The sequence below is a fragment of the Talpa occidentalis genome, unplaced genomic scaffold (assembly GCF_014898055.3).
Source record: "Talpa occidentalis isolate TD23 unplaced genomic scaffold, MPIMG_talOcc4v2.1, whole genome shotgun sequence".
Classification (NCBI taxonomy): Eukaryota; Metazoa; Chordata; class Mammalia; order Eulipotyphla; family Talpidae; genus Talpa; species Talpa occidentalis.
This window is the reverse complement of record NW_026555331.1, coordinates 13,756,930-13,898,995: the sequence shown is the minus strand read 5'-3', so window position 1 is coordinate 13,898,995 and position 142,066 is coordinate 13,756,930. Positions and strand designations below refer to the sequence as shown.

The following is a 142,066-nucleotide window of genomic DNA, read 5'->3' as shown; positions in this document are numbered from 1 at the left end:
CCTGGCATGAATCCTACTTGGTCAGGTGAATTATCTTATGGATACATTGTTGGATTCTGATAGCTAATATTTTATTGAGGATTTTTGCATCAGTGTTCATTAGGGAGGTTGGCTAGTAGTTTTCCTTTTTTGTGTTGTCCTTGTTCGGTTTTGGTATTAGTGTAATGTTGGCTTCATAAAATGTGTTTGGTATTGTCCCTTCCTTCTCAATTTTTTGGAAGAGTTTGTGAAGGATAGGCACTAATTCACTGCAGAATGTTTGGTAGAATTCATTAGTAAATCCATCAGGTCCTGGGCTTTTGTTTTTGGGGAGGTTTTTGATTACCATTTCAATTTTGCTGCTTGTAATTGGTCTGTTTAGGTGTTCTATTTCTTCTTTATCTAGCTTTGGGTGATTGTAGAGTTGTAGGAATTTGTCCCTCTCCTCTAGATTGTTGAACTTGTTTCCATATAACTGTTCATAGTAGTTACTGATTATTCTTTTGATTTCTGCTGTGTCCGTTGTGATTTCTCCTCTTTCATTTGTGATCCTTTTTATTTGTGCTTTCTCCCTTTTTTCCTTTGTGAGCCTGGCTAGGGGTTTGTCTATTTTATTGATTTTTTCGAAGAACCAGCTCTTGGTTTCATTGATCTTTTGGATTGTTTTTTTAGTTTCAATTTCATTTATTTCTGCTTTGGTTTTTATTATTTCTTTTCTTCTACTGGTTTTGGGTTTTTTTTGTTGTTCTTTTTCTAGATCTTTGAGCTTCGAGATTAGGTTGTTTCTTTGAGTTCTTTCTTGTTTCTTGATGTGAGCTTCTATTGCTATATATTTTCCTCTTATTACTGCTTTTGCTGCATCCCATACAGTTAGGATATTGGTGTCCTCCTTGTCATTCAATTCAAAGAATTTTTTAATTTCTTCTTTGATCTCCTCATTAGTCCAGTGATCTTCCAGTAGTGTGGTTTTTAATCTCCATGAGGTAGGATAGTTGCTTGCCTTCTTTTTATGGTTTATTTCTAGTTTGATGCCTTCATGATCAGAAAAGATGGTTGGTATGATTTCAATCTTGGTGTATCTGTTGATGTTTGTCTTGTGTCCCAGTATGTGATCGATCCTGGAGAATGATCCGTGTGCGCTTGAGAAATATGTGTACTCAGTTTTTTGGGGGTTTAGAGTTCTATAGATGTCTGTTAAGCCCAAATGCTCTAGGTCCTTATTTAGAGCTTCAGTTTATTTACTTATTTTTTGTCTTGTTGATCTATCCATTGTTGATAGTGGTGTGTTGAAGTCTCCCACTACGCATGTGTTTTCTCTGATGTCTGTTTTCAGAGATGACAACAGTTGTCTGATATATTATGGTGCTCCTTCGTTTGGTGAGTATATGTTAATGAGTGTTATTTCTCCTTGAAGTATTGTCCCCTTGATCATAATGTAGTGACCATTGGGGTCTCTTTTTATCTTTTTGAGTTTGAAATCTGTTTTATCTTATATAAGTATAGCTGTTCCTGCTTTCCTTTTTGGTCCATTTGCTTGTGGGATTGTTTTCCATCCTTTAACTTTGAGTCTATTTTTATCTTTTGTAGCTGAATGTGTTTCCTGGAGACAGCAAAAGGTTGGGTTTTGTTTCTTAATCCAAGCTGCAACTCTGTGTCTTTTTATTGAAGAGTTTAGTCCATTTACATTTAGAGTTAATATTGATATGTTAGCATCTGTATTTGCCATTGTGTTTGTCTTTCCTTTGAATTTATTTATTTATTCTTTTAATAACTTTTTTTGGGGGGCCTTCTTTCATTGTTATTCGTCCCTCTGAGGTTCTGGCTTTAGGATTCCTTGTAGTATTTTTTGGAGTGGGGGTTTAGTCGTAATGAAATTCCAGAGTTTCTATTTGTCTGGGAAGGTCCTTATTCTTTCTTCATAGAGGAAGGAGAGCTTTGCAGGATAGAGTATTCTTGGTTGGCATCTGTTTTCTTGGAGTCTGTTGACTATTTCCCTCCACTCTCTCTTTGCCTGTCGTGTTTCTTCGGAGAAGTCTGATGTCAGCCTGATTGGTTTTCCTTTGAATATTATCTGTTTCTTCCCTCTTGTCAGCTTCATTATTTTTTTCTTGTCCTGGATTCTTGGGAGCTTTACTATTGTGTGTCTTGCTGTATTTTTCCTTTCATCTTGGAAGTTTGGTGTTCTTCTTGCTTCAATTTTCAGCTCCTTCTTCACATTTGGGAAGTTCTCTTCAATTATCTCCTGGAATATTTTCTCTGTTCCTACATCTCTCTCCTCTCCTTTTGGTATTCCTATAACTATTATATTTCCTTTCCTCTTGGAGTCAGATAGTTCCCTAAGTCTTTCTTCAGTCTTTTCCCTTCGTACTTCTCTTTCCTTTTCTGTTTTGGTTCTTTTTATTTCTGTGTCTTCAAGAGTACTTATTCGTTCTTCCATTTCATGTATTCTGCTTTCACTGCTCTTCCCAGAGTTCTTTAGTTCCTCCATTAATTCTTTGATCTCCTGCGTTTCTTTTGCTTCCCCGTTTAGGGACTCAATTTCATTCTTCTGATCGTTGATTATTTTTCTCATATCATTATTTTCTTTTATGAGTTCTATCACTTTTTTAATAATGGCAATTTTAAATTCTCTTTCTGGAAGTCTCAGAAGTTCTTCCAAGTTACTGTCATTGCAATCTGGGGGGTGGTTTTCTTTTTGTGGTGTGCTTTTTTCCTGAGGAGTTGTTAGGTTGCGTGTGGTTCTTCTACTCCCTACTGTCTGTTTTCTAATTTGTGGTATGCATTGGGACACTGTTTTGCTGGGACTGGCCAGCATCTTGGGTGAACTTCTCCGCTCCCCTCTGGCTCCTCCAGGAGCCATCTGTTGGTTTCCAGCAGTCTTTACTGAAGAAAGGTCCCTGTTCTGAAATGCCGATGTGAGAACACACTCCCCTGTGCGCCTGGTCTGCCCCGGCGGTAGGTTCCCACTCCCCCTCTGGGCTTGGACTGCAGGCCAGAAGGGGCCTGGTGTGGGCGAACTTCCCCGCTTACCTCTGGCTCCTGAGGGAGCTTTCTGCTGGTTTCAGACAGTCTTTACCGAAGAAATGTCCCTGTTCTAAAATGGCGATGAGGAACGCACTCCCTGCGCGTACGGTCTCAGGCACGCTCTTCTGCGTGCCCGGTCTGCCCCGGCCGTGGGTGCCTGCTCCCCCTGTGGGCTCAGACTGCTGGTCGGAAGGGGCCTGGGATGGGCTAACTTCCCAGCTGGCCACTGGCTCTTGAGGGAGCCTTCTGCCGTTTTCAAGCAGTCTTTTCTGAAGAAAGGTCCCTGTTCTATGGGGTGTTAGTGACTTTTTTCTGGTCGCTAGGTGGCGCCAGAGATCTCTCCTAGTGTCCTTGGGGAGCTGTTTTTTTCACCCCGTGGGACAGGGAACAGAGCGGGAATGGTAGGATAAACCTCAACGGCTTTGGGGTGCTGTGTCTGCCTTGTGCCCCACCGTCGTGGAGAACCCACGCCCCGAATTTCGTGCCCAGGGTCTCAGTTCCAAAGCCCTCAGGTCCAGGATGCGGGCTGTTGCCCAGTTCAATGACTGCAGAAATGGCTCCTTTTGCACCCCACTCCCGTGCCCAGGCACCTGGTTCCTGATTACTCAGTGAGGGACTTTCACCTCAGTGAAGGCCCCCGCGCGCGATCTGCGTTTGCTTTTCAAGCGCAACGCTTCTCCGCGCAAGCTTACTGGCTGGCCCGGGGCTGTGTGCAGGTCTCCAGGGGTCTCTGTTGTTCTCTAATGGAGACTGGAGCCGTTTGCTCACCTCTGCGGTGAATCCTGCAGGGTTCTCCACAGCTCCAGTTCACGGGGTGTGGTGGCTAAAATAGTTCCTTTCCACTCACAGTCCCGCTTGATGCGTAGTTTGTTCTTGTTGGTCATTTTAGTTTGTTTTTTTTCCCTCCTTTCTGTTGGTCGGAGAGTGCTGACTTTGTGGGTGGGGGAGGGTAGCAGGGTTCTGCGCTTTCCCCCCTTTAGTCCTCTTTTATGGCAACTTTCTTCTTTGGGTAGTTTGCTGGAGTCGTCCGTTTATCTTCCGTGTCCCAGTTCTCACTGGGACCTGACGCTTTTCCTCCCTATTAAGTTTTTTTTAATGAGAGATCTTACTCGCAGCGTCTCCTCGCCACCATGTTGATCTGCCTCCTCTATTCTGGATTTTTAAAAAAGGAGCATGACAGATTTTATGATGAGAATAGTATGCTTAGTTTTTTGAGGAATCACCACACTGTTTTCCAAAGTGGATGTACCATTTTGCATTCTGACCAGCAATGAGTGGGAGTTCCTTATGCTCCACATTCTTATCTGCATTTTGTGTTGTCAGTGTTCTGGATTTTGGTCCTTCTTATACGGTATACAGTGGTTTCTTATTGCTGTTTTCATTTGCATTATCCTGGTTGCATATAATGGGGGATGTCTTTACAGATGCTTATTTTCCATCTATATATCTTCTTTGCTGAGGTATCTGTTCAAGTCTATTTTTCATCTTTAAATCAGGTTGTTTTCTCATTACTGATTTTAGGAGTTACCCTGTCTTGTAAATCATATGTAAAGGCAATGTATTCATTCATTTTCTGTTTTTTTTTGAGACAGTCTTTATTTTTCCTTCACTTTGAAGGATAATTTTGGAGGCTATAGAATTCTAGATTGGTGTTCCTCCTCTTCTCATCTTGCTTGCATGATTTCTGGAGAGATGTTGGATGTAATTCTTATATTTGCTTTACTATATAGAATTAAAGTATTTTTATCATCTGTTCTTTTTCAATATCTTTTCTTTAACTTTTATTTCTAATTGCTTTAGTGTGATATTTCTAGGACTATATGTTTTTCCTTTTGTATTTATTTTGCTTGGTGTTCTCTGCATTTCCCGGACCTATTTGGTGTCTTATATATTATTTTGAGAAAAATTATCAGTCATTATTACTTCTAATATTTCATTTTCTCTTTTATTCCAATTATACATATAACTTTTACAGTTATCTTCCATTTCCTGCCTATTGTATTCCACTTATTATCTTTTTTCTCTTTGTGTTTCAAATTAGTGATTTCTTTTGAGATGTCCTCAAGTACAGAGTTATTTTCTCAGTTGGGTCCAGACTCCTAAAAGCCAAACAAAGGCACCCTTTATTTTTGAAGTAGTGCTTTTGATCTGGCTAGCATTTCTTTTTGCTTCTTTCTCAGAAATTCCATCTCTCTCCTTCCATTACCCATCCTTTCTTGCAATTTTTATTTGTTTTCTACAAGCTCCCTTAGCATATTAATCACAGTTATTTAGAATTCCCTGTCTAAGAATTTCAGAATCCATATTATATCTGAGTCTGATAGTCGGATGTGGTCTCTTAAATTGCTGCTTTTTTCCTTGATCAAACCTTGTAATATTTTGTTGAATAGAAGATGAAATATACTGGGTAAAAGGAACTCTGGTAAATGATCTTTAGTGATGTGGAGGTAAAATATAAGGGGTGAGGGAAACCATTCTAAGGTCCCATGGCTACTATATCTTGGTGTTTCATCAACACATTAGTCTGTGATGTGAATTTCACAAGAACATTTTAGTGCTCCTGCGTCTATCTTAGGTGCGGCAAGATGTAGAGAAGGAGTTAAAGTTAGATATTTCACTTTCCCCATGTGGAGGGCTAGAAGAGAATGAATTTGGCAATTTTCCTGCCATAGTTTGTTGTGATTCTTCTAAAACTCCAGAAGGGAATGCCATCATCAACATGGTGGTGTATAGATGCTAGCATCAAATTCTCTCATTAAACAAACAAACAAAAAAACTAAAAACAGGACTAATAATGAGCTCTTAGCAAAACCTAGACACCTCAAGCCAGCTATAGGCCACCAGCAGTTCACCAGGATGCAGAAGAACAGAAAGGACACATGGAAAATGAGGAACCCCTGATCTGTAGGCTCCTGGCTGATCCTGGGTGATCCCAGATGCACAGCCTACCAAAAACCATAAGCATCATTCAGCCCCAGCTGGAACCTAGCTTGGAACCCACAGTAATCCACCCTACTAAATCTGGAACTCTTGGATACCTACAGGTGGGCAACCAAGGCCATAGCTCTGCCTCCAACTGCACAGGTATAATTCTTTTTTTCCCCTCTTCCACAGAACAGGGCAAAATTCTGGAGTACACCCCTGTGGGGAGGATCATCTCTCAGCCCTTTAGTGGTACCTAGTGAACAGGACAAATACACCAGTCACCTGCGCCTGTTGAGCTCTGAGCCCAGGCACAACACTCAAGAAAACCCCACTCTTCCAAATAGAACCTTGAAGTTGCAGTGCCCTGCACTGGGGACACTTAGCTGCCACTGCTACACTAGTAAATGCATTCCACTCAGCCAGCTGCACCCGACGGCAGACAGGGCCACAACCAGAGCCTTGCAATTCTGGGCCCAAAATCAGGGGCCTCTCATTACCTCAAGTCCTCTGGTTGAAGGAAACCACAGGAACTCTCATGCCCACCCAGCTAGCAAAGGGGCCCAGAGTGCAGTTTAGTAAAGTAGCAATAGACTTCCCATCTGCAAACAATCAATCTGAAGAAGAAATTTTAAAAAAACATCCCATTTACAATTGTACCAAAAATAATTAAATATCTGGAAATAAAACTAACAAATGAGGTGAAAGACCAATACAAAGAAAGACCAATACAAAGAAAATTATAAAACATCATTAAAAGAAATAGAAGACACACAGAAATGGAAAGACAGCCGTGCTCATGGATTGGAAGATTTAACATAATCAAAATGGCCATCTTATCAAAAGCAATTCACAGATTCAATGCAATTCTGATAAAAGTTTCAATAGCATTCTTCAAAGAAATAGAACCAATATTGCTAAAATTCGTATAGAATCACAAAAAACTTCAAATAGCCAAAGCTCTACTGACTAAAAAGGAGAATGGAGGCATCACACTCCCAGACTTCAGACTATACTACAAAGCCATAATAATTACAACAGTATGGTACTGGAACAAAAACAGACACACAGACCAATGGAATCAAATTGAAAACCCAGAAATAAAGCCACATATGTATGGGCAACTAGGAAATGCAAATGGCCAACAGGAATATGAAAAAAAAAAGTTCAACATTACTTATAATCAGGGAAATGCAAATCAAACCCACAAAGAAATACCACCTCACAGGAGACCGGGCTGGTGGCCATGGTGGAGAAGGAGGAAGAGGAGGCCGACCAACAAGATGGCCTCTGCTGCAGGAGCAGCCTCAGCAGTAGCAGGTGGGAGGCCAGAGGCGGCGCTGGTGGTGGCAGCAACAGCCGTGGCCCTGCGGCCTGGGACAGAGTCAGCATCTACGGTGGCAGCAGCAGCAGTGGCAGCGGCAGCCGGCTGCGGGGACCCGTTGCTGAGAGGAGCTGCTGCTCGGACCAGCGTGGTTATATTGCACACTATGTGCTGACTGTATCTACAGAACATATTTTAAAAAAAAGACAAAACTTTTTCAAAGATTTTGATTCCAATGGAATCTTTGCTTTAGATTTGTGTGTGTGTGTGTGTGTGTGTGTGTGTGTGTGTGTGTGTGTTAGTGAATTCTAACTCCAGAAGCAATGCCTGTACAAGCTCCACAATGGACGGATTTCCTCTCCTGCCCAATTTGAACTCAGACTTTTGATGAAACAATTTGAAAGCCCATCAGTTTGGGTTGTGGTCATACTGCCTGCAGAATGTGCCTGAATAAACTCCACCGCAAGGCTTGCCCATTTGACCAGACCCCTATCAAACAGACATAGAGCTCCTCCCTGTGAACTCAGCATTGCTGCAGCTGGTGGTGCTCAGTTCCCTGAGCAGCAGCCCATTTGTATAGTGGGGTTAAAGACACAAAGTTTTATGAGGAAGCCAAGAAATGTGTAGAAGAATTAGCATTGTATCTGAAATCACTCAGCAGTGCTAGAGGAGTGGGTCTGAATAGCACCACTCAGAGTGTTCTGAGTCACCTAATGCAGAGGAAGCTGATGACTCTGGTCCACTGTCAACTAATGGAAGAAGAAGGCAGGATTTGTGCCATGAGGGCCGCTCGATCTTTGGGTGAACGAACAGTCACAGAGCTCATTCTCCAACACCAGAATCCTCAGCAACTCTCTTCCAATCTTTGGGCAGCAGTCAGGGCTAGGGGTTGCCAGTTCCTTGGACCAGCAATGCAGGAGGAAGCTTTAAAGCTGGTTCTGCTGGCGTTAGAAGATGGTTCTGCTTTGTCAAGAAAAGTATTGGTTCTCTTTGTGGTGCAAAGGTTGGAGCCATGGTTTCCTCAAGCCTCTAAAACTAGCACTGGGCATGGTGTCCAGCTCCTTTACAGAGCCTCCTGCTTCAAGGTTACCAAACGTGATGAAGACTTTTCTTTGATGCAGCTGAAAGAAGAATGCTGAACCTATGAAGCACTGCGATGAGAACATGACTCCCAGACAGTGCAGATTGCTATGGAAGGAGGCTTACGAATTGCACCAGACCAGTGGTCCTCATTGCTTTATGGAGACCTGTCTCACAAATCTCATATGCAGTCCATCATTGATAAGTTGCAGACCCCAGCCTCTTTTGCACAAAGTGTTCACGAATTAACAATTGCTCTCCAGCGGACTGGAGATCCAGCAAAGTTGAACCAACTAAGACCCCATTTGGAGCTGTTAGCAAACATTGACCCTAGTCCAGATGCTCCTCCTCCTACTTGGGAACAGCTAGAAAATGGGCTGGTTGCTCTGCGTACAGTGGTACAAGGGCTGGTTGATTATATTCAGAACTATAGCAAAAAAGAAGCAGACCAACACGAGCCTCCACAGCATAGTAAATATAAAACATACATGTGTCAAGATATGAAGCAGAGAGGATGTCCTCGTGGAGCCAGCTGTACATTTGCACACTCACAGGAGGAACTGGAAAAATTCCGTCAAATGAACAAGCGCCTGGTTCCCAGAAGACCCCTGAGTGCCTCTTTGGGTCATCTTAATGAAGTGGGCCTGCCTTCAGCAGCTGTACTTCCAGATGAAGCTGCAGTGGATCTGCCTAACAGAAAACCCCCTGCTCTGCCAAATGGAATTGTATCAGCAGGGAACACAGTAACAAAGCTGATTCCACGAGGGACAGACACCAACTACGATTCTAGTCTGAAAGTAGGAAAGATAGATCACCGGAGCAGTAGTATCCCTGGATCCCCTCCTGACCTGCTAGAACCTGTCCCCAAGAGTATTTATGCCTTACCTGTGAATCCACATCCTGTACCTCCAAGGGGACCAGCAGACCTTCCACCTATGCCGTCACCAAACCACCTCAGATGGTATCACGAGGCTCTCAGTTATATCCAGCTCAGCAGGCAGATGTTTATTATCAGGATATCGCGGATCCTCAAATGCTCCACCATTTGAACCAGCACCTTATCATCAGGGCATGTACTATACTCCACCACCACAATGTGTGTCCCGCTTTGTCCAACCTCCACCATCTGCACCTGAACCTGGTCCTCACTCCTTGGATCATTATCCACCCTACCTCCAAGATCGTGTAGTAAATTCTCAGTATGGCACACAGCCACACCAATACCCACCTATGTACCCTCCACACTATGATGGCCCTCGACTATACCCTGCTCAGTCTTATGGGAGAGAGGAAATTTTCTGAGAAAGTCCTATTCCCATTGAAATTCCAGCTGCAGCAGTACCGTCCTATGTACCAGAATCCAGAGAAAGATATCAACAAATGGATGGTTACTATCCAGTGGCTCCTCATCCAACTCAGATCAGACCATACATGAGAGAGCCTTCTTATAGCCGGTTCCTCCTCCTCCGCAGCCCCATCCTAGCCTAGATGAGCTGCATCACAGACGGAAAGAAATAATGACCCAGCTAGAGGAAAGAAAGGTCATTTCTCCACCTCCTTTTGCACCATCACCAACATTACCTCCTACCTTCCATCAGGAGGAATTTTTGGATGAAGACTTGAAGGTAGCTGGAAAATACAAAGGAAATGATTATAGCCAGTACTCCCCTTGGTCATGTGACACCATCGGCTCCTACATTGGAACCAAAGATGCAAAACCCAAAGATGTTGTGGTGGCAGGGAGTGTGGAAATGATGAATGTGGAAAGTAAGGGAATGAGAGACCAGCGATTGGATCTTCAGAGAAGAGCAGTGGAAACCGGTGATGATGACCTCATCCCATTTGGAGATTGACCAACAGTATCTTGGTTTGGTGCCATCTCTCGAACTTCCAAAACAATCTATCAGGGTGCTGGCCCAATGCAAGCCATAGTACCTCAGGGAGTGCCCACAAAATCTATTAACAATTCAGATTATAGTCAATATGGAACCCATGGTGGCTGGGGAGGCTCTCCATATTCACCTCATCAAAACATACCTTCTCAGGGACACTTCAGTGAGAGGAAGAGAATATCCATGTCAGAAGTGGCCAGTCATGGAAACCCCTCCCACCTGCTGAGAGGGAACAGCTACGACTAGAATTTCAGCAACTAAATCATCAAATTAGCCAACAGACCCAGTAACATGGGCTAGAGGCTGTTAGTAATAGACTGGTGTTGCAGAGGGAGGCAACACCTTGGCAAGCCAGCCACAGCCCCCACCACCACCTCCAAAATGGCGTGGAATGATCTCAAGTAAGCATCAGGTGGAAAGGGAAATCGGGAAGAGAACCCGTGAACTGAGTATGGAGAACCAGTGTTCTCTGGATATTAAAAGCAAATTGAATACAAGCAAGCAAGCAGAAAACGGACAACCAGAACCACAAAATAAGGTTCCACCTGAGGACCTTACATTCAGTGATATGCCGAATGGATCAGCTTTGACACAAGAGAATATCAGTCTCTTATAAAACAAGACCAGTTCTCTGAACCTGTCAGAGGACCCTGAGGGAGGAGGGGACAACAATGACTCTCAGAGATCAGGAGTTACACCCAGTTCTGCCCCCTAAAGTACGAAGAATTCTACATTTACCTTTTGCCCGTAATCAGTTTGTGGGCATAGTGGCAGGAGAACGGATAACTTCTGAATGTTTTTCTCTGAGAATGATCAGAGAAACCCAGGAAAAGCACCCGGAGGCAATGTGCACAAACACCACTACTAAAAACAAACCCTGCACATAGTTCACATTAATGCATTTTTTTTAATTTAAAAAAGGAAAGAAAAAGAAAATTAGCAGTATCAGCAAGCAATTCAGATTAAATTTGTTTTTGTTCTGTGAAAAAAAAAAAAAAAGAAATACCACCTCACACCAGTGAGAATGGCCCATATTAATGGTCCATTGGCCAAAGGCTATGCCATGCAAGAAGCATCGTTTGTTCAACAAATGGTGCTGGGAAAACTGGGCCACCCCATGCAAAAGAATGAAACTAAACTACTACCTCAAACCATGCACAAAAAACAACTCAAAATGGAGAAAAGAATTGAACATAAGACCTGAAACCATAAAATATATAGAAGAGAATATAGGCAAAACACTACATGACATACATCTCAGTAACGCCTTTAGAGACTCATCCCTCAAAGCTAAGAAAGTGAACAAAAGATAAACAGCTGGGATTACATCAAACTAAAAAGCTTCTGTATAGCAAAAGAGACATTAACCAAAACAAAGAGTCACCATACTGAGTTCGAAAAAATTTTTGTACTCCGTACAACTGACAAGGGACTGATCACAACGTTCTACAAATAGCTCACACAACCCAACAAAAACAAAGTAAACAATCCAGTCAAAAAATGGGCAAAAGAGCTAAAGAGACACTTCTCCAAAGAGGAAATACAAATTGCTAACAGGTATATGAAAAAATGTTCAATCACTTAGTAATTAGGGAAATGCAAATCGAAACCACAAAGAAATACCACCTCACACCAGTGAGAATGGCCCATATTAAAAAAAAAAAAGGGCAACAACAAATGCGGGTGAGGATGGGGAGATAAAGTAGCTCCCCTACACTGCTGATGGGGCTGCAAAAATGGTCCAACCGCTGTGGAAAGCTGTGTGGAGCACCTTCCAACTAGTGAAAATGAAGCTACCATACGACCCAGCGATTCCAGTCCTAGGAATCTACCCAAAGCTCACAAAATATTAATTTGAAAGGAAACCCATATTCCCATGTTTATTGCAACACTATTACAATAGCTAAGATATGGAAACAACCTAAATCCCCCCCAAAAAAAAACAGATTGGATCAAGAAGATGTGGTCTATGCACACATTGGAATACTATTCCGCAATCAAAAAAGAGAAACTCATGCCATTTGCAGCAACATGGATGGAGCTGGCATGGATGATGCTCAGTGAAGTAAGCCAGAAGGAAAAAAGCAAAAAGCCAGTAGGTTTCACTTATGGGAGGAACACAGGGAAACCACACAAGGGATTAGGATAAAAAAAGACAAAACTAGCAGGCAAACAATAAATCAGAGAAATTCAGCAGGGGAATGGAAGGGAGAGGAAGCAAAACAGGAGAGGGAAGAGCATAAGAGACTATGGTGACAGGTCACTGCTGTCTTGGTGGTGGGAGTTTTATGGGGTTACATCTGAGGGAAGAAATTAAGCTATGTAGAAAAATGATCAACCATGTAAAAATTATACTAAAAAATTGAAAAAAAAAAAAAACTCCAAAAGGTAAGGCTCTGGCAAAATGTCTCTCGAGCCAGATCTTAGCAATGATAACAGAATGTTCTGCCATCTGTCAACATGACTTTCTTCCTCCTCCTCCTACCTAGACATGAAGTGTTTTTTTTTTCTTTCTCCAATATTCACAGTGAGACCCCAATAAAACTCCTGTAGACAAAACGTATACATGGAGAGACACTCAGTGACTGAGTCTCCCTTGAGTGTCTAAGTTCCAGACTGTCCTCATCGAGCCTGCAGCAGTTCCATAGCTGCAGTTTAGGCTTTTTTTTACCTTGGCTCTGTTCACATGGAGGTTTTTGTTCTGGTAAATTGTGATTCTCTATACCTGCCTTTCAGTCGCTCCAATTTGGGGCACACTGGGTTTCTCTGTGATGTGACCTACCTTCCCGACAGATACAAGAACAGTTGTTGGTGTTTTTCTTTCTTCAGGATTTTACTTATTTTCAGGGTAGATGGTGACCTTCAACCTCCTTTCCAGATCCACTTGACTTTAAAACCACATGTTTATGTGACCATGTTCCTTGGCTTCCGCCCCCAGGCTAAAGCAGAAGGAGAGGGCCAAATGTTGAGAGACATGGAGATGACTCTACAGACGGGCATGGTGATGGCCTATAAGAAGCAGCAGCTGTTTTTTCAGAATAACAGGTTTCGTAAGTAAAGGCTGAGAGAGGGCGAGGGTCGGTGGGGTGGGGTGTGTTTCTGCTGAGAAGAGGAAAGAGGGGAAGACCATCAACATGGGACCTTGACTTCTCTGCCTGTCCAGCTCCCTGTATCAACTGTCTGGGGCACGCACATGTCTTACCCTCTGTGACCCCCGTCAAGGACGGCCCAGTGAACTGTTATCACAGGCAGACACAGAGACAGTGTGAAGAGTGAAAAACGGGGTTGTCATTAGCCCTGGGCAAAGGCGGCCCTTGTGCAGACCATCTCTGTTTCCGCAAGGTCCTTTTCCTCGGCAGCTCAACTGGGAAGTCCCAGAATCATTCCTCTGTGGTTTATCCACAACCCCCAAGTAAACGCCTGTAAGACATCAGCACAGTCACAGACTGCAAACCTGATGCCCTAGCCACATAGGCGGGATTTTACCTGCATCTTTTCCTCCTTCACTAGCCTGAAAAAAAGATAGTCCCCAGAACACACGCTCTTGAGTTCGGACACCACGTGTGTGAACCACTCACATCAAAAAACAAGTGTGTAAACTGGGTGACGTGAAGGCTGCAAACCCACCAGCTCCCGTTCCTTGGACTCTCCATTCCCTCATGTAGGTCCCATCTTCAGGTCAGCCTGATGCAGCTGGGGGCAGATTCCTCAGAGATGAGGGGGTGTCCTCCTCCCACTTCCCCCCACTCCCCTCTACAGAATCCTGATTGCAGCATCTGGTCAGGGTCAGGTCCTGCTGTCAATTCCTCCTGTCAGTGACATTGGATCTGGTCTTGCAGGGTCAGTGTCTTTTGCTTCTGGGGAAAGTCCAGCCCTCCCCAGAGCAAGGCCCTCCTGAGGGCTAGAGAGGAGGGTGGTGTCCCCAGTTTAGGGGAGGTCAGAGACCCCTGCAGAGGCAGCGGGAGATGATTGTGCTTTATGGTCGTGGCGTATGACAAAGCGCCACGTCCTCAGGGAGGGAGGAGAAGAAGCCCAGCCATCGAGCATATTATGTTTCGCATGTGTTGGAGAATGAAGTGAATGAAACTCAAGGCTCCCACGCCAGTGCCTACAAGTCCTGGACAGTCCATGAGGGGGTGATTGGCCATGCTGGCTGTTATAGTTTCATGCTAATAAGCCTCTGAAGGAGCCTTTACCATTGTGCCTTGGACACCAGGCTCACATGAGTTTAATCCCTACAGTAAATCTGAGAATAAAACAGAGTGCAGGCCAGTTCAATCATTTGCCAAAGAGTTGCTGTGTGACTGTAGAGAAAACCAGAATTCTCCGTCAGCCATCTTGTCTATAACATGGAAATGAGACAGACTCTCTAGAGTGGGGTGAGTTAGAGGGAGTGTCTGGGGGAGGGACTGGCACAGAGGGGTCTCCACCCCCAGCCACCTGCAACCTCCCCAGGACTGGCCTCTGGCTCAGGGCCCTGCCTCCTCACAGCCCCTCACCCAAGGGCCCTCCCCATACCCTTCCTCCCACTCCCTCCCCTCAGGGCCAAGTCCTTAAAGAATCTCCACACTCTGGGTCCTCCCCTCCCAGCCTTGCTGCCTCCACCTGCTGAGGTTCACCCCAGTGAGTTCACTCCCCCCACCTGAGTCACTAGTGCACTCACTGGAACTCGCGTCTCCTGGATACCGGGACACTAGGGCCCGTGAGCGCTTCATCTATAGGACTGTTTCAATTCTGTTTCCTTCATGGGTTCTCTTCCCCTGTCAAACAATCCTATTGTTACAAAAGTTTACGATTTTAGCACATTTCTCACTGGAAATATGAAGCCACCCAGGAAGCTGGCAGAGTCTGGAGAGGACAGGAGGGAGGAGACAGGTCAGAGAGACCCGGCAGAGGGGCAGAGGGGGCAGCCCTGCAGGAAGGGGGTTGGGAGGAGCAGACCCTCCCCTCCACAGGCAGGTCTCTGGTGGAGCGAGGGGCACCCATGGGTGCAGATCCCAGGGTCTTCTCAGCGTCAGACCCAGAAGGCCCAGAGAGAGGTCAGGGGCTCTGAGTTGTCACAAGCACCCCAGTCAGTGCCTCTGATCAGGGGCCCCCAGGTCCCCCTGAGAAGAGCTGCCACTCGGGTCTGCAGGAGCAGGGCTGGGCTGCGGGTGGGGGTGGGGAAGCCCCCATCAGGGTGACCTGGCTCTCCTGACCTGGATCCTTCTCCTTTCAGGTTTTCATGATATCACAAAGGGGAAGAAGCAGAAATGCTGTCCAATAAGTAAGTTCCCATCTGGGCGTGTTTTCTCACTTGACCTTAACCCTGTGAGCCCTAATGTAATTAGGGTGCTCACCAGACCCTCAGGGGCTCAGTCCTCTCCCCACAATAAACCAGCCCCTCCTGCACAGCCTGCCAGCTCCCTTATTTTCACTAGCAGGACCCTTGAAAACACATAAAAAACAAGCTTTTTCCCTTGAACAGTGGGATGGGGCTGTATGTGTGCGTGTGTGTGTGTGTCACTCTTTAACTCCTGGTGAGTGAGCCCTTTTTTTTATCTCTCCAGAGTTGTTCAGGCCTATTTTCGCATCAAGCAAGTGGTTTTGTGTGTGCGCGTGCCAGTAGATCTGATCCCCCTCAGGAGTCAAGTCACATAGCAAAATGCCCACGTGCTGGCCTGTGGCCTCCTTCTCCAAGGCACTGGGATCTGGTCCCCTGGGTGATGGGCGAGACAGGTTGGGGAGGGTGGGGAAGCAAGGGGCAGAGAGGAGAGAAACAGAGCATCTTTGAACTAATTGGAATGTGGTTATTTTCTGTAGTGAGAACGGAAAGCAAAGTCAGCTTTCTGAGAGGTGATGGGGTCGGGGGAGGAATCTTTCATGCCATGATTAGCTGCGCCCAGCAGTTGGCCCTGCCTTTGCCACCACTGCCCTGGGCCTGGCCCAGCACCCTGTCCAGGGGGCTCCTGGGGGCTGAGGGTGTGGAGGGTGGGCCTGACGGGGCAGGAAGAGGTGCTGCAGGAGGGAGGCGGGGTCGGAGGGAGCACAAACCCTCCACAGTGTCTCAAAAGCAAATTTGAGGATGCATAAAAGACATGATGGCTTGTATTTCTCTTTCCAGGAAGAAGAAAGAAACGCTCTGGGCAAGGTGAGTGTTTACGGAGAGGGAACCTGGGCTTCTGGGTGGAAACTGACAGGCTGACACCCCTGGAGCTTCCCTGCCACTCGGACAACCGGATTCTCCTCCATGTACACATTGTCACATCCCTCCTCTGTTCATCCACCCTCCCTCATCCACACTCAGTCCCGCCACCCTGATGAGGCTGTGTCGGAAACAGGCACTGATCTGAGCACATGGACTCTGGGGTTCAGCAATGAACCCAGAGACAGAAAAGCCGCCTCTTTGGAGCTTCTGCTCCTGTGACCTCTCACCTCAGCAGGTCTCTGATGGCCCCTCAGGTGCTCTGGGAGAGGTGAATTCCTTCCAGACTCAGAAGACAAGACACTAGTGTGATCTGTAGGGTGCGGTGTGTGCTGGTGCTGCTGCATGTGCTTCCCATACATGACACCCCAGTGATTGTCACCACAGCCTTATTTATTTATTTATTTATTTAACTTTAATTTTTTAAAGATTTATTTATTTGTGCCTGCAGGGACTGGGGTACAGGCCAGAGGTGCGGGGTTAGCTGTTTTTGTGCCAGGAGAGTGGGATCTGATCCCCCAGGACTCACCTCTGCACAACAGAACCCCCACATGCTTGCAGTGGCCTCCTTCCCAGGGCCCTGGGATCTGGTCCCCTGGGGGATGGGCAGCAGCAGGTAGAGAGGAGGGGGTGGGGAAGCAGGGGAAGAAGAGCAGAAAAACCTAGTCTCTTTGAACCTCTGGGAGAGGTTAATTCCTTCCAGACTCGGAAGACAAGACACAAGTGTGATCTGTAGGGTGCGGTGTGTGCTTGTACTGCTGCATGTGCTTCTGGGTGGAAACTGACAGGCTGACACCCCTGGAGCTTTCCTGCCACTCGGACAACTGGATTCGCCGCCATGTACACATTGTCACATCCCTCATCTGTTCATCCATCCTCCCTCATCCACACTCAGTCCATCCACCCTGATGAGGCTGTGTCAGAAAACAGGCACTGATCTGGGCACCAGGGTCTTGTGGGTTTAGACCCTCAGGTGCTCTAGGAGAGGTTAATTCCTTTTGGACTCAGAAGACGCAGACACAAGTGTGATCTGTAGGGTGCGGTGTGTGCTGGTGCTGCTGCATGTGCCTCACATACTCGACACCCCAGTGATTGTCACCACAGCCTCATTTTATTTATTCATTTTATTTTAATTTTTTAAAGATTTATTTATTTATACATACACGAACTTGGGTACAGGCCAGAGGCGTGTGTGTGTGGGGCGGGGGGGTGAGTGGTTTCACCGGAGACAGAGTGGGGGGCAGAATAGCGGATCTACTGGAATACATTGCTGAGGGGAGCCGTGGGTGAGTCAGGAGGTCTGCTGCACCATGTGGGTAGCTCCCTGGCCGGCCAGGGATGGAACTCGTGCTGCAGAAACTGTGGACAGCTTCACAGTGCTGTGGTTACCCCCTTGTACCGCCAGGAAGGCACCACAGCCTCATTTTAGATGTGGAAACTGAGAGTCCACAGCAGGGAAGACTCTCATCTCTACAGCTGCACATTTCTTACATATCCCAAGACACCTTTAAGATTCTCCATCTCTGCTCCCAGTGTCTGCCCCCTCATTTCAGCTGTATCATCATCTTTCTAGCCTATTTTGACACCTCTACTCTGGAGCTCAAACACATCACCCACAGAGATGCTTTTTGTTAGCAGCTTGAAAACAGATGAGTTTTGCTCACATGAATGGGGACAGGATTATCCTAGTAACGTTCTAACCTAAGAGTTATTTCCATGTCCTGGATGACAGCTTTCAAGTGCATGGAAGAAGAAGTTTTCATCAGAGTGAGGAAAGTGGCTTCGCTGTCAAGGAACATTCGGGCTATCATGTTAATTAATATCCAAGCTATGCTGGGAGACCGACGGGTTCTGGAGGCCCTCATGGACACGGTGAGGGGGCCCCACAGCTGTCTGGGGCTGATCAAACCTGCAAATGGTGTATGTTCAGGAGATATGGCTGCCCACATGCATGGGGAAGGAGACTGGGAGTAATAGTTGGGGAATAAGAGGGCCAGGGTTATGCTGCCCACATAGTGCAGGTTCTCGGTATCCCTTGGGGGTAGAGAAAGACATTAACCCAACTTTTGGTTAATAACTTATAGATCATAACTTATAGGCAAAATTATATGACAATATCATCATCATCATCATTGTTATCTTTGCCTTTTGCAGCTTGACCAGGAGAAGCCCTTGGGTCATATGAGTGGCCCTGGTGCCACCATCCTGGATGAGCTGGCAAGGATCCCAAAAGATGCACATGTTGACGCAGTGTACCTCATCCTTTACCTGCTTGAAGCCATAATGGGTGAGAGCGATTTAAGGGGCTGTCGGAGAGCCTCAGGTGGTCCCCAGAACCCCATAAAGGACTTTGTTAGCTGCCCCCTCTCCAAAGTGCTTTGATGAATATGGTTTTTATTCTCACAGTGGTCCTCACTCAGAGGGGCCCATGAGGTAAACTAGTCATGTAACATGAAACTTGACCTAGACAGACCAGCCCAAGTTCATCCCCTTCTCATTGGGGTGGGGGTTCCAGCCTCCAGCCTCAGAATCCCACCCTCTGGACTATGTGCTGTAGCACCTTGGAGACCATCCCCAAATCAGAAGGAAGACTCAGAGGACAGGGACTTGCACTAATAAAAACTTAGTAGGTTTTATACTTCTGCCTGGAGTTTTGCTTCTGGGTTTTTTTTTTCTTTAAATATATTTTTAAAATATTTTATGTATTTATGCATACAGGAACTTGGGTGCAGGCCAGAGGTATGGGGAGGGGGGATTAGAAGAATCACAAGAGACAGAGTGGGGAGCAGAACAGGGGGATCTACTGAAATACACTGCTGAGGGGAGCAGCAGGCGAGAGAGGAGAGGTCTGCTGCGCCATGTGAGTCAGCTCCCTGGCTGGGGACCAAACTTGTGCCATGGTGGTGATAACCCTGAGACTTAACTCCTAGGCCACCAGGGGAGCCCCCCTTATGGGGTTTCTTTTTCACCCGGTTGGGGGGTATTTGACTCCTCACTCTTTTCCCAAACACCCTCTGTCCCCAGTGCTGAGTGACACCCAACATGCTCTGCTGACCCAGTCCATGGAGAAGAGGATCCTGCCCCATCAGCGGGACCTGGTGAGAAATCCCTGGTGCCAGCATCGAGGCGGAGGGGGGGAGGCGGGAGAAGGAGAGTAGAGTGACTCTAGGAAAGAGAGATGATGCAGTTTCTGCTGGGAGGGGAGACCCCATCCCAGTGTGGCCCCTGGGAAATCCTGCTCATGTCCTTCTGGAGAGCAGTCAGAGTGGGTGGGCAGGTCTCAGTTTCCATGGTAACCACTGCAGAGACCCTCAGAGTTCTAAAACAGTCAAACAGGAATAGAGGTTTAGGAGCTCAGGGCTCTGAGGAATACCCCCGCCTGACTTACATAGTTCCCATTGAAATTGCTCTTTCTTGCTGCGTGATGTATGTATGAGTCCACAGGAGTGTGTAGAGTTACACATACACATTTACACACTGCACACATGTACACACGCACCTACAATTGCTAATACCTTTGTTGTGTTAGTATATTAGTCTCACCAGTTAGCAACCCAGGAACCCATGATCAGTAATTTCTGGTAACATGTGTGCAAGATCACATTGAGCACAAGAAGGGTCCAGGATGGAGTCCTGTCCCCATAACCAGAACTTTCTTTCCTCCATCACCCTGTGTCAGTCCTCACTGTTGGGACAGAAGTTTTCCTCTTCTCTGCTCAAAGGCTGACCCGTGGACTCTTACGCCATTACTTCTAGGTACGGAGCATCCTGGAGCCCAACTTCAATTACCCCCAGTGCATTCCCTTCACCCTGGACCCCCAGCTCCTCACCCCCCTGCAGGATGAGGGTGTGGCCATCACCTATGGGCTGCTGCAGGAGTGTGGGCTGAGGATGGAGCTGAAAAACCCCAGGTCCACCTGGGATCTGGAAGCCAAGGAACCCATGTCTGCTCTGTATGCATCCCTGTGTCTGCTGCAACGGCTGACAGAGGCCTGAGCACCCCTGGAGGTCAGCCCCACCCATCTGGGCTGTGTTGTCCTTGTGGGCTCAGGGGCTTATGGTCCCACTTCTTTGCCTTTCACGGTGGGACCAACAGGGACTTGAGGGAACATTTTGGGGTGATGGAAAATCTGTCTTGCTCAGAATTCATTATTGGTCAAAACTCACCATAGTGTCCTGAGGAATGGAGCATTTCATTGCAAGTAAATTTTACTTTGAAACAGTGTAAACTGATGTTGAGTTTTAGTGACTATGAATTGTGAAGTGGTTCCAGTGAATTGTGTTGGTATCTATAACTTTGAAATGCATCAAAAAATCAGGTGTAGGGGTCTCCCTGGTAGCCTAGGGGTTAAGTCTCAGCGCCATCACCTCTGTGGCATGAGTTTGATGCCTGGCGAGGGAGGCAACCCACATGGTGTGGCAGACCTCTCCTGTCTCCCCTCAGCAGTGCATTTCAGTAGATCTGCCTGTTCTGCTCCCCAATCTGTCTCTGGTGAATCTTCTCACCCCTTCATACTCCTGTTCTACATCCCATTTTCTTTGAACAAATAAATAAATAAATATTTAAAAAAATCACGTCTATTGATTCAGGTAGGAAGAGATCTGTGACCAGGAAATGTGGAATGTGTTGATGATACAGGACTATGGCGGTAAGATAGACTAGAATTCTCTTTTATTCTTGAAATATTTTGTAATCCAGAAATTGTTTTGAATAAAAACCTACCCCTTAAGTTGTATTAAAAAGTAAATATACTGGGCCTCCCCGGTGGCACAGCAGTTGAGCGCTGGGTTGGGAAGCTGCCCACAGCCTCTGCAGCACAAGTTTGATCCCTGGCTGGTAGGCGAGGGTCCCATATGGCACAACAGACCTCTCCTGCTGCCCGCTGCTCCCCTCAGCAGTGTGTTTCGTCAGTCTGCCTGTTCTACTCTCCACTCTGGCTCTGGTGAATTCTCTCACCCTCCCGCGCTTCTGACTGTACCCAGTGCTTGTATAAATAAATAAATCTTAAAAAAAAATACATATAAAGGAATGAGATGAGTGTATGTTATGAGTGTATATGCACACGGGTATTGTGTACATATGTTCATGTCTATGAATATATGTAAACATATATAAAGATACAGATACACTCCTGCTATGAATGTATCTCTGCATGTACGTGCATCAACACAGAAGTGGAGACGTGTGTGTATGTGTCGTGTGTATGTGTATGTGTGTGTATCATTGAGCACTTACACAATCACTAATGTCACCTTAAAGAACAGGGTCCCGATCCCGCCAGCTCTCTGGAGTCCCTATTTGCCTCTTTTGTGTGACCCCCAGGCTCCTTGTCTCTTTTCTAATTCTCCTCCCTCCTGAGCTGCCACCAGGAAGTCCACCTGGACGCCTCCCTCTCCCTAACCCCACCTGCTCCTCAGGTGAACTGTTGCCTCATCCCTCCTCACCTGGATGGGCTCAGGGGCCCTGAGAACTGCTGGCCCCTCCACCAGTCTCCTTCTCTTCAGGTCCCCTCCGAGGCTGGGGTCTGGAATCGCAGCAGCCACGGGGCTTAATGCAGCCCCTCCAGTCCCTCAGGGGCTCGGCACTATCACCAGGTGCCTCCATGTAAGGAGAGGAGCCCCACGAGTTCACCCCGGCTTCTCCACCCTCCCCACTGCTCCTGCCTGTCCCCATTCTCAGAGTTGATTTCCTCCCCACTGGCAAAGGTGAGGGACCAGGGCTTCTCCCATTGGCCTCTCGTTCTCTCTGCTGTTCACCAAGACCTTATTATTGGTGAATCGCCAAGGACTGTGACCGTGTCCCCCACGTGGTACTGCCCGTTCTTCATTTAGGGGGACCCTGAGCTAAGTTCATAGCATTTGGAGGGTGAAGGGCTAACCTGGGCTCTGAGCCTATTGGTTGGTTGATCCGGACTCCATCCCATCTCATAATTTTCTAAATTCTTGGACTTTATGTACGGATTGTCTCCCTTCATCCATCCAGGGCCATTGTCCTTAAACTGACTTCTGATATGAACTCCCTGCACACCCTGGCCCTTTTGTCCAATACTGTGATGATTACATTGTGGAACCTTAAGCCCATGTGATTTGAGGTCAGGCTGTAACTGGATCACCTCCATTTGTAACAGAAACCTCTCTAGAGCAAATCCTGGGACTCAATGAACTAAACTTTAAGCAATCTTTGTTCTCTTTCCCCTCTAATACCTCCTTGTGATTATGCTTCAACTTGCAACTAATACATTTCTTTTCAATGGCATTTCCTGGAACTCATAAAGCTGATTGTTACGCTTCTAAGAAAAACCTCTTTGCTCCTTGGAGGTTGTGAGAATATCAAAAACAAATAACTCCTGACTGTTGCCTGATCTTGACCCTGAGGACACACTCCCTGCAGAGTGTCAAGCCCAAATCCCCATGAAGCCTGGACTGCCCTACCCAACGTTGGACCTGGAAATGTGCAGCTCCCCACTTCACATCCTGCACCCCCTCCCTCCCCGCTCCGCTTATATAATCACAGACTCCTGGCACTTGGGGAGTTGGGAGTCAGGTTCCCAATCCCACTGAGTGCCTTGGTGGATGCCTTGAACCAGCTCCTCTGTGAAAAGACAAATCATGGCTCCGAGCTTGACCTTCTGGGTGATGAGCCACTGACCGGTTTGCTTGCTCACAGGCTTCATGACTCCCCCACACTCTTGAGAGTGGAGCTGACTGTTTTGGGATCTTCCTTGTTGGGGACCTTCATTCAATGTGGGCTCCATGTAGCCAGCCCAGGCTCACCCAGGTGGCGCTGGCTCCTGTCCTGGCCTCCCCATCACCTGCTTCAGGTCCCTCATCTCCTAATCACACTGCTAGACCCCCCTGCTGAGACTCAGGCCTTGTCACCCCCCCTTCCCACCTACGCAGAGCTGCATTGGGTAGCACAGGTCTTTCCTGGAAGCAACATCTACTGACTCCACAGACAGGAGAGTCGAGTCTTGTTCAATCCACTCCATTAACAGGGAGTAGTTGCAGGTGGACCCCCCTTGACCAGGTGATGCACTGAGGGCACTACAGGTTGTGTGTATGTGTGTGTGAGTGTGTGGCTGGCTACACACACATGCACAAAGCCTCTCTGAGAGGCTGCATCCCAAAAGTCCCAGGTTGGTCTCCAGCTGAGACTCAACATCATGGAAGGGAGAGGACAAGGACTCTGCGTTGGCTTTCCAGGGCTCTCTATTCCCCCCGGGTCTGCAGTCACAGATTCTCCCAACAGGAGTCCATACCCAAAGTGTGGGTGTTGAGGTAACCATGCATTGTGTTATAAGGCATCACATCTGCAGTTTTGGTTAAGGCTGTGCCGAAATCTCATGGGCTCCTTTGTGGCGCTGCGGGGTAACCTGGGGAGGGCTCTGCCGCCCTCCAGGGGAGCTGCTAAGAGGGGTGGCTTCGGAAGAAACAAAGGCTGTTGGATTTAGGGACATGCTTTGTCCAGTGCTAAGGACCCTCCCTGCCCCCTGTTGGGCACGCTTTCACCCCCACTCCTGTCTCCCTGTGCCCACATTCCAGTCTGGCCAGCTCTGACGGTGACTGTCAGGTCAGGAACGGGCACGGTGCAGGTTTTCTGATCCCATGCAGACCGGGTAAAGGAGGAGTCAGAGTCCTCAGTGGTTTTTTTGCAGGTCTTTTATTGGGGTTCACCAGGCATATGGTAGGCAGGGGTGCTGGCCTCCCAGCCCCCAGCAAGTCTTCACTCTATCTGGGCTCTCTAGCGTTCGTTCTGCTGCTTCTCGGCTTCTCTTTCAGTTTCTGCTTCGGCTTCTACTGCTGCTGCTGGCGTCCCCATGACGCCGCCCTTAAAAGCACAGTCTTAGCTCAGCTGAATCCCATCTACCTATGCCCACACCCTACTCCAGGTGCCCGCCATCAGGCATGCATTCAGGACAAGGATCCGTCATCTATCCTGATGGCGGAAGGGCAGAAAAGCCTGATATTTTCTTTACCCTACAGTGACTGTGGGTGGTGGGTGTGGGTGTCCCAACAGCAGAGGACAGCTCTTCTCTCAAGGACAGGTGCTAATTTATTGGCAATTCATTTGCAGAGGGTGAGGTACTTTTGCAGTTTGAATGCTCATTCTCTATTAGATGTGATACTTGAACAAAGGCCCAGAGTGAAACTTGGTGGGGAGTAATTATGTCACTGTTTGGAAGAAAAGGTGCCTGGCAGAGGAATTAGCAGGCGCAGAGACTCTAAAGAATGAAATTCCTGGAGTTAGAACAAGTGAAATTAGGGAGAATTATTCAGAAAATGAGGGGGAGTTGGTGCGGGCCCTTCTAGTCATTATTTTAACCTGGTTCACTTCAAGTGGGGTTGGCAGTTACCTGAGTGGCTTGAGTTCAAGCTTCACACAGCACTTCCTGATTCAGTCTGAGTTTTGGAGCCGGCATATCCATGGGGCTGTCTTGTGACAACACTCTTCATAGACTGACTGTGCCCTCCACAGAGACCAGGATCTGATCATTTCTCATCACCAGCTGTGCTAACACCCTGCCCCCATCCATGGCCAGCTCTTACCTGGATTATTGCAATCTCCTCCTCACTGGACTCTCTGTATGTTCCTACTGCATTACTTAGTCTATTGTCAACGCAACAGACATCTCAAAAGGTGCAAAACATTTTAGTTTATAACTCTTTCCAATAGCTGCTAATCCTACTTCAGGTTAAAACATCAAACATAAGGCCAGTAGGATTCCGTACCAATGTGTCCTCAGTTTCTGATGCCAAAACCCTGTTCTTATACCAAAAAATTTCATTCTTTACAATCGTTGTAGGGTAAAGAAAATATCAGGCTTTTCTGCCCTTCCGCCATCAGGATAGATGACGGATCCTTGTCCTGAATGCATGCCTGATGGCAGCACCTGGAGTAGGGTGTGGGCATAGGTAGATGGGATTCAGCTGAGCTAAGACTGTGCTTTTTAAGGGTGGCGTCACGGGGACGCCAGCAGCAGCAGTAGAAGCCGAAGCAGAAACTGAAAGAGAAGCCGAGAAGCAGCAGAACGAACTCCAGAGAGCTCAGATAGAGTGAAGACTTGCTGGGGGCTGGGAGGCCTGCCAGCCTTCCAGCCCCCCAGCCAGCACCCCTGCCTGCCATATGCCTGGTGAACCCTAATAAAAAACCTGCAAAAATCACTAAGGATTCTGACTCCTCCTTTACCCGGTCTGCATGCGATCAGAAAAACCTGCACTGTAGTCTGTTCCTGCCTCTACAGTTGTACTTGCTGAATCCTCGACCAGGAATCCTTTCCTCCAAGCAGCTACATACATGGTTCTCTACTTGGTTTCAGTAAATCATTGTTCCAATGCCACTGCTCAGGGAGGCCTCCCTTGTCAGATTGCAAGTTCAGCCATCCCTCTGTTGCTACTTGAAGTTGGGCTCCTGGATGCTTCTTACTAGAAGAAATGGCATAAGATGTTACAGGTGAGTCTTCTGGTAGGGAAGAGGAAAACTTTTGTCCCAACAGTGAGGGGTAATGCAGTGTAATGCAGGAAAGACAGTTCTGGATACATGGGGACCTGGAGTCCCTCCTGGTCATATCTTGTGCTCAACTGATCTTGGACACATGTTACTGGAAATCATTGATCCGGGTCCTGAGTGGCTAAGTGGAGAAATAACACGACAGTGGTGTTTGGGATCATGCGTGTGCATGTACATGTGTGCTGTGTGTGAATGTGTATGTATAATCCTATACACTCCTGTGGACTCATATACACATGCATGGAGTTAAAAAAGGTAATTTAAAAGGAAAGTATGTAAGTAAAGTGGGGGATTACCCGAGTACTGAGCTCCTCAGGCCTGTATCTCTGTTTGACTATTTTAGAACTCCGGGGTGTCTGCAGGAGTTCCCATGGTAACTGGGACACTCACACCCACTGGGCCTGCACTGCAAGAAACAAGAGCTGGGATTTCCCAGGGTCCACACTGGGATGGGGTCTCCCCTCCCAGCAGAAACTGCATCATCTCTCTTTCCTCAGAGTCACTCTTGTCTCTGCCTCCCTGTCCATCCCCCGGATGCTGGGCCCTGGGGATTTCTCACCAGCTCAGCTGATGGCACAGGGTCCTCCTGTCCATGGTCCAGACCACCAGAGCACATTGGGGGTCACTCAGCGCAGGGGAAGGAGTGTCTGGGGAAGAGTAAGGGGGAGTAGATTTTCCTCTGTCCTTCTCAGGTCCCTCAGTGCCTGGTGTCTGGCATCACAGCAGCCACTGGGACTTACTCAAATATAGCCCCGCTCTGGCCCCTCAGGGCCTCAGCACAATCACCAGCCCCCTCCATGTGACAGCATATTGGATGGGTGATCTGGGCTCCATCCCATCGCCAGTGATTTTCAAATTCCTGTGTGAAATTCTCACTTCATCCATTAGGAGCCTTTGCCACTAAGCAAATGGCTTCTGAGACCAACTGCCTGTGGCTCCCGGCCCTCCTGGGCATGGCTGTGCTGACTAGATTGTGGGACCTTAGCCCCGGGGGATCTGAGGTCAGGCTGTGTCTGGATCACATATAATTTGCAATAAAATCTCCCTTAGACTAAATATTAGGACTGAAAGCATCAAAGTCAAACCAACTTTTATTCTCTCCCCCACACCCTCCTTGTGATTAATCTTCAACTTTCTACTAGTGCACTCCTACCCCACTGCAATTCCTGGAACTTCTAAAAATGATTGCATTACACCTGGGACAAAAATCCTCTTTGCTCTTTGGTGCTTGTTAGCATATCCAGAACAGGTAACTCCTGGCTATTGCCTGATCTTGACCCTGAGGAGACACTCCCTGCTGAGAGTATCAAACCCCAATCCCCATGATGCCAGGACTGCCCAGCCAACCTCAGACCAGAAAATCTGCAGCTCCCCACTTCACATCCTGCACCCCCCTCCCCCCCTTATATAATCACAGGCTCCTGGCACTTGGGGAACTGGGTGTCAGGGTCCCAATCCCACTGAGTGCCTTGGTGGCTGCCTTGAACCAGCTCCTCTGTGAAAAGGCAAATCATGGCTCTGAGTTTGGCCTTCTGGGTGATGAGCCACTGGCTGGTTTGCTTGCTCACAGACTTCATGACTCCCCACGCTCGGGGGAGTGGAGCTGACTGTTTTGGGATCTTCCTTCTTGGGGACCTTCACTCAATGTGGGCTCCATGTGTCCAGCCCAGGCTCCCCCAGGCGGTGCTGGCTCCTGTCCTGGCCTCCCCGTCACCTGCTTCAGGTCCCTCATGTGCTGATCATACTGCCAGACCCCCCTGCTGAGACTCGGGCCTTGTCTCCCCTCCTTCCCTCATCACCCCCAGCCCCTTTCCCGTGTCCAGACTCAGTCTCATCCCCCACGGGCCATCCCTGCACCTGACTCTGCCCTCGGGAAGTGGCGAGGGTGGCGGCTGCTCCTCACTGGCCGGATCCTAAGGGGACCCACATCTAGTGGGGCTTTGCCCCAGACAGCCCCCCACTGGGGCCCGAGACAGGGGGTGCTAGTCTCTGGCCGGGGCCAGACTTGGCCCTTCCTGACTCTGTCTCCGCCGCGCTGGGCGGCCAGGGCTGGTGAGTTCACAGTTTCCTCGTGACGGTGCAGTTTCCTCGGCGTCCCCTGAGCCGGCTCCGATCCCGGACGCGTCACTGACAATCCCGCTGGACGCTGTCCCTCTAGGGACAGTCTCAGCACAAGGCGGTTTCCTACCCTGGGGACGAGGGACCAGGCCCTGCGTCCTCCTGCTGTCCCTTCTCACCCGTCTCTCCCAGACACTCCCTCAGCGAGTCATGGTCTTTCTCATTATTTTCCAGGGGAAATAATCCCCGTTTTTCTGATACTAACTTTCTGGAGTGTGGCTGAACTTCTGACAGTGAGGTCAGGGCTCACCTCACTTCTGACACCAGAACAAAACTGTGCCTGTGCTGCCCTCCCTGCTGATGCTCTGGCTACAATTTCAGGGACTCCATTGTCTTCTAACGACCAGACATCATGCACAGTGGAAGGGCTACATGTGTGATTCAAATTATTTTCTAAAGATATATTTATGTGCATAAGAGCTGGGGTACAGGTCAGAGTTGTGGGGGTGAGAGGATTCACCAGAGACAGAGCGGGGAACAGAACAGGCAGACTGACCGAAATCCACTGCTGAGGGGACCAGCGGGCGAGACAGGAGAGGTCTGCTGCTCCATAGGGATTCTCGCTCGCCGGCCGGGATAGAACCCTTACTGCAGAGGCAGTGGACAGCTTCACAGGGCTGTTCTCAACCACCTGCACCACCAGGGAGGCCCTCAACTTTTTTTTAACAGCAAAAGCTACAAATCAGAATCAGCCAAGGGAGGGGCACACATGGGCAGGGTCTGCCAGGGCCCCCATCGCAGGTGGCCCCCCTCCCTGCACCCCCAGAGCTCAGGGTCCTGTCACTACAGAGGGGCCCCCACAAGCAGGGCCTCAGATGATGGTGCCAGGGGAGAGGCACGTGTACTTCAGGGTGTTTCCTTCAATCTCCGCGATGCAAGGTCTAGAAAGTCAAACTCAGTTTGGGTAAATCTTCCGTGGGAGGGTGATGTGCTGAAGCTCAGCTGCCATCCTTGTGCCTGAGGGAGGAAATACGGGGTTCCCCGGGGGAGAAGGGAAACATGAGGCGTTTAAGAATATCAGAAGGCAGCAGAATGTACAAATGTGCCCAGAAACACTGTCCGGGCGCGTCCTGCCTTCTGGGGGGGCTGCGGGAGATGCCAGGCCGCTCTGGCTGGTTTCTTCCTCCGGACACTGCTGGTCCGGCCGGCACAGGAAGGCCGTAGAGGGACCGGGCCTTGGGGTGACCCTGCCCCGCGGGCAGATCTTCACGTCTAAAAAGAGACTCAACGTGGCCACTGCGTGCAGGCGCCTGACACAGGCAGGTGAGAACATTCACTCCTGCTGAGCCGATGCCCCTTTGGGCCATTCAGAGGCTCTGCCCGGGGTGCCAGTGCCTGCCCCTCTCCCTCCTCCTGGGGCTGATTTCTGCTCTTCCTCCCCTGCTGAGCGAGCACCCTGGGTCGTCCTCTTCACACGTGATAGGAATGGGGGGAAAGTGTGTGTAGAGTCATCCATGTTTCCAAAAACGGCAAAAGGAACATGGATTCTCAGAGCCTGTGCTGTGCAGAAGGGGTGGCCTATGGGGGGGCCCTGTGCACACGCGTCAGTGCCTGCTGTGTCGCCAGGGAACCCCTGTGATGCGTGTTCTCCTGTGAGGACCATCCCATCGGGAGACCCAGGGGCCTGTGTGAGTGGCGGGAGGAGGTGATGGAGCAACCCCCGCCTTTGGTCTCTGATGATTTTCCACGGAATGGGAAGGAGAAGGAAACGCTGGACATGAGGAGAGGAGCTCACCAGGGAAGAGCAACGGGAGAGCCTGAGGATGGATATGGGGGTGTGGGGGTCTAGCCCAGCTCTTGCTGTTCCCCTCTGGTGGGCACTGATGATCTCACCCCCCTCCCCTACCCATTAGGCTGCTCCAGGCTGAGCTGCCCAGCAGCAACACAGCGCAGCCTCACCCGTGATTCTTAACTGTTCCAGGCGTCATACTCAGCAATGAAAACAGGTCAAACTTGGGTTGATGATTGACTTATTTTCCAAAATATTATCATTTTAACATGCAACCAATGTAAGTACGATAGGGAAATATTTTACATTCCTCATAGTTTATCTTTGTACTCAGCTGTGCATTTTGCGCCAAAGTACATCCGCATTTGGACTAGCAAGTGCTTAATATGCACACTGGTGCCTGGCTGCCAGGTATTCCTAGGTCTTAGATCCTTGGGCCAGTAAGGAAATGTTTATTTTGTTTTAATTTTTAGTCTCCACCTTTTTGACATTATTGATTAGATAATTCTTTGCTTTTGAAAAAACACAAACACTTTCTGTACAGCCAATGATTTAGTGAAACCAGCACTCATATAAATGTTGGAAGGAGCTTATGCCAGGACACAATCTTAGCCAGTGGTGGTGTGTGTCAAGACTATTAAAAAGTTCTTATCATTTGAGCCTATAATTCCTCATCTGTGGGTATATCAAATTTAATCAAATAATTAGCTTAGACAGCTGCCAGAGTATTAGCCTGGGACAGTGAGGAGGTAGAGAGAAGCTGCAGGAGAAAGCACACAGTCAAGTGCACAGCCAGACCCCAGGGGTCTACACTTCCCCACATTGTCTGGACTGTGGGGTCGGGTGTGGAGGGTCCTGGGACAGAGTCTCCAACCACAAACATTTCCCTCAGTGTGAGGGGCGGGCAGTGCACAGGGGATGATCCAAGGCCTGAAGAGACTTCTCAACCAGCTGAAGTGGACTGTGCTAGAGCATTTGGGGTGAGGCTGCTTGTGCTGAGATCCCTCTGAGGAGACTCCTGAGTGTCCTTGGACAATGGGAGATGCCTTGGCCAGAACTGCACAGAGAACATTCTGAGGGGAAGAGCCAGCAAGGGCAGAGGGTCTCAGGGGGCATTCTGTCCTGCTGAGTGCACAGAGGAGGCCCGTGTGGCTGGTTCTCAGGCAGGAACCAGAGGAGGCAGGTTTTGTAGGAACAGGATGAAGGGCAGAAGCAGCGAGTGATTGCCATGTGATTATTATTAACCGAGGAAATGCTGGTATGAGGGATGATTATAGAAAATTTGAGAAAATTAGAGAAAATTTGCAGCTGAACTTCACACCACACATCTCCTGCTATAGTCAACTCACGTGATCCTGTAAGGAATATTCAAAAACATGGGTCTCAGACAAGTGGTTGTGTCCCTTTTACCAAACTGTTTCTTTATATTTGCTATGAAGATTGTTGCCAGATGAGATCACATAACAGATGCAGGTTCTTGTATTTGAGGTGTGATTCCTGCTGGCAGCTCACAGGGAGCAGTTCAGAGGCTCCCCTGAGCCCTGGCACAAGCCTGCCCCATTTCCAGAATCATCCTTCCACCTTCTCACTGGCTCTGGTTATATTTTACATGCAGTGCACTGAAGACAGAATATGAACCAAAAGCAGTTCCTGCCCATCTGTCTGTGGATCCATGATCAGAACGTGTTTGTTTGGTGGTGTCTGCAGAGTGTGTGAACCTGACACTTTGTTACAATCCTCTTTAAGTCACTATAGAGGCATAAAATACTCATTCAGCAAGATTTTGTATAACTATGAAGAAATAGGCCTGACTTCCAAGGAACCTTATCTCCTCTGCTCAGGGCAGCCTAGATGCTATATATCAGGGCACCCCAGTCTGTGTCTACAGCCAGGAAGGCCTGAGAGCTAAGAGCTGTGACCAGAACTCAGCTCCAGGCCTGGCCTCCTGGAGAGGGCGGCTGCTCACCTGCTTATTTTTCTAGGAAAAGGCCTTGGAAAGTGACTCGGGCACATTGGTGGAGAGAAGCCACAGACCAGTCACATTATCACTCTCTGGAGCTCGTGCGGCCAACTCTGCTGGACCTCAGGACTCTGGGCATTGAAGGGCCCTGCTCGTTGGAATCTCTCCGGGACAAAACACCATATATCTGGTGAGTTAGAACCAGGGACAAGAAGGTGAGTGAGAAGAGGTGATACTATATTCATACCCTGAAATGCTCGGGCTGGGTTTGTGAAAGGAACAGAAGCTTGTTTTGTCATCATTGTACCCGAAAGCTTTTCTCCCTAAAGTTCTCTCTCTCTCTCTTTTTTTTTTTAAAGATTTATTAATTTATTTATACAAGAACTGGGGTACAGGCCAGACGTGCAGGAGGGTGTGAGGATTCACCAGAGACAGAGCAGGGACAGAACAGCCAGACTGGGACCTCCCTGGTGGCGCAGTGGTTGAGCGCTGGACTGGGCTGCCCGCAGCCTCTGCAGTGCTGGTTCGATCCCTGGTGGCCGGGAGAGGGTCCCACATGGCGGGCAGACCTCTCCTGCTGCCCGCTGCTCCCCTCAGCAGTGTATTTTGTCAGTCTGCCTGTTCTGCTCTCTGCTCTGGCTCTGGTGAATTCTCTCACCCTCTTGCTCTTCTGACTGTACCCAGCGTGTGTATAAATAAATAAATCTTAAAAAAAAAAAAAAGAATAGGCAGACTGATGAAATACACTGCTGAGAGGAGCAGTGGGTGAGAGAGGAGAGGTCTGCTGTGACATTTGGCTGGCTGCCATTTGGCTGGCTGGGAATTGAACCGATGCTGCAGAGTCTGTGGACAGCTTGACAGTGCTGCGCTCAACCACCTGGGCCACCAGGGGAGGCCCTCCCTAAAGTTCTCTTTAACGAGGGTGAGTTCCTGGTAACTGAGGCGAGCCCTGAGGCTACAGGACGTGTGTTGGGGCATCTTTGCCCAGGTCAGGTCTAGAGAATCTTTTGTTCCTGTTCTGCTCCTGGAGTCCAAGCCACTGTGCTCCCTGTCACAGCAAACCTGCTGACATCCCAGCCGTGCCCCGAGTCCCTCCTGCCACAGCCTCGCTACCCCTGGTAGCTTTTTGTATGTTAATAGTCACTGCACCGTGTGAGGAGATGGATGTGGGGACTTCGATTTGCATCCCCCTCATGGCTCGTGGTGTGAGCAAGTGTCCAGACACCTGCTGTGCGTGTGTATGTCCTGTTTGGGGAACTGTCCATTGAAGTCCTTTGTCTAGAGAAAAATGGAGATTCTTGGACTTTTTTTTTCTATTGTGTTCTTCCTTATTTATTTTGGATACTACGCCCTATCAGTGGGTGGTTTGCAATATTTCCAACCCTTGTGCTGGGGGTCTGCCCTCTGTCATGATTTCCACTGCTGTGCAGAGGTTGTTTTATGCGCCTGCTGGTCTCCTTCTCTTGTTGCCTTGTTTGTGAGATCACACCCAGTGTTCTCTTGCCTAAAATTTCTTGTCCAAATGGGTGTTTCTGGGAGGGCTGAGGACCAAGTGCTCCTGTTCTGCCATTTGCTGACATCAGTCTCTACGTCCAAATTGCGTGAGCAGAGGGAGAACTCCTGGCAGGCTGACGACCACTTCTTTGGGGCCCTGATGGTGGAGAGGTTGTTCACCTTATGGTGTTTTAGTGAATCCTGATACTGGTAGCATAACACAGAGGCTTCTGGATTTTTATTTATTTATTTATTTATTTATTTATTTATTTATTTATTTATTTCAAATGTTAAACATTCCTCAAACATTTATTTTTATTTTTTTTTAAATAATAAATTTTATTTTTATATTCCCCATAGAATTGCAGCCCCCCCATTCTGACCCCAATCCCTCCCCTCCCGCCCCCGCCCCCCAAAAAGTGTCTCTGGTTCATAGTTTTTTGTTGATTTTTGATTTTCACTTTCTTATAGTTATTAATTTTCCTGCTCCCTTATTTAAGTTTTCTAGATTCCTGCTATGAGTGAGACCATCTGGTATTTTTCTTTTTCTTTTTGGCTTATTTCGCTGCGCATGATCCTTTCCAGTGCCATCCATGTGGCTGCAAATTGCATGTGTTTATCTTTTTTGAATGCTGAATAATATTCCATGGTATATATGTACCACATCTTCTTGATCCAGTCATCTATTTTTGGGCATTTGGGTTGTTTCCAAAGCTTAGATATTGTAAACAGTGCTGCTATAAACATAGGGGTGCAGGTGTTCTTTGGAATTGATGTTTCTGTGTCCGTTGGGTAAATACCTAGGAGTGGAATTGCTGGATCATATGGAAGCTCTATGTTTAGTAGGCCCAGAAATCTCCACACAGCTCTCCATGGTGGTTGGACCAGTTTGCACTCCCACCAACAGTGCAGGAGAGTTCCTTTTTCTCCACACCCTCGCCAACATTTGTTGTTGCTAGTTTTTTTAATATGTGCCATTCTCACTGGTGTAAGATGGTATCTCATGGTAGTTTTGATTTGCATTTCCCTGATTACAAGTGATGTTGAACATTTTTTCATATGCCTGTTGGCCATTTGCATTTCCTCTTCAGAGAAGTTTCTTTTTAGCTCTTCTGCCCATTTTTTGACTGGATTATTTTCTTTGTTGTTGTTGAGACTCATCAGCTCTTTGCAGATTTTTGTGATCAGTCCTTTATCATTAGTGTTGGGTGCAAAAATGTTCTCCCAGTTGGTGGGGTTTCTCTTTGTTTTTGTTATTGTCTCTTTTGCTCTGCAGAAGCTCTTTAATTTGATGTAGTCCCAGCTGTTTATCTTTGCCTTCACTATCACTGCTTTGGGTGATGTGTCTGTAAAGATGTCTTTGATGTGCAAATCACGTAGTGTTTCGCCTATATTTCCTTCTATATATTTTATGGTTTCAGGTCTTATGTCTAATTCTTTAATCCATTTTGGGTTGATTTTTGTGTATGGTGTGAGGTAGTGGTCAAGCTTCATTCTTTTCATGTAGCGACCCAGTTTTCCCAGCACCATTTATTGAACAAACTCTCTTTGCTCCAATGCATAGTCTTTGCTCCTTTGTCAAAGATTAGTTGACCATAAATCTGTGGGTTTATTTCTGGATTTTCTATTCGATTCCATTTGTCTGTATGTCTGTTCTTGTTCCAATACCATGCAGTTTTGATGATTATGGCTTTGTAGTAGAGTTTGAAGTCTGGGAGTGTGATGCTTCCATTCCCTTCTTTTTTTTTCAGGAGAGCTTTGGCTATTCAGGGTTTTTTGTGATTCCATATGAATTTCATCAATAATTGTTCTATTTCTTTGAAGAATGACATTGAAATTTTGATTGGAATAGCATTGAATCTGTAGATTGCTTTTGGTAGGATGGCCATTTTAATAATGTTTATTCTTCCAATCCATGAGCAGGGGATGTCTTTCCATTTCTTTGTGTCTTCTTCTATTTCTTTTAACAGTGTTTTATAGTTTTCTTTGTATAGGTCCTTTACCTCTTTTGTTAGATTTATTCCCAAATATTTGATTTTTTTTTGTTTCAATAATAAAAGGGATGGTTTTTTTGATTTCTTCTTCTTCAGATTTATTGTTTGTGTATAGGAAGGCTACTGACTTTTGTGTGTTGATTTTGTATCCTGCCACTTTACTGAACTGATTGATGAGTTGCATTAGTTTTTCTGTGGAGTTTTTGGGGTTGTCTATGTATATTATCATATCATCTGCAAATAGTGATAGTTTGACTTCTTCTTTTCCTATTTGGATTCCTTGGATGTCTTTCTCTTGTCTTATTGCTCTGGCTAGGACTTCCAGTATTATATTGAAAAGCAGTGGTGAGAGTGGACATCCTTGTCTTGTTCCAGATCTTAATGGAATTGCTTTCACCTTTTCACCATGGAGAATGATACTGGCTGTTGGCTTGTCACAGATGGCCTTTATGATGTTGAGGTATGTTCCTTGTATCCCAAGAATTTCAAGGGCTTTTATCATGAATGGGTGTTGCACTTTGTCGAAAGCTTTCTCAGCATCTATTGATATTATCATATGGTTTTTATATTTCTTTTTGTTGATGTGTTGGATAACGTTGATTGATTTTCTGATGTTAAACCATCCTTGTGTCCCTGGAATGAATCCTACTTGGTCGTGGTGAATTATCTTATGGATACATTGTTGCATTCTGATAGCTAAAATTTTATTGAGGATTTTTGCATCAGTGTTCATTAGGGAGGTTGGCTAGTAGTTTTCCTTTTTTGTGTTGTCCTTGTTCGGTTTTGGTATTAGTGTAATATTGGCTTCATAGAACGTGTTTGGTATTGTCCCTTCCTTCTCAATTTTTTGGAAGAGTTTGTGAAGGATAGGCACTAATTCGTCTCTGAATGTTTGGTAGAATTCATTTGTAAATCCATCAGGTCCTGGGCTTTTGTTTTTGGGGAGGTTTTTGATTACCATTTCAATTACGCTCCTTGTAATTGGTCTGTTTAGGTGTTCTATTTCTTCTTTATCTAGCTTTGGGTGATTATAGAGTTGTAGGAATTTGTCCATCTCCTCTAGATTGTTGAACTTGTTTCCATATAACTGTTCATAGTAGTTACTGATTATTCTTTTAATTTCTGCTGTGTCCGTTGTGATTTCTCCTCTTTCATTTGTGATCCTGTTTATTTGTGCTTTCTCCCTTTTTTCCTTTGTGAGCCTGGCTAGGGGTTTGTCTATTTTATTGATTTTTTCGAAGAACCAGCTCTTGGTTTCATTGATCTTTTGGATTGTTTTTTTAGTTTCAATTTCATTTATTTCTGCTTTGGTTTTTATTATTTCTTTTCTTCTACTGGTTTTGGGTTTTTTTTGTTGTTCTTTTTCTAGATCTTTGAGCTTCGAGATTAGGTTGTTTCTTTGAGTTCTTTCTTGTTTCTTGATGTGAGCTTCTATTGCTATATATTTTCCTCTTATTACTGCTTTTGCTGCATCCCATACATTTAGGATATTGGTGTCTTCCTTGTCGTTCAATTCAAAGAATTTTTAATTTCTTCTTTGATCTCCTCATTAGTCCAGTGGTCTTCCAGTAGTGTGGTTTTTAATCTCCATGAGGTAGGAAAGTTGCTTGCCTTCTTTTTATGGTTTATTTCTAGTTTGATGCCTTCATGGTCAGAAAAGATGGTTGATATGATTTCAATCTTGGTGTATCTGTTGATGTTTGTCTTGTGTCCCAGTATGTGATCGATCCTGGAGAATGATCCGTGTGCGCTTGAGAAAAATGTGTACTCCGTTTTTTTGGGGTTTAGTGTTCTAGAGATGTCTGTTAAGCCCAAATGCTCTAGGTCCTTATTTAGAGCTTTGGTATCTTTACTTATTTTTTGTCTTGTTGACCTATCCATTGTTGATAGTGGTGTGTTGAAGTCTCCCACTACGTATGTGTTTTCTCTGATGTCTGTTTTCAGAGAGGACAACAGTTGTCTGATGTATTTTGGTGCTCCTTCGTTTGGTGAGTATATGTTAATGAGTGTTATTTCTTCTTGAAGTATTGTCCCCTTGATCATAATGTAGTGACCCTTGGGGTCTCTTTTTATCTTTTTGAGTTTGAAATCTGTTTTGTCTGATATAAGTATAGCTGTTCCTGCTTTCTTTTTTGGTCCATTTGCTTGTAGGATTGTTTTCCATCCTTTAACTTTGAGCCTATTTTTATCGTTTGTAGCTAAATGTGTTTCCTGGAGACAGCAAAAGGTTAATCCAGGCTGCAACTCTGTGTCTTTTTATTGAAGAGTTTAGTCCATTTACATTTATAGTTAATATTGATATGTTAGCATCTGTATTTGCCATTGTGTTTGTCTTTCCTTTGATTTTATTTATTTATTCTTTTAATAACTTTTTTTTTGGCCTTCTTTCATTGTTATTCGTCCCTCTGAGGTTCTGGCTTTAGGACTCCTTGTAGAATTTTTTGGAGTGGGGGTTTAGTTGTAATGAAATTCCGGAGTTTCTGTTTGTCTGGGAAGGTCCATATTCTTTCTTCAAAGAGGAAGGAGAGCTTTGCGGGATAGAGTATTCTTGGTTGGCATCTGTTTTCTTGGAGTCTGTTGACTATGTCCCTCCACTCTCTCCTTGCCCGTAGTGTTTCTTCGGAAAAGTCTGATGTCAGCCTGATTGGTTTTCCTTTGAATGTTATCTGTTTCTTCCCTCTTGCCAGCTTCATTATTTTTTCTTTGTCCTGGATTCTTGGGAGCTTTACTATTATGTGTCTTGCTGTATTTTTCCTTTCGTCGTGGAAGTTTGGTTTTCTTCTTGCTTCTTGTATATCAATTTTCAGCTCCTTCTTCATATTTGGGAAGTTCTCTTCAATTATCTCCTTGAATATTTTCTCTGTTCCTACATCTCTCTCCTCTCCTTCTGGTATTCCTATAACTCTCATATTTCCTTTCCTCATGGAGTCAGATAGTTCCCGAAGTCTTTCTTCGTTCTTTTTCCTTTGTACTTCTCTTTCCTTTTCTGTTTTGGTTCTTTTTATTTCTGTGTCTTCAAGAGAACTTATTCGTTCTTCCATTTCATCTATTCTGCTTTCATTGCTTTTCCCAGAATTCTTTAGTTCTTTCATTAATTCTTTGGTCTCCTGCATTTCTTTTACTTCCCTCTTTAGGGACTCAATTTCATTCTTCTGATCGTTGATTATTTTTCCCTTATCATTGTTTCCCTTTATGACTTCTGTCAGTTTTTTAATCACGGCAAATTTGAATTCTCTTTCTGGAAGGCTCAGAAGTTCTTCCAAGTTACTGTCGTTGCAATCTGGGGGCTGGTTTTCTTTTTGTGGTGTGTTTTTTCCCTGGGGAGGTGCTAGGTTGCATGTGGTTCTTCTACTCCCTACTGTCTGTTTTCTAATTTGCCGTATGCGTTGGGACACTGTGTTGTTGGGACTGGCCGGCATCTTGGGTGAGCTTCTCTGCTCCCCTCTGGCTGCTCCAGGAGCCATCTGTCAGTTTCAAGCAGTCTTTACTGGAGAAAGGTCCCTGTTCTAAAATGCCGATGTGGGGACACACTCCCCTGTGCGCCTGGTCTGCCCCGGCGGTGGGTTCCTGCTCCCCCTCTGGGTTTGGACTGCAGGCCAGAGGGGGTCTGGCGTGGGCGAACTTCCCCCGCTCACCTCTGGCTCCTGAGGAAGCCTTCTGCAGGTAATCTTTACTGAGGAAATGTCCCTGTTCTAAAATGGCGATGTGGGACACACTCCCTGCGCGTCTGGTCTCAGGCACACTCTTTTGTGTGCCTGGTCTGCCCCGGCTGTGGGTGCTCGCTCCCCCTGTGGGCTCAGACTACTGGTCGGAAGGGGTCCGGCGTGGGCTAACTCCCCAGCTGGCCACTGGCTCCTCCCGGAGCCTCTGCTGGTTCAAGTCGCTAGGTGGCGCCAGAGATCTCTCCTAGAGCCCTTGGGGAGCTGATTTTTCCACCCCGTGGGACAGGGAATAGAGCGGGAATGGTAGGGTAAACCTCAACGGCTTTGGGGTGCTGTGTCTGCCTTGTGCCCCACCGTCGTGGAGAACCTACGCCCCGAATTTCATGCCCCGGGTCTCAGTTCCAAAGCCCTCAGTTCCAGGACGTGGGCTGTAGCCCAGTTCAGTGGCGCGGGAATGGCTCCTTTTGAACCCCGCTCCCGTGCCTGGGCGCCTGGTTCCTGCTCACTCAGGGAGGGCCTCCGCACTTCTCCCCGCAAGCCTAGGTCGCAGGCGCGGGGACCTGGGCAGCTGCGATCTGGATCCGCTTTTGCTTTTCAACCGCACTGCTTTTCCCGCGCGATCCCGATCCCGATCCCGATCCGCGCTTGCTTTTCCAGTGCGCCGCTTTTCCGCGCAATCCCGATCCCGATCCGCGCCTGCTTTTCCAGCGCGCCGCTTTCCGTGCAGGCTTACCGGGCGGCCGGGGCTGTGTGCTGGTGCTGGCCTCCTCCTGGGCGGGGCTCTCTTCAATGGCGCCCGGAGCTCACCTCCGCGGCGGATCCTGCAGGGTTCGCCTCAGCTCCCGTTCATGGGGTGTGGTGGCTGCAATAGTTCCTTTCCACTCCCAGTCCCGCTTGCTGTGTCGTTTGTTCTTGTGGGCCATTTTGGTTTGTTGTTTCCTCCTCTCTGCGGGTCGGAGAGTGCCGCCTCTGTGGGCGGGGGAGGGGAGCAGGGTTCTGCGCTTCCCTCCCTTCTGGTCCTCTTTTATGGCCACTTTCTTCTTCGGGCAGTTCGCTGGCGTCACCCGTTTATCTTCCGTGTCCCACTTCTCACTGGGACCTGCCGCTTTTCCTCCCTATTCACTTTTTTTAATGGGAGATCTTACTCGCAGCGTCTCCTCGCCGCCATGTTGCTCCGCCTCCTCTGGCTTCTGGATTTTTAAATGTGAACACCTCATGCCCATCGCCATGAACTACAGAATTGTCCTATTTCTGCCAGAGCAGCAATGTATGACACAATTTTGCTGCTTGTAATGGGTTTGTACAAGTTTTCTGTCTCTTGTTTATTTAGCCTTGGGTGATTGTTATTATTCTAACAATGTGTCCATCTCATCTAGATTGTTGCATTCGTTTGCATATAATTGCTCATGGTCATCTCTCATTCTCCTCTGGTGAGATGCTGTGTAAATCTGTTGTAATTTCTCCTTTTTCATTTTTGATCATATTTATTTCACTTTTCTCACAATTTTACTCTGTGAGCCTAGCTAGATGTTTGTTCATTTTGTTTATTTTTTCAACTAATCGTCTTTTGGTTTCATTAATTTTTTGATTGTCTTTTAATTTCTATTTCATTTATTCTGTGTGAATTTGTATTTTCTTCCTTCTAGTTACTTTTGTGTCTTTTATTATTCTTTTTCTAGTTCTTAGAGATGGGAAATTAGGTTGTTGTTTTTGTTTCTTTCTTGTTTCTTGATGTGGACCTGTATTGCTATATTCTTTCCTCTTCCTACTGCTTTTGCTGTGTCCCATCTGTTCTGGAAAGTTGAGTCCTCGTTGTCTTCTGTCTCAAAGTAATTTAAAATTTATTCTTTAATTTCCTCATTGATCTAGTGGCCTTTCCATATTGTGTTTTTCAGTCTCCAGTTTTTGGGGGTGGTTCTTTGCTTTCTTTCCTAGTTGCCTTCTAGCTTGATGCCTTTATGGTCAAAGAACTTAGTTGGTATGATTTTGATCTTCATGTATTTGTTGATATTTGTCTTCTGACCCAGTCCATGGTCTATGCTGGAGAATGTCTGTGTGCACTTGAGAAAAATGTGTATTTTTATTTTCTGGGTGAAGTGTTCTATAGATGTACGTTAGGCCCATGTGGTCTAGATCTTTATTTAAGATGATTGTGTCCTTGTTTATTTGTTATCTTGTTGATCTGCCCATTTTTGAGAGTGGGATGTTGATGTCTTCTGCCACATATGTATTTGTCTAAAATCTGTTTTCAGATTGCAACATAATTATCTAGTGTATGTTGGTGTGCCTTCATTTGGTGAGTATGTATTGATGTGTTCCTTTCATCAATATATCATGTCCATCAGTGTCTCTTATCCTCTTATCTCCTTTTTTAGAATGAAGTCTATTTTACCTGATATAAGTATGGCTGTCACTGTCTTGTTTTGGGGTCCATTTGCTTGTAGAATTGTTGTCTAGCCATTTCCTTTTAATCAATGTTTATCTTTGGGACTTAGGGTTGTTTTCTGGGGCCAGATTTTGTTTGTCTGAGAAGACCCTTATGTTTTCCTCATATAGAAAAGACAACTTTGCAGGGTCAAGTATTTTTGACTCACTTTTTTTGTCTTGGAGTTTTTGAATATGTCACTCCATTCTTTTGTTCCTATAGTGTATCTGGTATTTTTTCTTGAATAATATTTAAATTTATTTTTGCTTAGAACACCTGGGGTGTAGTGACATGTGGGTGAGCTCCCTGGCCAGGGATGGAACTCAGGACATCACAGTGGTAGCGCAGATCCTGTCCTTTCACCCTGCTAGCTTCCTGTATGTCTATTTTCACTTCCTTCTTCACGTTTGGAATGTTTTGTTCAACTATTTCCTTGAAGAGTTTCTAAGGGCCACTGTCTTTTCTTCTCCTTTTGAGATTTCTATGAGTCTCATATATCCTTTCCTCACTCTGTGAGATAATTCCTAAAGTGTTTCTTTATTCTTTTTCCTTTATATCTCTCTTACCTCTTTTCTTTTTTATGTGATCATTATTCTTTATCATCTATTCAGTTTCCAAAGTGTTTGCAAGAATTTTTTACATTTCCTTTATTTTCATATTTAAAGTTTCAATCTATCTCCTGTTTGTTGATTATATTTCTCATAGTATTCTTTTTCTGTTCTGCATCTTCTTATAGACCTGATTTTTTTCTTAGTTTTCATTGCATTGTTTGAGTTCTTTGACTTTCTTAACCATGGAAATTTAAAATTCTTCCCCTGACAGAAGAAGAGGTCTTCTGTTTCGGGGTTGTTGGGTTATGGGTTTGATTTTCTCTCATCGTGTGCTGCTCCCCTTAAGGCTGCGTGGCCATTTGTATTTATCCTTCTCCCCTTTGTTTGCTTTGGGTTTGCTCTGTCGTATTGGGGCTCTGTTGTGTGTGATTCCTTCTCCTGCACCGTTCTGAGAGTTTCATTTATGGTGGAACAGCTACAGGGGCCTGTAGGATCTGGGGTGCTGCTGGAGCCTCCCGCAAAGCATGTTTGGCTTGTTCTGGTGGCGGGAGGCCTGGGAGGGGCTGAGTTAATATACTGGGTTTCTGGAACCTTGGTTCAGTCAGGATGGTGGGTCAGGGCCTATTGCTGTGACCAGGCAGGCAGAGGGTTGCTGAGATCCCTGATATAGGAGATCCTATGAGCTGAGCGCAGAGAGAGAGGCACTTCTTTCTGCAGCTAGGGGTCTGTGGTGAGTAATCAGGTCTCACAAGGTTGTGACTAAGGCCTCTGTCTTCTCCCTAAGAGCTGGCAACTCAGCCTAGAATAAGGGATTCTCACCTAGGGGTTGCAGATGCTCTCTGAATTAGGGCCAGTCCCTGTGAGGCCGAGCTGGAGCAGTGATTTGATGGGAGGTGCTAGTATGTGAACATTTGTGCCCAGTGCAGGAGGGACTCTGGTGAATCCTTGATGTTGTCTGAAGTGGAACTTATAACTACTACCATGGACATCCTTTGCATGTGCATCCACTTGATCTACAAAGACCCATCTCTCCATATATGGAAGTCATTGTCACTCTCTCAAATGACACTGAAATACCTATTTTATCTCATCTGTAAGCCCCAAATGACTACTGTAACCCTCTTCTATTTGCTCATAGAACACGCCCAGTTTTCGGAATATTAGCAGGTTTATGGCAAAAGAAGTTGGAGACAAGGAAACGGAGCATGTCACATGTGCAAGTCATGCCACCCGCGTGAAATTGTATTCCTTATTCCAGGAGAAGAAGCGTTTCTCAGGTTTTTTGAAGAAAGGATATAGGCCACTTGATTTCTCCCTCTTGACATTCTGGAACCAAGTTCTTCACTACCAGGTATTAATCACAGGCATAGTAGGCAAGGTTGAAAATCACTGTTGTAAGATTGAGGTGGTACAACTTCCCAGCAATTATGAGCTACCCTCAAGGTTTGATCCTAGCATCAGCCTTGCCTACAGGCAAAGGACTTGGAGCTCTGACTGCTTGAGAAGTTCCTAATTACTGAGCAAGGCATATAATCATTCATTTCATAATTACCACAGCCTCTTGAGCTGGAATAGTATCCCCATTTTACATAACAGCGAATGAAAGTTTGTACAAGAATTTGCTCCAGTTCCATGCCTGGGAGTCGGTGGAACTAGCGTCCTTACTCAGGTCATGCTGGTTTCAAATACTAACCACGTTCTGCACAGTGTGTGGCTTCCGGGGCTGATGTTGCTCCCGTTGCAGAGGAGTGATGGGCTGGGCGGGTGATGCTGGGTGTCTCCTGGACCAGTGCCCAGGTCACATCCCCAGAGATTAACATCAGGTCGTTCTTGCTGTTACAGGACCCCTGGGTGGATGAAATACTTCCTCTCAGCGGTAGTTTACACTTAATCATTAATTTAATTGTTAACTACTCAATGGAGACACTGAATGGACAGGGAAATCCCATTTCTGTTAGTTTTCCATTTGCTCTGGAGTTAATTTTTGACTCAACCTAAGCCCACCTTTTCTCCTCTAGAGATAGATGTGCATGGACCATTGCACTTCAGTGACACTAGGCTAGGGGAGTGAAGATTGACGTGGCTGTGGATGCTCTGGCAGATGTGAATGCTGGGGTGGAAGCTTCGCAGTTCCAAGAATCCTTCCTACAGTATCAGTTGGTGGAAATCGCAGATGCAAAATTAGAAGACCTCAGAAAGAGGTGAGGCCATGGGAGTCAAAGGGGATGGGTCCGCAGAGCCCTGGGTTGTGCTCTGCTGTTTGGTAAAGAGGCATCTAGCAGGATTTGTTGTTGAGACTCACAATGAAGAAATTGGCATCCCGTGCTGCTTTTTTTTTTATTATTCATTCATTCGTTCATTAACCTAACAGTTAGTACTTACGCAATGTGAAAATGTGAAAACCAGTTAGTACTTATCCAGGTGAAAATCTGGGTCCTAAACCATATTACATTTAGTGACATCAAGGACTTTATAGTGAGTGTGAAAATAAACATTGCAAAGCATATTAGCAAAATATTTAATCCAGTGAACAAAGACTTTAACTTCTTTGTTTAAATAAAGTGCACAACAGTGTGCAGACACGGAATTTAACTCTGTGAATGTGGTAACACACAAATTGATCTTACAAAGGAAACCCTTAAATACTTATATTAATTTTAGAGACAGAGACATCTAGTTAAATAGCATTTCTGTCGATACAAAGAATTATTAAATGATAACTCTAGGGCTTCCCCGGTGGCGCAGCGGTTGAGCGCTGGGTTGCGAAGCTGCCCGCAGCCTCTGCAGCGCAGGTTCGATCCCCGGCTGATCCCAGGCCACCGGAGGAGGGTCCCGCATGGCGCGCAGACCTCTCCTGCTGCCCGCTGCTCCCCTCAGCAGTGTACTTAAGTCCTTCTGCCTGCTCTACTCCCTGCTCTGGCTCTGGTGAATTCTCTCACCATCCCGCGCTTATGACTGTAACCAGTGCTTGTATAAATAAACAAATAAATAAATAAATAAAAAACATGCCTCTATTAAAAAAAAATTATTAAAAAAAATGATAAATCTAGTTCAATCTGATTTTCAAGACCATCCATGATAGAATAGGTCTCTGCTGGCAAGTCTGTCCTTCAGGCACAACTGAAAAAAGAAAACCACAATCTCCCAGCTGTGTACCTCATTAGCCATCACAACATGCTGATAACCATGTTGTCTTTCTGCCTGAGGGGGTGTTTTGTTACTCCCTAAGGTTGTGGAGTCGTGAGAGGTTACGGGGGCCTGGACACAGCAGCTGCCATTCCTGGAGGATGAACAGGGAGGGAAGGTTGGAGGCTTTGGTTCCCCCTGAGTCTTACAGGGAAGCTCCTCAGTTAGTGTGAAATAACACGTTGCCTCCTGATTGAGCCCTGATCAGCCCCAGAGCCTTGTTCGGGCCCTAGCACGAGAAGTGGCAGAGCATGATAGCCCTGCCCCTCTGGGAGAGCTCCCCTGAGGCTGGAGAGAAATCTGCTGCTACCAGTGTACCCCTCAATTCTGAGCAGGGGCCTGGGAATCAGGCTCTGGGTTAGTAGTGGAGCTTGGTTTGATGATGCGAGAGAATCAGTGGTAATGGATACCCAGCTTGTTCATCAACCCTCCATCCAGCAGGTGATCATTCACTGGAAGAATGAGGGTTCCTACTTCCCCACACACTTCCCTCCCATTATCTTGATAATGAGGATCCCAAACCTGAAGTCATGGTGTTAGGGGGACAGGATGTCCTGAGCAAACTCCATGCAGGCTTTGTGGACTCCACCCCCACGACCCTGGGAACTACAAATCCCATGATCACCAGAGGGAGGGTTGTGAGGACCTGAGGGCGGAGTTAAGCAACTAGGCTCTTGGTTTGAGTATTTAACTGGCCATGTGGCTGGGACATCCTCTTGGCCACATGCTGTGCTCGGTTTTTCACCAGCTATGCGGGTCATTGGGATTCCAGGTCAGCGGAATGGGTAGGAAACATTTACAAATTTATCTCCCTCTTTTTCTCAGATGAGTTATTCATTTCCCATTTCCCCCTCCCTTGTAAATAAACCTCTGATCAACCTTTTTTGTGTGTCTGCAGTTGAGCATGAATACGTCCCCTTTATGGGTGCGGGTGAGGACCCACCGTCAGGCAACCTGTTTTAATCAGGGTTGCTCTGCAACAATAGCAGAAACTGGTGGAAGAATTGGGGCTGGAAGAGAATGTGTTTAGGTCTCAGTTGAGCTTAGAGCTAAAGAAATAAGCGAGCAAGAGCAGAGGGTAGTGGCCCAGATGAAGGATTGTCTTGCTGCAGGGCACAGATGGGAGGCCTCAGGGTTAGTGGGGAGGCAGTGGTGACAGCCTGGTTAACCTGGAGGAAGGTGAAATAAAATAAGCCTTGGAAGGAAGATGTCAGAAGATGGAGCACCTAGAGATGCTCTAATGGGCTTGAGTGTCCCTGAAAGGACCATGGGAGATCCCAGCCTGGATGCTCAGTGGCCTCCCTGTAGGGTAAGGTAAAAGCATCAGGCTTTTCTGCCCTCCCATTAGGATAGATGATGAATCCCTGTGGTCCCGAATGCATGCCTGATGGAGGGCACCTGGAGTAGGGTGTGGGCCTAGGTAGATGGGATTCACTTGGGTGAAGATTGGGCTTTTAAGGGCGGCGTCACAGGGCTGCCAACAGAAGCAGAGAAGAGAGAATGAACGGGAGAGGAGAGAAGCGGAGACCACCAGAGAATGCCAGAGAGCCCAGAATGAGTGAAGATTTGCTGGGGGCTGGGAGGTACACCTTGCCAGCAGTGTGGGACCTTGGGTAGACTCAGGGCTGACTCACATCAGAATGGAAATGAAATGCATCTCCAGGGCTTCAATCCTCTCATCCCCACCTCCCTCCAAAGCTCTGTCTTCAGTCAGGTGAGTGAGCCCACCTGCAAGGACATTACTCCATGACACCCTCCTGCGCTGGCCATGACAATCACCCAGCACCCCTGCTTCCTCGTGCCTTGTGCCTGCTGAGGCAGCTCCACGTTCCCCCTGACGTGGCTCCCGGCGTGGCGGTCACACCCCTGAGGACAGTTCTCAGCCCCAGGGCGCAGCTACTCCAGCCTCTCTGGAGAGAGGCCCCGTGCTGGGATCTATAACCTGCCCCCAACCAGACCCTCTAACTCGGGAACATGCAGATGTCTCTGAGAGTGTGACGAGACCACCCTGTGTCCTTTACCCCACCAGAGAACGGGGGCCTCTCCTCTGGCTGTGCATGTTTGAGGCTGTTGTGTGTTCCCGGGTGGCTGGAAGCCATAAGCCAATGTTTTCCTGCCCATTGTGGGCTTGCTTCAGACAATGTAAAGTCTGCACTCTCCCATGTCTTGAAGAGGAGCCCAATCCAGTGTCATCTGAGGAGGCATCGCTTTCTCTCTGATCCTTCTCCTCCTCCCTTATGTCTCCAGGAAACTGTTGGACCCAGAGCCATCATGTCTTCAGAAATGCAGGAGAAATGGGTTGAATCTCTACGTGGTAACCATGATAGTGGAGCTGCTCAACAGAACTGTGCTGGGAGACATTAGCAGTGGGGGTGTTTTTGGAGGTGTCTCTTCCCTTTATAATTCTATCAAGGTACGGGGCCAGAGCTCCCCGAGCACAGCCAGCCCAGCCTTGCTTCCTGGGGCCAGAGCCCGCTCAGCCTCTGCCTCTGGGGGTTAGAAGGTGCAGGTTATTTCCACCCGTCATGTGCAGGGCCTGACTCCCGGCCGGTGACCGCATTCTAACCGCCTCATGCTTGGTGCTTCTCCTTATGGGACCATTCAGTGATGACCAGTAGGAAGTAGATCTGATAGTGATATGTTATGTTTTACGTTTGGAGAGTGCTGGATCCTGGTGAATCTGAAGGTGGAGTTGCTCTACTGTACCCATGTTCAGTTTCATGCTGGAAGAAATGAGGCCCACCATCTCCAAACCGCAGTGGTTAAAGTTGCTACATGTTGTGATATCCTGATTGAAAAGACTTAAGGAATGTGACTTATATATTCAAGCACACATAATATATATAGTGATTCACAACAACCACCTATAATACTTTGACATAGTATTATTAATCAAATAATTTTTGCTTTCTAATGTTATTTTGCAGGCTGTCTGATTTTTGGGTAATTTATGCACACTTACCAGATTTAGAAAGCAAAGAAATAAAACCCCAAGTTGTGAACTGCTTTCCCAAGTTCAGTGATTTTTCCCTGGAGGAGTATGAAGAAACTTCACCCACATCATTAAAAAAAATTTCTTGATTTACCATTGGTTTACAAATTGTATCAATTCCAGGAGGATCTCTTATTTCAATGTGGGTAGATGCCCCACAGCGCCCACCACCAATGTTCTAGTGCCATCCCACTATCAAATTGACCTCCTCTACCTTTTCCTCCTATGTCCTCCACCCGCGATCCTCCTTATCCACCATATTTTTAAGAGTTATTTTTAATTGTGTATTGTTATATTTGCTTTGGTTGTTTCTATCCTTTATATGAGAAAAACTATTTGGTAATTGTTTTTTCCTCTATGACTGACTTGCTTAGGACAATCACCTTGAGTTGCACCCATGTTGCAATAAAACACAAGTTTTCATCTTTTTGAACTGAGTGTGTCTACTACAACTTCCTAATCCACTCATCCATCAGTGGTCATTTAGGTGGTTTCTGTGACTTCATCATTATTAGTAATGCTGCTGTGAACATAGGGGTGCACAAAAATTTTATATTAGTGCTTTCATATGCTTTGGATAAATGGCTCGGAGTGGTATTTCTGGTCCTTCTGGGGTTTTTTTTTTTTTCTTTAGTGAATCTCCATACCATTTTCAATAGAGGCTGCACCAATTTACATTCCCACCAATGCTGTCTAAGTTTCCTTTTTTTCTGTCCCCTTGCCAACATTTGATGTTTCCATTTTTTTGATATAAGATTTTCTCTCAGGTGTGGGATGATATCTCATTATGGTTTTGATTCATGTTTGATTCATATTTCTCCCATAATAGATGAAATTAACCATTTTTTCATGTGCCTGATGACCAACTGTGTGTCTTCTTTAAAGAATTATCCATTCAAATCACCTGCTCATTTTTTTATTATGTTTTTTTGTTGTTGAGTTGTCTGAGGTCTTTACATATTTTGGAAATGAACACTTTGTGGATGTATGATGTCAAATACCTTCTCCCAGTCAGTATATTGCGTTTTTGTTTTTACAGTCACTTCTTTTCTTTTTAGGTTTTTTTTTTTATATTCCCCATACAATTGTACCCCCCTTATTTTGACCCCAATCCCTCCTCTCCCTACGATCCCCATAGTGTGTCTCTGGTTTCCAGTTGCTTGTTGATTTTCATTTTTATTTTATTATAATTAGTCTTTTTCCTGGTCCCTTATTCAGGTTTTCTAGATTCCTGCTATGAGTGAGACTATCTAATGTTTTTCTTTCTCTTTCTGGCTCATTTCACTGAGCATGATCCCTTCCAGCTCCATCCATGTTGCTGCAAATTCCATATTCCACTATGGAAAGCTGTGTGGAGATTCCTCAACCTGCTAAAGATGGAGCTTCCATATGATCCAGCAATTCCACTCCTAGGTATTTACCCAAAGGACACAGAATCATTAATTCAAAAGGGCACTTGTACCCCTACGTTTATAGCAGCACTATTTACAATAGCTAAGCTTTGGAAACAGCCCAAATGCCCAAAAACAGATGACTGGATCAAGAAGATGTTGTACATATACACAATGGAATATTACTCAGATATCTCATAAAGCATTCCTTATTTTATCTTATATCTTTAAAATTGCAGAATCTAAATCTTTCAATAAAGAATGTATCCATGTATCCAAGAGTATTTTAAGATTGATAATGGGTATATGATACCCTGTCCCAAACCATTAGATCACCTCATTCAATGCTGTAATTCTTTGGAAACATTCCTGTTAGAGTAAGGCAGAAAATAATCATGGGAGAATTGTCTATCAAGTAATCATAGCCCACGTCTCAGAAGAAAATCTATAGTCCAGAAGCAAGTGGGATGGCATAGGCCAAGTGCTCAAAGGAATAAAAAATTGCCAACCAAGTACATTATGTCTAGAAAATAGTCCTTTTTAAAGAAAAATAAGGAATTTTATTTTAAAGGTAAATATATAGAGTGAGATAGAATTCTGTTATACTGAAATACAATGGTGGTCCCTAAATCACCTTTATTTCCGGCATAGAACTAAATGTCAAAAGTTTAGTGGTGAATAATATTCCATTGTCTGGACACACCAGTGTTTATCATTCACCTTTGTTCCAAGTTTTGGCACTTCTGAATAAAGCTGACTATAGACACCCATGTGGTGGTTTTTGTAAGACAAATTTTCAATGCCTTTTTAGTAAATAATAAAGAACATGATAGGTTTTAAATGTGAGAATAATGATTACTTTTTAAGGAATCGCCACACTGTCCTCCAAAGTGGATGCACCATTTTGCATTCTGACCAGCAATGAATGGGGTTTTACCTTGACCATTGTTCACAAGGAGGTTTTTGCTCTGGTACATTGTGATCTTCTTCCCCTACTGTTTGGTCTCTCCAATTCTGGGGACAATGGGATCCTCTGCAATGTGAGCTACTCTCCTGACAGATCTAAGAACAGTTGTTGGTGATTTTCCTTCCTTAGGATTTTCCTTGTTTTTAGGGTAGATGATGACTTCCAGCCTCCTTTCCAGATCTTCTTGACTTTAAAATCCAGGTGTATATTTGACCTTGTTCCTGGGCTTCTGCCCCCAGGGTGAAGGAAAAGGCAAGTACCAAAAGCAGAGCAATCTGGTGCTGAGTCTACAGAAGGGCATGGTGATGGCCTACAAGAAGAAGCTGCTGGTTTTTAAGAATGATGGTTGGGGTAAGTAGAAGTTGAGGGATGCACATGTTCCAAGGGGTGGGGTGTGTTTCTGCTGGAAAGAGAAATGGAGGAAAAGAGCATCAACATGAAACGTGACTTCGCTGCCTGTCAGCACCCTTTACCAACTGTCTGGAGCACACACATTGGGTCCCCTTCAAGGATGGCCTGATGAACTGTTGTTGCAGGGAGACTGAGACGGTGTGAAGAATGAAAAACGGGTGCTCAGCATGGGGTTGTGGTTAGCACTGGGCAAACGTGACCCTTGTGCAGACCATCTCTGTTCCCTCAAGGGCCTTTTTCTTAGCAGCTCACTGGGGAGCCCCAGGATCTTCCCTCTATGGGGTTACCCACAGCCCCCAAGTGAAAGCCTGCAAGACATCAGCACAGTCACAGGCGTTGTAGAACACAGCCACAACCACCCAGGCAGGATTTTACCAGAATCTCTTCCTCCTTCATTAGCCTGAATGGAGAGTCCCCAACACACTCACTTGGGTTCCAACCCACATGTGTGAACCGTTTCCATCAAAAAGCAAGTGTGTAAACTGGGTGACATGAAGCTGCAAACCCACCAGCTCCCATTCCTTGGGCTCTCCATTCCCTCATGTAGGTCCCGTCTTCAGGTCAGCCTGATGCAGCGGGGGGCAGATTCCTCGGAGATGAGGGGGTGCCCTCCCCCCACTGCGCCCCCCACTCCCCTCTAGAGAATCCTGATTGCAGCATCTGGTCAGGGTCAGGTCCTGCTGTCAATTCCTCCTGTCAGTGACATTGGATAGAAAGGGGTTGAACTGTCTGGTCTTGCAGGGTCAGTGACTTTTGCTTCTGGGGAAAGTCCAGCCCTCCCCAGAGCAAGGCCCTCCTGAGGGCTAGAGAGGAGGATGGTGTCCCCAGTTTAGGGGAGGTCAGAGACCCCTGCAGAGGCAGCAGGAGATGATTGTGCTTTATGTTCATGGCGTATTACAAAGTGCCTTATCTTCAGGGAGGGAGGAGGGAGAAGTACAATTATGCAGCATGTTTTGCAAGTGTGGGGAATGAGCTGAGAGAAGCTAAAGGCCCCCACAGCAGGGCTGCAGCACGGACAGCCCACGAGGGGGCGGGGCCAGCTGCTGTTGCACAGCTTCATGCTGATGAGCAAGGGAAGGAGCCTTTACCATGCACAGGGGAGGTGGACACCGGCTCACTGATCTGATTTCATCCCTACAAGAAATCAGAGAGGAAAATAAAGTGCAGCCAGTTCAGTGATTTGCAAATATTTGCTGTGTGACTGTGGAGAACATCAGACTCTCTGGGGCCGTCTTCTCTCTAACTCGGAAATGAGACCTGCTCTGCAGAGTGGGGGGAGTTAGAGAGGAGTGTCTGGCACAGAGTGGTCTCTGCTCCCAGCCACCTGCATCCTCCCCAGGACCTAATCCCTCTCAGGGCTCTGCTTTCTCACAGCTCCTCACCCAAGAGCGCTCGAGTTATCCCTCCTCCTGCCAACCAATTCCCCTCACGGCCAAGTCCGTAAAGAATCTCCACACTCTGTGTCCTCCCCTCCCGGCCTCGCTGCCTCCACCGGCTACAGTTCACCCCAGATATCACATCTTGGGAAGGGCCTGCTTGGACGCTCCTCTCCCTGGAAGGGGTGACGTGATCTCTGGGCTCCTTTCCCGGGCTGTCTCTGTTCTGTCTCTTTCCATGGCTCTGTCTTTTGTGATCACTTACTCTTTGGTGGAGCCAAGTCTCAGCCTCTAGACATTTCTCTGTGTGGGCCTTGAAACCACCTGGGAAGCTGGCAGGGTAGGGGGAGGGTAGGAGGGAGGAACTCAGGACAGAGGGACCAGGCAGAGGGGGCAGCCCTGAAAGTGGTTGTGGGGAGCAGACCCTCCCCCTACAGGCAGGTCTCTGGTGAAGCAAGTGGAACCCATGGATGCAGATCCCAGGGTCTTCTCAGCGTCAGACCCAGAAGGTCCAGAGTGAGGTCAGGGGCTCTGAGTTGTGAGTAGCACCCCAGTGCCTCTGATCAGGGGTGCCCAGTTCCTTTGGGAAGAGCTGCCATGCTGCCTGCAGGAGCATTGCTGGGCTGCGGGTGGGGGTGGGGAAGCCTCCAGCAGGGTGACCTGGATCTTCTCCTTTCAGATGTCCTCGATGACTCAGATGGTAAACTGAAAACCTTTCCAGAAGAAGGTGAGTTCCCAACTAGGTATGTTTGACTTGACCTTGACCCTGTGCGCCCAGAGATAATCAGGGTGCTCACCAGAGCCTCAGGGGCTCAGTCCTCTCCCCTCAGTAAACCAGCCCCTCCTGCACAGCCTGCCAGCTCCCTTATTTTCACTAGCAGGACCCTGGAAAACACATACAAAATGAACTTTTTCTGCTTACCAGTGAGATGTCACCTGTGTGTGTGCGAGTGTGTGTGTGTGTTGAGTGAGCCCTTCTTTTTCATCTTTCCAGTGAATGTTAGTGATCGGTCATTAGGTAAGTTATTTTTTAAAAAGATTTTATTTATTGATGCATACAAGAACTGGGGTACAGGCCAGAGGTGTGGGGTTAGTTGTTTTTGTGCCAGGAGAGTGGTATCTGATCCCCAGGACTCAACTGTGCACAACAGAACCCCCACATCTTGCAGTGGCCTCCTTCCCAGGGCTCTGGGATCTGGTCCCCTGGGGGATGGGCAGCAGCAGGTAGAGAGGAGGGGTGGGGAAGCAGGGGCAGAAGAGCAGAAAAACCTAGTATCTGTGAACTAATTCTTGAGCTGGGAATTTAATTTCTCTTCTAGAAATAAAATATCATCCTATTTGTCCCATCCCCACAATAGGTGAGTGTGTGGTGGGGTTGGGGGAGGAATCCTTCCTGCCACCATCAGCTGCGCCCGGCAGCTGTTCCTGCCTTTGGCACCACTGCCCTGGGCCTGGCCCAGCACCCTGTCCAGGGGGCTCCTGGGGCTGAGGGTGTGGAGGGTGGGCCTGATGGGGCAGGAAGAGGTGTAGCAGGAGGGAGGTGTGGTCAGAGGGAGCGCAAACCCTCCACAGTGTCTCAAAAGCAAATTTGAGAATGCATGAGACATGATGGTTTATTTCTCTTTCCAGGAGGCATAGAGGATCCCTTCGGACAAAGTAAGTGTTTATCAAGAGGGAACCTGGGCTTCTGGGTGGAAACTGACAGGCTGACACCCCTGGAGCTTCCTGCCACTTGGACCACTGAATTCTCCATGTACACTTTGTCACATCCCTCATCTGTTCATCTATCCTCTGTGCATCCACACTCAGTCCCGCCACACTGATGAGGCTGTGTCGGAAAACAGGCACCGATCTGGGCACCAGGGTCTTGTGGGTTCGGACCCTCAGGTGCTCTGGGAGAGGTTAATTCCTTATAGACTCAGAAGACACAGACGCAAGTGTGATCTGTAGGGTGCGGTGTGTGCTGGTGCTGCTGCATGTGCTTCACATACTTGACACCCCAGTGATTGTCACCACAGCCTCGTTTTTTCAGTTTTTTAATTTTTTAAAGCTTATTTATGCATGCAAGAACTGGGGTTGAGGCCAGAGGTGTGTGTGTGTGGGGTGGGGTGAGTGGATTCACCAGAGGCAGAGCGGGGAGCAGAACAGACAGATCTGCTGAAATACACTGCTGAGGGGAGCAGCAGGCGAGTCAGGAACGGTCTGCTGTGCCATGTGGTAGCTCCCTAGCCAGCCAGGGATGGAACTGCTGCTGCAGAGTCTGTGGACAGCTTCACAGTGCTGTGTTTTACCCCTTGCACCACAGCCTCATTTTAGATGTGGAAACCGAGTCCAGAGCAGGGAAGACTCTCATCTCTACAGCCCAAGGCTGGAATCCCCATCATTCCAGAAAGACCTCATAAAGGAGTTCCTGCACATTTCTTACATATCCCAAGACACCTTTAAGATTCTCCATCTCTGCTCCCAGGGTCTGCCCCCTCATTTCATCTGTATCCTCATCTTTCTAGCCTAGTTTGACACCTCTACCCTGGAGCTCCAACACGTCACCCACAGAGATGCTTTTTGTAGCAGCTTGAAAACAGATGAGTTTCGCTCATATCAATGGGGACAGGATTATCCCGGGAATGTTCTAACCTGAGAGTTATTTCCATGTCCTGGATGACAGATTTCGAGCGCATGACAGAAGAGGTTTCCAGCAGAGTGAGGAAAGTGGCTTCGCTGTCAAGGAAGATTCAGGGCATCATATTTGTTAATATCCAACCTATGCTGGGGGACCGACAGGCTCTGCAGGACCTCATGGACATGGTGAGGGGGCACCACAGCTGTCTGGGGCTGATCAAACCTGCAAATGGTGTGTGTTTAGGAGATATGGCTGCCCAGAAGGAGAAAGAGGGCAGGAGACTGGGAGTAATAGTAGGGGAATGAGAGGGCCAGGGTTATGCTGCCCACATGGTGCAGGTTCTTGGTATCACTTGGAGGGGGGTAGAGAAAGACATTAACCCAATTTTTGGTTAATAACTTATAGATCATAACTTATAGGCAAAATCATATGACAATATCATCTTCATCATCATCATCATTATCCTCCTTGCCTTTTGCAGCTTGGCCAGGAGAAGCCCTTGGGTCATTTGAATGGCCCTGGTGCCACCATCCTGGATGAGCTGGCAAGGATCCCAGAAGATCCACATGTTGACGCAGTGGAACTCATCCTTTACCTGCTTGAAGCCATAATGGGTGAGAGCGATTTAAGGGGCTGTCGGAGAGCCTCAGGGTTGGTGCCCAGAACCCCACAAAGGACATTGTTAGCTGCCCCCTCTCCAAAGCACTTTGATGAATATGGTTTTCATCCTCACAGTGGTCCCCACTCAGAGGGGCCCATGAGGTAAACTAGTCATGTAACATGAAACTTGACCTAGACAGACCAGCCCAAGTTCATCCCTTTCTCATTGGGGTGGGGGGGTTCAGCCTCCAGCCTCAGAATCCCACCCTCGGGACTATGTGCTGTAGCACCTTGGAGACCATCCCCAAGGCAGAAGGAAGACTCAGAGGACAGGAACTTGCACTAATAGAAACTTAGTAGGTTTTATATTTCTGTCTAGAGTTCTTCTGGGTTTTTTTTCTTTAAATACATTTTTAGAAGATTTTATTTATTTATGCAAACAAGGCTTGGGTGCAGGCAGAAGTGTGGGGAAGGGGCTGAGAAGATTCACCAGAGACAGAGTGGGGAGCAGAACAGGTGGATCTACTGAAATACACTGCTGAGGGGAGCAGCGGGCGAGACAGGAGAGATCTGCTGTGCCATGTGAGTCAGCTCCCTGAATGGGGATCAAACTTGTGCCATGGTGGTGATAACCCTGAGACTTAACTCCTAGGCCAACAGGGGGCCCCCCTCATGGGGTTTCCTAGGTTACCCTGTTGTGGGGTATTTGACTCCTCACTCTTTTCCCAAACACCCTCTGTCCCCAGTGCTGAGTGACACCCAACATGCTCTGCTGGCCCAGTCCATGGAGAAGAGGATCCTGCTCCATCAGCTGGAGCTGGTGAGAAATCCACTGGGCCAGTATCCAGGGGGAGGGGGCGGGAGAAGGAGAGAAGAGTGACTCTAGGAAAGAGAGATGATGCAGTTTCTGCTGGGAGGGAAGATCCCATCCCAGTGTGGCCCCTGGGAAATCCTGCTCATGTCCTTCTGGAGAGCAGTCAGAGTGGGTGCGCGGGTCTCAGTTTCCATGGTAACCACTGCAGAGGCCCTCAGAGTTCTAAAATAGTCAAACAGGGATACAGGTTTAGGAGCTCAGGGCTCTGAGGAATACCTCCACTTGACTCATATAGTTCCCATTTAAATTGCTTTTTCTGCATGTATGTATGTATGAGTCCATTGGAGTGTGTAGAGTTATACATACACATTCACACACTGCACACATGTACACACACACCTACAATTCCTAATACCTTTGTTGTATAACATGTTAGTCTCACCAGTTAGCAACCCAGGAACCAATGATCAGTAATTTCCAGTAACATGTGTGCAAGATCACAGTGAGCAGAAGAAGGGACCAGGATGGAGTCCTGTCCCCATAACCAGAACTTTCTTTCCTCCATCACCCTGTGTCAGTCCTCAATGTTGGGACAGAAGTTTTCCTCTTCTCTACTCAAAGACTGACCCGTGGACTCTTTATACCATTACTTCTAGGTACGGAGCATCCTGGAGCCCAACTTCAAGTACCCCCAGGGCATTCCCTTCACCCTCTACCCTGAGCTCCTCACCCCCCTGCAGGATGAGGGTATGGCCATCACCTATGGGCTGCTGCAGGAGTTTGGGCTGAGGATGGAGCCGAATAACCCCAGGTCCACCTGGGATCTGGGAGCCAAGGAGCCCCTGTCTGCCCTGTATGCGTCCCTGTGTCTGCTGCAGCACTTGACAGAGGCCTGAGTACCTTTGGGGTGTAGCAAGTCCAGGGAGGTCAGCCCCACCCATCTGTGCATGGTGTCCTTGTGGGCTCAGGGTGTTTTGGCCCCGCCTCTCTGCCTTTCACGGTGGGACCAACAGGGACATGAGGGAACATTTTGGGGTGATGGAAAATCTGTCTTGCTCAGAATTCATTATTGGTCAAAACTCACCATAGTATCCTGAGGAATGGAGCGTTTCATTGCAAGTAAATTTTACTTTGAAACAGTGTAAACTGATGTTGAGTTTTAGTGAATGTGAATTGTGAAGTGGTTCCAGTGAATTGTGTTGATATCTATAACTTACTTTGAAATGCATCAAAAAATCAGGTGTAGGGGTCTCCCTGGTAGGCTAGGGGTTAAGTCTCAGCGCCATCACCTCTGTGGCCTGAGTTTGATGCCTGGCCAGGGAGGTAACCCACATGGCTCCCCAGAGCTCTCCTGTCTCCCCTCAGCAGTGCATTTCAGTAGATCTGCCTATTCTGCTCCCCACTCTGTCTCTGGTGAATATTCTCACCCCTTCACACCCCTGGTCTACAACCCATTTTCCTTTGCACAAATAAATAAATATTTAAAAAAAATCACATCTATTGATTCATGTAGGAAGAGATCTGTGACCAGGAAATGTGGAACGTGTTGAAGATACGGGACATGGCTGTAAGATAGACTAGAATTCTCTTTTATTCTTGAAATATTTCATAAGCCATAAATTGTTTTGAATAAAAACTGACCCCTTAAGTTGTGTTAAAAAGTAAATATACATATAAAGGAATGAGATGAGTGTATGTTATGAGTGTATGTGCACACGGGTATCGTGTATATATGTTCACGTCTATGAATATATGTAAACATACATAAAGATACAGATACACTCCTGCTATGAATGTATCTATGCATGTACATGCATCAACACAGAAGTGGAGACATGTGTGTATGTGTCATGTGTATGTGTGTGTGTGTGTGTATCATTGAGCACTTACACAATTACTAATGTTACCTTAAAGAATAGTGTCCCGATCCCTCCAGATCTCTGAAAAGCCTATTTGCTTCTTTTGTGTGACCCGCAGGCTCCTTGTCTCTTTTCTAATTCTCCTCCCCACCTCAGCTGCCACCAGGAAGTCCACCTGGACTCCTTCCTCTCCCTAACCCCACCTGCTCCTCAGGTGAACCAGTTGCCTCAGGGGCCCTGATAACTGCTGGCTCCTCCACCAGTCTCCTCTTCAGGTCCCCTCCGAGGCTGGGGTCTGGAATTGCAGCAGCCACGGGGCTTAGTGTAGCCCCTCCAGTCCCTCAGGGGCTCGCACAATCACTGGCCCCCCCTCCATGTGCCAGCAAGGAGAGGAGCTCCCATGAGTTCACCCCGGCTTCTCCACCCTCCCCACTGCTCCTGCCTGTCCCCATTCTCAGTGTTGATTTCCTCCCCACTGGCAAAGGTGAGGGACCAGGGCTTCTCCCATTGGCCTCTCACTCTCTCTGCTGTTCACCAAGACCTTATTATTGGTGAATCACCAAGGACTGTGACCGTGTCCCCACGTGGTTTACTGCCCGTTCTTTATTCAGGCGGACCCTGTGCTGACACCAGTCGTTGTATTATTTCATCTGTGGATGACCGAGTTCTGTGCCCCATCAATTTTCTCAGGAGGCTCTTCCCTGAGCGCCTTCACCCTAGAGAATCACGGCCTCTTGTCTTTACAGGGACACACACCTTGGGGCGAGGTGACTTTCTTAGGTAGCGCCTTCTCTTCCTCAGTCTTCTGTGACATGCAAACATGTCCAGGTGCTGATGGGTGCCTTGAAAGACCAAGTCACTCAAGTGTTCTTCCTTCTTTAAATGAATTTCCCTTTGCAAATGCCTGCCTAGAGAGTTCTTTCTATACCTTTGATATCACACACTTTTCCCAAGCTGTGCCTGTGCGTCAACATGGGCAGTGACTTTTCCTGGGACACCATGTTTTGAGCTGTGAGCCGGTGCTTTCATTTCAAGAAAAATCCTCACCTAAGAGAACGTGTTCTGGATTCTATTTTCCATCCTCTCCGTATCGCACCTGCTTTTCTTCATGTTGGGTCTTCCATATGTCTGTTTCATCTTGTCCCATGTCTACACCTTTGCTTTTTCATAATCTTTCTGAGTCATCACAGGTCTTGTTCAGCTCTCAGTGATCATTACTCAGTTTAGAGGTTGGGTTGTTTGAGCCCCATCTTGTTTCCTCAGCTTTGCAATCTCCCTTCGCCTGTAATTCTATTAGTTCATCTTCCCATTGTTGAAGCGTTGCCATGTGAAGTAATATCTCATAAAATTACCCTAGTCCACAAAACAATGATGATGTACCGTGTTTTTGTCATATCGTGTTGTGCTGTGTGACCTATTCAAATTGGATATTTTATCTCTCCACTTTCCTCTAGTGTGTCTGCGGGAATCTCTGCTGTCTTTTTTTTTTTTTTCCATTTTCCATGTTACTCATTAACAACATGGGCGCTCTGTCCGAGCACTGAATATGAACAAAGACAGTGGTAGGTTTCAGAGAGTTTGTTTTTTGCCCCCCTCGCACAGCACTTTAACTGAGCCCTGTTTTTCTTCCTCTGAAAACTCTGTTGTGACTATTATTATCTTCTGAGCCTAAGGTCACAGCCTAAGGTCACAGATTTGGAGGGTGAAGGGCTAACCTGGGCTCTAAGCCTATTGGTTGGTTGATCCGGACTCCATCCCATCTCGTGATTTTCTAAAATCTTGGACTTTATGTGTGGATTCTCTCCCTTCATCCATCTAGTGCCATTGTCCTTAAACAAGTGACTTCTGATATCAACTCCCTGCACACCCTGGCCCTTTTGTCCAAAACTGTGATGATTACATTGTGGAACCTTAGGCCCATGTGATTTGAAGTCAGGCTACAGCTGGATCACCTCCATTTGTAACAGAAACCTCTTCAGAGCAAATCCTGGGACTCAATGACCTAAACTTTAAACAATCTTTGTTCTCTTTCCCCTCTATTACCTCCTTGTGTTTATTCTTCAACTTGCAATTAATACATTTCTTTTTAAAATATTTTTTTAATGTAATTTTTACATCTCTTTTCATCTTTGCACAGTGTATGCCTTTTCATTTTGGTTATATTCCCCATAGAATTGCATCCCCCCTTATTTTGACTCTAGTACTTCCTTTCTCCCTCCTTTCCTCCCCCCGCATAGTGTGTCTCTGGTTTATAGTTGCTTGTTGATTTTGATTTTTACTTTGTATTGATTAGTCTTTTTCCTGGTCTCTTATTTAGGTTTTCTAAATTCCTGCTATGAGTGAGACCATCCGGTATTTTTCTTTTTCTTTCTGACTTTTTCGCTGAGCATGATCCCTTCCAGCGCCATCCATGTTGCTGCAAATGGCATGAGTTTATATTTTTGATTGCTGAGTAATATTCCATGGTGTATATCTACCACCTCTTCTTGATCCAGTCATCTATTTTGGGCATTGGGCTTGTTTCCATAGCTTAGCTATTGTAAATAGGGCTGCTATAAATATAATACATTTCTTTTCAACAGCATTTCCTGGTACTCATAAAGCTGATTGTGTTACGCCTATTAGAAAAACCTCTTTGCTCCTTGGAGGTTGTGAGTATATCAAAAATAAATAACTCCTGACTGTTGTCTGATCTTGACCCTGAGGACACACTCCCTGCTGAGAGTGTCAAACCCCAATCCCCATGAAGCGTGGACTGCCCTGCCCAACCTCAGACCTGGAAATGTGCAGCTCCCCACTTCACATCCTGCACCCCCTCCCTCCTACCCACTCCCCACTTCACATCCTGCACCCCCTCCCTCCCCGGCCCCCTTATATAATCACAGACTCCTGACACTTGGGGAGCTGGGAGTCAGGTTCCCAGTCGCACCGAGTGCCTTGGTGGCCACCTTGAACCAGCTCCTCTGTGAAAAGACAAATCGTGGCTCTGGGTTTGACCTTCTGGGTGATGAGCCACTGGCCAGTTTGCTTGCTCACAGGCTTCATGACTCCCCACACTAGGGGGAGTGGAGCTGACTGTTTTGGGATCTTCATTGTTGGGGACCTTCATTCAATGTGGGCTCCATGTAGCCAGCCCAGGCTCCCCCAGGCGGTGCTGGCTCCTGTCCTGGCCTCCCCATCACCTGCTTCAGGTCCCTCATCTCCTGATCACACTGCCAGACCCCCCTGCTGAGACTCGGGCCTTGTCTCCTTGCCCTTCCCACCTCTGCAGAGCTGCATGGGGTAGCACAGGTCTTTCCTGGAAGCAACATCTACTGACTCCACAGACAGGAGAGTCAAGTCTCGTTCAAACCACTCCATTAACAGGGAGTAGTTGCAGGTGGATGCCCCTTGACCAGTTGATGCACTGAGGGCACTACAGGTTGTGTGTGTGTGTGTGTGTGTGTGTGTGTGTGTCCAAACATGCATGCGCGCACAGCCTCTCTGAGAGGCTGCATCCCAAATGTCCCAGGCTGGTCTCCAGCTGAGACTCAACATCATGGAAGGGAGAGCCCAAGGACTCTGAGCTGGCTTTCCATGGCTCTCTATTCCCCCGGGTTCGCAGTCACAGATTCTCCCAAGAGGAGTCCATACCCACAGTGTGGGTGTTGAGGTAACCAGGCATTTTGAAGCTAGTGAGAGAGAAACGTAGATAAAGCCTGCATTGTGTTATAAGGCATCGCATCTGTAGTTTTGGTTAAGGCTGTGCCGAAATCTCATGGGCTGCTTTGTGGGGCTGTGGGGTAACTTGGGGAGGGCTCTGCAGCCCTCCAGGGGAGCTGCTAATAGGGGTGGCTTTGGAAGAAACAAAGGCTGTTGGATTTAGGGACATACTTTGTCCAGTGCTGAGGCCCCCTCCCCGTTGGGCACCCTTTCACCCCCTCTCCTGTCTCCCTGTGCCAACATTCCAGTCTGACCAGCTCTGAAGATGACTGAGTGTAGGTGGTGGGTGTGCGTGTCCCAACAGCAGAGGACAGCTCTTCTCTCATGGACAGGTGCTATTTTATTGACAATTCATTTGCAGAGGGTGAGGTGCTTTTGCAATTTGAATGTTCATTCTCCTTTAGATGTGATACTTGAACAAAGGCCCAAAGTGAAACTGGGTGGGGAGTAATTTATGTTGCTGTTTGGAGGAAATTGGGTGGGGAGTCATTATGTCACTGTTGGAAGAAAAGGATCCTGGTAGAGGAATTAGCAGGCTCAGAGACTCTAAAGAATGAACTTCCTGGAATTAGAACAAGTGAAATGAGTGAAGAATTCATCAGAAAATGAGGGTGAGTTGGTGCGGGCCCTTCTAGTCATTATTTTAACCTGGTTCACTTCAAGTGGGGTTGGCAGTTACCTGAGTGGCTTGAGTTCAATCTTCACACAGCACTTCCTGATTCAGTCTGAGTTTCGGAGCTGGGCATATCCATGGGGCCGTCTTGTGACAACACCCTTTGTAGATGCTGACTGTGCCCTCCACAGAGACCAGGATCTGATCATTTCTCATCACCAGCTGTGCTAACACTCTGGCCCCATCCACAGTCAGTTCTTACCTGGATTATTGCAATCTCCTCCTCACTGGACTCTCTAGTATTTTCGTACTGCCTTACTTAGTCTATTGTCAACGCAACAGACATCTCAAAAGATGCAAAAGATTTTACCTTATAACTCTTTCCAATAGCTGCTAATCCTACTTCAGGTTAAAACATCAAAAATACAGCCAGTAGGAGTCGGTACCAATGTGTCCTCAGTTTCTGATGCCAAAACCCTGTTCTTATACCAAAAATTTCATTCTTTACAGTCATTGTACTTGCTGATTCCTCGACCAGGAATCCTTTCCCCCAAGCAGCTACATACATGGTTCTCTACTTGGTTTCAGTTTAAATCATTGTTCCAATGCCACTGCTCAGGGAGGCATCCCTTGTTAAATTGCAAGTTCAGCCATCCCTCTATTGCTACTTGAAGTTGGGCTCCAGGATGCTTCTTACTAGAAGAAATGGTATCATATGGTACAGGTCAGTCTTCTGGTAGGGAAGCGGAAAACTTCTATCCCAACAGTGAGGGGTAATGCAGTGAAATGCAGGAAAGAAAGTTCTGGATACATGGGGACCTGGAGTCCCTCCTGGTCATATCTTGTGCTCAACTAATTGGACACATGTTACTGGAAATCATTGATCTGGGTCCTGAGTGGCTAAGTGGAGATATAACATGACAATGGTGTTTGGGATCATGCGTGTGCATGTACATGTGTGCTGTGTGTGAATGTGTATGTATAATCCTATACACTCCTTTGGACACATATAGACATGCATGGAGTTAAAAAAGGCAATTTAAAAGGAAAGTATGTAAGTAAAGTGGGGGATTACCTGAGTCCTGAGCTCCTCAGGCCTGTATCTCTATTTGACTATTTTAGAACTCTGGGGTGTCTGCAGGAGTTCCCATGGTAACAGGGACACTCACACTCACTGGGCCTGCACTGCAAGAAACAAGAGCTGGGATTTCCCAGGGTGCACACTGGGATGGGGTCTCCCCTCCCAGCAGAAACTGCATCATCTCTCTTTCCTCAGAGTCTGTCTTCTCTCTGCCTACCTGCCCCCAACCCCCATGATGCCTGGACTTCCCAGCCCAACCTGGCTGCTGGGCCCTGGGGATTTCTCACCAGCTCCTACTGATGCACAGGGTCCTCCTATCCATGGCCCAGATCATCAGAGCACATTGGGAGTCACTCAGCGCTGGGGAGGGGTGTTTGGGGAGAGTGAGGGGGAGCAGAATTCCCTCTCCACTTCTCTTCAGGTCCATTCAGCCCCTGGTGTCTGGCATCACACCAGCCACTGGGACTTACTCAAATGCAGCCCTGATCCAGTGCCTCAGGGCTGAGCACAATCACCAGCCCCCTCCACCTGACAGCATATTGGATGTGTGATCTGGGCTCCATCCCATCTCCATTGTTTTAAATTCCTGTATGAAATTCTCACTTCATCCATTAGGAGCTTTTGCTGCTAAGCAAATTCTCCTGAGACCAACTCCCTGTGGCTCCTGGCCCTCCTGTGCAGGCTGTGCTGATTAGATTGTGGGACTTTAGCCCCATGTGATGAGGTAAGGCTGTACCTGGGTCACCTCGATTTGGTAGAAAGATCTCCCTAAGACTAAATATTAGGACTGAAAGCATCAAACTCACACCAACTTTTATTCTCTCCCACACACCCTCCTTGTGATTAATCTTCAACTTGCAACTAGCACACTTCTTCCCCTCTGCAATACCTGGACTTGGTAAACTGATTGTGTTACACCTGTGACAGAAATCCTCTGTGTTGCCAGGAGGTTGTGAGAATATCAGAAACAAGTATCTGCTGACTGTTGCCTGATCTTGACCCTGAGGAGACACTCCCTGCTGTGAGTGTCAAACCCCAATCCCCATCACCTGCTTCAGGTCCCTCATCTCCTGATCACACTGCCAGACCCCCCTGCTGAGACTTGGGCCTCGTCTCCCCTCCTTCCCTCATCACCCCCAGCCCCTTCCTGTGTCCAGAGTCAGTCTCGTCCTCCACGGGCCGTCCCTGCACCTGACTCTGCCCTCGGGAAATGGCCGAGGGTGGCGGCTGCTCCTCACCAGCCGGATCCTCAGGGGACCCACATCTAGTGGGGCTTTGCCCCAGACAGCCCCCCACTGGGGCCCGAGACAGGGGGTGCTGGTCTCCGGCCGGGGCCAGACTTGGCCCTTCCTGACTCTGTCTCCGCCGCGCTGGGCGGCCAGGGCTGGGGAGTTCACAGTGTCCTCGTGACGGTGCAGGTTCCTCGGCGTCCCCTGAGCCGGCTCCGACCCCGGACGCGTCACTGACAATCCCGCTGGACGCTTCCCCTCTAGGGACAGTCTCAGCACAAGGCGGTTTCCTACCCTGGGGACGAGGGACCAGGCCCTGCGTCCTCCTGCTGTCCCTTCTCACCCGTCTCTCCCAGACACTCCCTCAGTGAGTCATGGTCTCTCTCGTTATTTTCCAAGGGGAAATAATCTCCGTTTTTCTGATACTAACCTTCTGGAGTGTGGCTGAACTTATGACAGTGAGGTCAGGGCTGACCTCACTTCTGACACCAGCACAAAAATTTCCCGTGCCGCTCTCCCTGCTGACGCTCTGGTTACAATTTCAGGGACTCCAGTGTCCTCCAAAGTCCAGACATCACGCAGAGTGGAAGGGCTACATGTGTGGTTCAAATTATTTTCTAAAGATATATTTATGCACATAAGAACGGGGGTACAGGTCAGAGGTGCGGGGGTGAGAGGATTCACCAGAGACAGAGCACGAGCAGAACAGGCAGATTGACTGAAACACACTGCTGAGGGGAGCAGCGGGTGAAGCTGGAGAGGTCTGTTGCACCATGTGGGATTCTCGTCTGCCGGCTGGGATAGAACACTTACTGCAGAGGCAGTGGACAGCTTCACAGGGCTGTGCTCAACTGCTTGCACCACCAGGGAGACCCTCAACTTGTTTTTTAACAGCAAAAGCTACAAATCAGAATCAACCAAGGGAGGGGCACACATGGGCGGGGTCTGCCAGGGCCCCCATTCCAGGTGGCCCCCCTCCCCCCACCCCAGAGCTCAGGGTCCTGTCAGTCACAGAGGGTGCCCCCAAGAGGGCCTCAGATGATGGTGCCAGGGGAGCAGTGCATGTGCTTCAGGCTGTTTCCTTCAGTCTCCGCAATGCAAGGTCTAGAAAGTCAAACTCAGTTTTGGAAAATATTCCGTGTGAGGGTGATGTGCTGAAGGTCAGCTGCCATCCTTGTCTTCCAGGGAGGAAATACGGGGTTCCCAGGGGGAGAAGGGAAACATGGGGCTTTTAAGAACATTAGAAGGAGGCAGAATGTAAACAAATGTGCCCAGAAACACTGTCCGGGCGCGTCCTGCCTTCTGGGGGGGCTGCGGGAGATGCCAGGTCGCTCTGGCTGGTTTCTTCCTCCGGACACTGCTGGTCCGGCCGGCACAGGAAGGCCGCGGGGGGAACGGGCCTTGGGGGTGACCCTGCCCCGTGGGCAGATCTTCACGTCTAAAAAGAGACTCAACGTGGCCACTGCGTGCAGGCGCCTGACACAGGCAGGTGAGAACATTCACTCCTGCTGAGCCGATGCCCCTTTGGGCCATTCAGAGGCTCTGCCCGGGGTGCCAGTGCCTGCCCCTCCCTGTGCCTCCTCCTGGGGCTGATTTCTGCTCTTCCTCCCCTGCTGAGCGAGCACCCTAGGGCGTCCTCTTCACCACGTGATAGGAATGGGGGGAAAGTGTGTGTAGAGTCATCCATGTTTCCAAAAACGGCAAAAGGAACATGGATTCTCAGAGCCCGTGCTGTGCAGAAGGGGTGCCCTATGGGGGCCCTTTGCACGCGTCAGTGCCTGCTGTGTAGCCAGGGAACCCCTGTGATGCGTGTTCTCCTGTGAGGACCATCCCAGCAGGAGACCCAGGGGCCTGTGTGAGTGGCAGGAGGAGGTGATGGAGCAACCCCCGCCTTTGGTCTCTGATGATTTTCCACGGAATGGGAAGGAGAAGGAAACACTGGACATGAGGAGAGGAGCTCACCAGGGAAGAGCAACGGGAGAGCCTGAGGATGGATATTGGGGTGTGGGGGTCTAGCCCAGCTCTTGCTGTTCCCCTCTGGTGGGCACTGATGATCTCACCCCCCTCCCCTACCCATTAGGCTGCTCCAGGCTGAGCTGCCCAGCAGCAACACAGCGCAGCCTCACCCGTGATTCTCAACTGTTCCAGGCGTCATACTCAGCAATGAAAACAGGTCAAACTTGGGTTGATGATTGACTTATTTTCCAAAATATTATCATTTTAACATGCAACCAATGTAAGTACGATAGGGAAATATTTTACATTCCTCATAGTTTATCTTTGTACTCAGCTGTGCATTTTGCGCCAAAGTACATCCGCATTTAGACTAGCAAGTGCTTAATATGCACACTGGTGCCTGGCTGCCAGGTATTCCTAGGTCTTAGATCCTTGGGCCAGTAAGGAAATGTTATTGTGTTTTAATTTTTAGTCTCCACCTTTTTGACATTGTTGACCGGAGAGGTCTTTTCTTTTGAAAAAACACAAACACTTTCTGTACAGCCAATGATGCAGTGAAACCAGCACTCATATAAATGTTGGAAGGAGCTTATGCCAGGACACAATCTAAGCCCATGGTGTGTGTCAAGATTATTAAAAAGTTCTTATCATTGGAGCCTGTAATTCCTCATCTGCGGATGCATCAAATTTAATCAAATATCTAGCTTAGACAGCTGTCAGAGTATTAGCCTGGGACAGTAAGGAGGTAGAGAGAAGGAGCAGGAGAAAGCACCCAGTCAAGTGCACAGCCAGACCCCAGGGGTCTACACTTCCCCACATTGTCTGGACTGTGGTGCCGGGGTGTGGAGGGTACTGGGACAGAACCTCCAACCCCAAAGATTTCCCTTAGTGTGAGGGGCGGACAGCGCACAGGGGATGATCCAAGGCCTGAAGAGAAACTTGTCAACCACTGAAGTGGACTGTGCTGGAGCGTTTGGGGTGAGGCTGCTTGTGCTGGGATCCCTCTGAGGAGACATCTGAGTGTCCTTGGACAATGGGAGATGTCTTGGCCAGAACTGCACAGAGAACATTCTGAGGGGAAGAGCCAGCAAGGGCAGAGGGTGTCAGGGGGCACACTGGCCTGCTGAGTGCACAGAGGAGGCCCGTGTGGCTGGTTCTCAGGCAGGAACCAGAGGAGGCAGGTTTTGTAGGAACAGGATGAAGGGCAGAAGCAGCGAGTGATTGCCATGTGATTATTATTAACCGAGGAAATGCTGGTATGAGGGATTATAGAAAATTTGAGAAAATTATAGAAAATTTGCAGGAGGCCTCACACCGCCCACTTCCTGCTATAGTCAGTCACTCAGTCCTGTAAGGAACAGGCAAAGGCCTGGGTCTCAGACAAGTAGTTGTGTCCCTTTTACTAAACCTTTTCTTTATATTTGCAGTGAAGATTGTTGCCAGATGAGATCACATGACAGATGCAGGTTCTTGTATTTGAGGTGTGATTCCTGCTGGCAGCTCACAGGGGACAGTTCAGATGCTCCCCTGAGCCCTGGCACAAGCCTGTCCCATTTCCAGAATCATCCTTCCACCTTCTCATTGGCTCTGGTTATATTTTACATGCAGTGCACCGAAGACAGAATATGAACCAAAAGCAGTTCCTGCCCCTCTGTCTGTGGATCCATGATCAAAACATGTTTGTTTGGTGGTGACTGATGAAGAGTGTGAACCTGAAACTTGTGTTATAATCCTCTTTAAGTCACTATAGGCCATCAAATACTTGTTCAGCAAGGTTTTATGTAACTATGAAGAAATAGGCCTGACTTCCAAGGAACCTTATCTCCTCTGCTCAGGGCAGCCTGGATGCTATATATCGGGGCACCCCAGTCTGTGTCTACAGCCAGGAAGGCCTGAGAGCTAAGAGCTGTGACCAGAACTCAGCTCCAGGCCTGGCCTCCTAGAGAGGGCAGCTGCTCACCTGATTATTTTTCTAGGAAAAGGCCTTGGAAAGTGACTCAGGGGCTTATTGGTGGAGAGAAGCCACAGACCAGTCACATTATCACTCTCTGGAGCTCGTGCGGCCAACTCTGCTGGACCTCAGGACTCTGAGCATTGAAGGGCCCTGCTCGTTGGAATCTCTCCGGGACAAAACACCATATACCTGGTGAGTTAGAACCAGGGACAAGGAGGTGAGTGAGAAGAGGTGAATCTATATTCACAGCCTGAAACGCTCGGGCTGGGTTTGTGAAAGGAATAGAAGCTAGTTTTGTCATCTTTTACCCAAAAGCTTTTCTCCCTAAAGTTCACTTTTTTTTTCTTTAAAGATTTATTTATTTATTTATACAAGAACTGAGGTACAGGCAAGATGTGCGGGAGGGTGAGAGGATTCACCAGAGACAGAGCAGGGAACAGAACAGTCAGACTGGGACCTCCCTGGTGGCACAGTGGTTGAGCGCTGGACTGAGAAGCTGCCCTCAGCCTCTATAGTGCCAGTTCGGTCCCTGGTGGCTGGGCGAGGGTCCCACATGGCGCGCAGACCTCTCCTGCCGCCCGCTGCTCCCCTCAGCAGTGTACTTTGTCAGTCTGCCTGTTCTGCTCTCTGCTCTGGCTCTGGTGAATTCTCTCACCCTCCTGCGCTTCTGACTGTACCCAGCGTGTGTATAAATAAATAAATCTTAAAAAAAAAAAAGAAAAGGCAGACTGTCTCCTGCCACATATGTATTTGTCCAAAATCTGTTTTCAGGTTGCAACATAATTATCTAGTGTATGTTGGTGTTCCTTCATTTAGTGAGTATGTATTGATGTGTCCCTTTCATCAATATATCATGTCTATCAGTGTCTCTTATCTCCTTTTTTAGTATGAAGTATATTTTACCTGATGTAACTATGGCTGTCCCTGTTTTGTTTTGGGGTCCGTTTGCTTGTAGAATTGTTGTCTAGCCATTTCCTTTTAATCAGTGTTTATCTTTGGGATTTAGGGTTGTTTTCTGGGGCCCGCAGAAGATTGGGTTCTGTTTCCTAATCCAACATGCTACTCTGGGTCTTTTTATTGGTGAGTTTCATCCAATCATCTTTAGGGTGATTGTTGATGTGGAAGTCTGTTCTGCCATTTTGTTCCTCATTTTGTGGTTCTACTCCATACTTTGTTCAGTTCTTCATGTTCATTCATGTTAGTTAAGATTCTAAGGCTTCTTGTAGTATTTCTTGCAATGGGGGTTTAGTAGTAGCAAATTGATGAAGATTTTGTTTGTCTGAGAAGACCCTTAGTTTTCCTCATCTAGGAAAGACAGCTTTGCAGGGTCAAGTATTTTTAACTCACTTTTTTTGTCTTGGAGTTTTTGAATATGTCACTCCATTCTTTTGTTCCTATAGTGTTTCTGGTATTTGCTCTTTAATAATTTTTAAATTTATTTTTCTTTGAACACCTGGGGTGTAGCGCCATGTGGGTGAGCTCCCTGGCCAGGGATGGAACTCAGGACATCACAGTGGTAGTGCAGATCCTGTCCTTTCATCCTGATAGCTTCCTGTATGTCTATTTTCACTTCCTTCTTCACGTTTGGAATGTTTTGTTCAACTATTTCCTTGAAGAGTTTCTCAGTGCCACTGTCTTTTTCTTCTCCTTCTGAGATTTCTCTGTCTCTCATATATCCTTTCCTCACTCTGTGAGATAATTCTTAAAGTGTTTCTTTATTCTTTTTCCTTTATATCTCTCCTACCTCTTCTTCCTTTTTTATGTGATCATTATTCTTTATCATCTATTAATTTCCAAGGCGTTTGCAAGAATTTTTTACATTTCCTTTATTTTCATATTTAAAGTTTCAATCTATCTCCTGTTTGTTGATTATATTTCTCATAGTATTCTTTTTCTGTTCTGCATCTTCTTATAGACCTGATTTTTTCTTAGTTTTGTTTGCATTGTTTGAGTTCTTTGACTTTCTTAACCATGGCAATTTAAAATTCTTCCCCTGACAGAAGAAGAGGTCTTCTGTTTCGGGGTTGTTGGGTTATGGGTTTGATTTTCTCTCATCGTGTGCTGCTCCTCTTAAGGCTGCCGTGGCCATTTGTATTTATCCTTCTCCCCATTGTTTGTTTTGGGTTTGCTCTGTCGTATTGGGCCTCTGTTGTGTGTGATTCCTTCTCCTGCACCGTTCTGAGAGTTTCATTTATGGTGGAACAGCTATAGGGGCCTGTAGGATCTGGGGTGCTGCTGGAGCCTCCCGCAAAGCATGTTTGGCTTGTTCTGGTGGCTGGGAGGCCTGGCAGGGGCTGGGTTAATATACTGGGTTTCTGGAACCTAGGTTCAGTCAGGATGGTGGGTCAGGGCCTATTGCTGTGACCAGGCAGGCAGAGGGTTGCTGAGATCCCTGATATAGGAGATCCTATGAGCTGAGCGCAGAGAGAGATGCACTTCTATCTGCAGCTAGGGGTCTGTGCTGAGTAATTGGGTCTCAGAAGGTTGTGACTAAGGCCTCTGTCCTCTCCCTAAGAGCTGGCAACTCAGCCTAGCATAAGGGATTCTCACCTAGGGGTTGCAGATGCTCTCTGAATTAGGGCCAGTCCCTGTGAGGCCGAGCTGGGGCAATGATTTGATGGGAGGTGCTAGTATGCGAACATTTGTGCCCAGTGCAGGAGGGACTGGTGAATCCTTGATGTTGTCTGAAGTGGAACTTATAGCTACTACCATGGACATCCTTTGCATGTGCATCCACTTGATTTACAAAGACCCATCTCTCCATATAGTATGGAAGTCATTGTCACTCTCTCAAATGACACAGAAATACCTATTTAATCTCATCTGTAAGCCCCAAATGACTACTGTAACCCTCTTCTATTTGCTCCTAGAACATGCCCATTTTTCAGAATATTAGCAAGATTATGGCAAAAGAAGTTGGAGACAAAGAAACGGAGCATGTCACATGTGCAAGTCATGCCACCCGCGTGAAATTGTATTCCTTATTCCAGGAGGAGAAGCGTTTCTCAGGTTTTTTGAAGAAAGGATATAGGCCACTTGATTTCTCCCTCTTGGATATTCTGGAACCAAGTTCTTCACTACCAGGTATTAATCACAGGCATAGCAGGCAAGGTTGAAAATCACTGTTGTAAGATAGAGGTGGTACCACTTCCCAGCAATTATGAGCCACCTTCAAGGTTTGATCCTAGCATCAGCCTTGCCTACAGGCAAAGGACTTGGAGCTCTGACTGCTTGAGAAGTTCCTAATTATTAAGAAAGGCATATAATCATTCATTTCACAACTACCACAGTCTCTTGAGCTGGAATAGTATCCCCATTTTACATAACAACAAATGAAAGTTTGTACAAGAATTTGCTCCAGTTCCATGCCTGGGAGTCGATGGAACTAGCGTCCTTACTCAGGTCATGCTGGTTTCAAATACTAACCACGTTCTGCACATGTGTGGCCTCCGGGGCTGATGTTGCTCCCGTTGCAGAGGAGTGACGGGCTGCATGGGTGATGCTGCGTGTCTCCTGGACCAGTGCCCAGGTCACATCCTCAGAGATTAACATCAGGTCATTCTTGCTGTTACAGGACCTTTGGGTGGATGAAATACTTCCCCTCAGTGGTAGTTTACACTTAATCATTAATTTAATCATTAACTGCTCCATGGAGACACTGAATGGAAAGGGAAATTCCATTTCTGTTAGTTTACCATTTGCTCTGGGTTTAATTTTTGACTCAACCTAAGCCCACCTTTTCTCCTCTAGAGATAGATGTGCATGGACCATTGCACTTCAGTGACACTAGGCTCAGGGGAGTGAAGATTGATGTGGCTGTGGATGCTCTGGCAGAGGCGAAGGCTGGGGTGGAAGCTTCTCAGTTCCAAGAATCCTCCCTCCAGTATCAGTTGGTTGAAATCGCAGATGCAAAATTAGAAGACCTCAGAAAGAGGTGAGGACATGGGAGTCACAGGGGATGGGTCCGCAGAGCCCTGGGGTGTGCTCTGCTGTTTGGTAAATAGGCATCTAGCAGGATTTGTTGTTGAGACTCACAATGAAGAAATTGGCATCCCGTGCTGCTTTTTTTGAATATTCATTCATTCATTCATTAAACTAACAGTTAGTACTTATGCAATGTGAAAATGTGAAAACCAGTTATTACTTATCCAAGTGAAAATCTGGGTCCTAAACCATATTACATTTAGTGACATCAAGGACTTTATAGTGAGTGTGAAAATAAACATTGAAAAGCATATTAGCAAAATATTTAATCCAGTGAACAAAGACTTTAACTTCTTTGTTTAAATAAAGTGCACAGCAGTGTGCAGACACGGAATTTAACTCTGTGAATGTGGTAACACACAAATTGATCTTACAAAGGAAACCCTTAAATACTTATATTAATTTTAGAGACAGAGACATCTAGTTAAATAGCATTTCTGTCGATACAAAGAATTATTAAATGATAAATCTAGTTCAATCTGATTTTCATGAACATCCATGATAGAATAGCTCTCTGCTGGCAAGTCTGTCCTTCAGGAACAACTGAGAAAAGAAAACCACAACCACCCAGCTGTGTATCTCACTAACCATCACCAACATACTGTTGGCCGTGTTGTCTTTCTCCCTGAGGGGTGCTTTGTTACTCCTTTAGGTTGTGGAGAAGTGAGGGGGGCCTGGACACAGCAGCTGCCATTCCTGGAGGATGAACACACCCAGGAAGGTTGGAGGCTTTGGTTCCCCTGAGTCTTACAGGGAAGCTCCTCAGTTAGTGTGAAATAACACGTTGCCTCCTGATTGAGCCCTGATCAGCCCCAGAGCCTTGTTCGGGCCCTAGCACGAGAAGTGGCAGAGCATGATAGCCCTGCCCTTCGGGGAGAGCTCCCCTGAGGCTGGAGAGAAATCGGCTGCTACCAGGGTAGCCCCTCAATTCTGAGCAGGGGCCTGGGAATCAGGCTCTGGGTTAGTAGTGGAGCTTAGTTTGATGATGCGGGAGAATCATTGGTAATGGATTCCCAGCTTGTTCATCAACCCTCCATCCAGCAGGTGATCATTCACTGGAAGAAGGTGGGTTCCTACTTCCCCACACACTTCCCTCCCATTATCTTGATAAAGAAGATCCCAAACCTGAAGTCATGGTGTTAGGGGGACAGGATGTCCTGAGCAAACTCCATGCAGGCTTTGTGGACTCCACCCCCACGACCCTGGGAACTACAAATCCCATGATCACCAGAGGGAGGGTTGTGAGGACCTGAGGGCGGAGTTAAGCAACTAGGCTCTTGGTTTGAGTATTTAACTGGCCATGTGGCTGGGACATCCTCTTGGCCACATGCTGTGCTTGGTTTTTCACCAGCTATGTGGGTCATTGGGATTCCAGGTCCGTGGAATGGGTAGGAAGCATTTACAAATTTATCTCCCTCTTTTTCTCAGATGAGTTATTCATTTCCCATTTCCCCCTCCCTTGTAAATAAACCTCTGATCAACCTTTTTTGTGTGTCTGCAGTTGAGCATGAATACGTCCCCTTTATGGGTGCGGGTGAGGACCCACCGTCAGGCAACCTGTTTTAATCAGGGTTGCTCTGCAACAATAGCAGAAACTGGTGGAAGAATTGGGGCTGGAAGAGAATGTGTTTAGGTCTCAGTTGAGCTCAGAGCTAAAGAAAGAAGCGAGCAAGAGCAGAGGGTAGTGGCCCAGATGAAGGATTGTCTTGCTGCAGGGCACAGATGGGAGGCCTCAGGATTAGTGGGGAGGCAGTGGTGACAGCCTGGTTAACCTGGAGGAAGGTGAAATAAAATAAGCCTTGGAAGGAAGATGTCAGAAGATGGAGCACCTAGAGATGCTCTAATGGGCTTGAGTGTCCCTGAAAGGACCACGGGAGATCCCAGCCTGGATGCTCAGTGGCCTCCCTGTAGAGTAAGGTAAAAGCATCAGGCTTTTCTGCCCTCCGACCATCAGGGTAGATGATCGATCCTTGTCCTGAATGCATGCCTGATGGCGGGCACCTGGAATAGGGTGTGGGCATAGGTAGATGGGATTCACCTGGGCTAAGACTGGTCTTTTAAGGGCGGCGTCACAGGGCCGCCAGCAGAAGCAGAGAAGAGAGAATGAACGGGAAAGGAGAGAAGCGGAGACCACCAGAGAATGCCAGAGAGCCCAGAATGAGTGAAGATTTGCTGGGGGCTGGGAGGCACCCCTTGCCAGTCCTGTGGGACCATGGGTAGACTCAGGGCTGACTCTCACATCAGAATGGAAATGAAATGTGTCTCCAGGGCTTCAATCCTCTCATTCCCACCTCCCTCCAAAGCTCTGTCTTCAGTCAGGTGAGTGAGCCCACCTGCAAGGACATTACTCCATGACACCCTCCTGCGCTGGCAACGACAATCACCAGCACCCCTGCTTCCTCGTGCCTGCTGAGGCAGCCCTGCGTTCACCCAGATGGTGCTGACGTGGCTCCTGGTGTGTTGGTCACACCCCTGAGGACTGTTCTCAGCCCCAGGGCGTGGCTACTCCAGCCTCTGGAGAGAGGCCCCGTGCTGGGATCTATAACCTGACCCTAATCAGACAGTCTAACTCGGGAACATGCAGATGTCTCTGACAGTATGAAGAGACCACCCTGTGTCTTTTATCTGACCACAGAACTGCAGCCTCTCCTCTGTGCATGTCTGAGGTTGTTCTGTGTTTCCAGGTTGCTGGAAGCCCTAAGCCAATGTTGTCCTGCCCATTGTGGGCTCTCTTGTGACAATGTAAAGTCTGCAGTCTCCCAGGTCTTGAAGAGGAACCCAATCCAGAGTCATGTGAGGAGGCATCACTTTCTCTCTGATCCTCCTCCTCCTCCCTTATGTCTCCAGGAAACTGTTGGACCCACAGCCCAGCTACATGAACCAATACCGGCGATCAGGGAGGAAACTCTATGTGGTGACCATGATCGTGGAGCTGCTCAACAGCCCTGTGCTGCGAGACATCAGCCGTGGGAGTGCTTCTGGAGGTGTCTCCTCCCTTTGGAATTCTATCAAGGTATGGGGCTGGAGCTCCGCGAGCACAGCCAGCCCAGCCTTGCTCCCCAGGGCCTGAGCCCGCTCAGCCTCTGCCTCTGGGGGTTAGAAGGTGCAGGTGGCTATTTCCACCCACCATGTGCAGGGCCTAACTCCCGGCTGGAGACCGCGTCCTAACAGCCTCATGCTTGGTGCTTCTCCGGGTGGGACCATTCAGTGATGACCAGTAGGTAGTAGATCTGATAGTGGTATGTTATGTTTTACGTTTGGAGAGTGCTGGATCCTGGTGAATCTAAAGGTGGGGTTGCTCCACTGTACCCATGTTCACTTTCATGCTGGAAGAAATGAGGGCCACCGTCTCCAAACCGCAGCGGTTAAAGTTTGTATGTGGTGTGATATCCTGATTGAAAAGACTTAACGAATATGATTTCTATATTCAAGCACACTAACATACATAGTGATTTCTAATGACCTACTGTAATACTTTGACATAATATTATTAATGAAATAATTTTTGCTTTATAATGTTATTTTGCAGGCTGTCTGATTTTTGGGTAATTTATGCTCACTTACCAGATTTAGAAAGCAAAGAAATAAAACCCCAAGTTGTGAACTGCTTTCCCAAGTTCAGTGATTTTTCCCTGGAGGAGTATGAAGAAACTTCACCCACATCATTAAAAAAATTTCTTGATTTACCATTGGTTTACAAATTGTATCAATTCCAGGAGGATCTCTTATTTCAATGTGGGTAGATGCCCCACAGCGCCCACCACCAATGTTCTAGTGCCATCCCACTATCCAATTGACCTCCTCTACCTTTTCCTCCTATGTCCTCCACCCGCGATCCTCCTTATCCACCATATTTTTAAGAGTTATTTTTAATTGTGTATTGTTATGTTTGCTTTGGTTGTTTCTATCCTTTATATGAGAAAAACTATTTGGTAATTGTTTTTTCCTCTATGACTGACTTGCTTAGGACAATCACCTTGAGTTGCACCCATGTTGCAATAAAACACAAGTTTTCATCTTTTTGAACTGAGTGTGTCTACTACAACTTCCTAATCCACTCATCCATCAGTGGTCATTTAGGTGGTTTCTGTGTCTTCATCATTATTAGTAATGCTGCTGTGAACATAGGGGTGCACAAAAATTTTCATATTAGTGCTTTCATATGCTTTGGATCAATGGCTCGGAGTGGTATTTCTGGTCCTTCTGGGGTTTCTTTTCCTTTCTTTTTTTTCTTTAGTGAATTTCCATACCATTTTCAATAGAGGACGTATCAATTTACATTCCCATCAATGTTGTCTAAGTTTCCTTTTTTTCTGTCCCCTTGCCAACATTTGATTTTCCATTTTTTTTGATATAAGCTTCTCTCTCAGGTGTGAGATGATATCTCATTATGGTTTTGATTCATATTTGATTCACATTTCCCCCATAATAGATGAAATTAAATATTTTTTCATGTGCCTGATGACCATCTGTGTGTTTTCTTTAAAGAATTATCCCTTCAAATCATCTGCTCATTTTTTTATTGTGTTTTTTGTTGTTGAGTTGTCTGAGTTCTTTATATATTTTGGAAATGAACACTTTGTGGATGTATGATGTCAAATATCTTCTCCCAGTCAGTACATTGCCTTCTTGTTTTTACAGTCATTTCTTTTTTTTTTTTAGTTTTTTTTATATTCCCCATACAATTGTACCCCCCTTATTTTGACCCCAATCCCTCCTCTCCTCACGATCCCCATAGTGTGTCTCGGTTTCCAGTTGCTTGTTGATTTTGATTTTTTTCTTTCTTACAGTTATTCTTTTTCCTGGTCCCTTATTTAGGTTTTCTAGATTCCTGCTATGAGTGAGACTATCCAATGTTTTTCTTTGTCTTTCTGGCTCATTTCACTGAGCATGATCCCTTCCAGCTCCATCCATGTTGCTGCAAATTGCATGAGTTTATCTTTTTTGATTGCTGAGTAATATTCCACTATGGAAAGCTGTGTGGAGATTCCTCAACCTGCTAAAGATGAAGCTTCCATGTGATCCAGCAATTCCACTCCTAGGTATTTACCCAAAGGACACAGAATCATTAATTCAAAAGGACACCTGCACCCCTACGTTTATAGCAGCACTGTTTACAATAGCTGAGCTTTGGAAACAACCCAAATGCCCAAAAATGGGTGACTGGATCAAGAAGATGTTGTACATATACACAATGGAATATTACTCAGATATCTCATAAAATATTCCTTATTTTATCTTATATCTTTAAAATTGCAGAATCTAAATCTTTCAATGAAGAATGTATCCATGTACCCGAGTATTTTAAGATTGATAATGGGTATATGATAACCTGTCCCAAATCATTAGATCACCTCATTCAATGCTGTAATTCTTTGGAAACATTCCTATTAGAGTAAGGCAGAAAATAATCATGGGAGAATTGTCTATCAAGTTATCATAGCCCAGGTCTCTGAAGAAAATCTACAGTCCAGAAGTAAGTGGGATGGCATAGGCCAAGTGCTCAGAGGAATAAAAAATTGCCAACCAAGTACAATATGTCTAGAAAATGATCCTTTTAAAAGAAAAAGAAATAAGGAATTCTATTTTAAAGGTAAATATATAGAGAGAGATATAGAATTCTGTTATACTGAAATACAGTGGTGGTCCCTAAATCACCTTTATTTCTGGCATAGAACTAAAAAGTTTAGTGGTGAATAATATTCCATTGTCTGGATACACCAGTGTTTATCATCCACCTTTGGTTGTTCCAAGTTCTGGCACTTCTGAATAAAGCTGACTATAGACATCCATGTGGTGGTTTTTGTAAGACAAATTTTCAATGCCTTTTTAGTAAATAATAAAGAACATGATAGGTTTTAAATGTGAGAATAATGTTTACTTTTTAGGGAATCACTTTTTGGAGGACGGTGTCCTCCAAAGTGGATGCACCATTTTGCATTCTGACCAGCAATGAATGGGAGTTTTAACTTGACCGTGGTTCACATGGAGGTTTTTGCTCTGGTACATTGTGATCTTCTTCCCCTACTGTTTGGTCTCCCCAATTTTGGGGACACTGTGATCCTCTGCAATGGAGCCACTCTCCTGACAGATCTAAGAACAGTTGTTGGTGATTTTCCTTCCTCAGGATTTTCCTTGTTTTTAGGGTGGATGATGACTTCCAGCCTCTTTTCCAGATCTTCTTGACTTTAAAAACCATGTGTATATTTGACCATGTTCCTGGACTTCTGCCCCCAGGGTGAAGGAAAAGGCAAGTACCAAAAGCAGAGCAATCTGGTGCTGAGTCTACAGAAGGGCATGGTGATGGCCTACAAGAAGAAGCTGCTGGTTTTTAGGAATGATGGTTGGGGTAAGTAGAGGTTGAGGGATGCACATGTTCCGAGGGGTGGGTTGTGTTTCTGCTGGTAAGAAAAATGAGAGGAAAAGAACATCCACATGAAACATGACTTCGCGGCCTGTCAGCACCCTTTACCACTGTCTGGAGCACACACCTTGGGCTCCCTTCAAGGATGGCCTGATGAACTGTTGTTGCAGGGAGACCGAGACGGTGTGAAGAATGAAAAACGGGTGCTCAGCATGGGGTTGTGGTTAGCACTGGGCAAACGTGACCCTTGTGCAGACCATCTCTGTTCCCTCAAGGGCCTTTTTCTTAGCAGCTCACTGGGGAGCCCCAGGATCCTCCCTCTATGGGGTTACCCACAGCCCCCAAGTAAAAGCCTGCAAGACACCAGCACAATCACGGACATTGTAGACTACAGCCACAACCACCCAGGAAGGATTTTACCGGAATCTCTTCCTCCTTGACTAGCCTGAATCGACAGTCCTCAGCACACTCACTTGGGTTCTGACCCCACATGTGTGAACTGCTTTCATCAAAAAGCAAGTGTGCAATCTGGGTGACGTGAAGGCTGCAAACCCACCAGCTCACATTCCTTGGGCTCTGCATTCCCTCATGTAGGTCCTAACTTCAGGTCAGCCTGAGGGAACTGGGGGCAGATTCCTCAGAGATGAGGGGGTGTCCTCTCCCCACTGCCCCCCGCTCCCCTCTAGAGAATCCTGATTGCAGCATCTGGTCAGGGTCAGTCCTGCTGTCAATTACCCCCTGTCAGTGACATTGGATAGAAAGATCTTGAACTGTCTGGTCTTGCAGGGTCAGTGTCTTTTGCTTCTGGGGAAAGTCCAGCCCTCCCCAGAGCAAGGCCCTCCTGAGGGCTAGAGAGGAGGATGGTGTCCCCAGTTTAGGGGAGGTCAGAGACCCCTGCAGAGGCAGCGGGAGATGATTGTGCTTTATGGTCATGGTGTATGACAAAGTGCCACGTCGTCAGGGAGGGAGAAGGAAGAAGTACAATTATGCAGCATGTTTTGCAAGTGTGCGGAAGTGAGCTGAGAGAAGCTAAAGGCCCCCACAGCAGCACGGCGGCAGGGACAGCCCATGAGGGGGCGGGGCCAGCTGCTGTTGCACAGCTTCATGCTGATAAGCAAGGGAAGGAGACTTTACCATGCACAGGGGAGGCGGACACCGGCTCACTGATCTGATTTCATCCCTACAAGAAATCAGAGAGGAAAATAAAGTGCAGCCAGTTCAGTGATTTGCAAATATTTGCTGTGTGACTGTGGAGAACATCAGACTCTCTGGGGCCGTCTTCTCTCTAACTCGGAAATGAGACCTGCTCTGCAGAGTGGGGGGAGTTAGAGAGGAGTGTCTGGCATAGAGCGGTCTCCGCCCCCAGCCTCCTGCATCCTCCCCATGACCTAACCTGGCTGAGGGCTCTGCTTTCTCACAGCCCCTCACCCAATAGCCCTCGAGTTATCCCTCCTCCTGCCAACCAATTCCCTTCATGGCCAAGTCCGTAAAGAATCTCCACATACTGTGTCCTTCCCTCCCGGCCTCCCTGCCTCCACCCGCTGCAGTTCACCCCGGAGATCATGTCTTGGGAAGGGCCTGCTTGGACGCTCCTCTCCCTGGAAGGGGTGACGTGATCTCTGGGCTCCTTTCCTGGGCTGTCTTCATTCTGTCTCCTTCCATGGCTCTGTCTTTTGTGATCACTTTCTGGAGCCATGTCTCAGCCTCTGGACATTTCTCTGTGTGGGCCTTGAAACCACCTGAGAAGCTGGCAGGGTGGGGGAGGACATGAGGGAGGAACTCAGGAGAGAGAGGGACCAGGCAGAGGGGCCAGCCCTGCAAGGGGTTGGGGGGAGCAGACCCTCCCCCTACAGGCAGGTCTCTGGTGGAGCAAGGGGCACCCGTGGGTGCAGATCCCAGGGTCTTCTCAGAGTCAGACCCAGAAGGTCCAGAGTGAGGTCAGGGGCTCTGAGTTGTGAGAAGCACCTCAGTGCCTCTGATCAGGGGTGCCCAATCCCTTTGGGATGACTGCCATGCTGCCTGTAGGATGAGGACTGGGCTGCGGGTAGGGGTGGGGCAGCCTCCAGCAGGGTGACCTGGCTCTCCTGACCTGGATCCTTCTCCTTTCAGATATTGTTGATGACTTAGATGACAAGGGGGAAAGCTTTCCAGAAGAAGGTGAGTTCCCAACTAGGTATGTTTGACTTGACCTTGACCCTGTGCGCCCAGAGATACTTAGGGTGATCACCAGAGCCTCAGTGGCTCAGTCCCCTCCCCACAGTTAACCAGCCCCTCCTGTACAGCCTGCCAGCTCCCTTATTTTCACTAGCAGGACCCTGGAAAACACATAAAAAATGAGCTTTTTCTGCATAACAGTGAGATGTCACCTGTGTGTGTGCGAGTGTGTATGTGTTGAGTGAGCCCTTCTTTTTTACCTTTCCAGTGAATGTTAGTAATTGGTCTTTAGGTAAGTGATTTTTTAAAAAGATTTTATCTATTTATGCATACAAGAACTGGGGTACAGGGCAGAGGTGTGCATTTAGTTGTTTTTGTGCCAGGCGATTTGGATCTGAACCCACAGGACTCAGCACTGCACAACAGAACCCCCACATGCTTGCAGTGGCCTCCTTCCCAGGGCACTGGGATCTGGTCCCCTGGGTGATGGGCAGCAGCAGGTAGAGAGGAGGGGTGGGGAAGCAGGGGCAGAAGAGCAGAAAAACCTAGTATCTTTGAACTAATTCTTGGGCTGGGAATTTAATTTCTCTTCTAGAAATAAAATATCATCCTATTTGTCCCATCCCCACAATAGGTGAGTGTGTGGTGGGGTTGGGGGAGGAATCCTTCCTGCCACCATCAGCTGCGCCCGGCAGCTGTTCCTGCCTTTGGCACCACTGCCCTGGGCCTGGCCCAGCACCCTGTCCAGGGGGCTCTTGGGGCTGAGGGTGGGGAGGGTGGGCCTGATGGGGCAGGAAGAGGTGAAGCAAGGAGGGAGGCGCGGTCATTGGGAGTGCAAACCCTCCACAGTGTCTCAAGCAAATTTGAGAATGTATGAGACATGATGGTTTATTTCTCTTTCCAGGAGGCATAGAGGAACCCTTCGGACAAAGTGAGTGTTTATCAAGAGGGAACCTGGGCTTCTGGGTGGAAACTGACAGGCTGACACCCCTGGAGCTTCCTGCCACTTGGACAACTGAATTCTCCTCCATGTACACACTGTCACATCCCTCATCTGTTCATCCATCCTCCCTCATCCACACTCAGTCCTGCCACCCTGATGAGGCTGTGTCGGAAAACAGGCACCGATCTGGGCACCAGGGTCTTGTGGGTTCGGACCCTCAGGTGCTCTGGGAGAAGTTAATTCCTTATAGACTCAGAAGATACAGAGGCAAGTGTGATCTGTAGGGTGCGGTGTGTGCTGGTGCTGCTGCATGTGCTTCCCATACTTGACACCCCAGTGATTGTCACCACAGCCTCGTTTTTTCAGTTATTTTAATTTTTTAAAGATTTATTTATTTATGCATGCAGGAAATGGGTTTGAGGCCAGAGGTGTGTGTGTGGGGTGAGTGGATTCACTAGAAACAGAGTGGGGAGTAGAACAAACTGTTCTGCTGAAATACACTGCTGAGGGGAGCAGCAGGCGAGTCAGGAGAGGTCTGCTGTGCCATGTGGTAACTCCCTGGCCGGCCAGGGATGGAACTGCTGCTGCAGATTCTGTGGCGAGCTTCACAGTGCTGTGTTTTACCCCTTGCACCACTAGGAAGGCACCACAGCCTCATTTTAGATGTGGAAACCGAGTCCAGAGCAGGGAAGACTCTCATCTCTACAGCCCAAGGCTGGAATCCTCATCATTCCAGAAAGATCCCATACAGGAGTCCCTGCACATTTCTTACATATCCCAAGACACCTTTAAGATTCTCCATCTCTGCTCCCAGTGTCTGCCCCCCTCTTTTCAGCTGTATCCTCCTCTTTCTAGCCTAGTTTGACACCTCTACTCTGGAGCTCCAACAAATCACCCACAGAGATGCTTTTTTGTTAACATTTGAAAACAGATGAGTTTCGCTCATATCAATGGGTACAGGATTATCCCAGGAATGTTCTAACCTGAGAGTTATTTCCATGTCCTGGATGACAGATTTCGAGCGCATGACAGAAGAGGTTTCCATCAGAGTGAGGAAAGTGGCTTCGCTGTCAAGGAAGATTCAGGGCATCATATTTGTTAATATCCAAGCTATGCTGCGGGACCGACAGGCTCTGCAGGACCTCATGGACATGGTGAGGGGGCACCACAGCTGTCTGGGGCTGATCAAACCTGCAAATGGTGTGTGTTTAGGAGATATGGCTGCCCAGAAGGAGAAAGAGGGCAGGAGACTGGGAGTAATAGTAGGGGAATGAGAGGGCCAGGGTTATGCTGCCCACACAGTGCAGGTTCTTGGTATCACTTGGAGGGGGGTAGAGAAAGACATTAACCCAATTTTTGGTTAATAACTTCTAGATCATAACATAGGCAAAATTATCAAAATCATATGACAATATCATCTTCATCATCATCATCCTTGCCTTTTGCAGCTTGGCCAGGAGAAGCCCCTAGGTCATTTGAATGGCCCTGGTGCCACCATCCTGGATGAGCTGGCAAGGATCCCAGAAGATCCACATGTTGACGCAGGGGAACTCATCCTTTACCTGCTTGAAGCCATAATGGGTGAGAGTGATTTTAGGGGCTGTGGGAGAGCCTCAGGGTTGGTGTCCAGAACCCCATAAAGACTTTGTTAGCTGCCCCCTCTCCAAAGCACTTTGATGAATATGGTTTTCATCCTCACAGTGGTCGCCACTCAGAGGGGCCCATGAGGTAAACTAGTCATGTAACATGAAACTTGACCTAGACAGACCAGCCCAAGTTCATCCCCCTTCTCATTGGGGTGGGGGGTTCCAGCCTCCAGCCTCAGAATCCCACCATCGAGACTATGACCGTAGCACCTTGGAAAGCAGAAGGAAGACTCAGAGGACAGGAACTTACACTAATAAAAACTTAGTAGGTTTTATATTTCTGTCTAGAGTTCTTCTTCTGGGTTCTTTTTCTTTAAATATATTTTTAGAAGATTTTATTTATTTATGCAAACAAGGCTTGGGTGCATGTAGAAGTGTGGAGAGGGGGCTGGAAATATTCACCAGACAGAGTGGGGAGCAGAACAGGTGGATTGACTGAAATACACTGCTGAGGGGAGCAGAGGGCGAGACAGGAGAGGTCTGCTGCACCAAGTGAGTAACCTCCCTGAATGGGGATCGAACTTGTGCCATGGTGTTGATAACCCTGAGAATTAACTCTTAGGCTACCATGGGGGCCCCCCCTCATGGGGTTTCCTAGGTTACCCTGTTGTGGGGTATTTGACTCCTCACTCTTTTCCCAAACACCCTCTGTCCCCAGTGCTGAGTGACACCCAACATGCTCTGCTGGCCCAGTCCATGGAGAAGAGGATCCTGCTCCATCAGCGGGAGCTGGTGAGAAATCCCCAGGGCCAGCATCCAGAGGGGAGGGGGTGGGAGAAGGAGAGAAGAGTGACTTTAGGAAAGAGAGATGATGCAGTTTCTGCTGGAAGGGGAGAACCCATCCCAGTGTGGCCCCTGGGAAATCCTGCTCATGTCCTTCTGGAGAGCAGTCACAGTGGGTGTGTGGGTCTCAGTTTCCCGGTAACCACTGCAGAGGCCTCAGAGTTCTAAAACAGTCGAACAGGGATAGAGGTTTAGGAGCTCAGGGCTCTGAGGAATACCCCCGCCTGACTTACATAGTTCCCATTTAAATTGCTTTTTCTGCGTGTTTGTATGTGTGAGTCCATAGGGGTGTATAGAATTATACATACACATTCACACACTGCACACATGCACACACACACCTACAATTTCTGATACCTTTGTTGTGTTAGTATGTTAGTCTCACCAGTTAGCAACCCAGGAACCCATGATCAGTAATTTCCAGTAACGTGTGTGCAAGATCACAGTGAGCACAAGACGGGACCAGGATGGAGTCCTGTCCCCATAAGCAGCACTTTCTTTCCTCCATCACCCTGTGTCATTCCTCAATGTTGGGACAGAAGTTTTCCTCTTCTTTACTCAAAGACTGACCCGTGGACTCTTACGCCATTACTTCTAGGTACGGAGCATCCTGGAGCCCAACTTCAATTACCCTGGGTGCATTCCTTTCACCCTGGACCCGCAGCTCCTCGCCCCACTGCAGGATGAGGGTGTGGCCATCACCTATGGGCTGCTGCAGGAGTGTGGGCTGAGGATGGAGCTGAATAACCCCAGGTCCAACTGGGATCTGGGAGCCAAGGAGCCCCTGTCTTCCCTGTATATGTCCCTGTGTCTGCTGCAGCAGCTGAGTGAGGCCTGAGCTCTCCTGGGGTGCAATGAGTCCAGGGAGGTCAACCCCACCCATCTGTGCTGTGGTATCCTTGTGGGCTCAGGGTGTTTTGGCCCCGCCTCTCTGCCTTTCATGGTTGGACCAACAGGGACATGAGGGAACATTTTGGGGTGATGGAAAATCTGCCTTGCTCCCAATTCATTATTGGTCAAAACTCACCATAGTATCCGGAGGAATGGAGCATTTCATTGCATGTAAATTTTACTTTGAAACAGTGTAAACTGATGTTGAGTTTTAGTGACTATGAATTGTGAAGTGGTTCCAGTGAATTGTGTTGATAACTATAACTTACTTTGAAATGCATCAGAAAATCAGGTGTAGGGGTCTCCCTGGTAGGCTAGGGGTTAAGTCTCAGCGCCATCACCTCTGTGGCCTGAGTTCGATACCCGGCCAGGGAGGTAACCTACATGGCGTGGCAGACCTCTCCTGTCTCCCCTCAGGGGTGCATTTCAGTAGATCTGCCTGCTCTGCTCCCCACTCTGTCTCTGGTGAATCCTCTCACCCCTTCACACCCCTGGTCTTCATCCCATTTTCCTTTGCACAAATAAATATTTAAAAAAAATCACGTCTATTGATTCATGTAGAAGAGATTTATATGACCAGGAAATGTGGAACGTGTTGAAGATATGGGAAATGGCTGTAAGATAGACTAGAATTCTCTTTTATTCTTGAAATATTTTGTAATCCAGAAATTGTTTTGAATAAAAACTGACCCCTTAAGTTGTGTTAAAATGTAAATATACATATAAAGGAATGAGATGAGTGTATGTTATGAGTGTATGTGCACACGGGTATCGTGTATATATGTTCACGTCTATGAATATATGTAAACACACATAAAGATACAGATAGCCCAGAGTGAAGATCTACTGGGGGCTGCGAGGCCTGCCAGCCTCCCAGCCCCCCAGCACCCCTGCCTGCCATATGCCTGGTGAACCCCAATTAAAGACCTGCAAAAACCACTGAGGACTCTGACTTCTCCTTTACCCGTCAGCTGGACCCGAAGACCTGCACCGTGTCCAGTCCTGCCCTTACACAATGCCACTGCTCAGTGAGGCTTCCCTTGTCAAATTGCAAGTTCAGCCATCCCTCTATTGCTACTTGAAGTTGGGCTCCAGGATGCTTCTTACTAGAAGAAATGGCATAAGATGTTTGTAGGGTAAGGAAAAATGTCAGGCTTTTCTCCCCTCCCGCCATCAGGATAGATGATGGATCTTTGCGGTCCTGAATGCATGCCTGATGGCGGCACCTGGAGTAAGGTGTGGGCATAGGTAGATGGGATTCACCTGGGCTGAGGCGGGTTTTTAAGGGCGGCGTCACGGGGATGCCAGCAGCAGAAGCCTAGAGAGAAGCAGAGAACACCAGAGAGCCCAGATAGAGTGAAGACTTGCTGGGGGCTGGGAGGCCTGCCAGCCTCCCGGCCCCCCAGCACCCCTGCCTGCTGTGTGCCAGGTAAATGCCAATAAAAAGACCTGCAAAAACCTCTGAGTACTCTGACTCCTCCTTTACCTGGTCTGCTAGATTAGAAAACCGGCACTGTGGCCATTCCTGACCTTACAATGTTACAGGTCAGTCTTCTGGTAGGGCAGAGGAAAACTTCTGTCCCACAGTGAGGGGTAATGCAGTGTAATGCAGGAAAGACAGTTCTGGATACATGGGGACCTGGAGTCCCTCCTGGTCATAACTTGTGCTCAACTGATTGGACACATGTTACTGGAAATCATTGATCCGGGTCCTGAGTAGCTCAGTGGAGCTACTGACAATTGTGTTTGGGATCGTGTGTGTGCATGTCCATGTGTGCTGTGAGTGAATGTGTATGTATAATTCTATACACTCCTGTGGACTCATATACACATGCATGGAGTTAAAAAAGGCAATTTAAGAGGAAAGTATGTAAGTAAAGTGGGGGACTACCCGAGTCCTGAGCTCCTCAGGCCAGTATCTCTGCTTGACTATTTTAGAACTCCGGGGTGCCTCTCCAGGAGTTCCCATGGTAACCGGGACACTCACACCCACTGGGCCTGCACTGCAAGAAACAAGAGCTGGGATTTCCCAGGGGCCACACTGGGATGGGGTCTCCCCTCCCAGCAGAAACTGCATCATCTCTCTTTCCTCAGAGTCACTCTTCTCTCTGCCTCCCTGTCCATTCCCCGGATGCTGGGCCCTGGGGATTCCTCACCAGCTCAGCTGATGGCACAGGGTCCTCCTGTCCATGGCCCAGACCATCAGAGAACATTGGGAGTCACTCAGCGCTGGGGAGGGGTGTTTGGGGAGAGTGAGGGGGAGTAGATTTCCCTCTCCCCTTCTCCTCAGGTCCCTTCGGTGCCTGGTGTCTGGCATCACAGCAGCCAAGGGGATTTACTCAAATGCAGCCCTGATCCAGTGCCTCAGGGGCTCAGCACAATCACCAGCCCCCTCCACGTGACAGCATATTGGACGGGTGATCTGGGCTCCATCCCATCTCCAGTGTTTTAAATTCCTGTGTGAAATTCTCACTTATCGTTCCAATTTTAGTATATGTGCTGCCGAAGGGAGCACAAAATTCTCACTTATCCATTAGGAGCCTTTCCTTCTAAGCAAATGGCTTCTGAGACCAACTCCCTGCGGCTCCCGGCCCTCCTGGGTATGGCTGTGCTGACTAGACTGTGGGACCTTAGCCCCGGGGGATCTGAGGTCAGGCTGTGCCTGGGTCACCTCCATTTGGTAACAAAATCTCCCTTAGACTAAATATTAGGACTGAAAGCACCAAAGTCAAACCAACTTTTATTCTCTCCCCCACGCCCTCCTTGTGATTAATCTTCAACTTGCAACTAGCACACTGCTTTCCCTCTGCAATTCCTGGAACTTGGTAAACTGATTGTGTTACACCTGTGACAGAAATCCTCTGTGTTGCCAGGAGGTTGTGAGAATATCAGAAACAAGTATCTGCTGACTGTTGTCTGATCTTGACCCTGAGGAGACACTCCCTGCTGAGAGTGTCAAACCCCAACCCCCATGATACCTGGACTGCCCAGCCAACCTCAGACCTGGAAATGCACAGCTCCCCACTGTACATCCTGCACCCCTGCCTCCTGCTCACTCCCCACTCCACATCCTGTACCCCCTCATTCCTGCCCCTCCCCACTTCACATCCTGCACCCCTCCCACCAGCCCACCTACCCACTTCACATCCTGCACCCCCTCCCTCCCCACCCCCCTTATATAGTCCCAGGCTCCTGGCACCTGGGGAGCTGGGTGTCAGGGTTCCAATCCCACTGAGTGCCTTGGTGGCCGCCTTGAACCAGCTCCTCTGTGAAAAGACAAATTGTGGCTCCGAGTTTGACCTTCTGGGTGATGAGCCACTGGCCGGTTTGCTTGCTCACAGGCTTCATGACTCCCCACACTAGGGGGAGTGGAGCTGACTGTTTTGGGATCTTCCTTGCTGGGGACCTTCACTCAATGTGGGCTCCATGTGTCCAGCCCAGGCTCCCCCAGGCGGCGCTGGCTCCTGTCCTGGCCTCCCCATCACCTGCTTCAGGTCCCTCATCTCCTGATCACACTGCCAGACCCCCCTGCTGAGACTCGGGCCTCGTCTCCCCTCCTTCCCTCATCACCCCCAGCCCCTTCCCGTGTCCAGAGTCAGTCTCGTCCCCCACGGGCCGTCCCTGCACCTGACTCTGCCCTCGGGAAGTGGCCGAGGGTGGCGGCTGCTCCTCACCGGCCGGATCCTAAGGGGACCCACATCTAGTGGGGCTTTGCCCAGACAGCCCCCCACTGGGGCCCGAGACAGGGGGTGCTGGTCTCCGGCCGGGGCCAGACTTGGCCCTTCCTGACTCTGTCTTCGCCGCGCTGGGCGGCCAGGGCTGGGGAGTTCACAGTTTCCTCGTGACGGTGCAGGTTCCTCGGCGTCCCCTGAGCCGGCTCCGATCCCGGACGCGTCACGGACAATCCCGCTGGACGCTTCCCCTCTAGGGACAGTCTCAGCACAAGGCGGTTTCCTACCCTGGGGACGAGGGACCAGGCCCTGCGTCCTCCTGCTGTCCCTTCTCACCCGTCTCTCCCAGACACTCCCTCAGCGAGTCATGGTCTTTCTCGTTATTTTCCAGGGGGAAAAATACCCATTTTTCTGATACTAACTCTCTGGAGTGTGGCTGAACTTCCCCCCATGGCTGACTTCACTTCCGACACCAGCGCAAAAATTAGCCAGCGCTGCCCTCCCTGCTGACACTCTGGTTACAATTTCAGGGACTCCAGTGTCCTCCAAAGTCCAGACATCATGCACAGTGGAAGGGCTACATGTGTAGTTCAAATTATTTTCTAAAGATATATTTATGCACATAAGAACTGGAGTACAGGCCAAAGTTGTGGGGGTGAGAGGATTCACCAGAGACAGAGCGGGGAAGGGAACAGGCAGCCTGACTGAAACACACTGCTGAGGGGAGCAGCGGAGAGGTCTACCACACCATGTGGGATTCTCGCGGGCTGCCGGGATCGAACCCACGCTGCAGAGGCAGTGGACAGCTTCACAGGGCTGTGCTCAATGGCCTGCATCACCAGGGAGGCCCTCAACATTTTTTTAACAGCAAAAGCTACAAATCAGAATCAGCGAAGGGAGGGGCACACATGGGAGGGGTCTGCCAGGGCCCCCATCACAGGTGGCCCCCCTCCCCCCACCCCAGAGCTCAGGGTCCTGTCAGTCACAGAGGGTGCCCCCAAGAGGGCCTCAGATGATGGTGCCAGGGGAGCAGTGCATGTGCTTCAGGCTGTTTCCTTCAGTCTCCGCAATGCAAGGTCTAGAAAGTCAAACTCAGTTTTGGAAAATGTTCCGTGTGAGGGTGATGTGCTGAAGGTCAGCTGCCATCCTTGTCTTCCAGGGAGGAAAGACGGGGTTCCCAGGGGGAGAAGGGAAACATGGGGCATTTAAGAATATCAGAAGGCAGCAGAATGTACAAATGTGCCCAGAAACACTGTCCGGGCGCGTCCTGCCTTCTGGGGGGGCCTGCGGGAGATGCCAGGCCGCTCTGGCTGGTTTCTTCCTCCGGACACTGCTGGTCCGGCCGGCACAGGAAGGCCACGGGGGGAACGGGCCTTGGGGGTGACCCTGCCCCGCGGGCAGATCTTCACGTCTAAAAAGAGACTCAACGTGGCCACTGCGAGCAGGCGCCTGACACAGGCAGGTGAGAACATTCACTCCTGCTGAGCCGATGCCCCTTTGGGCCATTCAGAGGCTCTGCCCGGGGTGCCAGTGCCTGCCCCGCCCTGTGCCTCCAACTGGGGCTGATTTCTGCTCTTCCTCCCCTGCTGAGCGAGCACCCTGGGGCGTCCTCTTCACACGTGATAGGAATGGGGGGAAAGTGTGTGTAGAGTCATCCATGTTTCCAAAAACGGCAAAAGGAACATGGATTCTCAGAGCCCGTGCTGTGCAGAAGGGGTGACCTATGGGGGGCCCTTTGCACGCGTCAGTGCCTGCTGTGTAGCCAGGGAACCCCTGTGATGCGTGTTCTCCTGTGAGGACCATCCCAGCAGGAGACCCAGGGGCCTGTGTGAGTGGCAGGAGGAGGTGATGGAGCAACCCCCGCCTTTGGTCTCTGATGATTTTCCACGGAATGGGAAGGAGAAGGAAACGCTGGACATGAGGAGAGGAGCTCACCAGGGAAGAGCAACGGGAGAGCCTGAGGATGGATATTGGGGTGGGGGTCTAGCCCAGCTCTTGCTGTTCCCCTCTGGTGGGCACTGATGATCTCACCCCTCTCCCCTACCCATTAGGCTGCTCCAGGCTGAGCTGCCCAGCAGCAACACAGCGCAGCCTCACCCGTGATTCTCAACTATTCCAGGCGTCATACTGCACGGTGAAAATAGGTCAAACTTGGGTTGATGATTGACTTATTTTCCAAAATATTATCATTTTCACATGTAACCAATGTAAGTACTGTAGGGAAATATTTGACATTCCTTCCTCAGAATTGATCTTTGAACACAGCTGTGCATTTTGCACCTAAATGCATCTGCATTTGGAGTAGCAAGTGCTTAATATGCACACAGGCTCCTGGCTGCCACGTAGTCCTAGGACTTCAATCCTTGGGCCAGTAAAGAAAGGTTATTTTATTTTTTAGTCTCTACCTTTTTGACATTGTTGATCAGATAATTCTTTGCTTTTGAAAAAACACAAACACTTTCAGTACTGCCCATGACATGGTGAAACCAGCACTCATATAAATGTTGGAAGGAGCTTATATTAGGACATAATATAAGTCAGTGCCGGTGGGTATCAAGATTATTAAAAGTTCATATCATTTGAGCCTATAATTCCTCATATGCAAATATGTCAAATTTAATCAAATAATTAGCTTAGATAGATGTCAGAGTCTTAGCCTGGGACAGTAAGGAGGTAGAGAGAAGGAGCAGGAGAAAGCACATAGTCAAGTGCACAGCCAGACCCCTGGGGTCTACACTTCCCCACATTGTCTGGACTGTGGTGCCGGGATGTGGAGGGTACTGGGACAGAACCTCCAACCCCAAAGATTTCCCTGAGTGTGAGGGGGGGACAGTGCACAGGGCATGATCCAAGGCCTGAAGAGACTTGTCAACCAGCTGAAATGGATTGTGCTAGAGCATTTGGGGTGAGGCTGCTTGTGCTGGGATCCCTCTGAGGAGACACCTGAGTGTCCTTGGACAATGGGAGATGCCTTGGCAAGAACTGCACAGAGAACATTCTGAGGGGAAGAGCCAGCAAGGGCAGAGGGTGTCAGGGGGGCACACTGACCTGCTGAGCGCACGGAGGAGGCCCGTGTGGCTGGTTCTCAGGCGGGAACCAGACAAGGCAGGTGCTGTAGGGACCATCACTGAGTGACTGTGATGTGAACTCTATTAACCTGGTAAATGCTGGTATGAGGGATGGTTATAGGGCATCAGAGGCAATTTGTGGTGGCCTTCATGCCACACATCTCCTGCTATAGTCAGTCAGTCAATCCTATAAGGAACAGGTAAAGGCCTGGGTCTCAGACTAGTAGTTTTGTCCCTTTTACTAACCTTTTATTTATGTTTGCAGTGAAGATTGTTGCCAGATGAGATCACATAACAGATGCAGATTCTTGTATTTGAGGTGTGATTCCTGCTGGCAGCTCACAGGGGACAGTTCAGATGCTCCCCTGAGCCCTGACACAAGCCTGTCCCATTTCCAGAATCATCCTTCCACCTTCTCACTGGCTCTGGTTATATTTTACATGCAGTGCACTGAAGACAGAATATGAACCAAAAGTAGTTCCTGCCCCTCTGTCTGTGGATCCATGATCAGAACGTGTTTGTTTGGTGGTGACTGATGAAGTGTGTGAACCTGACACTTGTGTTATAATCCTCTTTAAGTCACTACAGAATCATAAAATACTTTTTCAGCAAGGTTTTGTATAACTATGAAGAAACAGGCCTGTCTTCAAAGGAACCTTATCTTCTCTGCTTAGGGCAGCCTAGATGCTATATATCGGGGCACCCCAGTCTGTGTCTACAGCCAGGAAGGCCTGAGAGCTAAGAGCTGTGACCAGAGCTCAGCAGCAGGCCTGGCCTCCTGGAGAGGGCGGCTGCTCACCTGCTTATTTTTCTAGACAAAGTCCTTGGAAAGTGACTCAGGGGTCCATTGGTGGAGAGAAGCCACAGACCAGTGACATTATCACTCTTTGGAGCTCGTGCGGCCAACTCTGCTGGACCTCAGGACTCTGAGTGTTGAAGGGCCCTGCTCATTGGAATCTCTCTGGGACAAAACACCATATATCTGGTGAGTTAAAACCAGGGACAAGGAGGTGAGTGAGAAGAAGTGATACCTTATTCACAGCCTAAAACGGTCGGGCTGGGTTTGTGAAGGGAACGGAAGCTTGTTTTGACATAATTGTACCCAACAGCTTTTCTCCCTAAAGTTCTCTCTCTTTTTTTTTAAATTCATTAATTTATTTATACAAGAACTAGGGTACAGGCCAGATGTGCTGGAGGGTGAGAGGATTCACCAGAGACAGAGTGGGGAACAGAACAGGCAGACTGACTGAAATACACTGCTGAGGGGAGCAGCGGGCGAGACAGGAGAGGTCTCCCGTGCCATGTGGACCCTTGCTGGCCTGCTGGAATGGAACTGGCGCTGCAGAGTCTGTAACCAGCCATACAGCACTGAGCTCAACAGCCTGCACCACCAGGGGAGGCCCTCCCTAAAGTTCTCTTTAACGAGGGGGTGTCCTGGTAACTGAGGCGAGCCCTGAGGCCATGGGACGTGTGTTGGGGCATCTTTGCCCAGGTCAGGTCTACAGAATCTTTTGTTCCTGTTCTGCTCCTGGAGTCCAAGCCACTGTGCTCCCTGTCACAGCAAACCTGCTGACATCCCAGCCGTGCTCCGAGTCCCTCCTGCCACAGCCTCGCTGCCCCGGTAGCATTTTTTTTTTTTTATAGAGGCATGTTTTTATTTATTTATTTATTATATTTGTTTGTTTGTTTTGTTTATACAAGCACTGGGTACAGTCAGAAGCGCTGGAGGGTGAGAGAATTCACCAGAGCCAGAGTGGGGAGCAGAGCAGGCAGAAGGACTGAAGTACACTGCTGGGGGGAGCAGCGGGTGGCAGGAGAGGTCTGCGCACCATGTGGGACCCTCCTCCGGTGGCCGGGGAGCAGCCGGGGATCAAACCGGTGCCGCAGAGGCCGCGGGCAGCTTCGCAACCCAGCGCTCAACTGCTGCGCCACCGGGGAGGCCCCCTGGTAGCATTTTGTTCTTGATAATAGACACTGCACCGTGTGAGAGATGGACGTGGAGGCTTCAGTTAGCATCCTCCTCATGGCTCGTGGTGTGAGCAAGTGTCCAGACACCTGCTGTGAGTGTTTATGTCCTGTTTGGAGAACTGTCCATTGAAGTCCTTTGCCTAGAGAAAAATGGAGATACTTGGACTTTTTTTTCTATTGTGTTCTTCCTTAGTTATTTTGGATACTATGCCCTATCAGTGGGTGGTTTGCAATATTCCCCCCTTGTGCCGGTGTCTGCCCTCATGATTTCTACTGCTGTGCAGGGGCTGCTTTATGCACCTGCTTGTTTCCTTCTCTTGTTGCCTTGTTTGTGAGATCACACCCAGTGTTCTCTTGCCTAAACGTGGTTGTCCAAACAGGTGTTTCTGGGCAGGCTAAGGGCCGATGCTCCTGCTCTGCATTTGCTGACCTCAGTCTCTGAGACTGAAAGTGCCTGAGCCGAGGGACAGCCCCTGGCAGGCCGCCGACCACCTGTGGAGCCCTGATGGTGGAGAAGTTCTTCACATGATGTTCTAGCGAATCCCGATCCACGCAGCCTAACACAGAGGCTTCTGGATTCTTAAATGTGAATACCTCATGCCCATCGCCATGAACTACAGAATTGTCCTATTTCTGCCAGAGCAACAGTGTATGACTCAGTTTTGCTGCTTGTAATGGGTTTGTGCAAGTTTTCTATCTCTTGTTTATTTAGCCTTGGGTGACTGTTATAATTCTAACAACGTGTCCATCTCATCTAGATTGTTGCATTCGTTTGCATATAATTGCTCATTGTAATCTCTCCTCCTCTGGGTTGATGCTGTGCCTGTTGTAATTTCTTCTTTTTCCATTTTGAGCATATTTATTTGACAATTTCTCACTGTTTTTCCTGTGAGCCTCGCTCGAGGTTTGTTCATTTGTTTATTTTTTTCAACCAACCTTCTCTGGGTTTCATTAATTTTTTGATTGTCTTTTAATTTCTATTTGATTTATTCTGCTTGGATTTTTATTTCCTTCCTTCTAGTTACTTTTGTGTCTTTTATTATTCTTTTTCTGGTTCTTAGAGATGGGAAGTTAGGTTGTTTTTTTGTTTCTTTCTTGTTTCTTGATGTGGACCTGTATTGCTGTATTCTTTCCTCTTCCTACTGCTTTTGCTGTGTCCCATCTGTTCTGGGAAGTTGAGTCCTCGTTGTCTTCTGTCTCAAAGTAATTTAAAATTTATTCTTTGATTTCCTCATTGATCTAGTGACCTTTCCATATTGTGTTTTTCAGCCTCCACGTTTTGGGGTGGTTCCTTACATTCTTTCCTAGTTCCTTCTAGCTTGATGCCTTTATGGTCAAAGAACTTAGTTGGTATGATTTCGATCTTCATGTATTTGTTGATATTTGTCTTCTGACCAATACATGGTCTATCCTGGAGAATGTTTGTGTGCACTTGAGAAAAATGTGTATTTTTATTTTTTGGGTGAAGTGTTCTGTAGATGTATGTTAGGCCCATGTGGTCTAGATCTTTATTTAAGATGATTGTGTCCTTGTTTATTTGTTATCTTGTGATCTGCCATTTTTGAGAGTGGGGTGTTAAAGTCTCCTGCGAAATACATATTTTCTCCAAAATCTGTTTTCAGATTGGAACATAATTATCTAGCGTATGTTTGGTGAGTATGTATTGATGTGTCCCATCAATACATCGTGTCCATAAGTGTCTCTGTCTCCTTTTTTAGTATGAGTCTATTTTATCTGATATAAGTATGGCTGCCCCTGCCTTGTTTTGGGGTCCATTTGCTTGTAGAATTGTTGTCTAGCCATTTCCTTTTAATCAATATTTGTCTTTGGGACTTAGGGTTGTTTCCTGGGGATGGCAGAAGGTTGGGTTCTGTTTCCTAATCCAACATGCTACTCTGGGTCTTTTTATTGGTGAGTTTTGTCCAATCATTTTTAGGGTGATTGTTGATGTGGAAGTCTGTTCTGCCATTTTGTTCCTCATTTTGTGGTTCTACTCCATACTTTGTCCAGTTCTTCATGTTCATTCCATGTTGGTTTAGATTCTAAGGCTTCTTGTAGTATTTCTTGCAATGGGGGTTTAGTAGTGGCAAATTCATGAAGATTTTGTTTGTCTGAGAAGACCCTTATGTTTTCCTCATCTAGGAAAGACAGCTCTGCAGGTTGAAGTATTTTTGACTCACCTTTTTTGTCTTGCAGTTTTTGAATATGTCACTTCATTCTTTTCTTCCCATAGTGTTTCTGTTTTTCTTTCTTGAATAATTTTTAAATTTATTTTTGCTTCGAGCACCTGGGGTGTAGCACCATGTGGGTTAGCTCCCTGGCCAGAACTCAGGACATCACAGCGGTAGCGCAGATCCCGTCCTTTCATCCTGCTAGTGTCCTGCATGTCTATTTTTACTTCCTTCTTCAAGTTTGGAATGTTTTGTTCAATTATTTCCTTGAAGAGTTTCTCAGTGCCACTGTCTTTTTCTTCTCCTTTTGAGATTTCTATGTCTCTCATATATCCTTTCCTCACTGTGTGAGATAATTCCTTTTTTTTTTTAACATGTAACATCTTTTAATATTTGAGTTTTTAACAAATGCTAGGTGATTCTAGGGATGGTTTTACTTTTCTCCCAAGTAATTTAAGAGATGCATAATTACAGAAATGATTTTTGCTGCTTTTATTTTATTTTCTTCTTTTATATGATTACTATCTTTTTTGTTTTTTATTTTTTATTACTATTATTTTATTTTATTTTTAAATTATTTTATTTTATATGATTCTTACATCATTTTTCATTTTTGCACAATGTATATTCCCCATACAATTGCACCCCTCCCCTTATTTTGACCCATAGCTTCCTCTCCCTGTCCCTCCCCTCCCCCACAGTGTGTCTCTGGTTTATAGTTGCTTGTTGATTTTGATTTTTACTTCGTATTAATTAGTCTTTTTACTGGTCCCTTATTTAGGTTTTCTAAATTCCTGCTATGAGTAGGACCATCCAGTATTTTTCTTTTTCTTTCTGACTTATTTTGCTGAGCATGATCCCTTCTAGCTCCATCTATGTTGCTGCAAACTCCATGAGTTTATCTTTTTTGAATGCTGAGTAATATCCCATTGTGTATATGTACCACATCTTCTTGATCCAGTCATCTTTTTTTGGGCATTTGGGTTGTTTCCAAAGCTTAGCTATGGTAAACAGTGCTGCTATAAATATAGGGGTGCAGGTGCTCTTTGGAATTGATGTTTCTGGGTCCTTTGGGTAAATACCGAGGAGTGGAATTGCTGGATCATATGGAAGCTCTATGTTTAGTAGGCCCCGGAGACACATTTCATTTCCATTCTGATGTGAGAGTCGACCCTGATTCAACCCAAGATCCCACGGGACTGGTGCCCAGACAACGGCCGTGTCGAAACCTCAAAACTTTTAATCTGCTGTCAGTGCAGGAGTCCTGAGCATCCAGGGCCCTGCTCTCTGCTAGTCCTTGCAGGGACATCAAGCCCCTCGCTGAGCTGTCGGTGCCGCTTCATCTGACATCTCAGTCTGGCCCGGGGCTCACTCAGGAAGCCACATGCAGTTTGACAGGAGGTTCTCTGTACCAGTCTGAGTGACCGAAAGTCTACACCTTCCCAAGTTTGTTCCTCTACCAGGAACAGCCCACACTGTAACAAAGGCCCCCTCACCTTTCTGTGCTTCAAAATATTGGGGAGTAACAAAACTCCCCTCAGGGAGACAGATGCATGGGACATTAGCAATGCTGGAGAGAGTGGGTGAGACACATCTTTCCGTGATTTCTGATTTTTTTAGTTACCCGTGAATGGAAGGCTTGCCAGCAGAGAGTTATCCTACCATATGTAGTCTTGAAAATCAGATTTTAACTTTATTTTTCTTTTAATAATTATTTATATTCACATAAATGCTATTTAAACAGACATCTTATTTCTAAAAGGTGTAACAATTTAAGAGATTCCTTGTTAAGACCATGGCAGATTTTTGGAAATCTGTTACCACATTCACAGACTTGCACACGGTTACATACTTTATTTAAGCAAAGAGTTTCAAAGTCTTTGTTCACTTAATTTAAGACTTTGCTAATTTACTTTTTCAATGCTTATTTCCTCACTCACTATAAAGTCCCCTGTCTCACTAAGTGTAATATGCTTTAGGACACAGATTTTTTTTTAAAGATTTATTTATTTATGCATACAAAAACTGGGGTACAGGCCAGAGGTGTTGGGGGTGGTGAGAGGATTCACCAGAGACAGAGTGGGGAACAGAACAGGTGGACTGACTGAAATACACTGCTGAGTGGAGCTGTGGGGAGACAGGAGAGGTCTGCTGTGCCATGTGGGTAGCTCCCTGGCTGGGGATCCAACTTGCGCTGCAGTGGCTGAGGATAACTTCATAGGTTGCATCTTAACCCCTTGCGCCATTAGGGAGGCCTATGACACAAATTTTTATCTGTCTTATCACTAGCACAGTAGTGGATAGTTACTGCTTTCTCAAATATATACTGGATAACTACTTACTGTTATTTTAATGAATGAATGAGTGAATGAATATCCAAAAAAAATGAAGCACAAATTTCCCTTTTCTTCATTCTGCATCTCAACAACAAACCCTGCTAGATGCTCTATGCAGGAGAGCACACCCCAGGGCTCTGTGGACCCATCCCCTTTAACTCCCATGGCCTCACCTCTTTTGCAGTTCTTGTATTTAGATGGTGGGATGGTGACAACCTGATACTGGAGGGAGGACTCCTGGAACTCAGTAGCTACCACTGCAACTTTCTTATCTACCACAGCATCCACAGTCACAGCAACCTTCAGTGTCTTGAGAGCATCGTCATTGAGGGTAAGTGGTCCCATCACATCAGTTTCTAGAGACAGAAATAGTGGCCTTAGGTTGACTCAAGAATTAACTCCAGAGCAATGGAAATGGAATAACTGACTCCATTTTGCCTAATCCTCCTACTCATTTACTGTCTCTGTTAATAAGCTAATTATTCAATTAAAGTTTTAGTGTAAATTACTGCTGAGAGGAAGTATTTGAACCACTGAAGTTTTGGGTGACAGCAAGAATGACGTCATCCTCATCAATAAGGATGCAACTTGGGCACTGGTCCAGGAGGCACGGTGCGTCACTCTGTCGGCCCAGTGACTCCTCTGCAACACGAGGAGCATCAGCCCCAGGAGGCAGCACATTGTGCAGAAATGTTGAGGCTTTGGAGCCATTATGAATGGACATAGCTAATGCTATTTCTACCAATTCCCAGGTTTGTAACTAGAACAAATTATTTTACTAGCTTTCATTAGCTCTTGTGTAAAATGGGGATTATATTCTTAGCTCAACAGGCTGCAGTAATTATTAAATAATTATAGCTCCACGTCTACTGTCTTTAGACAAGGCTGATCCTACGATCTGCTTTTGAGGGTGATTCAATTGGTTGGTTACTGTGCCCCTTATATCTTATAACTTTGTTTCGCAAGCTGGCCTGTTATAGCCTTGATTGACAATACCTGGTAGTGAAGAACTTGGTTCCAGAATATCCAAGAGGGAGAAAGAAAGTGGTTTATAGTCTTTCTTACAAAAACTTGAGAAACACTTCTCCTCCACGAATAAGGAATACAGTTTCACACAGGAGGCATGATCCACACATGTGACATGCTTCATTTCTTTATTTCCAACTTCTTTTGCTACAATCTTGCTAATAGTCGCAAAAACTGGCATGTTCTAGGAGCAGATAGAAGAGGGTTACAGAAATTATTTGGGGCTTACAGATGAGATTAAATAGGTATTTCTGCATCATTTGAGAGAGTGACAATGACTTCCATACTGTATGGAGAGATGGGTCTTTCTAGATCAAGTGGATGCATATGGAAAGGATGTCCATGGTAGTAGTTATAAGGGGCCCTACGTCCCACTTCACACAATATCTAGGATTCACCAGAGTCCCCTGCTGTATTGAGAAGTGAATCCCACAAGTTTTCAGACACTAGCACCTCCTAACTAATCAGTACCCAGGTTGGCCTCACAGGGCCTGGCTCTAATTTAGGCTTGTCAGCAAGCCCAGGTGAGAATCCCTTATTCTAGGCTGAGTTGCCAGCTCTTTGGGAGAGGACAGAGGCCTTACTCACAACCTTGTGAGACCTAGTTACTCACCTCATAGAGTCTCCTGTGCCAGTGATCTTAGCATCCCAAAAAATCCAAGACAAAAAATGTGAGTCAAAAATACTTCACTCAGAAAAGCTGTCTTTCCTACATGAGGAAAACATAAGGATCTTCTCAGATGAACAAAATCTTCAGAAATTTGCTACTACTGAACCCCCACTGTAAGATGCTGTAGAATCAAAACCAACATGGAATGAACATGAAGAACTGAACAAGGTATTGAGCAGAACCACAAAATGATGAACAGAATGGCAGAGCAGACTTCCACATCAGCAATCACCCTAAAAATGAATGGACAAAACTCATCAATAAAAAGCCCCAGAGTAGCATGTTGATTAGAAAACAGAACCCAACCTTCTGCCATAGCCAGGAAACAACCCTAAGTGCCAAGGGTACATATTGATTGAAAGTAAAGGGCTAGACAACAATTCTACAAGCAAATGGACCCCAAAACAAGGCAGGGGCAGCCGTACTTACATCAGATAAAACGGACTTCAAACTAAAAAAGATGACACGAGACACTGATGGACACGATATGTTGATCCAGGGGAAAGTATTGATGTGTCTCACCACTCACCAAATGAAGGAGCACCAACATACATTAGACAATAATGTTCAATCTGAAAACAGATTTTGGAGAAAATATGTATGTGGCAGGAGACTTCAACTCCCACTCTCACCAATGGACAGACCAAAAAGACAACGAATAAACAAGGACACAGACCTCTCTGGTGGTGCAGGGGTTAGAGTCTCAGCTCTATCAAGCTATCACCAGCTACTGCTGCATTAGTTCTATCCGGCCAGGGAGCTGACCCACATGGCACAGAACAGGAGTACTCGGCCCTCAGGCCTCCACAGAAACACCCATTTAGACAACCACCTTTAGGCAAGAGAATGCTGGGTGTGATCTCACAAACAAGGCAACAAAGGGAAGAAGACAAGCAGGGGTGCATAAAACAGCTTCTGCACAGCAGTGGAAATCATGACAGAGGGCAGACACCCGGCACAAGGGGCACAACGTGCAAACCACACCACTGATAGGGTGTAGTATCCAAAATAAATAAAGAAGAAAACAAGGGGGAAAAAAACACCAATATGTCTATTTGTTTCTGGGCAAAGGATTTGAATGGAAAATTCTCTGAACAGGACTAAATACACACAGCAGGTATCTGTACACTTGCTCACAAACCCTGAGGGGGATACAATCGGAGCCTCCATCATCCATCTCCTCACACGGTGCAGTGTCTATTATCAAAATCAAAAAGCTACCAGGGGCGGTGAGGCTGTGGCAGGAGGGACTCGGGGCACGGCTGGGATGTCAGCAGGTTTGCTGTGACAGGGAGCACAGAGGCTTGGACTCCAGGAGCAGAACAGGAACAAAAGATTCTCTAGACCTGACCTGGGCAAAGATGCCCCAACACTCGTCCCATAGCCTCAGGGCTCATCTCAGTTACCAGGAACTCACCCTCGTTAAAGAGAACTTTAGGGAGAAAAGCTTTTGGGTACAATTACGACAAAACGAGCTTCTATTCCTTAAACTAACCCAGCCTGAGCATTTCAGGCTGTGAATATAGTATCACCTCTTCTCACTCACCTCCTTGTCCCTGGTTCTAACTCACCAGATATATGGTGTTTTGTCCTGGAGAGATTCCAGTGAGCAGGGCCCTTCAACGCTCAGAGTCCTGAGGTCCAGAAGAGTTGGCCGCACGAGCTCCAAAGAGTGATAATGTGACTGGACTGTGGCTTCTCTCCACCAATAGGCCCTTGAGTCACTTTCCAAGGATTTTTCTGAGAAAAACAAGCAGGTGAGCAGCCGCCCTCTCCAGGAGGCCAGGCCTGGAGCTGAGTTCTGGTCACAGCTCTTAGCTCTCAGGCCTTCCTGGCTGTAGACACAGACTGGGGTGCCCCGATATAGAGCATCTAGGCTTCCCTGAGCAGAGGAGATAAGGTTCCTTAGGAGTCAGGCCTGTTTCTTCATAGTTATACAAAACCTTGCTGAACAAGTATTATGACTCCATAGTGACTTAAAGTTGATTTATAACATGATACAAGTGTCAGGTTCACACAAGTCTACAGTCACCACGAAACAAACATGTTTTGAACATACATCCACAGACAGAATGGCAGGAAGTATTTTTGGTTCATATTCTGTCTTCAGTGCACTGCATGTAAAATATAACCAGAGCCAGTGAGAAGGTGGAAGGATGATTCTGGAAATGGGACAGGCTTGTGCCAGGGCTCAGGGGAGCATCTGAACTGCCCCCTGTAAGCTGCCAGCAGGAATCACACCTCAAATACAAGAACCTGCATCTGTTATGTGATCTCATCTGGCAACAATCTTCACTGCAAATGAAAAGAAAAGGTTTGGTAAAAGGAACGCAACTACTTGTCTGAGACCCAGGCCTTTGCCTGTTCCTTATAGGATTGAGTGAGTGATGATAGGAGGAGATATGTGGTGTGAAGGCCACCTGCAAATTGTCTCTAATGCCCTATAACCATCCCTCATACCAGCATTTACCAGGTTAATAGAGTTCACATCGCATTCACTCTGTGATGGTTCCTACAGCACCTGCCTCGTCTGGTTCCTGCCTGAGAACCAGCCACACGGGCCTCCTCCGTGCGCTCAGCAGGCCAGTTTGCCCCCCTGACACCGTCTGCCCTTGCTGGCTCTTCCCCTCAGAATGTTCTCTGTGCAGTTCTGGCCAAGGCATCTCCCATTGTCCAAGGACACTCAGATGTCTCCTCAGAGGGATCCCAGCACAAACAGCCTCACCCCAAATGCTCTAGCACAGTCCACTTCAGCTGGTAGACAAGCCTCTTCAGGCCTTGGATCATCCCCTGTGCACTGTGTGCCCGTCACACTGAGGGAAATCTTTGGGAATGGAAATTCCGTCCCAGTACCCTCCACACCCCGGCACTACAGTCCAGACGATGTGGAGAAGTGTAGACCCCTGGGGTCTGGCTGTGCACTTGACTCTCTGCTTTTTCCTGCTCCTTCTCTCTACCTCCTTACTGTCCCAGGCTAATACCCTGACAGCTGTCTAAGCTAGATATTTGATTAAATTTGATATATACGCAGATGAGGAATTATAGGCTCAAATGATATGAACTTTTTAATAGTATTGACACACACCACCACTGGCTTAGACTGTGTCCTGGCATAAGTTCCTTCCAACATTTATGAGCGCTGGTTTCACCATGTCATGGGCAGTACTGAAAGTGTTTGTGTTTTTTCAAAAGCAAAGAATTTTCTGGCCCACAGTGTCAAAAAGACAGAGGTTGAAAAATAAAACAAAGTAAACATTACTTGCTGGCCCAAGGATCCAGGACTTGGGACTCCCTGCAAGCTGGCAGTGTGTTTGCACATTAAGCCCTTGCTAGGCAGCCAGTCCACATGCAGATGCTCTTTGGTGCAAAATGCACAGCCAAGTTCAAAGATAAATTATGAGGAAGGAATGTCAAATATTTCTCTACAGTACATACATTGGTTGCATGTTAAAATGATAATATTTTGGAAAATAAGTCAATCATCAACCGAAGATTGACTGATTTTCATTGTTGAGTATGACGCCTAGAATAGTTAAGAATCACGGGCGAAGCTGCGCTGTGTTGCTGCTGGGCAGCTCAGCCTGGAGCAGCCTAATGGGTAGGGGAGGGGGATGAGATCATCAGTGCCCACCAGAGGGGAACAGCAAGAGCTGGGCTAGACCCCCACACCCCATATCCATCCTCAGGCTCTCCCGTTGCTCTTCCCTGGTGAGCTCCTCTCCTCATGTCCAGTGTTTCCTTCTCCTTCCCATTCCGTGGAAAATCATCAGAGACCAAAGGCGGGGGTTGCTCCATCACCTCCTCCTGCCACTCACACAGGCCCCTGGGTCTCCTGCTGGGATGGTCCTCACGGGAGAACACGCATCACAGGGGATCCCTGGCGACACAGCAGGCACTGACGCATGCAAAGGGCCCCCACAGGGCACCCCTTCTGCACAGCACGGGCTCTGAGAATCCATGTTCTTTTTTCCATTTTTGGAAACATGGATGATTCTACACACACTTTCCCCCATTCCTATCATGTGGTGAAGAGGACGACCCAGGGTGCTCGCTCAGCAGGGGAGGAAGAGCAGAAATCAGCCCCAGGAGGAGGCACAGGGCGGGGCAGGCACTGGCACCCCGGGCAGAGCCTCTGAATGGCCCAAAGGGGCATCGGCTCAGCAGGAGTGAATGTTCTCACCTGCCTGTGTCAGGCGCCTGCACGCAGTGGCCATGTTGAGTCTCTTTTTAGACGTGAAGATGTGCCCGCGGGGCAGGGTCAGCCCCAAGGCCCGTTCCCTCCGCGGCCTTCCTGTGCCGGCCAGACCAACAGTGTCCGGAGGAAGAAACCAGCCAGAGCAGCCTGGCATCTCCGGCAGCCTCCCCAGAAGGCAGGACGCGCCCGGACAGTGTTTCTGGGCACATTTGTTTACATTCCGCCTCCTTCTAATGTTCTTAAATGCCCCATTACTCTCTCCCCCTGGGAACCGTGTATTTCCTCCCTCGGGCATGAGGACGGCCGCTGAGCTTCAGCACATCACCCTCGCACGGAAGATTTTCTGAAACTGAGTTTGACTTTCTAGACCTTGCATTGCGTGATTGAAGGAAACAGCCTGAAGTTCACGCGCCTCTTCCCTGGCACAATCATCTGAGGCCCTGCTTGGGGGCCCCTCTGCGACTGACAGGACCCTGAGCTCAGAGGGTCCCAAGAGAGGGGCTATCTGGAATGGGGGGCCATGGCAGACCTTGCCCATGTGTGGCCCTCCCTTGGCTGACTCTTATTTGTAGCTTTTGCTATAAAAAAAAAAAAAAAGTAGAACCACACATGTAGCCCTTTCTGTGTGTGATGTCTGGTCTTTGGAGGACATTGGAGTCCCTGAAACTGTAGCCAGAGCGTCAGCAGGGAGGGCGGCACTGGCACAGTTTTGTGCTGGTGTCGGAAGTGAGGTCAGCCCTGGGGGGACTGTGTGGTCACCTGTGAAGTTCAGCCACACGCCAGAAGGTTAGTATCAGAAAAAGGGGGTTTTTCCCCTGGAAAATGACGAGAAAGACCATGACTCACTGAGGGAGTGTCTGGGAGAGACGGGTGAGAAGGGACAGCAGGAGGACGCAGGGCCTGGTCCTCGTCCCCAGGGTAGGAAACCGCCTTGTGCTGAGACTGTCCCTAGAGGGGAAGCGTCCAGCGGGATTGTCCGTGACGCGTCCGGGATCGGAGCCGGCTCAGGGGACGCCGAGGAAACTGCACCGTCACGAGGAAACTGTGAACTCCCCAGCCCTGGCCGCCCAGCGCGGCGAAGACAGAGTCAGGAAGGGCCAAGTCTGGCCGCGGCCGGAGACCAGCACCCCCTGTCTCAGGCCCCAGTGGGGGGCTGTCTGGGCAAAGCCCCACTAGATGTGGGTCTCCTGAGGATCCGGCCCGTGAGGAGCAGCCGCCACCCTCGGCCACTTCCCGAGGGCAGAGTCAGGTGCAGGGACGGCCCGTGAGGGACGAGACTGACTCTGGACCTGGGAAAGGGGCTGGGGGTGCTGAGGGAAGGAGAGGAGAGGAGGCCCGCGTCTCAGCAGGGGGGTCTGGCAGTGTGATCAGGAGATGAAGGACCTGAAGCAGGTGATGGGGAGGCCAGGACAGGAGCCAGCACCGCCTGGGGGAGCCTGGGCTGGACACATGGAGCCCACATTGAGTGAAGGTCCCCAACAAGGAAGATCCCAAAATAGTCAGCTCCACTCCCCCGAGCGTGGGGAGTCAAGATGCCTGTGAGCAAGCAAACCGGCCAGTGGCTCATCACCCAGAAGGCCAAACTCATAGTCAGGATTTGCAGGGGGGCTTTCTGCCCCAGCCAGATAAGACGCTGGCAAGTAGTTAAGAAAAAATGTCTCACACCGTGGGGCTGAAGATACCCTGCACCCCACACAGTGGGGCCGAAGATTAATCTGCAACCTACAAACATCCCCGTGTTTTTTGTTCTTGGTCATATAAGAAAAAACTTGTCGGAAAGTACATTGGGCAACAAATTATACGTGTAAGAATACTGTAAGTAACTGGCACAAAGAAACACCTGCTTAAAAATTAAACACTGTACATTTGGCCTGCCTGACAATGGGGAAGAGTTTGTTATACGTGAGCAGGCCTGACCAGCAACCCAGGACAACGATTACAGTCAGTCCTTCTTTAGCTTTTTTTAGAAGTTTCTTAGGAAAGTTTTTAAATGAAGTTAATTGTGTTAAGAAGTTTCTAGGTAGGAAACCCTGTTAGCTGATAACCAGAAAGCAGCTGGTCTCTGGCTGAGGACCACGTGAATAAGAAGAATCTTTTGATGCTTAGGCTTGAGCTGATAGGAGTGGACCGGCGGCTCTCGGCTGTCTTGGGTAATTGTCTAGCTGAAATAATGAGTTTTAGTGTATGGTTTAGTGTTTTATCTATTAACCTTGAAGGTTGCCGTCTACTGAGAGCACGTAGCAGCCGAAAGTCTGTGGGAAAAGAATACACTGATTGCTTTTGCTTTGCTTCCATGCATAGGATGATGCCATCTCACTGCTTGCCTTAGTGTGTAAAAAAAGACCCGTTGAGACCCTCAGGGACACTAACACAAGACATTGGGTGTGTCTGCCTCATTCCTCACTTGCGCCAGCGCCATCCCAGCCTTCAGGAACCCCTGACACCCAGATTGCCCAGGCTGGCTCTTGGCTACGATTTGTCTTTTCACAGAGGAGCTGATTCAAGGTGGCCACCAAGGCACTCAGTGGGATTGGGAACCTGACACCCAGCTCCCCAAGTGCCAGGAGCCTGTGACTATATAATGGGGGAGGTGAGCGAAGGGGTACAGGAAGTGTAGTGGGTAGGTGGGCTGGTGGGAGGGGTCAGGATATGAAGTGGGGAGTGGGCAGGAGGGAGGGGGTGCAGGATGTAAAGTGGGGAGCTGCACATTTCCAGGTCTGAGGTTGGGCTGGGCTGTCCAGGCATCATGGGGATTGGGGTTTCAAACTCTCAGCAGGGAGTGTCTCCTCAGGGTCAAGATCAGGCAACAGTCAGCAGATACTTGTTTGTGATATTCTCACACCCTCCTGGCAACACAGAGGATTTTTGTCACAGGTGTAACACAATCAGTTTACCAAGTTCCAGGAATTGCAGAGGGAAAGAAGTGTGCTAGTTGCCAGTTGAAGATTAATCACAAGGAGGGTGTGGGGGAGAGAATAAAAGTTGGTTTGAGTTTGATGCTTTCAATCCTAATATTTAGCCTAAGGGAAGTTTTGTTACCAAATAGAGGTGAACCAGGTACAGCCTGACCTCATCACATGGGGCTAAAGTCCCACAATCTAGTCAGCACAGCCATGCCCAGGAGGGCCGGGAGCCACAGGGAGTTGGTCTCAGAAGCCATTTACCTTTTGCAAAGGCCTCTAATGGATGAAGTGAGAATTGCACGCAGGAATTTAAAAACCATTGGCGATGGGATGGAGCCCAGATCACCCATGCAATGTGCTGTCAGGTGGAGGGGGCTGGTGATTGTGCTGAGGCCCTGAGCAGGGCTGCATTTGAGTAAGTCCCCGTGGCTGCTGTGATGCCAGGCACCAGGTCTGAGGGGACCTGAGGAGAAGGAGACTGGTGGAGGGGCCACCCCTTATCACGGCCCTGCACTCAGCCAGGTGAGGAGGGATGAGGCAAATGTTGACCTGAGGAGCAGGAGGGGTGAAGGGGTGGAGGAATCCAGGTGGACTCTCAGATGTCAGCTCAGGTGGGGAGAGGATTACAGAAGAGACAAGGAGCCCAGGGGTCATACCGGAGAGGCAAATAGGGACTTCCAGAGAGCTGGCGGGATTGACTATTATCCTTTGAGGTGATGTTTGAAATGTTATAAGTGTTTAATGATGCACATGCATATATGTACACCCAGATATGTCCATACAGATATGCACATATATCTGCAAATCTCTGTGTATACATATATGTGCCTAATATACATCACTAAGTGTATCTGTGTCCTTTTATATACATTTACATGTATTCATAGACATGAATACGTCTCTCTATATACACCCGTGTGCAAATGCATTCACCTATATTCACCGCATTCCTGTGTATGTGTTTATATTTTTTTAACCAAATTAAGGGGGTAAATTTTTATTTGAAACAATTTTAGGCTTACCAAATATCTCAAGAACAAGAGTATTCGAGCCTGCCCTACACCCATATTTCCAAATCACTAGCATTTTCCACATTTCCTTGATCACATATCTGCTACCATCATTAGACTACTTTTTGACGCATTTCAGAGTAAACTATAGACACCAGTACAATTCACTCAGACCAATTACAATGCAAATTCACTAAAATTCACATTTGTATACATTGTTTTAAAATTTACATACAAGGAACACTCCATACTATTTATTAGTTGAGATTTGAGCAATGGTGACTCCTTTCCAAGGCAGATATTTCCATCACCCCAAGTCTGCGGCACGTTGATGAACTGTACTGCACCCCATCTCCTTTTCTGCCTTGTGATGAGGATTAAATTAGCTCATGTAATGTCCAGTGTTCACATACTGGTCTTTGCGAAGGTTCCTTCTCTTTACCCTTCGGCCTAAATTGTGTGAACAGGCGGCTCCACTCAGCGCCTAGTGGTCAAGACATGTCAGAGTAAACATTCACCCACTTTCTCTCAGTTCTCTCTTTCCAACACTTGTGAACCATGATAATTTTCAAAATGGGAAACTGTAGGGTAAGGAAAAATGTCAGGCTTTTCTGCCCTCCCGCCATCAGGTAGATCATGGATCCTTGCGGTCGTGAATGCATGCCTGATGGCAGGCACCTGGAATAGTGTGTGGGCATAGGTAGATGGGATCCACCTGGGCTAAGACTGGGCTTTAAAGGGCACCGTAGCCGGGACGCCAGCAAAAGCCAAAAGAGAAGCCGAGAGAGAAGAGAAGCAGAAGCTGAGAGAAGGCCGGGGAGCCCAGAGTGAAGACCTGCCAGCCTCCCGGCCCCTCAATCACCCCTGCCTGCCGTGTACCTGGTAATCCCAAGAAAAACCTGCAAAGCCAGTGAGGACTCTGATTCCTCCTTTACCTGGTCTGCATGGGATCAGAAAACCTGCATGGTCCATTCCTGACCTTACAAAACCATTTTGAAATAAAAAGCATGTGACCATCTCTCACGTCCTTTAATAGCTCAGCGTTCTCCTTTTGCCCTCAGCACTGTCTCTGACTTCTAAGGTATGAATCCAACGTCCGCAGAGAGCTGCGCTGGGTAGCACAGGTCTTTCCTGGAAGCAACATGTGCTGAGTCCACAAGATAGGAGAGTCGAGTCTCGTTCAATCCACTCCATTAACAGGGAGTAGTTGCAGGTGGACTCTCCCTTGACCAGGAGATGCAGTGAGGGCACTACAGGTTGTGTGTGTGTGTTTGCGTGTGTGTGTGTGTCTGAGTGTGTGTGCGCAGCCTCTCTGAGAGGCTGCATCCCAATATCCCAGGCTGGTCTCCAGCTGAGACTCCACATCACGGAAGGGAGAGCCCAAGGACTCTGTGCTGGCTTTCCAGGGCTCTCTGTCCCCCCGGGTACACAGTCACAGATTCTCCCAAGAGGAGTCCATACCCACAGTGTGGGTGTTGAGGTAACCAGGCATTTTGAAGCTAATGAGAGACAAATGTAGGTAAAGCCTGCATTGTGTTATAAGGCATCGCATCTGCAGTTTTGGTTGAGGCTGTGCTGAAATCTCATGGGCTCCTTTGTGGGGCTGCGGGGTAACCTGGGGAGGGCTCTGCAGCCCTCCAGGGGAGCTGCTAAGAGGGGTGGCTTTGGATGAAACAAAGGCTGATGGATTTAGGGACATGCTTTGTCCAGTGCTGAGGCCCCCTCCCCGTTGGGCACCTTCCACCCCCTCTCCTGTCTCCCTGTGCCAACATCCCAATCTGGCCAGCTCTGAAGGTGACTGAGTGTGGGTAGTGGGTGTGGGTGTCCCAATAGCAGAGGACAGCTCTTCTCTCAAGGACAGGTGCTATTTCATTGGCAATTTATTTGCAGAGGGTGAGGTGCTTTTGCAATTTGAATGTTCATTCTCCTTTAGATGTGGTACTTGAACAAAGACACAAAGTGAAACTGGGTGGGGAGTAATTCTTATTGCTGTTTGGAGGAAACTAGGTGGGGAGTGATTATGTCACTGTTCGAAGAAAAGGTGACTGGCAGAGAAATCTGCAGGTGCAGAGACTCTAAAGAATGAAATTCCTGGAATTAGAACAAGTGAAATGAGTGAGAATTCATCAGAAAATGAGGGCGAGTTGGTGCAGGCCCTTCTAGTCATTATGTTAACCTGGTTCACTTCAAGTGGGGTTGGCAGTTGTCTGAGTGGCTTGAGTTCAAGGTTCACACAGCACTTCCTGATTCAGTCTGAGTTTCGGAGCTGGGCATATCCATGGGGATGTCTTGTGACAACACTCTTCATAGATGCTGACTGTGCCCTCCACAGAGACCAGGATCTGATCATTTCTCATCACCAGCTGTGCTAACACTCTGGCCCCATCCACAGTCAGTTCTTACCTGGATTATTGCAATCTCCTCCTCACTGGACTCTCTAGTATTTTCGTACTGCCTTACTTAGTCTATTGTCAACGCAACAGACATCTCAAAAGATGCAAAAGATTTTACCTTATAACTCTTTCCAATAGCTGCTAATCCTACTTCAGGTTAAAACATCAAAAATACAGCCAGTAGGAGTCTGCACCAATGTGTCCTCAGTTTCTGATGCCAAAACCCTGTTCTTATACCAAAAAATTTCATTCTTTACAATCGTTGTACTTGCTGAATCCTCGACCAGGAATCCCTTCCTCCAAGCAGCTACATACATGGTTCTCTACTTGGCTTCAGTTTAAATCATTGTTCCAATGCCACTGCTCAGGGAGGCCTCCCTTGTCAGATTGCAAGTTCAGCCATCCCTCTGTTGCTACTTGAAGTTGGGCTCCAGGATGCTTCTTACTAGAAGAAATGGCCTAAGATGTTACAGGTCAGTCTTCTGGTAGGGCAGAGGAAAACTTCTGTCCCAAAAGTGAGGGGTAATGCAGTGTAATGCAGGAAAGACAGTTCTGGATACATGGGGACCTGGAGTCCCTCCTGGTCATATCTTGTGCTCAACTGATCTTGGACACATGTTACTGGAAATCATTGATCTGGGTCCTGAGTGGCTAAGTGGAGATATAACACGACAATGGTGTTTGGGATCATGCGTGTGCATGTCCATGTGTGCTGTGTGTGGATGTGTATGTATAATTCTGTGCACTCCTGTGGACTCATATATATTTATACATGGGGTTTAAAAAGGCAATTTAAGAGGAAAGTATGTAAATAAAGTGGGGGATTACCTTAGTCCTCAGCTCCTCAGACCTGTTTCTCTTTTTGAGTATTTTAGAACTCTGGGGTGTCTCTGCAGGAGTTACCATGGTAACTGGGACATTCACACCCACTGGGCCTGCACTGCAAGAAACAAGAGCTGGGATTTCCCAGGGGCCACACTGGGATGGGGTCTCCCCTCCCAGCAGAAACTGCATCATCTTTCTTTCCTCAGAGTCACTCTTCCCTCTGCCTCCCTGTCCATCCCCCGGATGCTGGGCCCTGGGGATTCCTCACCAGCTCAGCTGATGGCACAGGGTCCTCCTGTCCATGGTCCAGACCATCAGAGCACATTGGGAGTCACTCAAACACTGAGTCACTCAGTGTTTGGGGAAGAGTAAGGGGGAGTAGATTACCCTCTCCCCTTCTCTTCAGGTCCCCTCAGTGCCTGGTGTCTGGCATCACAGCAGCCACAGGGGACTTACTCAAATGCAGCCCTGCTCTGGCCCCTTAGGGCCTCAGCACAATCACCAGCCCCCTCCAGGTGACAGCATATTGGATGGGTGATCAGGGCTCCATCCCAACTCCAGTGTTTTAAATTCCTGTGTGAAATTCTCACTTATCCATTAGGAGCCTTTGCAGCTAAGGAAACAGCTCCTGAGACCAACTCCCTGTGGGTCCCGGCCCTCCTGGGCATGGCTGTGCTGACTAGATTGTGGGATCTTAGCCCTGGGGGATCTGAGGTCAGGCTGTGCCTGAATCACATATATTTTGCAATAAAACCTCCCTTAGACTAAATATTAGGACTGAAAGCATCAAACTCAAACCAACTTTTATTCTCTCCCCCACGCCCTCCTTGTGATTAATCTTCAACTTGCCACTAGCACACTTCTTTCGCTCTGCAATTCCTGGAACTTGGTAAACTGATTGTGTTACACCTGTGACAGAAATCCTCTGTGTTGCCAGGAGGGTGTGAGAATATCAGAAACAAGTGTCTGCTGACTGTTGCCTGATCTTGACCCTGAGGAGACACTCCCTGCTGAGAGTGTCAAACCCCAACCCCCATGATGCCTGGACTGCCCAGCCAACCTCTGACCTGGAAATGTGCAGCTCCCAACTTCACATCCTGCACCTCCTCCCTCCCCGCCCCCATTATATAGTCACAGGCTCCTGGCACTTGAGGAGCTGGGTGTCAGATTCCAATCCAACTGAGTGCCTTGGTGGCCACCTTGAACCAGCTCCTCTGTGAAAAGACAAATCCTGGCTCTGAGTTTGGCCTTCTGGGTGATGAGCCACTGGCTGGTTTGCTTGCTCACAGGCTTCATGATTCCCCACGCTCGGGGGAGTGGAGCTGACTGTTTTGGGATCTTCCTTGTTGGGGACCTTCACTCAATGTGGGCTCCATGTGTCCAGCCCAGGCTCCCCCAGGCTGCGCTGGCTCCTGTCCTGGCCTCCCCATCACCTGCTTCAGGTCCCTCATGTCCTGATCACACTGCCAGACCCCCCTGCTGAAACTCGGGCCTCGTCTCCCCTCCTTCCCCTCATCACCCCCAGCCCCTTTCCCGGGTCCAGAGTCAGTCTCGTCCCCCACGGGCCGTCCCTGCACCTGACTCTGCCCTCGGGAAGTGGCCGAGGGTGGCGGCTGCTCCTCACCGGCCGGATCCTAAGGGGACCCACATTTAGTGGGGCTTTGCCCAGACAGCCCCCCACTGGGGCCCGAGACAGGGGGTGCTGGTCTCCGGCCGGGGCCAGACTTGGCCCTTCCTGACTCTGTCTTCGCCGCGCTGGGCGGCCAGGGCTGGGGAGTTCACAGTGTCCTCGTGACGGTGCAGTTTCCTGGGCGTCCCCTGAGCCGGCTCCGACCCCAGACGCGTCATGGACAATCCCGCTGGACGCTTCCCCTCTAGGGACAGTCTCAGCACAAGGCGGTTTCCTACCCTGGGGACGAGGACCAGGCCCGGTGTCCTCCTGCTGTCCCTTCTCACCCGTCTCTCCCACACACTCCCCTCAGTGAGTCATGGTCTTTCTCGTTATTTTCCAGGGGAAAAATCCCCTTTTTCTGATACTAACCTTCTGGAGCTTGGCTGAACTTCACAGGTGACCACACAGTACCCCCAGGGCTGACCTCACTTCTGACACCAGCACAAAACTGTGCCAGTGCCGCCCTCCCTGCTGACGCTCTGGCTACAGTTTCAGGGACTCCAATGTCCTCCAAAGACCAGACATCACGCACAGAAAGGGCACATGTGTGATTCTACCTTTTTTTTTTAAAAAAGATTTATTCGGGCCTCCCCTGGTGGTGCAGCAGTTGAGCACTGGGCTGCGAAGCTGCCTGCAGCCTCTGCAGCACCGGTTCGATCCCCAGCCACCGGTGAGGGTCCCACATGGTGCGCAGACCTCTCCTGCCGCCCACTGCTCCCCTCAGCAGTGTACTTTGGTCCTTCTGCCTGTTCTGTTCCCTGCTCTGGCTCTGGTGAATTCTCTCACCCTCCCGCGCTTCTGAGTGTACCCAGTGCTTGCATAAATAAATAAATAAATAAATAAATAAATAAATCTTAAAAAAAAAAAAAAAGATTTATTCATGCAGATAAGAACTGGGGTCCAGGCCAGAGATGCGGGGGGTGAGAGGATTCACCAGAGACAGAGTGGGGAACAGAACAGGCAGACTGACTGAAATCCACTGCTGAGGGGAGCAGCGGGGAGATAGGAGAGGTCTGCAGCGCCGTGTGGGTAGCTCCCTGGCTGAAGACTGAACTAGTGCTTCGGTGGCCAAGGACAGCTTCACTGTGCTGACTTTTAACCCCCTGCACCACCAAGGAGGTCCCTCAATTTTTTTTAACAGCAAAAGCTACAAATCAGAATCAGCGAAGGGAGGGGCACACATGGGCGGGGTCTGCCAGGGCCCCCATTCCAGGTGGCCCCCCTCCCCCCACCCCAGAGCTCAGGGTCCTGTCAGTCACAAAGGGTGCCCCCAAGAGGGCCTCAGATGATGGTGCCAGGGGAGCAGTGCATGTGCTTCAGGCTGTTTCCTTCAGTCTCCGCAATGCAAGGTCTAGAAAGTCAAACTCAGTTTCGGAAAATGTTCCGTGCGAGGGTGATGTGCTGAAGCTCAGCTGCCGTCCTTGGTCCGAGGGAGGAATTACGGGGTTCCCCCGGGGAGAAGGGAAACATGGGGCATTTAAGAACATTAGGAGGAAGCCCAATGTAAACAAATGTGCCCAGAAACACTGTCCGGGCGCGTCCTGCCTTCTGGGGGGGCTGCGGGAGATGCCAGGCCGCTCTGGCTGGTTTCTTCCTCCGGACACTGCTGGTCCGGCTGGCACAGGTGGCCGCGGAGGGAACGGGCCTTGGGGGTGACCCTGCCCCACGGGCAGATCTTCACGTCTGAAAAGAGACTCAACGTGGCCACTGTGTGCAGGCGCCTGACACAGGCAGGTGAGAACATTCACTCCTGCTGAGCCGATGCCCCTTTGGGCCATTCAGAGGCTCTGCCCGGGGTGCCAGTGCCTGCCCCTCCCTGTGCCTCCTCCTGGGGCTGATTTCTGCTCTTCCTCCCCTGCTGAGCGAGCACCCTGGGGCGTCCTCTTCACCACGTGATAGGAATGGGGGGAAAGTGTGTGTAGAGTCATCCATGTTTCCAAAAACGGCAAAACGAACATGGATTCTCAGAGCCCGTGCTGTGCAGAAGGGGTGCCCTATGGGGGCCCTTTGCACGCGTCAGTGCCTGCTGCGTAGCCAGGGAACCCCTGTGATGCGTGTTCTCCTGTGAGGACCATCCCAGCGGGAGACCCAGGGGCCTGTGTGAGTGGCAGGAGGAGGTGATGGAGCAACCCCCGCCTTTGGTCTCTGATGATTTTCCAGGGAATGGGAAGGAGAAGGACACGCTGGACATGAGGAGAGGAGCTCACCAGGGAAGAGCAACTGGAGAGCCCGAGGATGGATATGGGGTGTGGGGGTCTAGCCCAGCTCTTGCTGTTCCCCTCTGGTGGGCACTGATGATCTCACCCCCCTCCCCTACCCATTAGGCTGCTCCAGGCTGAGCTGCCCAGCAGCAACACAGCGCAGCCTCACCCGTGATTCTCAACTGTTCCAGGCGTCATACTCAACAATGAAAATATATTAAACTTTGGTTCATGATTCACTTATTTTCCAAAATAATATCATTTTTAAATTTTTCTTAGTTTTATATGTTTTTACATCATCTTTTGTTTTTGCATGATGTACGCATTTTCATCTTGGTTACAGTCCCCATACAATTCCCACCCCCTTGTTTTGATCCTATTCCCTTCTCCCTCCACAGTGTGTCTCTGGTTTATAGTTGCTTGTTGATTTTGATTTTTACATTCTTATAATTAGTTTTTTCCTGGTCCCTTATTTAGGTTTTCTAGATTCCTGCTATGAGTGAGACCATCCGGTATTTTTCTTTTTCTTTCTGGCTTACTTCACTGAGCATGATCCCTTCCAGCTCCATCCATGTTGCTGCAAATTGCATGAGTTTATCTTTCCAAAATATTATCATTTTACCATGCAACCAATGTAAGTACTGTAGAGAAATATTTGACATTCCTTCCTCATAATTGATCTCTGAACACAGCTGTGCATTTTGCACCTAAATGCATCTGCATTTGGACTAGCAAGTGCTTAATATGCACACAGGCTCCTGGCTGCCAGGTATTCCTAGGTCTTAGATCCTTGGGCCAGTAAGGAAATGTTTATTTTGTTTTATTTTTTAGTCTCTACCTTTTTGACGTTGTTGACCGGACAGGTCTTTGCTTTTGAAAAAACACAAACAATTTCAGTACTGCCCATGATGCAGTGAAACCAGCACTCATATAAATGTTGGAAGGAGCTTATACCAGGACATAAAATAAGTCAGTGCCGGTGGGTATTGAGATTATTAAAAGTTCATATCATTTAAGCCAGTAATTCCTCATCTGCAAATATATCAAATTTAATCAAATATTTAGCTTAGACAGCTGTCAGAGTATTAGCCTGGGACAGTGAGGAGGTAGAGTGAAGGAGCAGGAGAAAGCACACAGTCAAGTGCACAGCCAGACCCCAGGGGTCTACACTTCCCCACACTGTCTGGACTGTGGTGCCGGGTGTGGAGGGTACTGGGACAGAGTCTCCAATCCCAAAGATTTCCCTCAGTGTTGGGGGGTGGATAGGGCACAGGGGATGATCCAAGGCCTGAAGAGACTTCTCAACCAGCTGAAGTGGACTGTGCTAGAGCGTTTGGGGTGAGGCTGCTTGTGCTGGGATCCCTCTGAGGAGACACCTGAGTGTCCTTGGACAATGGGAGATGCCTTGGCCGGAAGTGCACAGAGAACATTCTGAGGGGAAGAAGCAAGGGCAGATGTGTCTGAGGGGCACACTGGCCTGCTGAGTGCTGAGAGGAGGCCCGTGTGGCTGGTTCTCAGGTAGGAACCAGATGAGGCAGGTGTTGTAGGAACCATCACCGAGTGATTGCGATGTGAAGTTTATTAACCTAGAAAATGCTGGCGTGAGGGATGGTTATAGGGCATTAGAGACAATTTGCAGGTGGCCTTCACGCCACATATTTCCTGCTATCATCACTCACTCAATCCTGTAAGAAACAGGCCAAGGCCTGGGTCTCACACATGTAGTTGTGTCCCTTTTACCAAACCTTTTCTTTATATTTGCAATGAAGATTATTGCCAGATGAGATCACATAACAGATGCAGGTTCTTGTATTTCAGGTGTGATTCCTGCTGGCAGCTCACAGGGGACAGTTCAAATGCTCCCCTGAGCCCTAACAAAAGCCTTCTCCATTTCCTGAATCATCCTTGCACCTTCTCACTGGCTCTGGTTATATTTTACATGCAGTGCACTGAAGACAGAATATGAACCAAAAGCAGTTCCTGCCCCTCTGTCTGTGGATCCATGATCAGAACGTGTTTGTTTGGTGGTGACTGTAGAGTGTGTGAACCTGACACTTATGTTATAATCCTCTTTAAGTCACTATAGGGTCATAAAATACTTGTTCAGCAAGGTTTTGTATAACTATGAAGAAACAGGCCTGACTTCCAAGGAACCTTATCTCCTCTGCTCAGGGCAGCCTAGATGCTATATATTGGGGCACCCCAGTCTGTGTCTACAGCCAGGAAGGCCTGAGAGCTAAGAGCTGTGACCAGAACTCAGCTCCAGGCCTGGCCTCCTGGAGAGGGCGGCTGCTCACCTGCTTATTTTTCTAGGAAAAGTCCTTGGAAATTGGCTGGGGCCCATTGGTGGAGAGAAGCCACAGAACAGAGTCACATTTTCACTCTCTGGAGTTTGTGTGGCCAACTCTGCTGGACCTCAGGACTCTGAGCATTGAAGGGCCCTGCTCATTGGAATCTCTTCAGGACAAAACACCATATATCTGGTGAGTTAGAACCAGGGACAAGGAGGTGAGTGAGAAGATAGAAATGCTCAGGCTGGGTTTGTGAAAGGAACAGAAGCTTGTTTTGTCATCATTGTACCCAAAAACTTTTCTCCCTAAAGTTCTCTTTAATGAGGGGGTGTCCTGGTAACTGCAGGTGAGCCCTTAGGCTACAGGAAGTGTGTTGGGGCATCTTTGCCCAGGTCAGGTCTACAGAATCTTTTGCTACTGTTCTGCTCCTGGAGTCCAAGCCACTGTGCTCCCTGTCACAGCAAACCTGCTGACATCCCAGCCATGCCCCGAGTCCCTCCTGCCACAGCCTCCCTGCCCCTGGTAGCTTTTTGTTCTTGATAATAGACACTGCACCGCGTGAGGAGATGGATGTGGGGACTTTGATTTGCATCCCCCTCATGGCTTGTGGTGTGAGCAAGTGTCCAGACACCTGCTGTGTGTATTTATGTCTTGTTTGGAGAATTTTCCATTCAAGTCCTTTGCCCAGCAACAAATTGGCATATTGGACTTTTTTCCCTCCTTGTTTTCTTCTTTATTTATTTTGGATACTACGCCCTCTCAGTGGGTGGTTTGTAATATTTCCAGCCCTTGTGCTGAGTGTCTGCCCTCTGTCATGATTTCCACTGCTGTGCAAAAGCTGTTTTATGCACCTGCTTGTCTTCTCCCCTTTGTTGCCTTGTTTGTGAGATCACATCCAGCGTTCTCTTGCCTAAAGGTGGTTGTTGAAACGGGTGTTTCTGGGAGGGCTGTGGGCCGAGTGCTCCTGCTCTGCCATTTGCTGACATCAGTCTGTGAGACTGAAATTGCCTGAGCAGAGGGACAGCCCCTAGCAGGCTGACGACCACTTCTGCAGAGCCCTGATGGTAGAGAAGTTGTTCACTTGATGGTGGTGTGGTAAATCCTGATCCTCGTAGCATAACACAGAGGCTTCTGGACTTTTAAATGTGAACACCTCATGCCCATCGCCATGAACTACAGAATTGTCCTATTTCTGCCAGAGCAACAGTGTATGACTCAGTTTTGCTGCTTGTAATGGGTTTGTGCAAGTTTTCTGTCTCTTGTTTATTTAGCCTTGGGTGATTGTTATTGTTCTAACAATGTGTCCATCTCATCTGGTTTGCTGCATTTGTTTGCATATAATTACTCATGGTCATCTCTCATTCTCCTCTGGGTTGATGCTGTGTCTGTTGTAATTTCTCCTCTTTCATTTTTGATCACATTTATCTGATCATCTCCCTCTTTTTCCTCTGTGAGCCCAGCTGGAGGTTTGTCCATTATGGTTTATTTTTTCAACCAATCATCTCTTGGTTTCATTATTTTTTCCATTGTCTTTTTTTAAATTTCTTTTATTTTGCTTTAACATTCATTTCCTTCCTTCCATTGACTTTGGGTCTTTTGTTATTTTTTTTCTAGTTCTTAGAGATGAGAAATTAGGTTGTTGTTTCTTTCTTGTTTCTTGATGTGGGTCTGTTTTGCTATATTCTTTCCTCTTACTACTGCTTTTGCTATGTCCCATATATTCTGGAAAGCTGTTACCTCATCGCCTTTTTTTGTCAAAGTAATTTTAAATTGATTCTTTGATTTCCTCTTTGATCTAGTGGCCTTTCAGTATTGTGTTGTTCAGCCTCAGGTTTGGGGGTGGTTTTTGCTTTCTTTCCTAGTTGCCTTCTAGCTTGATGCCTTTATGGTCAAAGAACTTAGTTGGTATGATTTCAGTCTTCATGTATTTGTTGATATTTGTCTTCCATGGTCTATCCTGGAGAATGTCTGTGTGCACTTGAGAAAAATGTGTATTTTTATTTTCTGGGTCAAGTGTTCTCCAGATGTACATTAGGCCCATGTGGTCTAGAGCTTTATTTAAGATGATTGTGTCCTTGTTTATTTGTTATCTTGTTGATCTGCCCATTTTTGAGAGGGGGGTGTTGATGTCTCCTGCCACCTATGTATTTTTCCAAATCTGTTTTCAGATTGCAACATAATTATCTAGTGTATGTTGGTGCTCCGTCATTTGGTGAGTATGTATTGATGTGTCCCTTTGATCAATATATCATGTCCATCAGTGTCTCTTATCTCCTTTTTCAGTATTAAGTCTATTTTACCTGATGTAACTATGGCTGTCCCTGTCTTGTTTTGGGGTCCGTTTGCTTGTAGAATTGTTGTCTAGCCATTTCCTTTTAATCAATGTTTATCTTTGTGACTTAGGGTTGTTTTCTGGGGCCGGCAGAAGCTTGGGTTCTGTTTTCTAATCCAACATGCTACTCTGGGTCTTTTTATTGGTGAGTTTCATCCAATCATTTTTAGGGTGATTGTTGATGTGGAAGTCTATTCTGCCATTTTGTTCCTCATTTTGTGGTTGTACTCAAGACTGTCCAGTTCCTCATGTTCATTCCGTGTTGGTTTTGAGTCTAAGGCTCCTTGTAGTATTTCTAGCAATTGGGGTTTAATAGTAGCAAATTTATGAAGATTTTGTTTGTCTGAGAAGACCCTTATGTTTTCCTCATCTAGGAAAGACAGCTTTGCAGGTTCAGTATTTTTGACTCACTTTTTTTGTCTTGGAGTTTTTGAATATGTCACTCAATCTTTTCTTCCATAGTGTTTCTGTTTTTTCTTTCTTGAATGATTTTTAAATTTATTTTTGCTTAGAACACCTGGGGTGTAGCGCCATGTGGGTGAGCTCCCTGGCCAGGGATCGAACTCAGGACATCACAGTGGTAGTGCAGATCCTGTCCTTTCATCCTGATAGCTTCCTGTATGTCTATTTTCACTTCCTTCTTCAAGTTTGGAATGTTTTGTTCCATTATTTCCTTGAAGAGTTTCCAAGTGCCACTGTCTTTTCTTCTCCTTTTGAGATTTCTATGTCTCTCATATATCCTTTCCTCACTCTGTGAGATAATTCTTAAAGTGTTTCTTTATTCTTTGTCCTTTATATCTCTCCTACCTCTTCTTCCTTTTTTATGTGATCATTATTCTTTATCATCTATTAATTTCCAAGGCGTTTGCAAGAATTTTTTACATTTCCTTTATTTTCATATTTAAAGTTTCAATCTATCTCCTGTTTGTTGATTATATTTCTCATAGTATTCTTTTTCTATTCCTCATCTTCTTATAGACCTGATTTTTTCTTAGTTTTGATTGTGTTGTTTGAGTTCTTTGACTTTCTTAACCATGGCAATTTAAAATTCTTCACCTGACAGAAGAAGAGGTCTTCTGTTTCGGGGTCATTGGGTTCTGGATTTGATTTTCCCTCATGGTGTGCTGCTCCCCTTAAGGCTCCAGGGCCATTTGTATTTATCCTTCTCCCCATTGTTTGCTTTGGGTTTGCTCTGTCATATTGGACCTCTTTTGTGTGTGATTCCTTTTCCTGCACGTTCTGAGTGTTTCATTTATGGTGACACAGCTACAGGGACCTGTAGGACTGGGGTGCTGCTGGAGCCTCCTGCAGAGCATGTTTGGTTTGTTCTGATGGCTGGGAGGCCTGGCAGGGGCTGGGTTAATATACTGGGTTTCTGGAACCTCGGTTCAGTCAGGATGGTGGTTCAGGACCTGTTGCTGTGACCAGGCAGGCAGAGGGTTGCTGAAATCCCTGATATAGGAGACCCTATGAGCTGAGCGCAGAGAGAGATGCACTTCTTTCTGCAGCTGGGGGTCTGTGGTGAGTAATTAGGTCTCACAAGTTTGTTACTAAGGCCTCTGTCCTCTCCCTAAGAGCTGGCAACTCAGCCTAGAATAAGGGATTCTCACCTAGGGGTTGCTGATGCTCTCTGAATAAGAGCCAGTCCCTGTGAGGCTGAGCTGTGGCAGTCATTTGATGGGAGGTGCTAGTGTGTGAACATTTGTGCCCAGTGCATCAGGGACTCCGGTGAATCCTTGATGTTGTCTGAAGTGAAATTTAGGGCCCCTTATAACTACTACCATGGAATCCTTTGCATATGCATCCACTTGATCTCCAAAGACCCATCTCTCCATTTAGTATGGAAGTCATTGTCACTCTCTCAAATGACACAGAAATACCTATTTTATCTCATCTGTAAGCACCAAATGATTTTTGTAATCCTCTTCTATCTGCTCCTAGAACATGCCCAGTTTTCAGAATTTTAGCAAGATTATGGCAAAAGAAGTTGGAGACAAAGAAACGGAGCATATCACAAGTGTGAAACATGCCACCGGTGTGAAATTGTATTCCTTATTCCAGGAAGAGAAGCGTTTCTCAAATTTTCTGAAGAAAAGATACAGGCCACTTGATTTCTCCCTCTTGGATATTCTGGAACCAAGTTCTTCACTACCAGGTATTAATCACAGGCATAGTAGGCAAGGTTGAAAATCACTGTTGTAAGATAGAGGTGGTACAACTTCCCAGCAATTATGAGCCACCTTCAAGGTTTGATCCCAGCATCAGCCTTGCCTACAGGCAAAGGACTTGGAGTTCTGATTGCTTGAGAAGTTCCTAATTATTAAGCAAGTCATACAATCATTCATTTCATAATTACCACAGCCTCTTGAGCTAGGAATAGTATTCCCATTTTTCATAACAGCGAATTAAAGTTTGTAAAACTATTTGCTCCAGTTCCATGCCTGGGAGTCAGTGGAACTAGCGTTCTTACTCAGGTCGTGCTGGCTTCAAATACTAACCACGTTCTTCACAGTGTGTGGCCTCTGGGGCTGGTGCTGCTCCCGTTGCAGAGGAGTGATGGGCTGGGAGGGTGATGCTGCGTGTCTCCTGGACCAGGGCCCAGGTCACATCCCCAGTGATTAACATCATGTCATTCTTGCTGTTACAGGACACTTGGTTGGATCAAACACTTCCTCTCAGTGATAGTTTACACTTAATCATTAATTTAATCATTAACTGCTCAGAGGATACATTGAATGGACAGGGAAATCCCATTCCTGTTCAGTTTTCCATTTGCTATGGAGTTAATTTTTGACTCAACCTAAGCCCACATTTTCCCCTCTAGAGTCGAATGTGGAAGGACCATTGCACTTCAGCGACACTAGGCTCAGGGGAATGAAGATTGAAGTGGCTGTGGATGCTGTGGCAGAGGCAAAGGCTGGGGTTGAAGCTTCTCAGTTCCAAGAATCCTCCTTCCAGTATCAGTTTGTTGAAATCTTAGAATCGAAATTAGAAGACCTCAGAAAGAGGTGAGTCCATGGGAGTCGAAGGGGATGGGTCTGCAGAGCCCTGGGGTGTGCTCCGCTGTTCGGTAAATAGGCATCTAGCAGGATTTGTTGTTGAGACTGAGAATGAAGAAATTAGCATCCCGTGCTGCTTTTTTAAAAAAATATTCATTCATTCATTCATTAACCTAACAGTTAGTATTTACCCAATGTGAAAATGTGAAAACCAGTTAGTACTTATCCAGGTGAAAATCTGGGTCCTAAACCATATTACATTTAGTGACATCAAGGACTTTATAGTGAGTGAGAAAATAAACATTGAAAAGCATATTAGCAAAATATTTAATCAAGTGAACAAAGACTTTAACTTCTTTGTTTAAATAAAGTGCACAACAGTGTGCAGACACGGAATTTAACTCTGTGAATGTGGTAACACACAAATTGATCTTACAAAGGAAACCTTTAAATACTTATATTAATTTTAGAGACAGAGACATCTAGTTAAATAGCATTTCTGTCCATACAAAGAATTATTAAGTGATAAATCTAGTTTAATCTGATTTTCGTGAATATACATGATAAATTAGGTCTCTGCTGGCAAGTCTGTCCTTCAGGCACAACTGAAAAAAGAAAACCACAACCACCCAGCTGTGAATCTCACTAACCATCACTAACATGCTGATGACCGTGTTGTCTTTCTCCCTGAGGGGTGCTTTCTTACTCCCTAAGGTTGTGGAATCGTGAGAGGTGAGGGGGGCCTGGACACAGCAGCTGCCATTCCTGGAGGATGAACACACCAGGGAAGGTTGGAGGCTTTGGTTCCCCCTGAGTCTTACAGGGAAGCTCCTCAGTTAGTGTGAAATAACACTTTGCCTACTGGTTGAGCCCTGATCAGCCCCAGAGCCTTGTTCTGGCCCTAGCACGAGAAGTGGCAGAGCATGATAGCCCTGCCCTTCAGGGAGAGCTCCCCTGAGGCTGGAGAGAAATCTGCTGCTACTAGTGTATCCCTCAATTTTGAGCAGGGGTCTGGGAATCAGGCTCTGGGTTATTAGTGGAACTTGGTTTGATGATGCGAGAGAATCAGTGGTAATGGATTCCCAGCTCCATTCATCAACCCTCCATCCAGCAGGTGATCATTCACTGGAAGAATGAGGGTTCCTACTTCCCCATACACTTCCCTCCCATTATCTTGATAAAGAGGATCCCAAACCTGAAGTCATGGTGTTAGGGGGACAGGATGTCCTGAGCAAACTCCATGCAGGCTTTGTGGACTCCGCCCCCACGACACTGGGAACTACAAATCCCATGATCACCAGAGGGAGGGTAGTGAGGACCTGAGGGCGGAGTTAAGCAACTAGGCTCTTGGTTTGAGTATTTAATTGGCCATGTGGCTGGGTCATCCTCTTGGCCACATGCTGTGCTTGGTTTTTCACCAGCTATGTGGGTCATTGGGATTCCAGGTCCGTGGAATGGGTAGGAAGCATTTACAAATTTATCTTCCTCTTTTTCTTCCTGAGTTATTCATTTCCCATTCCCCTTCCCTTATAAACAAACCTTTGATCAACCTTTTGTGTGTGTCTGCAGTGTAGCATGAATACGTCCCCTTTAACCGTGTGGGTGAGGATCCACAGTCAAGTAACCCATTTTATATCAGGGTTGCTCTGCAACAATAGCAGAAACTGGTGGAAGAATAGGTGCTGGAAGAGATTCTGTTTAGGTCTCAGTTGAGTTCAGTGCTAAGGAAAGAAGCAAGAAAAGCAGAGGGAAGTGGCCCAGATGAAGGATTGTCTTGCTGCAGGGCACAGATGGGAGGCCTCAGGGTTAGTGGGGAGGCAGTGGTGACAGCCTGATCAACCTGGAGGAAGGTGACTTAAAATAAGCCTTAGAAGGAAGGAGATGTCAGAAGATGGAGCACCTAGAGACTCTCTAATGGGCTTGACTGTCGCTGAAAGGACCACGGGAGATCCGAGCCTGGATGCTCAGTGGCCTCCCCGTAGGGTAAGGTAAAAGCATCAGACTTTCCTGCCCTCCCATTAGGATAGATGATGGATCCCTGTGGTCCCGAATGCATGCCTGATGGCGGGCACCTGGAATAGGGTGTGGGCCTAGGTAGATGGGATTTGACTGGGCTGAGACTGGGCTTTTAAGGGCGGCGTCACGGGGCCGCCAGCAGTAGCAGAGTAGAGAATGAATGGGAGAGGAGAGAAGCGGAGACCACCAGATTATGCTGGAGAGCCCAGAATGAGTGAAGTCTTGCTGGGGGCTGGGAGTCACCCCTTGCCAGCCGTGTACCTGGTAAAACATAAATAAAACCTAAAAAGCCACCAAGGGCTACAGGACTCTCTCTCCTCCTTCACCCCATCTGCTTGGGTCATGAGATCCAGCTCCCTACCCTGTGGCCATTCCTGCCATTACACTCCCCCACTGACAGCAAATTAAGTTATGAGATGTCTACACGGCCATTACCTGGACCCCAGTCCCGTGGGAGCTTGGATAGACTCAGGGCTGACTCTCACATCAGAATGGAAATGAAATGTGTCTCCGGGACTTCAAACCTCTCATTCCCACCTCCCTCCAAAGCTCTGTCTTCAGTCAAGTGAGGGAGCCCACCTGCAAGGACATTACTCCATGACACCCTCCTGCGCTGGCCACGACAATCACCAGCACCCCTGCTTCCTGGTGCCTACTGAGGCAGCTCCACGTGCCCCCTGATGGTGCTGCGTGGCTCCCGGCGTGGCGGTCACACCCCTGAGGACTGTTCTCAGCCCCAGGGCCCGGCTGCTCCAGCCTCTCTGGAGAGAGGCCCCGTGCTGGGATCTATAACCTGCCCCCAACCAGACCCTCTAACTCGGGAACATGCAGATGTCTCTGACAGTGTGATGAGACCAACCTGTGTCCTTTACCCCACCAGAGAACAGGGGTCTCTCCTCTGGCTGTGCATGTCAGAGGCTGTTGTGTGTTCCCAGGTGGCTGGAAGCCATAAGCCAATGTTGTCCTGCCCATTGTGGGCTCACTTGTGACAATGTAAAGTCTGCACTCGCCCAGGTCTTGAAGAGGAGCCCAATCCAGTGTCATGTGAGGAGGCATCGCTTTCTCTCTGATCCTCCTCCTCCTCCCTTATGTCTCCAGGAAACTGTTGGACCCACAGCCCAGCTACATGAAACAATACTGGAGATCAAGGAGGAACCTCTATGTGGTGACCATGATCGTGGAGTTGCTCAACAGCCCTGTGCTGCGAGACATCAGCAGTGGGAGTGCTTCTGGAGGTGTCTCCTCCCTTTGGAATTCTATCAAGGTACGGGGCGGGAGCTCCGTGAGCACAGCCAGCCCAGCCTCGCTCCCCAGGGCCTGAGCCTGCTCAGCCTCTGCCTCTCTGGGGGTTAGAAGGTGCAGGTGACTGTTTCCACCCACCATGTGCAGGGCCTGACTCCCGGCTGGAGACCGCGTCCTAACAGCCTCATGCTTGGCGCTTCTCCGGGTGGGACCATTCAGTGATGACCAGTAGGAAGTAGATCTGATAGTGGTATGTTATGTTTTACGTTTGGAGAGTGCTGGATCCTGGTGAATCTAAAGGTGGGGTTGCTCCACTGTACCCATGTTCACTTTCATGCTGGAAGAAATGAGGCCCACCGTCTCCAAACCGCAGCGGTTAAAGTTTGTATGTGGTGTGATATCCTGATTGAAAAGACTTAACGAATATGATTTCTATATTCAAGCACACTAACATACATAGTGATTCCCAATGACCTATTATAATACTTTGACATAATATTATTAATCAAATAATTTTTGCTTTATAATGTTATTTTGCAGGCTGTCTGATTTTTGGGTAATTTATGCACACTTACCAGATTTAGAAAGCAAAGAAATAAAACCCCAAGTTGTGAACTGCTTTCCCAAGTTCAGTGATTTTTCCCTGGAGGAGTATGAAGAAACTTCACCCACATCATTAAAAAAAAAATTCTTGATTTACCATTGGTTTACAAATTTATCAATTCCAGGAGGATCTCTTATTTCAATGTGGGTAGATGCCCCACAGCACCCACCACCAATGTTCTAGTGCCATCCCACTATCCAATTGACCTCCTCTACCTTTTCCTCCTATGTCCTCCACCCATGATCCTCCATACCCACCATATTTTTAAGTTATTTTTAATTGTGTATTGTTATATTTGCTTTGGTTGTTTCTATCCTTTATATGAGAAAAACTATTTGGTAATTGTTTTTTCCTTTATGACTGACTTGCTTAGGACAATCACCTTGAGTTGCACCCATGTTGCAATAAAACACAAGTTTTCATCTTTTAAGAACTGAGCAGTATTCCTTTGAGTGTGTATATTACAACTTCTTATTCCACTCATCCAGTGATGGGCATTTAGGTGGTTTCCATGTCTTCATCATTATTAGTAATGCTGCTGTGAACGTAGGGGTGCACAAAAATTTTCATATTAGTGCTTTCATATGCTTTGGATAAGTGGCTAGGTGTGGTATTTCTGGTCCTTCTGGGGTTTCTTTCTTTCTTTTTTCTTTAGTGAATTTCCATACCATTTTCAATAGAGGCTGCACCAATTTACATTCCCACCAACACTGTCTAAGTTTCCCTTTTTTTCTGCCCCTTGCCAACATTTGATGTTTCCATTGTTTTTGATACAAGCTTTTCTCTCAGGTGTGAGATGATATCTCATTATGGTTTTGATTCATGTTTGATTCACATTTCTCCCATAATAGATGAAAGTAACCATTTTTTCATGTGCCTGATGACCATCTGTGTGTCTTCTTTAAAGAATTATCCATTCAAAGCATCTGCTCATTTTTTTATTATGTTTTTTGTTGTTGAGTTGTCTGAGTTCTTTATATATTTTGGAAATGAACATTTTGTGGATGTATGATGTCAAATATCTCCTCCCAGTCAGTACATTGCCTTTTTGTTTTTACACTCATTTCTTTTTTTTCAGTTTTTTATATTCCCCTTATAATTGTACCCCCCTTATTTTGACCCCAATCCCTCCTCTTCCCACCACTCCCATAGTGTGTCTCTGGTTTTCAGTTGCTTGTTGATTTTGATTTTTTTCTTTCTTTTGCTTGTTCTTTTTCCTGGTCCCTTATTTAGGTTTTCTAGATTCCTGCTATGAGTGAGACCATCCGATATTTTTCTTTTTCTTTCTGGCTCATTTCGCTGAGCATGATAACTTCCAGCTCCATCCATGTTGCTGAAAATTGCATGACTTCATCCTTTTCATTGCTGAGTAATATTCCACTATGGAATATTTGACCATGTTCCTGGCTTCTGCCCCCAGGTTAAAGCAGAAGGAAAGTTTGACACAGGAAGAGGATTGGAGCTGAGTCTACAGAAGGGCATGGTGATGGCCTATAAGAAGAAGCTGCTTGTTTTAGAGGATGATAGTTGGGGTAAGTAGAGGTTGAGGGATGTACATGTTCCGAGGGGTGGGGTGTGTTTCTGCTGGAAAGAAAAATGAGAGGAAAAGAACGTCCACATGAAACCTGACTTCGCGGCCTGTCAGCACCCTTTACCAACTGTCTGGAGCACACACATCAGGCTCCCTTCAAGGATGGCCTGATGAACTGTTGTTGCAGGGAGACTGAGACATTGTGAAGAATGAAAAACGGGTCCTCACCATGGGGTTCTCATTAGCACTGGGCAAACGTGGCCCTTGTGCAGACCATCTCTGTTCCCTCAAGGGCCTTTTTCTTAGCAGCTCACTGGGGAGCCCCAGGATCCTCCCTCTATGGGGTTACCCACAGCCCCCAAGTGAAAGCCTGCAAGACACCAGCACAATCACGGACATTGTAGACTACAGCCACAACCACCAGGCAGGATTTTACTGCAATCTCTTCCTCCTTCATTAGCCTGAATCGACAGTCCCCAGCACACTCACTTGGGCTCTGACACCACATGTGTGAACCGTTTTCATCAAAGAGCAAGTGTGTAAACTGGGTGACGTGAAGGCTGCAAACCCACCAGCTCACATTGCTTGGACTCTCCATTCCCTCATGTAGGTCCCGTCTTCAGGTCAGCCTGATGCAGCTGGGGGCAGATTCCTCGGAGATGAGGGGATGCCCTCCCCCCACTGCCCCCCACTCCCCTCTAGAGAATCCTGATTGCAACGTCTGGTCTGGGTCAGGTCCTGCTGTCAATTACCCACCATCAGTGACATTGGATAGAAAGGGGCTGAACTGTCCGGTCTTGCAGGGTCAGTGTCTTTTGCTTCTGGAGAAAGTCCATCCCTCCCAGAGCAAGGCCCTCCTGAGGGCTAGAGAGGAGGGTGGTGTCCCCAGTTTAGGGGAGGTCAGAGACCCCTGCAGAGGCAGCGGGAGATGATTGTGCTTTATGGTCATGGCGTATGACAAAGTGCCACGTCGTCAGGGAGGGAGGAGGAAGAAGTACAATTATGCAGCATGTTTTGCAAGTGTGCAGAAGTGAGCTGAGAGAATCTAAAGGCCCCCACAGCAGTGCTGTGGCAGGGACAGCCCACGAGGGGGCGGGGCCAGCTGCTGTTACAGAGCTTCATGCTGATGAGCAAGGGAAGGAGCCTTTACCATGTGCAGGGGAGGCGGACACCGGCTCACGGATCTGATTTCATCCCTACAAGAAATCAGAGAGGAAAATAAAGTGCAGCCAGTTCAGTAATTTGCAAATATTCGCTGTGTGACTGTGGAGAACATCAGACTCTCTGGGGCCGTCTTCTCTGTAACTCGGAATGAGACCTGCTCTGCAGAGTGGGGGGAGCTAGAGAGGAGTGTCTGGCACAGAGCAGTCTCCACCCCCAGCCTCCTGCATCCTCCCCAGGACCTGATCAGGGCCTCAGGGCTCTGCTTTCTCACAGCCCCAAGGGCCCTGCAGTTACCCCCTCCTCCTGCCAGCCACTTCCCCTCACAGCCAAGCCAGTAAAGAATCTCCACACTCTGTGTCCTCCCCTCCCGGCCTCGCTGCCTCCACCCGCTGCAGTTCACCCCGGAGATCTCGTCTTGGCAGGGCCTGCTTGTACGCTCCTCTGCCTGGATGCTGGACACTGATCTCTGGGGCTCCTTTCCTGGGCTGTCTCCACTCTGTCTCCTTCGTGGGGTCCGTCCTTTGTGATCACCTACTCTGGTGGAGGCAAGTCTCAGCCCCTGGACATTTCTATATGTGGGTCTTGAAACCACATGGGAAGCTGGCAGGGTGGGGGAGGACATGGGGAGGAGACTCAGGACAGAGGGACCTGGCAGAGGGGGCAGCCCTGCAGGGGTTGGGGGAGCAGACCTCCCCGCCACAGGCAGGTCTCTGGTGGAGCGTGTGGTACCCATGGGTGCAGAGCCCCGGATCTTCTTGGCGTCAGACCCAGAAGGTCCAGAGAGAGGTCCTGGGCTCTGAGTTGTCACAAGCACCCCACTGCCTCTGATCCAGGGTCCCCAGGTCCCCCTGAGAAGAGCTGCCACACTGCCTGCAGGAGCAGGGCTGGGCTGTGGGTGGGGGTGGGGAAGCCTCCAGCAGGGTGACCTGGCTCTCCTGACCTGGATCATTCTCTTTCAGATGTTCTTGATGACCCATATGATATGGGGAAAAGTTTTCCAGAAGAAGGTGAGTTCCCAGTTGGGCATGTTTGACCTGACCTTGACCCTGTGAGCCCAGAGATAATTAGGGTGCTCACCAGAGCCTCAGGGGCTCAGTCCTCTCCCCACAGTAATCTAGCCCCTTCTGTACAGCCTGCCAGCTCCCTTATTTTCACTAGCAGGACCCTGGAAAACACATAAACAACAGCTATTTCCATGTAACAGTGGGATATCACTTGTGTGTGTGCGAGTGTGTGTGTGTGTTTCTGTCACTAACTCTTGGTGAGTGACCCCTTCTTTTTTATCTTTCCAGCGAGGTCTAGTAGTCGGTCAATAGGTAAGTGATTTTTAAAAAGATTTTATTTATTTATGCATACAAGAACTGGGGTACAGGCCAGAGGGGTGGGGTTAGTTGTTTTTGTGCCAGGAGAGTGGGATCTGATCCCCCAGGACTCAACTCTGCACAACAGAACCCCCACATGCTTGCAGTGGCCTCCTTCCCAGGGCTCTGGGACCTGGTCTCCTGGGTGATGGGCAGCAGCAGGTAGAGAGGAGGGGGTGGGGAAGCAGGGGCAGAAGAGCAGAAAAACCTAGTCTCTTTGAACTAATTCTTGAGCTGGGAATTTAATTTCTCTTCCAGAAATGAAGTATGATCCTCACGGTCCCTGCTCCATGATGGGTGAGTGTGTGGTGGGCTTGGGGGAGGAATCCTTCTTGTCACAATCACCTGAGCCCGGCAGTTGCCCCTGCCTTTGCACCGCTGCCCTGGGCCTGGCCCAGCACTCTGTCCAGGGGGCTCCTGGGGGCTGAGGGTGGGAGGGTGGGCCTAATGGGGCAGGAAGTGGTGCAGCAGGAGGGAGGCGGGGTTGGAGGGAGAGCAAACCCTCCACAGTGTCTCAAAAGTAAATTTGAGGATGAGGAAAGACATGATGGCTTGTGATTCTCTTTCTAGGAAGATTAGAGGTAACTGTCATGTCAAGTGAGTGTTTATTAAGAGGGAACCTGGGGTTCTGGGGGGAAACTGACAGGCTGACACCCCTGCAGCTTCCCTGCCACTCGGACAACCAAATTCTGCTCCATGTACACATTGTCACAGCCCTCATCTGTTCATCCACCCTCCCTCATCCACACTCAGTCCCGCCACCCTGATGAGGCTGTGTCGGAAACAGGCACTGATCTGGGCACCAGGGTCTTGTGGGTTGGGACCCTCAGGTGCTCTGGGAGAGGTTATTCCTTCTAGACTCAGAAGACACAGACACAAGTGTGATCTGTAGGTGGTTTCAAGACAAGTGTGTGCCTGGTGCTGCTGCATGTGCTTCACATACTTGACACCCCGGTGATTGTCACCACAGCCTCATTTTATTTAGTTATTTTAACTTTTTAAAGATTTATTTATTTATGCGTGTAGGAACTGGGGTAGAGGCCAGAAGTGTGTGTGTGGGGTGACTGGATTCACCAGAGAGAGTGAGGAGCAGAACAGGCGGATCTACTGAAATACACTGCTGAGGGGAGCAGCAGGCGAGTCAGGAGAGGTCTGCTCTGCCATGTGGGAGCTCCCGGGCCGGCCAGGGATGAAACTACTGCTGCAGAGGCTGTGGAGAGCATCACAGTGCTGTGTTTAACCCCTTCCACCACCAGGGAGGCGCCACAGCCTCATTTTAGATGTGGAAACTGAGTCCAGAGCAGGGAAGACTCTCATCTCTACAGCCCAAGGCTGGAATCCTCATCATTCCAGAAAAATCCCATAAGGAAGTCCCTGCACATTTCTTGAATATCCCAAGACACCTTTAAGATTCTCCATCTCTGCTCCCAGTGTCTGCCCCCTCATTTCAGCTGTATCCTCATCTTTCTAGCCTATTTTGTCACCTCCACCCCTGGAGCTCAAACACATCACCCACAGAGATGCTTTTTGTTAGCAGCTTGAAAACAGATGAGATTTGCTCACGTCAATGGGGACAGGATTGTCCCAGGAATGTTCTAACCTATGAGTTATTTCCATGTCCTGGATGACAGATTTCGAGTGCATGACAGAAGAGGTTTCCAGCAGAGTGAGGATGGTGGCTTTGCTGTCAAGGAACATTCAGGGCGTCATATTTGTTAATATCCAAGCTATGCTGGGGGACCGACAGGCTCTGCAGGACCTCATGGACACGGTGAGGGGACCCCACAGCTGTCTGGGGTTGATCAAACCTGCAAATGGTGTGTGTTCAGGAGATATGGCTGCCCAGAAGGAGACAGGGGGAAGGAGACTGTGAGTAATTGTAGGGGAATGAGAGGCCAGGGTTATGCTGCCCACATAGTGCAGGTTCTTGGTATCCCTTGGGGGTTAGAGAAAGACATTAACCCAATTTTTGGTTAATAACTTATAGATCATAACTTTTAGGCAAAATTATATGACAGTGTCATCTTCATCATCATCATCATCCTTGCCTTTTGCAGCTTGAGCAGGAGAAACCCTTGGGTCATTTGAGTGGCCCTGGTGCCACCATCCTGGATGAGCTGGGAAGGATCCCAGGGTACCTACATGTTGCCCAAGTGAATCTCATCCTTTACTTGCTTGAAGCCATAATGGGTGAGAGTGCTTTTAGGGGTTGTGGGAGAGCCTCAGGGTTGGTGCCCAGAAACCCATGATGGAGTGTGTTAGCTGCCCCCTCTCCAAAGCACTTTGATGAATATGGTTTTCATCCTCACACTAGTTTACCTTACATGAGGTAAACTAGTCATGTAACATGAAACTTGAACCTAGACAGACCAGCCCAAGTTCATCCCCCTTCTCATTGGGGTGGGGGGTTCAGCCTCCAGCCTCAGAATCCCACCCTCTGGACTATGTGCTGTAGCACCTTGGAGACCATCCCCAAAGCAGAAGGAAGACTCAGAGGACAGGAACTTGCACAAATAAAAACTTAGTGGGTTTTATACTTCTGCCTGGAGTTCTGCTCCTGGGTTTTTTTTCTTTAAATATATTTTTAAAAGATTTTATTTATTTATGCACACAAGAGCTTGGGTGCAGGCCAGAGGTGTGGGGAGGGGCCTGAGAAGATTCACCAGAGACAGAGTGGGGAGCAGAACAGGTGGATTGACTGAAATACACTGCTGAGGGGAGCAGCGGGCAAGGCGGGAGAGGTCTGCTGTGCAACATGAGTCAGCTCCCTGGCTGGGGATGGAACTTGTGCCATGGTGGTGATAACCCTGAGACTTAACTCCTAGGCCACCAGGGGGGCCCCCCTCATGGGGTTTCCTAGGTCACCCGGTTGTGGGGTATTTGACTCCTCACTCTTTTCCCAAACACCCTCTGTCCCCAGTGCTGAGTGACACCCAACATGCTCTGCTGGCCCAGTCCATGGAGAAGAGGATCCTGCTCCATCAGCGGGAGCTGGTGAGAAATCCCCAGGGCCAGCATCCAGGGGGGAGGGGGCGGGAAAAGGAGAGAAGAGAGACTCTAGGAAAGAGAGATGATGCAGTTTCTGCTGGGAGGGGAGACCCCATCCCAGTGTGGCCCCTGGGAAATCCTGCTCATGTCCTTCTGGAGAGCAGTCACAGTGGGTGTGCGGGTCTCAGTTTCCATGGTAACCGCTACAGAGGCCTCAGAGTTCTAAAACAGTCAAACAGGGATAGAGGTTTAGGAGCTCAGGGCTCTGAGGAATACCCTCGACTGACTTACATAGTTCCCATTTAAATTGCTCTTTCTACTGCATGTATGTACATATGAGTCCATAGGAGTGTATAGATTATACATACATTCACACACTGCACACATGTACACACACACCTACAATCCCTAATACCTTTGTTGTGTTAGTATGTTAGTCTCACCAGTTAGCAACCCAGGAACCAATGATCAGTAATTTCCGGTAACATGTGTGCAAGATCACAGTGAGCACAAGACGGGACCAGAATGGAGTCCTGTCCCCATAACCAGAACTTTCCTCCATGACCCTGTGTTACTCCTCAGTGTTGGGACAGTTTTCCTCTTCTCTACTCAAAGACTGACCCATGACCTCTATGCCATTACTTCTAGGTACGGAGCATCCTGGAGCCCAACTTCAACTGTCCCGGGTGCATTCCCTTCACCCTGGACCCGCAGCTCCTGGCCCCCCTGCAGGATGAGGGTGTGGCCATCACCTATGGGCTGCTGCAGGAGTGTGGGCTGAGGATGGAGCTGAACGACCCCCAGTCCACCTGGGATCTGGAAGCCAAGGAGCCCCTGTCTGCCCTGTATATGTCTCTGTGTCTGCTGCAGCAGCTGAGTGAGGCCTGAGTACCCCTGGGGTGCAGGAGTCCAGGGAGGTCAGCCCCACCCATCTGTGCTGTGGTATCCTTGTGGGCTCAGGGTGTTAGGGCTCCCCTCTCTGCCTTTCACGGTGGGACCAACAGGGACTTGAGGGAACATTCTGGGGTGGTGGAAAATCTGTCTTGCTCAGAATTCATTGGTCAAAACTCACCATAGTGTCCTGAGGAATGGAGCATTTCATTACAAGTAAATTTTACTTTGAAACAGTGTAAACTGATGTTGAGTTTTAGTGACTATGAATTGTGAAGTGGTTCCAGTGAATTATGTTGATATCTATTACATACTTTGAAATGCATCAAAAAATCAGTTATAGGGGTCTCCTTGGTAGGCTAGGGGTTAAGTCTCAGCATTTTCACCTCTGTGGCCTGAGTTCGATGCCCGGCCAGGAAGGTAACCCACATGGCACCCCAGAGCTCTCCTGTCTCCCCTCAGCAGTGCATTTCAGTAGATCTGCCTGTTCTGCTCCCCAATCTGTCTCTGGTGAATCTTCTCACCCCTTCACACCCCTGGTCTACATCCCATTTTCCTTGCACAAAGAAATAAATGAATATTAAAAAAAAATCACGTCTATTGATTCCGGTAGGAAGAGCTATGTGACCAGGAAATGTGGAAGGTGTTGAAGATACGGGACTAAGGCTGTAAGATAGACTAGAATTCTCTTTTATTCTTGAAATATTTTGTAAGCCAGAAATTGTTTTGAATAAAAACTTGCCCCTTAAGTTGTGTTAAAAAGTAAATATACACATAAAGGAATGAGATGAGTGTATGTTATGAGTGTATGTGCACACGGGTATCGTGTGTATATGTTCATGTCTATGAATATATGTAAACATACGTAAAGATACAGATACACTCCTGCTATGAATGTATCTCTGCATGTACATGCATCAACACAGAAGTGGAGACGTGTGTGTATGTGTCATGTGTATGTGTATGTGTGTGTATCATTGAGCACTTACACAATCACTAATGTCACCTTAAAGAACAGCGTCCTGATCCCGCCAGCTCTCTGGAGTCCCTATTTGCCTCTTTTGTGTGACCCCCAGGCTCCTTGTCGCTTTTCTAATTCTCCTCCCCACCTGAGCTGCCACCAGGAAGTCCACCTGGACGCCTCCCTCTCCCTAACCCCACCTGCTCCTCAGGTGAACTGTTGCCTCATCCCTCCTCACCTGGATGGGCTCAGGGGTTCTGATAACTGCTGGCCCCTCCACCAGTCTCCTTCTCTTCAGGTCCCCTCCGAGGCTGGGGTCTGGAATCGCAGCAGCCAGGGGGCTTAATGCAGCCCCTCCAGTCCCTCAGGGGCTCGGCACAATCACCGGGCGCCTCCATGTAAGGAGAGGAGCCCCACGAGTTCACCCCGGCTTCTCCACCCTCCCCACTGCTCCTGCCTGTCCCCATTCTCAGAGTTGATTTCCTCCCCACTGGCAAAGGTGAGGGACCAGGGCTTCTCCCATTGGCCTCTCGTTCTCTCTGCTGTTCACCAAGACCTTATTATTGGTGAATCGCCAAGGACTGTGACCGTGTCCCCACGTGGTTTCCTGCCCGTTCTTTATTCAGGCGGACCCTGTGCTGACACCAGTCGTTGTATTATTTCATCAATGGATGACCGAGTTCTGTGGCCCATCAATTTTCTCAAGAGGCTCATTCCCTGAGCATCTTCACCCTAGAGAATCGCTGCCTCTTGTCTTTACAGGGACGCACACCTTGGGGCGAGGTGACTTTCTTAGGTAGTGCCTTCTCCTCCTCAGTCTTTTGTGACATTGCAGACATTCAAATGGCTCCAGGTGCTGATGGGTGCTATGAAAGACCAAGTCACTCAAGTGTTCTTCCTTCTTCAAATGAATTTCCTTTTGCAAATGCCTGCCTAGAGAGTTCTTTCTTCACCCCTGATATCACACACTTTTCCCAAGCTGTGCCTGTGCATCAACCACGGGCTGTGACTTTTCCTGGGACACCATGTGTTTTGAGCTGTGAGCCGGTGCTTGCATTTCAAGAAACATCCTCACCTAAGTGACTATGTTCTGTATTCTAGTTTCCATTCTCTCCGTATCGCACCTGCTTTTCTTCATTTTGGGTCTTCCATATGTCTGTTTCATCTTGTCCCATGTCTACACCTTTGTTTTTCATCGTGTTTCTGAGTCATCACAGGTCTTGTTCAGCTCTCAGTGATCATTACTCAGTTTAGAGGTTGGGTTGTTTGAGCCCCATCTTGTTTCCTCAGCTTTGCAATCTCCCTTCGCCTGTAATTCTATTAGTTCATCTTCCCATCATTGAAGCGTTGCCATGTGAAGTAATATCTCATAAAATTACTCTAGTCCACAAAACAGTGATGATGTACCGTGTTTTTGTCACATCCTGTTGGGCCGTGTGATCTCTTCAAATTGGGTATTTCACTCTCTCCACTTTCCTCTAGTGTGTCTGCACGGAATCTCTGCCGCCCTTTTTTTTTTCATTTTCTGTATTACTCATTACCAACATGGGTGCTCTGGCCGAACACTGTGTATGAACAAAGACATTGGTAGGGGTAGGTGAGTTTGCTTTCTCTCCCCCTCGTGCATCACTTTAATTGAGACCTGTTTTTCTTCACTTTAACTGAGACCTGAAAACTGTTGTGAATAATATGTCTTCTGAACCTAAGGTCACAGGCTAAGGTCACAGACTTGGAGGGTGAAGGGCTAACCTGGGCTCTAAGCTATATATGTTTGATCCGGACTCCATCCCATCTCGTGATTTTCTAAAATCTTGGACTTTATGTATGGATTCTCTCCCTTCATCCATCAAGGGCCATTGTCCTTACACAAATGACTTCTGATACCATCTCCCTGCACACCCTGGCCCTTCTGTCCAATACTGTGATGATTGGATTGTGGAATCTTAGACCCATGTGAATTGAGGTCAGGCTGTAACTGGATCACCTCCATTTTGTAACAGAAACCTCTAGAGCAAATCCTGGGACTCAATGAACTAAACTTTAAGCAATCTTTGTTCTCGTTCCCCTCTATTACCTCCTTGTGATTATTCTTCAACTTGCAACTAATACATTTCTTTTCAATGGCATTTCCTGGGTCTCATAAAGCTGATTGTTACGCCTCTAAGAAAAACCTCTTTGCTCCTTGGAGGTTATGAGAATATAAAAAACAAATAACTCCTGACTGTTGCCTGATCTTGACCCTGAGGAGACACTCCCTGCTGAGAGTGTCAGACCCCAATCCCCATGATGCCTGGACAGCCCAACCTTGGACCTGGAAATGTGCATCTCCCCACTTCACATCCTGAACCCCCTCCCTTCTGCCCACCTCCCCACTTCACATCCTGCGCCCCCTCCCTCTCGACCCCCCTTATATAATCACAGACACCTGGCACTTGGGGAGCTGGGTGTCAGGTTCCTAATCCCACTGAGTGCCTTGGTGGCCACCCTGAACCAGCTCCTCAGTGAAGAGACAAATCCTGGCTCTGAGTTTGACCATCTGGGTGATGAGCGACTGACCGGTTTGCTTGCTCACAGGCTTCATGACTCCCCCACACTAGGGGGAGTGGAGCTGACTGTTTTGGGATCTTCCTTGCTGGGGACCTTCATTCAATGTGGGCTCCATGTAGCCAGCCCAGGATCCCCCAGCGGCTCTAGCTCCTGTCCTGGCCTCCCCATCACCTGCTTTAGGTCCCTCATCTCCTGATCACACTGTCAGACCCCCTGCTGAGACTCGGGCCTTGTCTCCCCACTCTTCCCATGTCCGCAGAGCTGCGTCGGGTAGCACAGGTCTTTCCTGGAAGCAACATCTGCTGACTCCACAGACAGGAGAGTCAAGTCTCGTTCAATCCACTCCATTAACAGGGAGTAGTTGCAGGTGGACCCCTCCTTGACCAGGTGAAGCACTGAGGGCACTACAGGTTGTGTGTGTGTGTTTGTGTGTGTGTGTGTGTTTGTGTTTGTGTGTCTCCACACATGTGTGCGTGCCTCCACACACGCGTGCACACAGCCTCTCTGAGAGGCTGCGCCCAAATGTCCCAGGCTGGTCTCCAGCTGAGACTCAACATCACGGAAGGGAGAGCCCAAGGACTCTGAGCTGGCTTTCCAGGGCTCTCTATTCCCCCCAGGTACGCAGTCGCAGATTCTCCCAAGAGGAGTCCATACCCACAGTGTGGGTGTTGAGGTAACCATGCATTTTGAAGCTAGTGAGAGACAAATGTAGATAAAGCCTGCATTGTGTTATAAGGCATCCCATCTGCAGTTTTGGTTGAGGCTGTGCCGAAATCTCATGGGCTCTTTTGTGGCACTGCGGGGTAAGCTGGGGAGGGCTCTGCAGCCCTCCAGGGGAGCTGCTAAGAGGGGTGGTGTAGAGTCAGGAACAGGACACTGTGCAGGTTTTCTGATCCAGCAGACCAGGTAAAGGAGGAGTTAGAGTCCTCAGTGGTTTTTTGCAGGCTTTTATTGGGGTTCACCAGGCATACGGCAGGCAGGGGTCCTGGGGGGCCGGGAGGCTGGCAGTCCTCCCAGCCCCCAGCAAATCCTCACTCTCTCTGGGCTCTCCGGTGATCTCTGCTTCTGCTTCTTTACTTCTCTCTCGGCTTTTCTCTCGGCTTCTCTTTCGGCTTCTTTTTCGGCTTCTATTGCCGCCCTCAAAAGCACAGTCTTAGCCCAGGTGAATGCTGTCTACCTCGGCCCACACCCTACTCCAGGTGCCCGCCATCAGGCATGCATTCAGGTCCGCAAGGATCCATCATCTATCCTGATGGCGGGAGGGCAGAAAAGCCTGATACCTTTTACCTTACCCTACAGGTGGCTTTGGAAGAAACAAAGGCTGTTGGATTTAGGGACATGCTTTTTCTAGTGCTGAGGCCCCCTCCCCGTTAGGCACCCTTCCACCCTCTCTCCTGTCTCCCCGTGCCAACATTCCAGTCTGGCCAGCTCTGAAGGTGACTGAGTGTGGGTGGTGGGTGTGGGTGTCCCAAGAGCAGAGGACAGCTCTTCTCTCAAGGACAGGTGCTATTTCATTGGCAATTCATTTGCAGAGGGTGAGGTGCTTTTGCAATTCGAGTGTTCATTCTCCTTCAGATGTGATACTTGAACAAAGGCTCAAAGTGAAACTGGGTGGGGAGTAATTATGTCACTGTTTGGAAGAAAAGGTGCCTGAAGGAGGAATTAGCAGATGCAGAGACTCTAAAGAATGAAATTCCTGGAGTTAGAACAAGTGAAATGAGTGAAGAATTCATCAGAAAATGAGGGTGAGTTGGTGCGGGCCCTTCTAGTCATTATTTGAACCTGGTTCACTTCAAGTGGCAGTTATCTGAGTGGCTTGAGTTCAAGGTTCACACAGCACTTCCTGATTCAGTCTGAGTTTCGGAGCCGGCATATCCATGGGGCCGTCTTGTGACGACACCCTTTGTAGATGCTGACTGTGCCCTCCACAGAGACCAGGATCTGATCATTTCTCATCACCAGCTGTGCTAACACCCTGGCCCCATCCACCGCCAGCTCTTACCTGGATTATTGAATCTCCTCCTCACTGGACTCTCTAGTATGTTCCTACTGCATTACTTAGTCTATTGTCAACGCAACAGACATGTCAAAAGGTGCAAAATTTTAGTTCATAACTCTTTCCAATAGCTGCTAATCCTACTTCAGTTTAAAACATCAAACATATGGCCAGTAGGAGTTTGTACCAATTTGTCCTCAGTTTCTGATGCCAAAACCCTGTTCTTATACTAAAAATTTCATTCTTTACAGTCGTTGTACTTGCTGATTCCTCGACCAGGAATCCTTTCCTCCAAGCAGCTACATACATGGTTCTCTACTTGGCTTCAGTTTAAATCATTGTTCCAATGCCACTGCTCAGGGAGGCCTCCCTTGTCAGATTGCAAGTTCAGCCACCCCTCGATTGCTACTTGAAGTTGGGCTCCAGGATGCTTCTTCCTAGAAGAAATGGCCTAAGATGTTACAGGTCAGTCTTCTGGTAGGGCAGAGGAAAACTTCTGTCCCACAGTGAGGGGTAATGCAGTGTAATGCAGGAAAGACAGTTCTGGATACATGGGGACCTGGAGTCCCTCCTGGTCATAACTTGTGCTCAACCGATTGGACACATGTTACTGGAAATCATTGATCTGGGTTCTGAGTGGCAAGTGGAGATGTAACACGACAATGGTGTTTGGGATATTAGGTGTGCATGTCCATGTGTGCTGTGAGTGAATGTGTATGTATAATGCTATACACTCCTGTGGACTCATATACACATGCATGGAGTTAAAAAAGGCAATTGAAAAGGAAATTATGTAAGTAAAGTGGGGGACTACCCGAGTCCTGAGCTCCTCAGACCTGTATCTCTGTTTGACTATTTTAGAACTCCGGGGTGCCTCTGCAGGAGTTCCCATGGTAACTGGGACACTCACACCCACTGGGCCTGCACTGCAAGAAACAAGAGCTGGGATTTCCCAGGGTGCACACTGGGATGGGGTCTCCCCTCCCAGCAGAAACTGCACCATCTCTCTTTCCTCAGAGTCACTCTTCTCTCTGCCTCCCTGCCCCTCCCCTGGATGCTGGGCGCTGGCGATTTCTCACCAGCTCAGCTGATGGCACAGGGTCCTCCTGTCCATGGCCCAGACCATCAGAGCACATTGGGAGTCACTCAGCGCAGGGGAAGGAGTGTTTGGGAAGAGTGAGGGGGAGTAGATTTTCCTCTGTCCTCCTCAGGTCCCCTCAGTGCCTAGTGTCTGGCATCACAGCAGCCACTGGGACTTACTCAAATGCAGCCCCGCTCTGGCCCCTCAGGGCCTCAGCACAATCACCAGTCCCCTCCATGGCGACAGCGTATTGGATGGGTGATCTGGGCTCCATCCCATCGCCAGTGATTTTTAAATTCCTGTGTGAAATTCTCACTTCATCCATTAGGAGCCATTGCCACTAAGCAAATGGCTTCTGAGACCAACTCCCTGTGACTCCCGGCCCTCCTGGGCATGGCTGTGCTGATAAGATTGTGGGACTTTAGTGCCATGTGATGAGGTCAGGCTGTACCTGGATCACCTCCATTTGGTAACAAAACCTACCTTAGACTAAATAATAGGACTGAAAGCATCAAACTCAAACCAACTTTCATTCTCTCCCCCACACCCTCCTTGTGATAAATCTTCAACTTGCAACTAGTGCGCTCCTAT

The 142,066-nt window shown here is 47.8% G+C and overlaps 4 protein-coding genes and 1 pseudogene across 4 annotated transcripts; all 5 read left to right on the top strand.

Annotated features, from left to right (window-relative positions):
• Positions 1 to 7,568: 7,568 nt before the first annotated feature.
• On the top strand, positions 7,569 to 10,961 carry LOC119238229 (roquin-1-like; annotated as a pseudogene).
• A 7,677-nt stretch (positions 10,962 to 18,638) lies between these two features.
• On the top strand, positions 18,639 to 20,401 carry LOC119249345 (gasdermin-C-like). The gene is made up of 3 exons (XM_037516622.1): positions 18,639 to 18,692; positions 19,430 to 19,503; positions 20,162 to 20,401. Exons 1-3 carry the CDS (start codon positions 18,689 to 18,691, stop codon positions 20,399 to 20,401), a joined length of 318 nt encoding a protein of 105 aa, XP_037372519.1. The 5' UTR covers positions 18,639 to 18,688.
• A 26,322-nt stretch (positions 20,402 to 46,723) lies between these two features.
• Positions 46,724 to 57,838, top strand: LOC119238262 (gasdermin-C-like). The gene is made up of 9 exons (XM_037501961.2): positions 46,724 to 46,746; positions 50,622 to 50,733; positions 52,849 to 52,896; positions 53,489 to 53,527; positions 53,799 to 53,825; positions 54,835 to 54,974; positions 55,271 to 55,403; positions 56,136 to 56,209; positions 56,860 to 57,838. Exons 2-9 carry the CDS (start codon positions 50,682 to 50,684, stop codon positions 57,097 to 57,099), a joined length of 753 nt encoding a protein of 250 aa, XP_037357858.1. The 5' UTR covers positions 46,724 to 46,746; positions 50,622 to 50,681; the 3' UTR covers positions 57,100 to 57,838.
• Positions 57,839 to 74,877: 17,039 nt separating this feature from the next.
• On the top strand, positions 74,878 to 86,197 carry LOC119238274 (gasdermin-C-like). The gene is made up of 9 exons (XM_037501966.2): positions 74,878 to 74,900; positions 78,819 to 78,930; positions 81,055 to 81,102; positions 81,695 to 81,733; positions 82,004 to 82,030; positions 83,057 to 83,196; positions 83,491 to 83,623; positions 84,347 to 84,420; positions 85,070 to 86,197. The coding sequence occupies exons 2-9, from the start codon at positions 78,879 to 78,881 to the stop codon at positions 85,307 to 85,309; spliced, it is 753 nt and encodes a 250-aa protein (XP_037357863.1). The 5' UTR covers positions 74,878 to 74,900; positions 78,819 to 78,878; the 3' UTR covers positions 85,310 to 86,197.
• Positions 86,198 to 94,091: 7,894 nt separating this feature from the next.
• LOC119238251 (gasdermin-C-like) lies at positions 94,092 to 135,589 on the top strand. Its single transcript, XM_054692797.1, has 12 exons — positions 94,092 to 94,161; positions 98,761 to 98,907; positions 122,919 to 123,102; positions 126,208 to 126,373; positions 128,376 to 128,487; positions 130,610 to 130,657; positions 130,943 to 130,966; positions 131,270 to 131,308; positions 132,643 to 132,782; positions 133,069 to 133,201; positions 133,932 to 134,005; positions 134,648 to 135,589. The coding sequence occupies exons 1-12, from the start codon at positions 94,092 to 94,094 to the stop codon at positions 134,885 to 134,887; spliced, it is 1,377 nt and encodes a 458-aa protein (XP_054548772.1). The 3' UTR covers positions 134,888 to 135,589.
• The last annotated feature ends 6,477 nt before the right edge of the window (positions 135,590 to 142,066 follow it).

Bases quoted from the DNA above. Each gene is read 5' to 3' on its own strand.
- LOC119249345 (XM_037516622.1), top strand. The intron at 19,504-20,161 runs GTGAGAAATCCC...CATTACTTCTAG, and splicing joins TGCCCCATCAGCGGGACCTG to GTACGGAGCATCCTGGAGCC.
- LOC119238262 (XM_037501961.2), top strand. From the start codon at position 50,682: ATGGTGATGGCCTACAAGAAGAAGCTGCTGGTTTTTAAGAATGATGGT. The intron at 53,528-53,798 runs GTGAGTGTGTGG...TTCTCTTTCCAG, and splicing joins TTGTCCCATCCCCACAATAG to GAGGCATAGAGGATCCCTTC. The intron at 54,975-55,270 runs GTGAGGGGGCAC...TGCCTTTTGCAG, and splicing joins TGCAGGACCTCATGGACATG to CTTGGCCAGGAGAAGCCCTT.
- LOC119238274 (XM_037501966.2), top strand. From the start codon at position 78,879: ATGGTGATGGCCTACAAGAAGAAGCTGCTGGTTTTTAGGAATGATGGT. The intron at 81,103-81,694 runs GTGAGTTCCCAA...TTTCTCTTCTAG, and splicing joins GGAAAGCTTTCCAGAAGAAG to AAATAAAATATCATCCTATT. The intron at 82,031-83,056 runs GTGAGTGTTTAT...CCTGGATGACAG, and splicing joins AGAGGAACCCTTCGGACAAA to ATTTCGAGCGCATGACAGAA.
- LOC119238251 (XM_054692797.1), top strand. From the start codon at position 94,092: ATGGACGTGGAGGCTTCAGTTAGCATCCTCCTCATGGCTCGTGGTGTG. The intron at 123,103-126,207 runs GTGAGTCCATGG...TTATGTCTCCAG, and splicing joins TTAGAAGACCTCAGAAAGAG to GAAACTGTTGGACCCACAGC. The intron at 130,967-131,269 runs GTAAGTGATTTT...TTTCTCTTCCAG, and splicing joins GTCTAGTAGTCGGTCAATAG to AAATGAAGTATGATCCTCAC.